Here is a 136,350-nt window from a genome sequence, read left to right as displayed (position 1 = left end):
TTTACAACATATATGAACCAGCAGGACATAGAGTGGACCATTTCTACAACACTGTGACTCTGTCACAGCTCGACCCAAAGGGACGCCATGTTTGTTGTAAATAAGGGTGTTTCTTTTCCTTTTGCACATTGCTGTAAACAAATTAGAATTGCAAAGAACATATGCAATAAAAATGTGAAACATACATTTTCAGTGTGTTGTACTCAGTTACCTCACTAAATACAGTAATGTGTAACTTTACTGTAGTTTTCTAATGGCTGTGTAAATAGTATATAGTCTGTCTGGAGCATTTTCAGGTTGCGTCACCAAGATCTGACTTTTTAGCATTGAAAACATTTCCAGAGTAAAGTGTCATAATGAAAACATGACAGAGACATTTGACTATCTTGTTCATAAACACGGTGTCAGCACTTTTCATCTTGATGTCACTGACACTTTCATTGACATGAATACTTGCTGTAGAGGAATGAGCTATGATCCATTTAGAGACAGTGACACGCTTTTACAGGTTATCAACTAGGTTTTGCAGTTTGTACTAATTGTTTTGAGAAATGCATTAACTGTTGTGCAAATGTAAAGAGCGATGTAAGAAATGCACCAAAGCGACTGAGAAAAACTGTAATTTCATGCTCAAAATCACGCAGTGTAACTAAACACAGAAACACACTTCCAAAATACAATAATACACTAACACAGTTCACCAAATCTACCAAAACACTGACATATGTTGTCCTCAACAGAAACATTTAGTCAGTCACAGCACCGTGTCATAAAAAACACTGACAACTGATGGAAGAACACAAACTCAATCACTTTGCATGAGTCAAATCTACTTTTTTCCTTTTTCTTTTACAATCAACAGATTATTGTATTGATCATACATGTAAATTAACCCTCTGGAGTCACCAAAAGCTCCAAATCCAGACTTCTTCATCATCCAGACTAGAAAACAAAGCAGCGTGGAGCCCTACTGTAAATTTACCTCTAAAGTTCTGGCTGTAAACTCCATGAGGCCAGTTTCAGTTTGATGATGATATACCAAGTAAATCTGGAGACAAGCTCAAATATATTTAGTATAAAATGATAGAACTGGATGGAACCCTCTTATGTTATATTTGACACCTTTGTTCACATTTACAACATTTCAAATTCTTTATTGAGCATGATAGTGTTTTGAAAGTAAAAAAAAGATTAAAAATCACATTTTATGTTGGACTAAAGGACTAAAAAAGACACAAAATAACCAAATAAAGACACAAAATGGCTTACACAGACATGAAAAGGATTCAAAAATAGAAAAAATAGCCCAAGACTCCATAGAGATAATGTTTGTGATCATGTTCTTCATTTTTCATTTGTTGGCCATGAATTTTGGTCCTTTTTTGTACAACACTCAGTACAGAAAGTGAACGAGCCATGTCAGAGCAGCTTTGCAGAATGTTTATGAAAGAAGAAGATAGTGAATGACAGGATTTGCAGTAAACACTTTACTGTATTGCAAATTAAAATGACTTACAGTAGAGTAAAGAGGTAAAAAAAAATCAGTTGTCATTCATTACTGTATTGCCAAATAGACAAAAAGAAAAAGGAGCAGAAGCTGTGATCAATGTAATCTTCAATTCATTAGTTTTGAACATGAGGTTTTCTGTTTTGACAAACCGTGTGAAAACAATTGAAAATTCACCAGTTAACATCTACTGTTTTGGTCTTGATTGAGCTTGTGTGTAAAAGGAGTTAAAACTAATTTTAAATGTGTAAAATGTGTGTATTTTGTGTCAAAAGAAGAAGAATTGTGTTAATTGTATCGCCCACACAGGCTGATGTTGTGGTAACTGTGTGAAGAGTTTTGAAAAAGCGGTAAAAGTATCGAACAACGGGTCATAGCGGTTGTGAAAAACTGTAGTATAAAATGATAGAACTGGATGGAACCCTCTTACGTATATGTTGTATTTGCGACCTTTGTTCACATTTGCAACATTTACTGTAAAATTCTTTATTGAGCATGATAGTGTTTTGAAAGTAAAAACAGATTAAAAATCACATTTTCTGTTGGACTGAATGACTAAAAAAGACACAAAATGACTTACAAAGACATCAAAAGACATGAAAATGATTAAAAAATGGACAAAATAGCCCAAGACTCCATAGCGACAATGTTTGTGATGATGTTCTTCATTTTTCATTTGTTGGGCATGAATTTTGTTCCTTTTTTTTTGTACAACACTCAGTACAGAAAGTGAACGAGCCATGTCAGAGCAGCTTTGCAGAATGTTTACGTATGAAAGAAGAAGATAGTGAATGACAGGATTTGCAGTAAACACTTTACTGTATTGCAAATGAAAATGACTTACAGTAGAGTAAAGAGGGGAAAAAAATCAGCTGTCATTCACTACTGTATTGTCAAATAGACAAAAAGAAAAAAGAGCAGAAGCTGTGATCAATGTAATCTTTAATTCATTAGTTTTGAACATGAGGTTTTCTGTTTTGAGAAACTGTGTGAAAACAATTGAAAATTCACCAGTTAACATCTACTGTTTTGGTCTTGATTGAGCTTGTGTGTAAAAGGAGTTCAAACTAATTTTAAACGTGTAAAATGTGTGTATTTTGTGTCAAAAGAAGAAGAATTGTGTTAATTGTATCGTCCACACAGGCTGATGTTGTGGTAACTGTGTGAAGAGTTTTGAAAAAGCATTAAAAGTATTGAACAACGGGTCATAGCGGTTGTAAAAAACTGTAATGTTTGTGATGATGTTCTTCATTTTTCATTTGTTGGGCATGAATTTTCTTCCTTTATTTGTACAACACTCAGTCCAAGAAGTGAGCGAGCCATGTCAGAGCAGCTTTGCAGAATGTTTATGAAAAAAGAAGACAGTAAATGACAGGATTTGCAGTAAACACTTTATTGTATTGCAAATGAAAATGACTTGCAGTAGATAGAGTAAAGAGGGGAAAAATCTGCATTTAGCTGTCATTCCTTACTGTATTGTCAAATACACAAAAAGAAAAAGCAGCAGAAGCTGATCAATTTAATCTTCAATCCATTCGTTTTGAACATGAGGTTTTCTGTTTTGACAAACTGTGTGAAAACAATTGAAAATTCACCAGTTAACATCCACTGTTTTGGTCTTGATTGAGCTTGTGAATAGTTTTGAAAAAGCTTTAAAAGTATTGAACAACGAGTCATAGTGGTTGTAAAAAAAACTGTAACTTCCTCCTGATTTGCTCGCTCCTGGAGAGAGGTACATTTACATTGTTGTGATGAATTGTTTCAATTTCAGAGACTGTGCACCCTTATCTGCTGTGACCTATAGCTATGAGTCACATCACTCATTAGGATGTCACTTATTATCTCTGCTGTCATCTGTTTTTTTTTTTTCACTAACACAATCTCTGACCTGATACTGGAGAGGACCAATCAAAAAAGGGTTTTTCATCGATAACATTTAATGTATGCACTGCCCTGTGATGTAAGGTTAGTGAGCCTCCAATGCATGCTGGGATTGCATTAACCCTCTGGAGTCTCCAAAAGCTCCAAATCCAGACTTCTTCATGACATCCAGACTAGAAAACAAAGCAGCGTGGAGCCCTACTGTAAATTTACCTCTAAAGTTCTGGCTGTAAACTCCATGAGGCCAGTTTCAGTTTGATGATGATATACCAAGTTAAACTGGAGACAAGCTCAAATATATTTAGTATAAAATGATAGAACTGGATGGAACCCTCTTATATGTTAGATTTGACACCTTTGTTCACATTTACAACATTTAAAATTCTTTATTGAGCATGATAGTGTTTTGAAAGTAAAATAAAGATTCAAAATCACATTTTATGTTGGACTAAAGGACTAAAAAAGACACAAAATGACCAAAAAAGACACAAAATGACTAAAAAAAGACACAAAATGACCAAAAAAAGACACAAAATTACTAAAAAAATACACAAAATGCTCAAAAAAAGACACAAAAAAGAAACAAAATGACTAAAAAAAGGCACAAAATGACCAAAAAAAGACACAAAATGACCAAAAAAAGACACAAAATGAGAAGATATAATGACCAAAAAAAAACACAGAAGACTAGAGGACTAAAAAAAGACACAAAATGACCAAAAAAGACACAAAAAGACACAAAATGACTAAAAAAAGACACAAAATGATCAAAAAAGACACAAAATGACTAAAAAAAGGAACAAAATGACCAAAAAAAGACACAAAATGACCAAAAAAAACCCCACAAAATGAGAAGATATAATGACAAAAAAACACAGAAGACTAGAGAACTAAACAAAGATACAAAATGACCAAAAAACACACAAAATAACTAAAAAAGCCACGAAAAGACATGAAAAGGATTCAAAAATGGACAAAATAGCCCCAGACTCCATAGAGTTAATTCCATATGATAATGAACAAGAATAAGCTGGCTAAAAAAAGGAATAAATGATCATGCAGTGCTCAGTAAGATCCACAAAACTCATCCGGCTGAAGGTTTCTCAAACTCAGCATATTCATTGATCAGTCACCCTGAGCACATGCTGGGGTCATTAGGTTGTAAGCTGTTCATCAAAGATCCTCACATCTTTCACATATAATTGACTTTAAATTGTCGGCGGGAGGAAGAGCAATATTGAGGCCAGGCAACTGACAGTCAATCAATCCAAAGGTCAAAAATAACATTTGGAATTCGGAAATGTTTTCATGTCTTTCAGTCCCTCAGGATCATTGGCCAGCCTGGGAGACAGTTTGCAGGGACTGAATTGAGTTTAAATTCAGAAACCCAGCTCATTTCTGTGCTAAGTCATCTGAATCCAGCACTGCTTCTGCCAGCCAGCCACACACACACACACACACACACACACACACTTTTATTTGTTGGGTGGGAGATTAAAAGAGGTCACAGTAAATTTTGCCTTTATTTCCTTTGTCTTATCCTTCTTCATTATGTATGAAAAAAAGTTGACAAAGATGAAAACGAAGGACATTTTCACTATAATTTTAGTTAGTTTTGTAACCACACAATACAGTTTCAGTTAATTATTATTATCATGTAACCTTTAACCCTTAAAACAAAGTTTGAAATCTCAAAAAAGCCTTTTACAGAAGTGAGGACCGGCCGAAATGTCCTCACTTTGCAAAAATGTCCTCACACTGTTGGTTAAAGACGCGCTCTGGTCCTCAGTATGTAGGAAGTACAAGAACACACACACACACACACACACACACACACACACACACACACACACACACACACACACACACACACACACAAACACATCCTTGTACTTATATCTTTGTGAGGGCCCTCATTGGAATAATGAATCCCCTAGCCCCTTAACCTAACCATAACATAAACCTAATTGTCACCTTAACCATAAAACAAAGTCTGAAATCTCAAAAAAGCCTTTAAAGAAGTGAGGACCCGCAAAAATGTCCTCACTCTGTTGTTTAAAAAACTTGTTCCGGTCCTCACCATGTAGGAAGTACAAGAACACACACACACACACACACACACACACACACACATGCAGATCCATTAAGGTCTGTCAATATCCAATTTGACAAACCTAATATATTTCTTCTGTTTTGTATATTTGATTACTTTATTCCTATTGATGACAGCTATGCTGACGTGATCCATTTTATAAAACCGTGTCTGAAAGGTGCGACCCCTCTGATGACTTGTTTCTGTCAGGACACTAGACTCTGTGAGAGGACTTTTTTTTTTCCTGGAATGAGAAGTGAGTAGCTGTCTGCAGTTGTGGGAAAGTACCAGAAATTCTGTCAAAATGGACAATTTCCAGCTAAGAATGTCACAGTCAATTATTAACAGGCCACAGGATAGCTACTGCTGATGTAATGCATTTACCGAAAAAAAATCTCTTTCCAACATTAATTAATCTATTATAAATAGTCCCTACTACTGCTGTAAGCTTACAAAAGCACTAACCATGCAGGTAACACTTTATATTAAAGTACACGCATTCAACATTAATTAGTTGCTTATTATTATCATGCAAATTAGTAACATATTGGCTCTTAATTAGTTATTATTAAGTAGTTATTAATGCCTTATTTTTTATGGCCTTATTATACAACCAGTAAGACATTAACTAAGAGTTTTCCCTCAATAACCTCAGAATTATTGCTTATTAGTAGTCGGTAAGGAAGTTGTTGTATATGAGTTATGATCTTAATATGCTTTACTTTGTTTGGACTTTATACTGTCAAATCATAATCTTTTTTGTATCCTGTTCTCATTTTTGTTTTTAAGGATCAATCTCCAAAGTGGAGTTCCTGGAAGCCAGGATCCAATGGCAAGAAAAAAATCATAAAGGATCTTGAGCAAGAGCACAATTTCTTCTGTGAGCAAATCATGGAAAAATCATGGGAAAAAAATCATGTGAGTGATCTGGGAGCAACTTGTATCTGCAAAATGTCATGTAATTGTAACAAAATGTGTGATATATCTCCATTAACAATCTGATCTTTGTCTCATCTATCCTCTATTTGATCAAAGCTCAACCAAAAGTCTTTACTTTGGAGGACGACGACAAGGATGACGATGGCAACATGGATGAAGATGACATCATCCCCCATCTTCTCCAGACTTCAGTGATTTTATTGTATTATATATAGTGCAGTATTTTATATTGTGCTGTTTTTTTGTAAGCAGGCAGATTTTGTTTAAAGGATCACACATATTTTCAACAATAGAGTACCTGTATTATCATACAGTATGAGCTGCTAATACGTTTGATACCATATTGTATGACATGTTTATAGACACTAATATTTGCCAGTGGTTCATTAAATGAGATATTTGTACTTGTGCTGTCTTTGTTATTCTACCACTGAATGAGAGGAACCAAAGATAGATCAGTTTTGTTCAAAGGTGTAACTCATCACTTGTTCATTGCAGTAGTTATTTGCTATAATAAATTAACTAAGTGTGAAAAAGAGGCAACTTTAGATAAGGGAACATGTGTTGGCTAATAAGTGTTCAACTACTAGTGAATTAGTAATGATCAAGATGTCACTTTTGAATGGGGAACATATTCTAAGTAACAAAGACTTAATTTAGAGATATTTGGACTCTATTAACACTTGTGGTTTTGTGTTTTATTATGTAAGAACAGACCATATTCATTGAGTGTTATTAAGGAAGAATTATTATTCTTGTGGTGCTACCACCTTATAAAGTCCATACAAAGTAAAACATATTAAGATCATAACTCATATACAACAACTTCCTTACTTACTACTAATAAGCAATAATTCTGATCTTATTGAGGGAAAACTCTTAGTTAATGTCTTACTGGTTGTATAATAAGGCCATGCAGAATAAGGCATTAATAAGAACTTAATAATGACTAATTAACAGCCAATATGTTAGTAATTTGCATGCTAATAAGCAACTAATTAATGTTGAATACGTTTACCTTAATATAAAGTGTTACCTCATGCCCAATTCACAAAGTTATGGCCATGTGTGCTGAGGTGGGAAACAAAACAAGGTTTGATCTTCTCTTGAGTTCACTTTTTTAAAATTATTTATAGAACAAATACTGCCGCTGTCTGTGTGTACATATGAGGGCAACATTATGAATGGTTTCCAGAAAAGACTGTCTGAAAGTGTGCATTATCCCCAATTGCCCAACCTAGCCTCTATACAGCAGTCTTTTACTATGCCATTATATGAGGCTGTTCAGAACGGCTACTGCATGTCCTCACTTCCTGCAGCTCTCTCTCATGGTGCCAGAGATAACAGCCTTCTCCCAGGGCCTTCAGGCTGTTACAATAATCCTCCACTGGGGCAAAGAAGCCATTTTGGTATCTAATTCTTGCTCCATGCATGGAAGTCTAAAAGACTGTGTATTATGTCATCCACAGACTAAGTCATTTAATTTGATGAAATGGGATTCTACATGATATTATTTCACAAGACCTTCCAGCCCAACACACTTAAGCTGTCGTTTCAGACGTTTCTTAAGTGTAAGAAATCAGGATTTAGAAGGGAATTGAAAAAAGCTGTTTTGAGTGAAGAAATTAGGTTAAATTCAGTTGACTGATATCTGTAAAGCTGCAGAATGCCTTATTTTGTATTTTTTGTTTTGTTTAAACTTGTACAGAGACAACTGTTAATGAACTGATCTCTGAATGTGTCTGTGTATATGTGTGAGTATGTATGTGTAGGTGCTTGTACTATGTATGTATATACTTGTACTGTGTATGCATGATGCATGTGAATGTTACGTGTTATGTGTCTTGCTTTTTAGGGACCCCAGGAAGAATAGTTGTCACCATGGTGACAACTAATGGGGATCCAATAAACAATAAACAATAAACAATAAACACGGATGCTGGTTGCTTTATACTCTACAACAGCATTAGTTCCAATTTGTTTTATTTGCCAACCTCCAGTTCTGAAAATGGAGTCAATGTGAACTGCCTTAAACTTGCATTATTTCTTATGTCCAGCTGGGGGCGACTCTGTCACACTGCGGTCTCTTGTCCTTCCCCGTGTGTCATCTGTCTGATTGTCTCCCCTAATTACTGATTGTGTTCACCTGGTGCTCCCTTCCCTCCATGTGTTCAATAGTCTGTGTTTCCTTGTCTTGGTCCAGTGTGTTTGACTCCGTCACCATACCAACCAGTTATCTCCTTCTTTTCACAGACACAGCTTTTTTCGCCTTTTTGGATTCCTCACAAGAGTGATTTTTCTTTGTCATTTATTAGTTAAGCGCAGTTCTTAGTTTCATAGTTTTTTGAGTCAGCCGTTTTGTTTTTCCTCCTTTTGGAGTGATTTTGTATTCTTTATTATCCCCCCCCCCCCTCCTGATTAGTTTTCCCCCCTTATCTTAGATTAGGATTTATAGATTTACTTTCTTGCTCTCTTTATAGATTTATTTCTTGCTCCATGACGTGAGATCTAATCCTCCGCTCACGTCCACATTGATAAATGCCGAGCCTGGTGTAGAAATGATCGTACGCCCACTTTACGCTCAGTTTCTGTCGTACGCTTGTTATAAATGAGGGCCCAGATCTGTACATTTTGATACTCTCTGATGCTCTTGACATTTCATCCTTGATTGGTGGACTTCCAGGCCTCTATTGTTTTTACACGTTTTGCCACAGATGTACTGGATATATGTTGTAATTGGTCCATTTTACTGAATCAAAAGCCTTATGTCTGTCCACCTAGGAAGCTCCTCCACCCACCCTCTGGCTTCCCTTTCCCTTTCCCTTTCCGTTTTTGATCCATAATTTTCTTGGGTTGTCCTTTACATGAGTTGCATTTAGGGCCACTAACCCACCTAGCCCCAATTTGCATTCTCAGCTGCAGTAGGTTGGTGTCATAGCCCTGGTTAGGAGGCACAGTGAATCCTACAACTAACAATACCGTATTTCCTCAATTTAAAGCCGGGCCCCTATTAATGACTGGCCTCATTCAGTAACCGGGTGTAAAAACAATTTTTAGTAAATAAAAGCCGGCCTCTTTTATAAGCCGGTGTCTTACCGGTGTTATGTCAAAGTCTGTTCCCCGTCGATATGTGTCCCCCTTACCTTTACCTGCACCAACCTGACCCCTGACCCCAACCAGTCCTCCTTTAAGTTGTTAACATGAGCCCAAGTTTACCTGAACCCGGAACAGTTCTCTCTACAAGGCCTAACCTTAAACTGAAATCCTAACTCCAACTGGAGGTGATGCTACGGAGAACACCATTCAGGAAACATCATTAGACGGGTAACAGATTTCTGTATTTAGAAGTTTGTCCCCACGAGTTAGTCCTGTAGGTAAATATGGTTGTTTCTCCTGCTGTCCTAGTCATTCTCTGTAAAGTCCAGCCGTTTACGCACGTTCTTCTGGGCTTTTTAGTAGTTTAGACATTTTAAATCCTGCTTCAAATGAACATTCAGCGTGCTGTTCATTGTTTGTTTACATCCCAGTACTTCCAATATGGCCGACATCCGGGTAACTGGCTACAATGCGCTGTGTAAAACACTCTAAAAAGTGACGGTCAGAGCTGCTCTGATTTTTCTTTTTTTAATAAAAGCCTCCTTTAAATAATGGCCTGCCCCTATTATTAGCCGGGTCCCAAACTGATTTTTTATTAATAGAAGCCCTGCTACTGTTTGAGGAAATATGGTAACTATATTATCACAATGTACATAGGTACTGAAAATCTAAAAAACAATAAGACATAAGCTTGGATGGGAATGGGCAAAAGGACAACAACCAGTTTTACACTCTATCAAGTTGCATTGTGGGTAATGCTGGTGCCAGGTTTTGACAAGGAAGAGTAAAGCTTGGAATAGAAAAATAGTTTTAGTCAATTGAATGTGATCCTATCCTATTAATATAATATGAGTTTAATTCTATAATACTCTTTTACATCATCTGCAAAGAAGTGTATTGTTATTTGTATTCGCATGTCATTGCATGTCAATGATGGGTACTTCTCTAGTTTGCTGCCTACATCCAGGTTGTGCATGTTTATGTATTTTGTGTATGTTTTTGTGTGTTAATATGTTTGTGTGTGCACAACTAATCTTCTTCCATGTCCTGTCACTGATATTCCTTCGAGGCAACCTGGCAAATTGTCTAAAAAATATAGCAGTAATTAGTCTTTTCTTCTTGCTGCTGATACCAAGATTGGATATGTGCTATTCATAACAGTTTCACAACTTGTGTAATAATATGAAGAGGAACAGCACTGGTGAGACCAGAACTAAATGTAGCTTGTTCACACATGGTATGTCAGTGTGACAGCTGGATGTAAGAACTATTTCTGTTTTGATTTCTATCTGCACTCTGCACTTGAAGACTCTGACATTTTTGAAGCCTCGGTCACCATTTCAGTGGTCAGAACAGAGGTAGAGTTCCAACACAAGCTTTCACATTCTCCAGTGGCAAGCTTATTTTACTTCGAAAATGGTAAAAAGGTGAGGCAAATATCTGTGTGACATTAAGATTTTCTTCTAGTATAGACATCTTGGCCTTAACTTTTGTTGTTTCTCTTTGTTGAATGCCCTCCTGATTGCCAGAGCTCTCTGTGAATATTGCCTCAGACTTCTACTAATTCACTGAAACCTATGCAACTGATACATTCAAGAAACTGTGTCTGACCTCCAGTTAAGAAGTAGTGTTAGAACCTTAGGCATTAACCCTCTGGGGTCTGAGCATATTTTGGCCGTTTTTGAATACTTTTGACAATTATTGTCTCACTTTAACCTACTTTATCAACATATTGAGCCCAAAAATCATGAAATCCAAATTGGAAAATTATACTATTTACTACAATAAAAACCACAAATATGCTCAATGAACTGTTTTGGAACTTGAAAATGTAAACATAGGATACAAAAATTAACAAATAAAAAGGTAAAATTTTAAATATAATACAACTATATACAAAAAAGTCCCATAAAAACATGTTTATTTATAGGCGTTTTTTTCCTTGTTAGCTGCAACTCCTTGAGAGCTACACAATGGGTTAAAAGTAACAGAAAATATTCCACTTCTAACATAAAATATATAGGCCAGAGTTGAACCATTGACCCTCTTGCTGTGAGGCGAGAGTGCTAACCACTTCACCACCATGTAGCTAGCAAGTTATCATCCTATCCTAAATTCCTATGATTTATTAAATACAAGGGCAGAACCCACTGTGAGATATATTAGCTGGGTGGTGGTCAGAGTTATAAAAGCTCAGAATTCTGTCTCTCTCTTCCCTTTTTTCCTGTCGTTCCTCTTCTGTCTGCTAAAATAAAGCCATAACATGTCCAGTGGTGTTCCTCCAAGATGAAATACACAGCTGAATGAATGATGCCATTTTAAAGCTGTCATCATTATGACCTATTACAACAATGCAGCTACCATATTTTGTCCTTTTATGGCTCTTATATAGTACTCTTTCCTTTTCAGTGTAACTGCCTGGTGTGATTGTAGTCACCTCAGGCTCACACAATGCTCCTCTCCATCACAGCAGTTGGTGAGGAAGTGCTGGTGGCCATGAAGGGATGCTCAGTATCAGTAACAGTCATGACGACAGCTTTTTGAATCTCAAGCCAAAATGGCTTTTCGTACACCAAATGATTTCCCCAGTCCCCGACTAAAAACTGAAAGTCTCTAAATCTAGGAGTTTTACTGGAGTCACGGCGCTCCCGTCATCTCCATGGTTAAATTTAAGGTAGTAATCTGCTCTGGTTCATATCAGTCTTTTCCTAGTCTTGGGTTTGTCGCAGTGACGTAACACAACATGATTTTATTCATAATGATTTTGGTTATTATCAAGAATGTTTCCATGACTGTAGATCTAAAAATGACCAAAACAATGACAATTTTTTTCCGAAATAGACACAAGTAGACCAAAAATAGATGTAAATTTTTTTTTAAAAAAGACACAAAATCAACAAAAATAGATGTAAAAATGATTAAAAAAGACACAAAATGACCAAAAATAGATGTAAAAATGATAAAAAAAGACACAAAATGACCAAAAAAAGACACACAATGACCAAAAATACAATCATGGAAAAAAAGTATGAAACCAATCTGCTCTGTTTCATATCAGTCTTTTCCTAGTCTTGGGTTTGTCGCAGTGACGTAACACAACATGGTTTTATTCATAATGATTTTGGTTATTATCAAGAATGTTTCCATGACTGTAGATCTAAAAATGACCAAAAAATGACATTCTTTTTCCAAAATAGACACAAGTAGACCAAAAATAGATGTAAAATTTTTTTTAAAAAAGACACAAAATCAACAAAAATAGATGTAAAAATGATTAAAAAAGACACAAAATGACCAAAAATAGATGTAAAACTGACCAAAAAAGACACAAAATGACGTGTTTCATATTATCTCAAGTCTCAGTGACGTAACACAATCACCAACCAATCAGGGCCAGATTAACACTCTGCTGGACCCTAAGCAACAATATTCAAGGGCCCCATCATCATGACCCCAGAATCACCATAATCTGGCAAAATATAGAATAAATTACAGTAATATACAGTAAATATGTCATCAAGTGCATTTTAATTTACAGATGTACAAACGCTCATAGAACTATAAATGCACCACGAGGCCAATCACTCACATATGATGTTATGGAAACCAAACACATCAGCATCAGTATAATCTGCCAAAACTGACCCACTGCATAGATAATAATGATAATGATACATTTTATTTGGAAGGCGCCTTTTTTGGCACTCAAGGACACCGTACAAAAAGATAGAAAAAGATAGGGAAGGAAGTGTCCTCAATTTTCACAAAAAAATAAGTAAGCAACCACTTTCAAAGCATCCAATATTTATTTAACAACACCTATTCCCAGCAGCACTAATGTATTGAATTGATAGAGCCATCACAGAGGAAGACAAGACACAAACAAAAATCTAGAATCTAGAATCAAGTAGCATTTTGGTCCTCAGCTCATTTTAAACAGAAATCACCTCAAAATTCATTGTTGAGCAACGGCTCCAACGGATGGTTTAACATATAAGGGAGCGATAACCAGATAACCAGACAGTAAAACCACTTCCACAGGAAAAAGGAACATCACAATAATGCCTCAATAAAAATATAGTGAGTCATATATTTAGATGTTTCTTACATCAGTTAGGAGACGCAGTTAAAATGTATAAATACGTGTAGGCCTATACATAAATAAGTAATAAATAATGGATGATTAATGTATGATTAACTAAATGAAAGTTGACAGAGCTGATAAATATAATTATTCAATTAAACAAATTATAATTAAATAGGACATTAATGTATATCATGAATCAATTTCTAATTGTTCCTTTCCTTTATTCTTCCTTGAGACGAGACATGCACTGGTTCCTCTTCATTTATAAAGTCTTGATAGGTGACATGCCACCATACCTCAGCTCTTTATTAAACTGGTCACATAATTATCTAACATAGTAATTATCCAACACGCTCTAGTGATTAATGCTTAATGCTCAATGTTCCTCGGACAAATACTGAATTTGGAAAAACTGCTTTCAGTTTTTCTGCTGCATCGACCTGGAACATCTTACAACATTCACTCAAACTCAACACAATTATAACTATGGAGTTTAAGTTTTTTTGCATGTGTTTTGTCTGTGCTGTTTCACGTTTTCTCTGTACTCTGTTTTGTGTTTTCTCTGTACTCTGTTTTGTGTTTCCTCTGTACTCTGTTTTGTGTTTTCTCTGTACTCTGTTTTGTGTTTTCTCTGTACTCTGTTTTGTGTTTTCTCTGTACTCTGTTTTGTGTTTTATCTCTACTCTGTTTTTTGTTTTCTCTGTACTCTGTTTTGTGTTTTCTCTGTGCTCTGTTTTGTGTTTTCTCTCTACTATGTTTTGTGTTTTCTCTGTACTCTGTTTTGTGTTTTCTCTGTACTCTTGACATCATTGTAAATGAGGGGTTGCACTCAATGATTCCTCGAGAAAATAAATAAAAGATAAATGAAAATGAAATTAAATTAAATATCTATTTTTACTGTAAAATAGTCAACTTTTCATGTGATTAAAAACAGAAACCCTTCTCCAGCCTTGTAAGGGGCATTTTGTGGCGTCTTCTCATCTTTTTGTTGTTTTTATTTTTTCCAACACAAACCACTGAACACATTAGAGCAGCTGGAGCCAAAAGCTGCTTCTCCTCCATTTGTTTTTACTTATTATGGGAAAAAATTGCATGGCAGGAAGAAAATGCTAAAAGAATCTAGTTGTAGTCTTGTAAATAGTGACCCTGAAATATTCACAGTCTGTCTAAAATCTCAGTGTGAGACTAAAAACTATAAACACTTGTCTTTTGATGTGAGCAGGTGTGAGCTGATAGTTTCCCAGGAGTCTTTTCCAAATCTTTTCCAAATCTTCTGGTGTATAGGGAGCATAACTCAAACAAGATATGACAGCCTAATGTTTCCTGATAGTCTGAGGAGGTTTCAGTACGTGATGATCGAAGGAGCAAAATGGCTCCAGCAGTTTCAGCAGCCTAGGCTCATGCTGATTGGACTGGATTTTATCATCAGGAGTGGTGAAGTAAACAACTTGTCTTCATAATCATCCTCATTTACATCACCTGCAACTAACTTGTTTTTCTTCTCACTGTGATTAGATCTAGGAAAACCCTCCAAGTACAAAGAATGACTGACATATCTGAAAAGCTAGCACCTATTTAGCTCTTGTCACAATATTATGATTGTAAGTTGCATGTGTGTTTTGTTTCAACCCATCTAATAATTTATTCCCATGAATTTAAGCCCATTATGCAAAAAAAAATCTATTTCACTTAGCATTGTAAATAGGCCAAGGTTATACTTGTTCATTTGAATTTAAAATTGTTACAATGTGGTGTCAAACAAGGAAATTGAAACTGGATTATTTAATTGTAATAGATCATGCATGCGTGCATGAAATGTGGATTTAATTGTTGATATTAATTAGGGCCACGGGGCAATCGCACAGAGCACTGGCTCCGTTATACTGTGCATTTTTTCTTCTTCCTCTTAATCCTTTACTAGTCCAAATTGTATATCAAAACGTGCTGTTTGATCGGGATCGGTGTGCTATTACTTTTCTCTACAGAATACTAATTTTTCGCGACGTAAATTGCAAAAAACTGCCGAAAATTTTGCATTGAAGCGAAAAAGAACAACAATTGGAGATTTTTAAACGTCTACTTCTCCGGCATAATTTCACCTAGAGACTCCATTTAAACTTTAAACAGTAGACACAAGTCTTGTGTATTGGTGTATTAATCCACGTTTCGATAGGTCATATAGTTTTTTCCATGATAATTTTTGGAGAAATTCTGAGATTATAATGATGTGTATTGCACGGAATGTTCGTGTGTAATGTCATCGCTCAGAGTGTAGAGGGAGAGAAAAAACTGCCAAAAAATACATTTGAAAACTGCACTCCAGGGTTTCGACAAACGGTTTTCAAATTATTGGGCAAAAACACGTCAAAAAATCCCCCCAATGTAACCCTATGGAGAGTCTAGAGTGGTGAAGTCATCAAACAGAGTGTAGAGGGAGAGAAAGAATTGTCAAAAAATAAATTTGAAAACTGCGCTCCAGGCCGCAAATTCCACTCTACGGAAATAATTTATACATAGAAACGTAGGAAAATTGGTCTTCTCACTCACAATCCTCTGGTAAAGCTGTCAGAGTTATAGTTTGGGCGTAGGACGCACAGATGCGCCACCAACACGCACCAACAACCTCATTGGCTCCCATATTAAAAACGCAGGAAGATTTCTGTAGAAAGGCATATTTAACTGTTTTTCAGATAGCTCTTACAAAGCTATTTCTTCATTTTTCTTCACAAAAAACATATGTAGATGTTCAGGAAGAACTCAGGACGCTCAAAGTGAAGTCGGATCAATGATAGGTATTATGGTTTTGCCAAAAATGCTTTCTGTTCGAGGCCAGAAATTCCAGTCTGTCTACCTCTGGCTGCTGTCACTATTCCGGAACTTTCTGCAGGTGCAGTTAATTCTGTTGATTGCTCTGCTCTGAATTCCTTTGATCCTTTGATGTGATTACAGTTACAGATACACGGACACACACATGCGCGCGTAAGCGCAAAAAACTCCTCCAGATACACATGCTTCACACACACACACACACACACACACACACACACACACACACACACACACACACACACATTTTGAGGTTAAAGGTCATAGGTTGCTGTATAAATAAATACTTGAAAAGGAATGCTTGTTGTAGGTGTGCTCCTTGTATATAATATACTATTATATATGACTATACAACATATTAATTGTTTGAAATCTCTGAAGAATCTCATCATAGTGTACACACACCGGCCTTTTACAATTTTCCCAGAGGAAAATTTCTAGTTGAATAATGTCATTGCTTGACTTCATTCTATCAACACTCAGTCGGATGCAGGAAAATGAGTGTAGAATTGATTTGACGTCAGTGTAAAATGGTTTCAATCACGCTGACCTTGTTGGAAAGATGACTGTGTTAGCTATTAATCCATCTGACAGATGATGGAGTATTGTGAGTGGCATGTTGATTCAGTGAGAAGATAGACATTATACATATGACAGGTCAACAAACACATTGCCAGATTCAATGAGGCAAAGGTCAAATAAATAGCTATTTTACAATGAAAATTTTAACTCAAAATAAAATTACTATTGTCTTTTTTTCTGTAGTCACTCATTCAGTAAGAAAGTGTGCTCTGAGCCATGTTTTCATTTCACCTTTATTTATTCAGGGAGGGCCAATTGAGAGCAAGCTCTCATTTCCAATGGCGTCCTGATAATATACACTCAACAGAAGCACATAATGAAATAGAAGAAGAAGAAGAATGTATTTAAAACGATTAAAAGGAATCAGTGTATCCAACTGAAGCTGAGACCGTAGATTATTACATTTAAAAGGAGCGAAATAAACAAAAGCGAAAATCCCTACCTCCGTTTTAACAGCATGGATATTAAGAGCCAGCGGGTTATGTGCATGAGTGGGATAGTTAAGAGATCTGAAGCTCAGTAAGCTCGATAACGAGAGTGGAAGTTTTTTTAGTAGTGCCTTATAAATAAACAATATAGAGTGTTGCTCCCTTCTTAGAGCCAGGGAAGTCCAACCGACATTCTGATAGAGATGGCAGTGATGGGTCATAAACCCATCGCCACTAATAAATCTACTAGCAGAATGATAAATTGTATCAAGGTTTAAGGACAGAGGGAGAAGCATTAGGGCTGGGCGATATGGACCAAAAGTCATATCCCGATATATTTAGGCTGAATATCGATATACGATATATATCCTGATATTTTTAGCACAAAGTGAGAGCAAATGTTCAGTCAAAGCATAAATATGATATGTCACAAGTAGTTTTGTTGAAACCGTTTATTTAAGTGAACATAAATACTGTATAACAGCAGGAGTACCTTTTTTACCAGATTTTTGTTTTTGACGTTCCAAGGTCATGTAAAACCAAAGATATGATCATTTTAATTTGATAGTACAAAATTACTAATTCAAGTGTATAAGTAGGATGGAACGAAGCAGGCGTGGCATTATGTAAAAATGGAAAAAAGGGGTCTAATCATCTAACACTGTTCCTATAAATAAACATTTTTATGGAATTTTTTTGTGTATAGTTTTATTATATTTGAATTTGACCTTTATATGTTTATACTTGCAACCTATGTTTACATTTTTCAGGTCCGAAACAGTTCATTGAGCATATTTGTGGTTTTTATTGTCATAAATAGTACCCCGAGCACTACTGTTATACTATGGATTTTTTATTCTTCCTCTTCCGGATGCAATTTCGTCCCGCTACTAGTCCTACAACTTGAAGAGTTGCAGGACAAATTATATATTAAAACGTGCGGTTTGATCGGGATCGGTGTGCTATTACCTTTCTCTACAGAATATGAATTATGAAACTGCCCAAAATTTTGCATTGAAATGAATGGGACGGCCGAAAAAAAAATTAGCGAAAAAGAACAATAATTGGAGATTTTTAAACGTCTACTTCTCCGGCAAAATTTCACCTAGAGACTCCATTTAAACTTCAAACAGTAGACACAAGTCTTGTGTATCGGTGTATTAATCCACGTTTTGTTAGGTCATATAGTTTTTTATCAATCCCTGTTCAATGACCATGATCATTTTTGGAGAAATTCTGAGATTATAATTTACACATATACTTACACACACACAGGGAACTTTATGCGATTTTCGCTACACACACACACAAATGCGCGAGTAAGTGCGCACACTCCTCTAGATACACGTTTCACACACGCACACACACACACACACGCACACACACACACACACACACACACACACACACACACACACACACACACACACATTTTGAGGTTAAAGGGCATAGTTTGAAATTTGGCCCCGTGGCCCTTTCAGAATTTCCCCAGAGGAAATTTTCTAGTTCTAAATATGCTATTGCTACACTTAATGGCAAAAATGTCACTGGTCTGTTGGACTTGAACAAAAATAAACAATATTTTTGTTGCTTAAGCTTATGTATTCAGTCATTATTCAATGGTATACTAAAAATCCATGTGAAAAAAAATGACTTCTCACTGTTCTCAGGTCAAATATTTATATGCGATTAAAATGCGATTAATTTCGATTAATTAATTACAAAGCCTCTAATTAATTAGATTATTTTTTTTTAATCGAGTCCCGGCCCTACTCCTAACACAACGTGAGTGTTGGGCATGAAAATATTTTATGGCTCGAGTTTTGCAGTGCAACTAGGATACAGCTGGAAATAGCGTGAGATGAGGAGGAATATCTAATCAGAGCCTGGTGTTGTTTACCTCTCGAGCTGTTTAGACTCCACCACTGAGCTCTGACAGGTGTGATTGAGAGGACAGTCCAGAGTGGATCGAAGCTTTTCCCAAGAGGAAAGCCGTGTCCTTGTGCTGGAGGAGCAAAATTGCCATGATTGAACACCATATATAATGGAATTATCTGTGGAGGAGACAACCTTTTTGGTTAGCATGTTGATGGGGTCATTGAGGTGTTGACCCAGCCAGGACACAGATCACTGGTCTGCCAAAAGAAGACATTTGGGACAATTAAAGGAGAGATGAGAACCACCACCAGGCAGTTCTTTATGTCTACAGCAGGTGAAACCACAGTCACCGCCCCAATTTTATTTATTTTGTATTTATTTATTTTGTTCCTTTCATGAAGGTGGACAACAAAATGTGTACAGAGACACACTCTACACCTTCATGATTAGAAAGGAGCAGCAGGAAGAAAACATTTCTTATATTTGTCTGCCCCCTACTTGAACAATAAAAAATAAAAAAAAGATGGTCTGACATCACATACAATTGATTTTCAGTAGCCTTCACCAACAAAAATTGTATTATAACAAAACAATTAAAACAACAAAGACAAACAAACAAGACAAAAAACAAACAAAAACCCATACAAGTACATGTTTACATCTCAAAAACAAAAAAAACAACTGATCATAAACAATCAGTTTAAGTTTCCAGTACATATTGACAATTTTTGCATTTGTACATTTTTTAAATCTATTAATATCAGTACAACCTTTTAAATCCTGTAGTTGGTAATTCCATATTTTATCATGATGCATACTGTAAGCCTGAGACGTTTCTACCACAGATATGCAAATGCACATGTTTTATGTTTTCCTGCTTTTAGCACAAACAATATTTTACCTGCAGTAAGGCTTATAAATCCTGTGAGCTGTCACCATCATTAACCCTCTGGAGTCCACGAAAGCGCCGGAGCACGAAAGTTCTGGCTTTTCCAAAAGTTTCTATGCCCAATTTAATGCATTAACCCGTTTTCAGAAAAGGTAAAAACACCTCGACCAAGTGTAGTAACATGATTTTACCTTTTTTGCACATATTTTTCTGATTTTGCAGTGTGCATTCAACATTTTTATTGCAATCTTTTGTGTTACTGTTTTTGTGGGGTTTTTTTTTTGTAATTTCTTTGTGTGTTTATGTGTTTTTTTGTGTTTTTGTGTGTGTGTATTTTCATGTGTTTTTATGTGTGTTTTTGTGTGTGTTTTTTTGTAATTTTTTGTGTGTTTTTTGTATTTTTTAAAAATGTTTTTGGTGTGTATTGAATGTGTTTTTGTGTGTTTTATGCATGTTTTTTGTGTTCAAAATGTTTGTGTTTTTTTGTAATTTCTTTGTGTGTTTGTGTTTTTTTTGTAATTTCTTTGTGTGTTTATGTGTTTTTTGTGTTTGTGTGTGTGTGTGTGTGTGTGTGTGTGTGTGTGTGTGTGTGTGTGTTTTCATGTGTTTTTATGTGTGTTTTTGTGTGTGGTTTTTGTAATTTTTTGCGTGTCTTTTGTATTTTTTAAAAATGTTTTTGGTGTGTATTGAGTGTGTTTTTGTGTGTTTTATGCATGTTTTTTGTGTTCAAAATGTTTGTGTTTTTTTTGTAATTTCTTTGTGTGTTTGTGTTTTTTTTGTAATTTCTTTGTGTGTTTGTGTTTTTTGTGTTTCTGTGTGTGTGTGTTTTCATGTGTTTTTATGTGTGTTTTGGTGTGTTTTGAGTGTGTTTTTGTGTGTTTATTTGTGTTTTTGTGTGTTTTATGCATTTTTTTTGTGTTCAAAATGTTGATCCACTAAGTCAAAATGAAAAAAATAATCAGGTTATATAGGTGAGGTTGTCCTTAAAACAATGATACCAACACGTCATGGTAAAGATCTTTAAGTGGTTTATACAGGCAGAATGAAAAGGAGTCAAAACTGACAAAAGAGCCCCAAACTCCAGAGTGTTAAAGAAATGTTTGGCACATAACCTGGGGTCCAGGAACTCACAAATTCAAAACGTTTTTGGACATTCAGCTGTTGGAAATGTCACATACAAAAGTGTTTATCAAGGGGCAATTTTCCATAACACGGGAAAAAAGGAGAAAATCTTGTTAAGTTTCATAAAAACGTAGTCAAGAGCTGTTTCTCTGGACCACAGCGCTGAACAGACAGAGGGAAGAATGGACTGACTGAATGGCTGCATATCTGACTATTTTTATATGTAATTTAATCACAGTACTCAAAAAAAAATTGCTTCCTCTTTTTTCTTCCCCCCAGTGAGCCTTAGTCACAAAAGAGTCTCCAAGAGGTACATGGGGCTTCTGGGCACTTTGGCATTGACACAGAACACGCCTGCATGTAAGAAACAAGCCTGCAGAGCAAAGATTAGGAGAGCTGTGACACAGTGTAAAAGATGTGAATCACATGATTTTCTGCACTCTTTGAGTCTGTTCTTTTTCAAATATTTCCCCCGTAGATTCTCTGTGTGGGATCATTGTGTGGCTGCTGTATCTCCAGCAGTGAATTGACTGTGACATTCTCACACTGTATGCTATTTCTTAGTTGCTGTAGCTTTAACTATATAAGCAGTTTTTATGGTAATCAACAGCTTACCTGTCTGTCTACAATTGGTGTGGAAGACACTGGATGTTTTGAGAATTTTAACCCTTTAACCCAGGGGTGTCAAACTCTGGCCCGCGGGCCAGATTTGGCCCGCAATGTAATTCTATTTAGCCCGTGAGCCAATATCAAATTATTATATTATTATTGTACTATAAAAGCTGACCCGCCGGTATTATACGGCGCATTTACCGCTAATACTAGATTTATTATTTTTATTTTATTTTTAAATGTATTAACCTGTTGAAAAACTTTATTTTGATATTTAAATCAGAAGGATGCAAATAGAAAAGAGGCATACGATTTTTATTTAATTTTTATTTAATAAATTAATGACATTGATGTGTTTTTTATTTGAAATTTGATTTTGCATGTCTGCACTATTTAGTTATATATTGTATGTTTATAAGCGGTGCTGGTTCCATATTTAATGTTAAAGCAAAACATGTTTGGTATATATTAAAAGGTTTATTTGTTCAATGTTGGCCCGCGATTTTATTCAAGTTTTAAATTTTGGCCCATTGTGTATTTGAGTTTGACACCCCTGGTTTAACCCCTTTTTGTATCCATCTAGTAATAGTAAAACATTTTTGGGAAATTACAAACCACATTCTCTTACAATGGTAAAACTATATACTATACTAGTATACCAGCAGTTTTCATTTTGTTAAAAAAACTACATACTTAATTAATTAGTTCAGCATATTTATGAGGGATTGACATTAAATGTTTCATATTTACAGCAATGAATGATCATGCGTTGGGCATGAAAATATTTGGTAACACTTGACAATAACCATCATTTATAGATGGTGAATAGACCATTAAATGGTAAACAGATAGTTTATTAAAGTTTAATCATCATTTATAAACTAAATACATAGTTTATTAATGTTTAACTATCATCTATAAATGGCAAATAGATGGTATATTAATGTAATTGATAGTTACTGTACCATTAACAAACAATTCAATTATAATTAATAGGCTAGTTTATTAATAGTTTTGCTCTCATTATAAACATTTAAACACCATATTAAGTATGTTAATGATTTAGAAATGATTCACAGACCTTTAAGCACTTTGTAAATGGTTAATAATTGGTTTATAAACCATCTATAAACATCACTTAGATGGTTATTGTAAAGTGTTACCAAGCTTACCTGTCTGTCTGCAATTGGTGTGGAAGACACTGGATGTTTTGAGAATTTTAACCCTTTAACCCCTTTTTGTATCCATCTAGTAATAGTAAAACATTTTTTTTGAATGACATAACTAACTATTAACTATATAAGCAGTTTTTATGGTAATCAACAGCTTACCTGCCTGTTTACAATTGGTTTGGAAGACACTGGATGTTTTGAGAATCTTAACCCTTTAACCCCTTTTTGTATCCATCTAGTAATTACAAATCACATTCTATACTAGTATACCAGCATTTTTCATTTTGTTAAAAAAAACTACATACTTAATTAATTATTTCAGCATATTTATGATGGAATGACATTAAATGTTTCATATTAACAGCAATGAATGATCAGAATAGTTCATTATAATGACATTAGCTTAATACCGCTAAGCTAACCATAAAGCGCCAAATCAACCATTTGGTTGAGATAGTTTTAAAAAAATTATTATACATTTATTCCAGTTTTTGTGTGGAATCATTTAACATTATTCTGTTCAGTAAGGCATCTGACAGTATGACATGTCAAACATTTTTACCAACCTTTCAAAATTTCACCAAAAACAGAATGTCTGGAGTGATTTTCTTGTTTCCGATTTCCTGGTTGGAGTTATTTCTAAAGCACTCTTGATGCATTACAGCCATATGAATCCAAGCCTATGGACCCTGAAGAGCATCTTACTGACTAAGGGATTTACTACCTGCTCAATACTGTAGCCCAACAGGGAACTCTTCCTTCAGAAAAAATAATGAAAAATTAATATTTGTAAATGCAAACTGTGGCTCTGGAGAATTCAAAACTTTTTCAGTTATGCTGACTATTGTCTGTTGCAAGGTTAATATAGTTAATGAAAACTAACGAAATAACGAAAACTAGAATTGAAAAAACATTTTCGTTAACTGAAATAAAAATAAAAACTAGAGTTTTTTAAAAAAACGATAACTAACTGAAACTGTATTGTGTGGTTACAAAACTAACTAAAACTAACTAAAATTATAGTGAAAATGTCCTTAGTTTTCGTTTTTGTCAACTTTTTTCATTCATAATTCAGTGTTTCTATTGGAACATGCAACACATGGTGAATATGTTTACTGAGACTGGGATGTCTACACTCAAAATTCAACCAAAAAAAAACAACCAAAATTCAAAACAGTTAATAACCTTATTGGGGCTGAGATGGATAAACCAAAGGAAATAAAGGCAAAATTTATTATGACCACTTTGAATCTGGCACCCAACACATAGCCCATTACAAAAAAACTAAAACTAACACTAAAACTAATAAAAACTAAACTAAAACTAAGCATTTTCAAAAAATAAAAACTAAACTAAAACTAGCAAACTCACTCTAAAAACTAACTAAAACTAACTGAATTTGAAAACAAAAATTCACAACGAAATTAAAACTAAAACTAATGAAAAATCCAAAACTATTATAACCTTGGTCTGTTGCAATTCAAACCATGCCTGTTCTGAATTATTTGTACAGGCAGATGGGACAAACTTGTGGTCATAAGCACAAGTCTACACTGCAAAAAAGGTGTGTCTAAAAACAAGATAAAAACAGTAAATCTGAGGGAAATGATCTTGCTGCATGGACAGATAATTTACCTTGACAAGATTAAATTAAGATTATTAAATCTAGAAATAAGCATGTTGAACGCTTAAAATAATAAATTAACTCATAAAACAAGATCAATTATCCAACACTTCTAAATCTAAAGTTTTTTTTTATCTTGGTAAAAAACAAATCATTGTCAGGTCACTCTGCTCGGGCCAGTTCATCGCTGCCTGCAGCTTTAATTTATCTTGTCGCTAAATTGGCAATTGGGGTCGTGAGATGATTTCTGGGGGTCGTCAAATCATTTTGGAAGTCAGCTCTGTCTCCACTGTGTTAAAGTGTTCATGTGGTAATGTGTTTTAGTCTTTTTGGTCATTTAATGTCTTTTTTTTGTCATTTTGTGGGGGTTTTTGGATCATTTTGTGTCTCTTTTGGTCATTTTGTTTCCTTTTTTGGGTCATTTTGCATCTTTTTTGGGTCATTTTGTGTCTTTTTTGGGGTCATTTTGTGTCTTTTTGGTCATTTTGTATCTTTTTTAGTCATTTTGTTTCTTTATTTGGGTAATTCTGTGTCTTTTTTTTGGTCATTTTGTGTCTTTTTGTGGTCATTTTTTTGTCATTTGGGGGTCAATTTGCGTCCTTTTTTGCTTAATTTTATGTCATTCTTTGGTAATTTCCGGTCTTTTTTAAACATTTTACGTCATTTTGTGGTCAATTTGATTCTTTTTTGGGTCATTTTGTGTCTTTTCTGACAAAGTATCAAGTTGTTTCTTTCCAAGGAGTCTCTAGCTTTGAAGAATGGACCTTTAAACTTGTATCAAGGACTTAGATCAAAAGTAACAGTAAAATATAAAGTGAGCGGGGGTCGCGGACAACATGCATGTTAAATTGGGGGTCGGGACTCAAAAAGGTTGAGAACTACTGGTGTAGAGTACTACGTCACATCCCGCTTAGTGATCTATCCAATCAGTAACCAGGCTGTTTTCAGGGGAGAAAAAAGATCGCGGATACAAGCGGCTGAAATGAGCTTCCTCCGTAGGGTGGCTGGGCTCAGCCTTAGAGATAGGGGGAGGAGCTCAGACATCCGGAGCCTCCCGTTAGAGGTGTTCCAGACACGTCCAACTGGTAGGAGGCCCCGGGGAAGACCCAGAACACGGTGGAGGGATTTTATCCCTTGCCTGGCCTGGGAACACCTCGGGGTCCCCCAGGAGGAGCTGGACGTTGTGGCTGGGGAGAGGGACGCCTGGAATACCCTGCTTAGCCTGCTGCCCCCGCGACCCGGCCCCGGATAAGCGGAAGAAAATGGATGGATGGAAAAAAGACCCTGCTCTTCAACAGGGACGAAAAAAGTCCCGACAAAAGCAGGCTCCGGACTGCTCATATTCAAATTAGGGGCGTTTCGGCGAGTGAGACCCGCCTCATTCTGGGTGTTGCCCGGTAGTGGAAACAGCCCTTATGTCATGTTTTAGGTCACCTGAGTACAGGAGTAGTTGTTTTTAGTTATTTTTTTCCTTACCATAACCAAACAGTTTGGTAACACTTTACAATAACCCTCATTTATAAATGGTTAACATATAGTTTATTAATGTTTATATTTTACATTTATAAACCGTATATAGGCCATTTAGAACGGTGAACTCATCATTTATTAATGTTTAACTAACTACATCATTTATAAATGACAAATAGATGGTATATTATTGTAAGCTTATAGTTACTTTACCATTAACAAACAATTACATTATAATTAATAGATTATTAACAGTTTTAGTTGCACTCATTATAACATTTTAACTCCATATTAAGTATGTTAATGATTTTGAAATGATTCATATACCTTTAAGAAATTGGTTGAAAACATTCAAAGATGAAATATGTATAGCACTTTGTAAATGGTTAATAATTGGTTTATAAACCATCTATAAACATCACATAGATGGTTATTGTAAAGTGTTACCAACAGATTTTGTCTAAACTGTTTTTAATGAATTTGGAAAGCTGTTTGAAAAGCATGTGACAAGCAGAAACTGACATGCTGTCAGCATCTGATGAGTTTGGAGTGAGATTATATTGACTCTGGATCACCAAAGACATGAGGATTCATTCAGCTTTCACTCTCCAGTCTTTCAGTACCATCAAGAGTCCAGTAGCAAGCCTGAGAGTCCACCAGCACCTTAATGAGCCCATTCATCCTCACATTGCTCCTCTGGGTAGCCTCCTGAAATGCCAACATGAGAAATTGAGCCAGGAACAAGGCTCTGATACAATATATAAAGCTTGGTATTGTAAACAATAAAACATTGCTGTCTCATGAGTAAAAGTCATTATTATTGAATGAATACATCACTGGGCAGCAGAGACTGTTGCAAACAACACAGGGTGTTTATTGTGAAATGTGTAAATAAACCATATTGCCCATATTCCAATATTGTAGTTGATCATTGATGTCAGTGTGTTCACATCCTATAACCCAGTAGTTTTCAACCTTTTTGAGTCGCGACCCCCAATTTAACATGGATGTTGTCCGCGACCCCCGCTCAAGCCAGAGACTCCTTGTAAAGTAATAACTTGCTACTTTGGGATTTGTCAGAAAAGACACAAAATTACCCAAAAAACTATCTAATTGACCACAAAATGATTTTAAAAAAATGTCACAAAATGAAAAAAAAACATAAAATTAAGCAAAAAAGGCCTTAAAATTGACCACAAAATGACAAAAAATTACCACAAAAAGACACAAATTGACCAAAAAAGACACCAAATTACCAAAAAAAAGACACAGAATAGCCCAGAAAAAGAAACAAAATGACAAGAAAAAGAAACAAAATTACCAAAAAAGACAAATTCACCAGAAAAAACACAAAATTACATAAAATTAAGCAAACAAAGGCCTCAAAATTGACCACAAAAAGACACAAAATGGCCCAAAAAAGACACAACATAACAAAAAAGACACAAAATGACAAAAAAAGACACAAAATAACAAAAAAAAAGACATTAAATGACCAAAAAGACTAAAACACATGAACACTTTAACACAGTGGAGACAGAGCTGACTTCCAAAATGATTTGGCGACCCCCAGAAATCATCTCTCGACCCCAATTGGGGTCGGGACCCCAAGGTTGAGAACAGCTGCTATAACCAATAAGAACCCAAGACGTGACTTCTCCAAAATGTTTCTGTGACTGGAAACAGAAATGTGAAAAAGCAGTTAATTTCAAAAAGCTTATTTTTTGTTAGGAGGCTAAATTTAAACCCATTTAACTCTATTCTGTTAATAGGGTGTCCTGTATTGTATTTAACTTGTTCTGACCATATTTCCTGAACAAATTAAAGTCACAATTCTGATATATGTTATGGAGATGCAAACAAAAAGGCACATGGTTGTTTGTTTTTATTTATTATTGATTTATCATTATTTTGTTACTTAAGAACAAATCAGAACAATTATTTGTTGTTAAACAGCACTGTTAATATCACAATTTTGATAAATGTTGAGGAGATACAAAAGAAAAGAGCAAATTTGTGTTTCTGTAAGGAGTAAGGGTGTCTAGTTTTTTATTTTAAAATAAAAAATATTATAAACATAAATACCATAAACGCCCAATGTAACATATATGTCACATTACAGATCTTTGACACTTAGGCGTAATATGTTTTTTTTAAACATCATATATGTATTTTATGTTCTTTAACCCTTTATCAGGCAAAGAACCATATTTGGTAACTTGAGCCAATCAGTAAATCAACAACGTTCAAGCTTTCCTTTATTGTCATTGTATTAAAAAAGTATACAACTAAATGTACGTGTGCTTCTCATATATAAGGTGCTTTAAAAAAGACATTCAGACATTACGCATATGTAATAAGTAGTCTACAAAGATAATAAATACTTTAAAGGTAAAAGATAAAGTGGTGATGGATGCAAATGATGTGTTATTGTCTATTTAGGGTTGCTGTGAGAAAGAGACTATAATAAATATCATAATTATAATGACTCAATTGACCTTGATTTGCAATATAAAAATGAAACATTTTGCAAAAAGTCTTGTAATATCCTCCAAACTTCCACTTCAAAAATATCCTCCACTTCAGGGTTGACATTTTCAATTTCCAGGAGGGCCCTATAAAGGGTTAATGATAAATGGATCTGCACTGTAAAAAAAAATCTGTTTAATTTACGGTAAAATACCGGCAGCTGTGGTTGCCAGAATTTCACCGTAAAAAATACAGGGAGTTTTCTACTGTAAATTTAAATGTAAAAATCAGCAAAAACTGTAATTTAGACTGAGTAGTGCCTTTATTTTTAGGGTGATTGTGTCCTTGTGACATTATGGCATTTCTCCATTCATTTTACATGAAAAACTATGTGTTTTCTACAGTCTAAAAGTTTTGCATTATTCCTTGATTTACGGTAATTACAAGCATCTACTACGGTGCACTCTAAAAAAAAAAACCCCCGTTGTTTTTACGGTAAAAAACTGGCAGCTGCGGTTGCCAGAACGTTACCGTAATAAATACGGTGCAACTTTTTTCTAATATTACGGTAAAAAGATATTGTCACTGTTGATTTCACGTTTAAGATTGCATTTATTCCATTTTTTACCGTATGAATAAAAGGTTTTCCATCAAAAGATTTGACATATAATTGACAAGAAAATACTATATAAATGCCGCATAAATTAAAGATTTTACCATTAAATATTACAGTATATTTCTGTTAGAGATATGGTGTTTAGTACATTTAACAGTGAGAAAAAGTATTTTTACAAAAAATAAATGCAAAAATTACAGAGATGCTTTTTGTTACAAACACGGTGCCAATGTATTTTACAGTAATAGAGTAATGTTTTTTTTTTTTATTTAAAACTTGTAAAAATACTGTTCTGGCTGATATATACATTTACAGTGTTTGATTGTTACTGAAACTGAATTAACCCATTTATCATTTTACAGTCTTTTACTGTCATGGTTTAGCAGTTTTTCACTGTAAAATCTACAGACATTTTTACAGTGTGATATTACATTTTTAATTTTACGCCCTATTGCTGATGCAATTTGACAGTGTTTTACTGTAATTTTTACAAACATTTTTTACAGTGTGGGTTCTTATGGGATAAAGCAGCTAATATCCAAATACACAGTCCAGACTGAATCCACAAGAGGGGGCAGTGAGTGGGAAGACAGGGACATTAAACAGTGTGACACCTCACCACATTCCTCACATTCACACAGACAGAAAAAAAAATGGATTTATAACATTATATTTCGAAATACATTCAAGGTGAATGCCATCACTGATACAACTGCTCCTATTTCTACCATTATCATTATCATTTGTATATTGTCATTAGCATATTAGTGCTGCTACTCTTTGTTTTTGGCTACAAATAAATGATGAACAAATGTAATCAGATAAGAGGTATTAAAGCATGATAATCCTGCTGGTTTCTCTGCAGAATTGGCGGTCTGAGTCGGATGGAATTTACCTGGGCTCATCCATAATCATAATTACAGAGGCTGCCTATTGGACGGGTGCGCAGCAGCTCGCTACTTAAGCTGGTGTGCAGCCGCTCAGTTTGAGCAGAGGAGCAGGAGAGAGCTGAGAGGAAGGAAGGAGCGCAGAGCTCAGATCAGAGAGGGGAACACGGACTAGTTCTGGCGCTGCGCCTTTTTGGTTTTTACGCACGGTGAAAAGTGTCACAGCGCAGGTTATTGGGTGATTATTGGGCAGAAATAGACGAAGTTATATGACGAAGTCCTGATTTAGTTTCCCCAAGACAGCCTTGTCTTCAGGTGAACATTCCGTAGAGGAGGTTAAGCCTTTCTGAAACTTTATCTCGTTTACTTTGGCACCGTTGACTTTGTTGCGCAATGAATTAACCACCCGGAGCTTTTAGTGAGACTTCTTATAAGGTAACATGGATATTTTATTCAATACCACCGATGCGCCAGATTTGACCAACACCACCAATAACGGGACCGAGTACTGGAACCAGTTCGTGCAGCCGGTCTGGAGAATCGTGCTCTGGGCCATTGCGTACAGCTGCATAGTTATCGTGTCCGTTGTAGGCAATCTAACAGTGATCTGGATTATTATGGCGCATAAACGCATGAGGACCGTCACCAATTATTTCCTGCTGAACCTGGCGTTCGCCGAAGCCTCCATGTCCGCCTTCAACACGGTCATCAACTTCACCTACGCCGTGCACAACGAGTGGTACTTCGGACTGGTCTACTGCCGCTTCCACAACTTCTTTCCCATCGCGGCTGTCTTTGCCAGCATCTACTCCATGACCGCCATCGCTCTGGACAGGTAAGCTGCGGGGTCCACTCACTGTCTGTTGGGAAAGTAGAGGGGGGAATAATTGATTTTGAGCGCGCAGTGAAACCATTTTTAATGATTAATCAACATTCTTCACCATTTCTCTTAACCCATAAGAACCCAGAGCCAGTAATCCTTAAAAAGGAAAATTATGGGGGATATACCATAGACCAAGTGGACCTTATGATATATCTTATTTTTAAATGAACAAACTAGACACCTTTTCTGCTTACAGAAACACAAATTTGCCTTTTTCTTTGCATCTCCACCACATATATCAAAAGTGTGACTTTAATAGTGCTGTTAGACAACAAATTCCATTTCAGATTTGTTTTTAAGTAACAAAATAATAAATCGAGAATAAATAAATATAAATAACACTGCCTTATTGGACGGCTTCTCAACAAGCTACTGTAGCTGTAGAACACTAAAAAAAGGACACATACATGAACATTACTAGAACATTTAAAATGTTTGTGACACCCATGTCACCGTGGGTTCTTATGGGTTAAAAAAGGGACAGCAAGAATACCTGAATATAATTCTTAAATGTTGAAGTGGCTGCCAATAAAATCACTTAACAGAAAAAAAAAATGCTGTTGAATTCCCACTGTCATCAGCCAGCAATATTTAAGAAAGCAGTTTATATCTAGGAGGACTGTGTCTATAATTGAGTAAGGTGGTGGAGACCAGATTGTAATCTAACAGTATTGAGGTTGAGTGCTTTTTGAATAAAAATAAGGAAGAAATATTTATCCACAAACTTGCAGTATGGTATTTTGCTTTTTACCAATATGCAGCTGGGCGATATATCCATATAAACGATATATATCGATATATTTTTAAATGTGATATGGAATTAGACCATATTGCATTTATCGATGTAGTTCAATTTTTTTCTTTCTTTATATAAATGCTGCCCTTACTAGGGTTTGTCATATTTAGTTCTTTTGTAATGTTCGTTATTCTTTTCTCATATAAATATAAATATTTCTGGCCATATGATGCTGTAATATGTTTCAACAGACTATAATTGACCATTTTAAGCATTTTTAGGCATATTAAAATTTGACCATTTTTGACAAAAATAGTATAGTTTATAGTAATAGTAGTTTTTTTTCGAGGGAGTCATTTTTGGACATCCCATAATTTGGTAATTTGTTGCTATTTTTTGAAAAATAGTTCTTGACCCATGAGTCTTGGGATTCGAACCAGCGACGCCTGTGGTGAAAAGTTGATTTCCTAACCGCTAGGCCACAGACCACACACATATAATTGTGTTTTTCAGCTACTCGAGGGAGTCATTTTTATTGTTATTTTTTTTATACATTTTTAATAAAACTACTTTGCACATGTCATATTTATGCTTTGACTGAACATTTGCTCTCACTTTGTGCTAAAAATATCAGGATATATATCGTATATCGATATTCAGCCTAAATATATAGGGATATGACTTTTGGTCCATATTGCCCAGCCCTATGTGCAGCTCAGAACAACAGTTAATCTCATATAAAAATGATTTAAAGACTCGATTCACATCTTATGATCAACTCTGAACACTGCCAACACACTTTGTCAGTCGTTACATGGACTTCCTGCAACAGAAATGCAGCAACAGGCTTTTGTTGGTTTTCCTTTTTTGCAAATATTCTCCTCCGCCTCACACTGCATGTCGTCTCTTGCAACACACTTGGGGAGTAATATTTATGCATGTCCATCTCTGGCAGATATTTCCATTATGTTGAGCATTCAGTGCATCCAGGAGGGACATTTATTCATGTGGCTGGTGGTGATAAATTCTCCAGCTCCTTATGGAAAGGAAATATGGGGCTGAGGAATGGCGAGTAGGGTGGAGGGAGAAGTGACTCCTTCCTGGCTTTGGTCATTTAATGTCTTTTTTTGGTCATTTTGTGGGGTTTTTTGGATCACTTTGTGTCTTTTTTGGTCATTTTGTTTCCTTTGTTTTGTCATTTTGCGTATTTTGTGGTTCATTTTGTGTCTTTTTTAGTCATTTTGTGTCTTTTTTTGGTCATTTTGTGTCTTTTTTAGTCATTTTGTTTCTTTTTTTGGGTAATTCTGTGTCTTTTTTTGGTCATTTTGTGGTCATTTTTTGTCATTTGGGGGTCAATTTGAGACCTTTTTTGCTTAATTTTATGTCATTTTTTGGTATGTCACAATGTTACAGTTTCTAGATTTTGCCGCTTTCCTCACCTGGCACAAGTCTTTCATAGAGCTTATCAAGGAATGAAAGAAAGAGCTCAGGCTTCTGTCCTTTTAGGAATTTATACATTTTTATTTGATTTATTTGTATGTTGCAGAATGTAGAATGTGCAGAATGTGTTGCAGTTTGCAGGGTCATTTTTAGTTACATGTGTTATTTTGTGTATTGAAAATACACTCAGCATGTTTTATTTACAATAATAACTTTATTTATGTGTAAGTATAATTTTGATTTAATGTAAGTAAATTGGTAACACTTTACAATAACCATCATTTCTAAATGGTAAACAGATTAATTAATGTTTGTAATGTATTAATGTTTAATCATCATTTATAAACCGTATATAGGCCATTTAAAATGGTAAATACATCATTTATGAATTTTTAACTGACAAAATCATCTATAAATGGCAAATAGATGGTATATTAATGTAAGTATATAGTGACTTTACCATTAACAAACAATTCAATTATAATTAATAGTTTATTAATAGTTTTAGTTGCACTCACTATATAACATCTTTAACACCATATTAAGTATGTTAATGATTTTGAAACGATTCAAATTCCTTCAAGAAATTGGTTGAAAAGCCATTTTGTAAATGGTTAATATTGGTTTATAAACCATCTATAAACATTACTTAGTTGGTTATTGTAAAGTGTTACCAATACATTTTGTATTTTAAGACAAAGCAAAAAAAATGCTTTCATTCAAAGTAGAAATATTCATTACTAAGACCATAAACTATTTTTTTTCTCTTTTACAACTTATTTTTTAATTTGGGAAAACCTAATATTTACCATTACATGGAATGAAAGAAAGAGGCTTGTATGCCCCTTTTAGGAGTTTATACATTTTATTTGATTCATTTGTATGTTGCAGAATGTACAATGTGCATGTGTGTCATTTTTAGTTATATGTGTTATTTTGGCTTTTAACCTCCTGGAGTCTATTAATTGAAAATACATTGAGCATGTTTTATTTACAATAATAACTTTATTTATGGAACAGACAAGCTGAGAAAGCCAGTTAAAGTGCCATTTATGTTTCTAGACCATTTTTAAAATGTGAATTCTCTTTCTAAAATGAAAAATATTACTATTTTTAATTCACATGCAAAAAGACTATTTTATAGTTTTATTTATCTATTATTTTTTCTGCTGTTTTGTGTGTATAAATAGAAAAAAAATGGTACATTTCCATAGAAACCTGTGTCTTTTGCTTGTATTTTGGGTTCCTGGCAGCTTTATACTTTGTTAATTTGAAAAAAATTAAAAAACAGACTGATAGCCAAGTGTTTGTGGAGAAAAAGGAGCCATGCATGTGATGTAAGGACAGACTGAAAGATGCTAAATAAAGACAGAAATTAATGCATAGGAAGTTGACAAATTTGAACCAAAATCTCCTGGACTTCAGAGGGTTAAACATAAATTTAGCAGTTTTTACAATGTGGTCAAAGAACTGTGTGGAGAACTGGTGAGATATGCATAAATCTGTGGTATAATTATTTAAAAAAACACATATTCTCCATCAGAAGAGCTCTTCTTAACGTTGTATGTTGAAGGAAGCTCTGTGTAACTGAGATAGTGGGAAAACCCGCCAACACACTCATGCCTGAAGGTTCATTGCCCTCTGGATTAAGTTCAAGTGATTGATTGCCAACAATTGTACATTCTGTACACTGCAAAAAAAAACCTGTTGTTTTTACGGTAAAAAAAACAGCAGCTGTGGTTGCCAGAACTTTACTGTAATAAATAGGGTGCGACTTTTTAAAAAATATTACGGTAAACTGATATTAGCACTGTTGATTTCACGTTTAAGATTGCCATTTTTTCCATATTTTACTGTAAAAAATAAAACATTTTTCCATCAAAAGAAACGCTGTTCTGCCATATAATTGACAAGAAAATACTTTATAAATGCTGCATGAATTAAAGATTCTACCATTAAATATTAGGTCACACTTTACAATAACCAACTAAGTGATGTTTGTAAATGGTTAATAATTGGTTTATAAACCATCTACAAAGTGCTATATACATATTTCATCTTTAAATGATTTAAATAAATTTCTTAAAGGTATATGAATCATTTCAAAATCATTAACATACTAAATATGGTGTTTAAAATGTTATAATGAGTGCAATTAAAACTATTAATAAACTATTATTATAATTTAATTGTTTGTTAATGGTAAGGTAACTATAAACTCACATTAATATACCATCTATTTGTCATTTATAAATTATTTATTTAGTTAAACATTAATACATTATGTATTTACCATTCTAAATGGCCTATATGTGGTTTATAAATGATGATTAAACATTAATAAACCATCTATTTGTCATTTATAAATGATGGTTATTGTAAAGTGTAACCAAATATTACAGTATATTTCTGTTAGAGAATGGTGTTTAGTACATTTAACAGGGCGAAAACTTATTTTTTTACAAATAATAAATGCAAAAATGTTGGCTTATATATATATTACAGTATATTTTTTGCTACAAACACGGTAGAACACTAGAACTATGTGACAGGACTAGAAACAGGAAATAGAGTGGTATTCATGTGACAAACAAGGAAATGCAGATGGGAATATGATATTACCTCAATTTTTTTATTTATTTATTAATTTTAAGCTTTTATCTCCAAATCCCCTTTCACATTTACATTAATAATGTGAGTGAAATCTTCCTTTGTAGCTTTTATTTATTTCCAAGTAACCCTGACTGAATCCCAAAACGTAAACACATATGTTTGATTTGATTTTATCACTTTATGGGTTTATGGACTTAATGATTTGGTTATTTATTCATAGGGGACAGTGCACATTAAATAGCATTGATATTTTACAACATGAATGTTCAACGCTCAAAGCTAACAAAAAAGTGAAAGAAAAAGAAAAAAAATTAACAAAAAATAAATGCAAAAATGATGGCTTGTATATATATTACAGTATATTTTGCTACAAAGACGGTGCCAGTGTATTTTACAGTGGAGTAATGTTTGGGTTTTTTTTTTTTTTTTTGAGTTTTGTTTTGGGTTCAAATGAGATCGTGCAAAAAAAAAAATTCAAGTATGATAGCGAGGTTAAATATGTTAAATATGCATTTTACAGTTTTTTTCCCCAAGTGGCAGAATGAAAAGTATTAAAAAAAAAAATGGACAAAAAAAATGGACAAAATAGCCCAAGACTCCAAAGGGTAAATCTCAAAGAATATCTGATTTATTTTTCTCAGAAATTTGAGTTTTTGTCTTTTGCCACTTTCATCTTTATTCATGATATTCAAGTTTGTTTATATATTACAGTATATTTTTGTTACAAACACGGTGCCAGTGTATTTTACAGTGGAGTAATTTATTTTTTTCTAAACTGTAAAAAATATTGTTCTGGCTGATATATACATTTACAGTGTTTCATTGTTACTGAAACTGAATTAACCCATTTATCATTTTACGTCTTTTACTGTCATGGTTTAGCAGTTTTTCACCATAAAATCTACATACATTTTTTACAGTGTAGGCTAGGTTTTTCTATACTGTAGTGAGAAAATATGGGTTTGTGAGATTATATGTATGACATGATTGTATATGTAAGGCCTCTCTTCCTCTCAGTGAACAATAAGGTGTGATGAAGCCAATTCATCAGTGGTGACGACTCCTTTAGACATCGAGGCTGAATGGGAATGAGATGCTGTCTGTCTGTGTGTGTGTCTCTCTCTCTCTGTGTGTGTGTGTGTGTGTGTGTGTGTGTGTCAGTGCCTGAGAGTGGGTGTGTCAGTGTGTGCTGTTACATGTGTATGCTTTTCTTCCTATCTGTATTATTATATTGACAGCAAGTTTGCATGTTTCTCTAATCTTGTGTATAAAATCTGGATCCAGCCAGCCTGAAGCTCATCAAGTATGCACACTGCAAAAAACAACGGACAAAAAATAAGAAATAAATCACTACAATTAAGCTAATACATGCTAGAAACAAGTAAAATTATTGGTAACACTTTACAATAACCAACTAAATAATGTTTATAGATGGTTTATAGACCAGTTATTAACCATTTATAAAGTGCTTTACATATTTAATCATTAGGTACTGGTTTAAAACATTTAAAGGTATATGAATCATTTCAAAATCATTAACATACTTAATATGGTGTTAAAAATGTTTAATTGAGTGCAATTAAAACTATTAATAAACTATTAATTATCTTGAATTGTTTGTTAAAGGTAAAGTAACTATAAACGTACATTAATATACCATATATTTGTCATTTATACATGATTTAGTTAGTTAAGCATTAATAAATTATGTATTTACCATTCTAAATTGCCTATATATGGTTTATAAATGATGATTAAACATTAATAAACTATCTGTTTAACATTTATAAATGATGGTTATTGTAAAGTGTTACTGAAATAAATAACTAGAATTAAGCTAAACAAGTAAAATGATCGGTAACACTTTACAATAACCAACTAAGTGATGTTTATAGATGGTTTATAGACCAGTTATTAACCATTTACAAAGTGCTATACATATTTAATCTTTAGGTATTGGTTTAAAACATTTCATTTACATTTAAATTAATTTCAAAATCATTAACATACTTAATATGGTGTTAAAATTTTTTAAAATGAGTGCAACTAAAACTATTGATAAACTATTAATTATAATTAAATTGTTTGTTAATGGTAAATTAACTATACGCTTACATTAATATACAATATATTTGCCATTTATAAATGATTTAGTTAGTTAAACATTAATAAATTATGTATTTATCATTCTAAATTGCCTATATACAGTTTATAAATGATGATTAAACAATAATAAACTGTTTACATAAAATCTGTTTACCATTTATAATGATTACCTAATGATTATGGTTACCTAAATTAACTATAGTGGCTATTCCATGGATATTTGTTCCTATTATTTGTTCCAAGTCACGTGACTTTCAAGGTCCCGGCGGTCAGAACAAAAAACATGGCGGACAGTTCTCTCATTTTTAGTGGAAAAAATCAATATCTTGACCTAGTTTCTGCATAAAAATGGATTTTGATCACATTTCTAGCGAGAAATACATGTTTTATTTTCTAAATCTTCACTCAGTGAATGTACATAATCACTTTGTATGTTGGAATAGCCACGGGATATGACTGTCATTAACTTGCATTGTAGCGAAATCCGTGTCAGTTTCACGGAAATTTGAGTGATTCCGTGTCTATTTCACGGATTCCTGTGAGACCATGTTGCTTTTCTTAGAGTGTACTTACATCTCAGATGATAATGACCTGTAATTCCTCAGTTATCTCTTTCAGCAAGAAAGACCACAACCTTGTCTTTTTCAACCTCTAAATCCAGAGTTTCGCCATTCAGAAGATGTAGAAATCCAGTTTCTTTCACCTGACTGGTGTCTGTGCAGCACAAAGACGTTTTTAACCTGGCAGAGAGAGATTAAATTCACTCTGAAATCATTTTTACTTTAGCTGGCTGTGGCTGTGGCGGAGGAAAAGGTTTTTTCAGCATTTCTGAAAATGGCGAGTCACCCACTGTGACCCATCACTCGCAGTCATCTTTCATTGCTGTTTAGGCACCAGTTAATATTTCACTTCTTAATTTTCATTCACCACTTCCTGTGCGAGCAGAAGAGCTTCCATTAGTTGCTAGACATGCAATAATTTTTAGAAAATAGAGCAAATCTGCAGGATCTCATCAGGGGGGATGGAGCACTGTGCTGCAGCTGATAAGACTTTTATTCATCTCCATCATTGCTACAATCATTCCTGTGGTGTTCTCGCACTACACCACCCTCACAACCCCGCAGCTCACCAGCACAGCTGAGTGCTGATGCCATTGTGCCGGCATACAAGCTGAAAAAAAATAAAATTTTAAAAACCTAACCCTATTACAGAAACGCGTACTTGTGATGCATCCACGCTCATACACCCAATTTGAAATATAATTTTCTTTTTCCTGTCCCTTGGATTTTCTGTTGATGGAATTGGGTTTTCTAGGAGTGGCAGTTATTGCTTGAAATCCCTCATAAATGAGAAAATGAGAAAAGACTAAAATGAATGGAACAACAAAAACAAAGTTGCTTAATGGCTTCATTTTAATATGGGACCCAATGAGGCTGTTGGTGGTTTTGGTGGCGCATCTGTGCGTCCTACGCCCAAACTATAACTCTGACAGCTTTACCAGAGGATTGTGAGTGAGAAGACAAATTTTCCTACATTTCTATGTATAAATTATTTCTGTAGAGTGGAATTTGCAGCCTGGAGCGCAGTTTTCAAATTTCTTTTTTGACAGTTTTACCTCTCCCTCTACACTCTGAGCGATGACATCACACACTCTGACACCAACATTCCGTGCAATACACACCCATTATAATCTCAGAATTTCTCCAAAAATGATCATGGTCATTGAACAGGGATTGATAAAAAACTATATGACCTATCGAAACGTGGATTAATACACCGATACACAAGACTTGTGTCTACTGTTTAAAGTTCAAATGGAGTCTCTAGGTGAAATTATGCCGGAGAAGTAGACGTTTAAAAATCTCCAATGATTGTTCTTTTTTGCTCATTTTTTGTTGGCCGTCCCATTCATTTCAATGCAAAATTTTGGGCAGTTTTTTTTAGAGTGATGATGGTTTACTCTCCAGTGGCACTACACTGAAAAAAAGTGATACTTTGGATCAACTTTAAAAAATTACTGTAATTTGTTACACCTAAAGCAGAAGCAGAATTGAGCATTTTAGTCTCACAGTAGAGATGGGCTAGTCCGGCTATGTAAACATCAATTTATGTCGCTCTACATACGTCATCTGGTATAACTGATACGATTGGCTAAGAGCTACCTACAGACGCTTTTGATGGACATTCGTAGCGCCCAATAAACGGCTCTGGAGGATCGTAACCACGCCTCCTCTACGGAGAAATGAATGGCTGGTTTCCAGACTAATCTCATTTGTGATATAGTCTGGCGTTAGCTAGGCTAAGAAAAATGAACAGCGACTCCTTGGAGTGTCTATTAGTCCAACCAAACACTGAACAAGACATTTTTACTGAACAAAACGTTCAAATAAACATTAAGTCATTAAGTGAAAATACAATGAAAGGGTCAAAGTTACTAGACCAAACCGCTAAATGTCCTTTTTTATATCTATATAAGGTTATATATAACTTTATTGACACGTTGCCTTGGATACGCATTGTTCTGCTTCTCTCCTGATGACGGCTCTCCTTGTTAGTGACCTGTCAATCAAAGGTAGCCCCGCCCCAAATCATACGATTCTTTATCTTCTATTTTCTTCTAAATGGGGCCATTATTAGAACTATTGACACCAAATTGTCTTGAAGAAGATTTTTTACTAGTGATTGAGAACATAGTGTTGTCCTGAAAAATTTTCTGAGGTAATAAATCAAGTGAGAAGTTTTCTCATTTTGCACTGAAATGAATGGGCAGATTTTTTTTGCAGCCAAACTTAGCGCCCCCTGCTGGAATATTTGGTAGAATGCAGCTTAAGACACTTCCTGGTTTGCCTCCCTGCTCAGACCTGGAGGTTGCCGCCTGGTATCAGTGTGTTCAGTGACGTGTGGAGAATATGACCAAATGCATTATTGTCACATGTAGCAAGGCTAATCTCTCTTTCATTTAGTTCCAGTCTTGTGCTGCCATTGATAGCTGCACTTGGCCCTTTGTATGAATAATCAGTGATACCTCGCTATTCCTCATGTTTCGTCTTTAACCCTTAATTGGGCACTCATTGAAATACTTGCAAATTCCAAAAGAGGGGCGTAAGGGGCGTAATATTTGGAGAAAAAAAATTACGAGATTAAAGTGGCAAATCTACAAGAACAAAAAATGTGCAAATTAATGAGATTTAAAGTGGTGAATCTGTGAGAAAAAAGTTGCTTTTTACCCACTTTTTTCTAGTAAATTTGCAACTTTTTTCTCAAAATATTACCGCCCCATGGGTTAGTATTTTTTTTTTTATTCATACTTGGCCCTAATATGCCATCATAGTCAAGTTCTCCTCGCACAAGTCACTGAAGAATAACTCTGTTTGTACGACTGTTTCTTGCAGATTTTTTCTCTAAATTTTTCATTTTTACATTGGAGGTCAAGGTCAATAAAATTAATATTATTATATTATTATCATACTGATTGGTTAGATGTCATGGTGTCACTGTCTGTGACGTAGCCTGATCTTTGCTGATTAGCTGGAAGAAATCCATGTAGTTCTACAACCAAACAGAGAGAAACGGGGACCTCAGTTAGATATCCACTGAAGTTACCAAATATACACTACTGGTCAAAAGTTTTAGAACACACCAACTTTTCCAGAATTTAATTGAAAACGAAGCAGTTTAATGTCTTAGTGTACTCTGAAATTAATGCACATTTGCAACATTTAAAGTTCTTTATCGAGCATGATGTTTTGAATTTGAATTGTTTTGAAAGTAAAAAAAGATTCAAAATCACATTTTATGTTGGACTAAAGGACTAAAAAAAGACACAAAATGACAAAAAAAGACACAAAATGACTTACAAAGACATGAAAATAATTCAAAAATGGACAAAATAGCCCAAGACTCCATAGAGTTAAGTTGTTAACCCATTTCTTGTTCCCTGAAAAAGGCCTACTTGTATAATTCTGAAATGTACATTATTTTCTAGTTTTGGTTAAGCTTACCTTTTTTTATTTACCTCTGGCAGTTCACCACTTACCTTTGTACCCTTTCAAGCTGTTCATTTGACTTGAACTGCTTGAATTTCAATAACAAACTGGAAAAATTGGGGTGTTCTAAAACTTTTGACCGGTAGTGTAGTTCTTCGCCAGATAAAGGGTTAAGAATGCTTAGTTTACATGGGAAGACATTTAAAAATTACAGACAGTTATCATTCCGAATGAGCAAATCTGATACATAATTGTGTTTGCCACAGAGTTTATGTCTGCAATAATCCAAGATCCAATGCAAAAATCCCATAAGCAAATAGTGAATAGCCCCCATGGTGATGCTGAAACATCATTCTGTTTGCTCTCTATAAGCTAGAATGCAGCTGTAAAAACACATGTCCTTGCTACTGAAATGCATTCTGGGAAACACTTTAGTGTAATGTAGTGTGTGCACAGATTGTCAGCGTCTGACTGATACTATATAAGATTGCTCCTTTGAAGGCTCCTCAGTGGGAGTTTAGGGAATAGAGTGTTACTCATTCACAACCTGTCAGCTTTGTGACCACTTGGATCTCTGAGCTGCATGCTGCCCTCACGGCTAATCAGTAACAAACAAAAGAATGATTATTTAGACTGGATCATGCTAGATCCTTAATGTTAATCTATTGTAGTGATGCACACAGAAAGCCTGTCCTACACTGTAAAAAAAAACTGTTGTTTTTAAGGTAAAAAACAGCTTAGGTTGCCAGAACTTCAACATAATAAATACGGTGCAACTTTTTCTAATATTACGGTAAAATTATATTAGCACTGTTGATTTCACATTTAAGATTGCCATTTTATTCCATTTTTTACCGTATAAATAAAGCTTTTCCATCAAAAGAAATTCTGTTTTGCCATATAATTGACAAGAAAATACTTTATAAATGCTGCATAAATTAAAAATACATTTTGCCATTAAATATTACAGTGTATTTTTGTTAGAGATATGGTGTTTAGTACACTTAACAGTCAGAAAATGTATTTAATGCAAAAATTACAGTGATGGCTTACACATTTAAAACTTTATCTCAGAATATCAGTTGCTTTCACTTAAATTTGCATCTAAAATCTCTAAAATCTAAAATATTTTTTTTTACTCGTAAATGTACTGGTTTTATTCCTCTTGAGTCAGTGAAATCATGGGCACATTAATTCTTCATGACGTCACGACATAAAAAAAACCCTTCCCTCTAAAGTTCTGGCTTGGAACTCCAGGTTTTGTTTAATAATGATAACCCAAGTAAAACAGAGATAAGATCAAATACATTTAGCAGAAAAATATAGAACTTATATGTTATATTTGCAACCTGTAAACACATTTGCAACATTTAAAACCCATTGAGCCTTATTGTTTCCAAAGGGGGGAAAAAACACATTTTTTTAAAAATCAGATTTTAATGTTTGTTGTTTTTTTTGGTTTATTTTGGGTTCAAAATGTTAATCCAGTAAGTCAAAGTGAAAAAATAATGATCAGGTTACATAAATGAGATTGTGCAGAAAAAAATTTAAGTATGATAGCGAGGTTAAATATGTTAAATATGCATTTTACAATTTTTTTTTCCAAGTGGCAGAATGAAAAGTATTTAAAAAATGGACAAAATAGCCCAAGACTCCAAAGGGTAAATCTCTATTTTTCTCAGAAATTTGAGATTTTGTCTTTTGCCACTTTCATCTTTATTCATGATATTCAAGTTTGTATATATATTACAGTATATTTTTGTTACAAACACAGTGCCAGTGTATTTTACATTGGAGTAATGTATTTTTTTTTTTTAAACTGTAAAAAATACTGTTTTGGCTGATATAAACATTTACAGTATTTCATTGCAACTGAAACTGAATTAACCCATTTATCATTTTACGTCTTTTACTGTCATGGTTTAGCAGTTTTTCACCGTAAAATCTACAGACATTTTTTACAGTGTAGACAGAGTAGATGACTGCAGCAGATACTTAGTGCTCAGAATATCAACGACAGCTTACGGTGGCCTCCTCTCCAGCTCTCTCACCTCCTGCCTTCAATTTCCACTTCCTTCACATCTTCCATCGTCTTTTGTCCCCCGAGGGATCATCATGGGAAGTTATTCTGCCCAGTCTTCTCTTTCTGCATTTCCTACATAAAAAGTGGGAACAATGTGTTTTTGCTTCACAAAAGAACTATGTGACAGGACTAGAAACAGGAAATAGAGTGGTATTCATGTGACAAACAAGGAATTGCAGATGGGAATATGATATTACCTCAAAATTTTTTATTTATTTATTACTTTTAAGCTTTTATTTCCAAATCCCCTTTCACATTTACATTAATAATGTGAGTGAAATCTTCCTTTGTAGCTTTTAGTTTTTTCCCAACTAAGCACATATGTTTGATTTGATTTTATCACTTTATGGATTTATGGATTTGGTTATTTATTCATAGGGGACAGTGCACATTAAATAGCATTGATATTTTACAACATGAATGTTCAACGCTCAAAGCTAACAAAAAAGTGAAAGAAAAAGAAAAAGAAAAAACATTTTACAAAAAATAAATAAAATGATGGCTTGTATATATATTACAGTATATTTTTGCTACAAACACGGTGCCAGTGTATTTTACAGTGGAGTGATGTATTTAAAAACATAAAAAAATTTAAATTTTGACTGATTTATACATTTACGGTGTTTCACTGTTACTGAAACTGAATTAACCCATTTATCATTTTACGGTCTTTCACTGTCATGGTTTAGCAGTTTTTCACCGTAAAATCATTTTTTACAGTGTGGTTCTTACGTACATTCTGCGTTTTTGCTTTTTCAGTTGTATAGAATTTTTCTTCGTAAGTTTAAAATATTTCATGCCATGAGGAAGGTGTTGATATTTCCAACAGCCATTAACTCTCTAGAATCCATAAAAACACCTTCACATTACTTCTTCATGATGTGAAGACATAAAAATGAAGCAACATTGAGTCTCTCCATCAGCTTCCCTCTAAAGTTCTGGCTTGAAACTCCATGCCAGATTTTTTTTTTGATCATATTCGGCCAAGTAAAACTGGAGATATTGTCAAATATATTTAGTATAAAATATTGAACTAGATATTATCCTCATTTTACCTGTTATATGTTATATATGCAACCTGTATTCATATTTGCAATATTTGAAATTCTGTGTTTTGAAACATAATTTTCAAGGTCAGATTTTATGTTTTCCTTTGTTTCTTTTGGGTTCAACATTTTGATCAAGTAAGTCAAAGGTAAAAATGAATTATCAGGACATATAGGTGAGGTAACGCTGAAAAAACTGATACCAACATGGCATGGTGAAGATCTATTAACAGATTTTTTATAATATTATACTATTATTATTATTATTATTATTATTATTATACTATTAATACATCATAGCCGAAGATATTAGAGGGTTAAGCAGTAGGATTTGCTGATTTAATGGTAGATTTGCTTGCTTGCTAAATTGTTAGCCCCTGTGGCTTCTAGATGCCGAACAACTGGGTCCTCTTAATGTTACAACTAGAACGCCAAACATCTCATTTACATGACTTCTGCATTCACAACTTCACCAGTTCCATTCCAAGCTAGAACACCAGTGAAACAAAAGTTAACAATTATAATTCTTTACTTATTTAAGGTAACATCACATATTTGAACTAGGGCCGGGACTCGATAAAAAAAAATTAATCAAATTAATTAGAGGCTTTGTAATTAATTAATCGAAATTAATCCCATTTTAATCGCATATAAATGTGAGAAGTAATTTTTTTCACATGGATTTTTAGTATACCATTGAATAATGACTGAATACAGAAGCTTAAGCAACAATAATATTGTTTATTTTTCTTCAAGTCCAACAGACCAGTGCAATTTTTGCCATTAAGTGTAGCAATAGCATATTTATAAATATAGTACATGTCATAAATCCAGGTAGCCTATAGGTAGGTAGACCTTCTGTAAACTAGAATACTTTGGTTTTTGAAGTAAAACACAATCCACGCTAGCTAGCACACTAGCCGCTAGCTGCTATATGTTTAGCATTGAGGTGAGGCTGGATGTGCTGCTATGGTGATATGTGAATTCCTTGTTGCCTAGCAACACAACCATGCTCTTATGGACGCTTCCATCCGTTGGTTTTTAGTAACTAAATGTCCCATCATCCACGGGGCCAACCAAAGGTCTCATCAGCTTCTTCCTTCATGTTCACTGTGGTTTGTTGTTGTCTCAACTCATCAACGCTAGTTGGTGCTCCAGTATAATCGGTCCTCCTGAAACTCATCCAGTGAGAAACGTTCCGCGGTGCAAAAATAAGTGAGATTAAAATGCGTCAATGTTTTTAACGAGTTATTTTTTGTGTAATTTGATTAATCTTAATTAACTTGTTAAAGTCCCGGCCCTAGTTTAAACCACTTGAGAGGTTAGAGAATCAGGCTTGTAACTGGAGGGTTGCCACTATTGGTTCCCATAACTGACAGGTGTGGGTGAGATAACCTCCCACTGCTCCTCGGGCTCAATAATGTGCTGCCCACTGCTCCCAGTATCGTGTGTTTACTGGTGTGTAAAGCAATGGGTTAAATGCAGAGGTTTAATTTACCCATTGTGGGCTCATAAGGGAATATCTTAATATCTTATCATCACTTCTGGCATTTCTGTTTTGTAATTTGACTGTGTTGATCTTCTCTAACCGGTAAAGGTGCTATTTTATGAAGCAGCAACACATCACGGTTCCCACTGTTGGTTTCAGTGGGAGGATTTTAAGAAGACAGCTTCAATGAGTCTATAAATCCACATCCATCAGACTCAGTGTCACACATTTAGATGATTTTGAACAGCTGCCTCAGAGCTATGTAACCTCTGAGTGAATAAACAACACTCCAATCAACACCTGTCATTTCTGTCAACTATAAATCAACTCTTATTAGAGCTTGAGAAATGGCTGCCAGGCTGCTAGTGTCTGGCTGATGGTCACTTGGCTGGCTGCTGGATTTTGTTATTATTAATGTGATATTATCTTTCATTTGGTGTTCTTTTTTGATCTTTTTAAGTAGTTGTTGTAACAGTTTCTGAAAATTAAGTCGAAAGGGTGGTGGCTGTTAAAGCTCAGTATACTGCAACTTAGTAAAACACTAACCAAGGTTATTATAGTTAATGAAAACTAACGAAATAACGGAATCTAGAATTGAAAAAACATTTTCTGTTAACTAACTGAAATTGTATTGCAGGGGTCCCCAAACTACGGCCCGCGGGCCACTTCCGGCCCGCCAAAGCAATTGGAGTGGCCCACTTAACTATCCCAAACAATCCCTCTAAACAAGGCCTGTTTTTTTTAAATTGCATTTTTCATATATTTATTTATAAAACTTCCACATGTAATGATTAAGGTAGGCGTTCTAATTAAAATTGACCTTAGTTGTGAATTATTTACAGTAGTAGCTAATTTTCACCCCCTCACACAGTGGTATATTACGATCTACGTGATGCCAAGCCGTAAGCGTCAAGTTTTTGCGGGCAAGGCAAGCTAACGGAAGAGAGTCGCTCAACAAAATGTGGAAACGGAAAATAGATTCTGAATGCAGAATCTATTTTCACCTGTACCTGTAACAAAATCATTGTTAACTGGCATCAGCTTGTGTTTTCATTTTCTACAAAATAAAAGGAGTATCTGTGGTACTTCAAATAAACATGCAAATACTTTTTATTACTTTTTTGCAAACCAACAGGTGGTGCCAAGGCCAACAAGTGATCGTTATATTTAGACAAAAACAGTGGTGGTCACTTTGGCCCGTATAATTTCCTGTTATTTCACAGAAAGAAAAGTTGATGTGGCCCCCACCGAAAAAAGTTTGGGGACCCCTGTTGTATTGTGTGGTTACAAAACTAACTAAAATTATAGTGAAAATGTCCTTTGTTTTCGTCTTTGTCAACTTTTTTCATACATAATCCAGTGTTTCTATTTCTCCACCGCTGACTGTGTGTATTCCTGCTTTTATGGGCTTCCAGGAGAAGCGAGAGTGAAATAACCGTAATGACACCATGTTGGCTGTAAAGAGAAACTCATCAGCTTTCAGAAAACATTGGAATTTTTCTGTTAGAGCAAACCGTTTAGTTATTATGGTAAAAGTCACTGTAAACTTTGGATGTTGTTCCTTCACTGTGTGCAAGTGAAAGTCTTCAATCCAACCATGATATTACTAATCACATTTTTTGTGGCGGCACTGAAAATCCTGCAGCGGCAGCAGAATACATGTAGGGAAACACTTCATAATCCTTTTTGGTTGATATGAAATGTATTTATTTAGCTCCAACTAAACAGCTGCTGGTTAGTGAACATGCAGGAACACAAGGTGAATATGTTTACTGAGACTGGGATGTTACACTCCAACCAGAATACAAAACAGCTGGAACTGTAAGAGTTAATAACCTTATTGGGGCTGAGATGATAAACCAAAGGAAATAAAGGCAAAATTTATTATGACCTCTGAATCTGGCACCAAACACATAACCCATTACAAAAAAACTAAAACTAAAACAAAGCATTTTCAAAAAAATAAAAACTAATTAAAAGTAGCCAACTCTCTTTAAAAACTAATTAGAACTAAGTGAATTTGAAAACAAAAAATCACAACGAAATAAAAACTAAAACTAATGAAAAATCCAAATTATTATAACCTTGACAATGACAGAGACAAAACAAGCAAATGATGAAAACAGCTTCATCAATTTCACAACACAGGTGCAATATTCTCACAACTGCAGAGAGAGAAAACAGAAAAAGCCAAAAACAGAGAGCACAAACAAACACAGAAAATACATCAAACACAACAAAATACATGAACAAATACAAATACAGAAAACTCAACAAAATAAGTAATGAATACAGGAGACAAAAGAGGTTGGAATAATTCTTTTTCAGACACAATCGATAGATCGAAGATATGCACTTTATCTGTCAACAATAAATCATATTGTCACAATCATTTCATGGAATGAGGAAAAAAAAAGATTTTATTACAACTTTATGGGCGACCAAAGTATATCTGTCAGCGGTGAAAAGTGAGAAAATAAAAAAATGTTTTTTCTTTTCATTTCAACATTCTGATTATATGATTCAGATATTATTGCAGATATCTGACATAAATCTTGCACTCGCCCTTTGCTTAGTTTTTATTTTATTTTAAACAGTATTTTTTAAATCAATTTTTCACTTTCACAAGTAAAGAATGGTTACATAATATGGTTCACAGAAAAAAGCAAAACAAATAAACAAGTAAACAAACCAAAAAAACAAAAAAACAAAAAACAAAAAACAAAACAACAACCCAGAACATCAGCTCAGATCCGTATAAATAATACTTGGGGTTACAGTAATAACGTGTAGTATGAGCAGTCAAGGAATTCCCTGCAGCATGATATTAGAGACATCAGGCTCTACATCAGGTGTCTAAACTCAAATTACCTGGAGGTCATATCAAAATGACCAAAAAAAAAGACACAAAATGACTGAAAAAACACTAAATTACTTCAAAAAAGACACAAAATTATATAAAAAGACACAAAAAGACCATGAAATACACAGAATTACCCAAAAAATACACAAAATTAGTTAAAAAAAAGACACAAAATGACCAAAAAAAGACACAAAATGACAAAAAAGACCCCAAAAAAGACACAAAATGACCAAAAAAAGACACAAAATGACAAAAAAGACCCAAAAAAAGAAACAAAATGACCAAAAAAGACACAGAATTACTAGTGGTGTTGACAATAATCGATTCGGCGATGCAATGCAATGCAGGGCATGCACGATTCAGCATCGATGCCGCAAAGTGCCATAATCGATTATGTGCGCATCAACACATGGCTAATTTGAATATTCAATGAGCCATGTGTTGATGCAGCACAGGTAAGCTAGCGGGACTAGCTGTTTTGATATGTTGTGACTGAAGTATGTGGTAGTATTTGACAGGACTTAACATTTACGTTTTTATAGAAAGTACTATTGATAGGTAATTACCATTGTATTAGCCTATTTAAAATTCACTCCTTAACGTTACATTTTTGTGTCATGAAAACTAGCGATAGCTAGCTAGGTGGGATAGCGCTAACATCTTCCCTACCTCAGGGACAAGGGCTCCACATTTAGCTGATGTAATTTCACCTCAGCAGGTTCCTTTTTTATGGCAGGAGGAGGCATTTCTCTTTCTTTACTCTTAGATGAACTCAGGCAGGAGATTCATTTTGCCATCTTTTCAAAATATATGCATTTGCCGTCTTTTCAAAACAGGTTCATTTGTCATTTTCCAAAAAGGTTCTTTCTAATATATTTAATATATTGTGCATTAATGTTTCTTGGTGAATGAGAATGTTAAGGTATTAATCTGAAAGGTATTTAATGACATTTATGTCAAAGATATAGGAGAGTGATGATACACACATAGCAGCCAATAAAATCTATTGTTATTAGGCCTATCTGACTGCTTGTATTGCCTCATGACTGACGAAAAATGTCCCTTGTTGTGTGCAGTATAATTGTGATGCATCGCAATGCATCGTAGAATCGAATTGAATCGAATCGTTACCTGGTGAATCATAATCGAATCGAATTGTGAGGGCAGTGCCAATGCACACCCCTAAGAATTACCAAAATAGACACAAAATTATAAAAAAAAGACAAAATAATTAAAAAGACACAAAATTATTTAAAAAAAGACAAGAAATTACCCAAAAAAAGACACAAAATTACCAAAAAATAAAGTAATTAAAGGGACCTTCCACACACACAACACGGTAAAGTGCCATTCATATAAAACTCACATTAAACTTTCATATCAAGGTAGGGGCCACAAAATATCGTCACGAGGGCCGCAGTTGGCCCGCGGGCCGTGAGTTTGAGACCCATGCTCTACATAATCCAAATACGACTCCCACACTTTATAGAACTGGTCTGTTTTTGAATGCAATATATGCAAGGTACTCTAACGGCACTAGATCAAACACCACTCCGTGCCAGCCTTTAACAGTTGGAACTTTTTCATTAATCCACTGCAATAAAATATTCTTCCTCGCTGCAATACAAACTCTTATTTTGTTGCCCTTTGCTTAGTTAGTACAAGCCAACCAATTCACATAATGACACATCATATCTGACCTGAAAAAGTAATGTTAGAACTAGGGCCGGGACTTTAACGCGTTAATTAGGATTAATTAATTACGCATCGATAAGAGCATGGTTGTGTTGCTATGCAACAAGGAATTCACATATAACCGCAGCACATCCAGCCTCAAGTATCACCTCAATGCAAAACAAATAGCAGCTAGCGTGGATGCAAATGTGGTATTCAACGGTATACTAAAAATCCATGTGAAAAAAATTACTTCTCAATGTTCAAGGTTCAGGTCAACATATTGATATGCGATTAAAATGCAATTAAAAAGCGATTAAAATGCGATTAATTTCGATTAATTAATTACAAAGCCTCTAATTAATTAGACTAACTTTTTTAATCGAGTCCCGGCCCGAGTTAGAACTGAATTAAACAAAAATAAATAGTTTTTCTTATCTTATAAAGTTATTTTCTTAGGTCATTTCACTTGCAGCAATGTGTTTTCTGTTTTGGTTGTGTTTTTGTCACTTTGCAGCACATTTTCTAAATGCTAAAAGGAAGGGATTTTCTAGATTAGGCTGACCTGAACCAGCAAGCTCATCTTCTAGCTCAGTGGACACATATTACTTACCAAGAGCACATACACACAGAGGCCACACACTTAACCAGGGAAGATGGGATGCGGTGACGTGCAGGTGAATATTGGTTTATCACAAGACACAGGGGAGTCTGCTGGGTATTGTGTGGCTGAGGTTTCTGAGGGACTCATATATTTGCATGTGGACAGTAATGGCAGCAACAGTGATAATCCTTCAAATTACCCACACACACCCCAGGCTTTGCAACCTTCACCCAGCCCATCTCTGATGGGAGCTTTATGTAACCTGCAAAACAACAACAACAACCCCCTGAGAGGCCAATAATCCAGAGGAAGCAAATTCATGATCAAATTACCTCAACCTACTTTCCAATGCAATTTGAGGGGGGAAAGAACAAAAAAAAAAAATCACTGGCAGGCTTGAAGGCAGGCAATTTAATCTGTCGCTTTAGCTGCTTCCTTCTTAATCACTTCCGTTTCTTCAGGAAAACTGTGTAGCAACCTCATGGTGTTTATATCGAACTGTTGCATTGCCATGGCAGTTTATGTGCTATTTGTGGATAATTGGAGGTGTATGTCACCAGTGCAATCTTGCACCAGCTGCCCATGTTGCCTGCCACCTAGAGAGGTGTCCTATTGAGAGGAATCAGACAGATTCCTCTATATTGGCCACAGGCGGATATTTGGAGAGCAGTCTCAAAGGTTTGCCTTCCAAGATGTGAAATGAAATGGAGGGTAACTGAGGGAAGGCAGAGCTCTCTACTGAAAAATCCATACAAATGAAAAACCTCTGAGTGGAAACAATGGTTGTTGGAGAGATATTTTTCTTTAGAATTTATGATATATTTTTATAGTTTATAAACACAGCATTCAAACTTGAGGTAACACTTTACAATAACAACTAAGTGATGTTTATAGATGGTTTATAGATCAATTATTACTCATTTACAAAGTGCTATACATATTTAATCTTTAAATGTTTTCAACCAATTTCTTAAAGGTATATGAATCATTTCAAAAGCATTAACACACTTAATATGGTGTTAAAAATGTTAAAACGAGTGCAACTAAAACTATTGATAAACTATTAATTATAATTTAATTGTTTGTTATTGGTAAAGTAACTATGGTAACACTTTACAATAACCATCCAAGTGATGTTTATAGATGGTTTATAAACCAATTATTATTAACCATTTACAAAATTCTATACATATTTAATCTTTAAATGGTTTCAAGCAATTTCTTAAAGGTATAAGAATAATTTTGAAATTATTTACATACTTAATATGGTGTTAAAAATGTTATAATGAGTGTAAAGCTATTAATAAACTAATTATTATGTTTGTTTATGGTAAAGTAATCTATTTGGCATTTATAAATTATAGTTCAACATTATTACATTTTCTATTCACCATTCTAAATGGCCTATATACGGTTTATAAATGATGATTAAACATTAATAAGCTATCTGTTTACCATTTATAAATGGTCTATTTACCATCTATAAATGATGGTAAATGATGGTTAAGTGTTAGCGTAACTATAAACGTACATTAATATACCATCTGTTTGCCATTTATAAATGATGTAGTTAGTTAAACATTAATAAATTATGTATTTACAATTCTAAATGGCCTATATACGGTTTATAAATGATGATTAAACATTAATAAACTCTGTTTACCATTTATAAATGATGGTTATTGTAATGTGTTACCAAACGTGGCTCCTCCTCTACAGCTCAACGAAAGTGAAAGCAAACCCCAAATTCAGTCTGTTTTTGGAATGAGCTCTTTCCAACTGGGCCTTTCACCTAGCTTTATTTGTAAGGTATGCTTTTTGTTTTTTGTTTTTTTGGTGCTTCATGCCCAAATTGTGATACCCAAAATGTCCCAAACACAGCAAAATGAAAAGAAATACACAGCCGTGTTTATATTAAGTTAGACTGGAGGAGCTAGAGTATAGATTATTTTCTAGTTGCTGGCAGAAGAGCCATTGAAACAGAAATAATGCATTCCTATAAATTAACTTCTTTTACACTTATAACAAATCAATAACAACATTGAGTACCAGTGCAGCAAATAGTTTGCTTTCATGACAAATCATTCTAGTTTTAGAGTGTGCCCTATGAAAAACACATACTGTATCAATCACAACAGCATGGCTTCACAGTAGAAGAGTCCAGGTGCTGAACTGGCCTTCCTGCAGTCCAGACCTTTCACCAATAAAAAACATTTGGCGTATCCCAAAATGAAAAATCCGGCAACAAAGGCCCAGGACTGTTGAACCGCTAGAATCCTGCATCAGACAAAAATGGGACAGATTCCACTCCCAAAACTCCAGCAGCTGGTGTTAGAAAAATTGCATGAGGAAACCTTGAAAATTGATTATCTGTCACCAACAGAAAAAACCTCACCATTTTTCTGCGCAGTTCGTTGATGGGGAAATGAAGAGCTGGAGACGTCCAAGTTTCTCAGTTTAACAAAGTTTTATTACAATACGTCAAAAAATGTGCACTTTACAGAGATCTCCGGGTTCAAAATTAACTCATGTCCCTGAATACAAACAGACGTGTTTCAGTTCGTGAAGTCTGAACCACGACTCTCTCCCTGAACCCATTAAAATACTAACATTTGTTTACAAAACATGCTGGTCGATTTCTTGCAGGAAGTTCCGCCCTCTTGATTGCTGATTCGCCAGTTTTAATTAATACAACGGCACGTCAATGCCACCTGGTTGCTTGCTGCCCCGGACAAGGCCATCCTGACCTGGCCTCTTCTCCAGAACATTCAACAAAAAACCTCCTGTCTTGTTTTGTCTCACAAAGATATTATGTCTACAGAGTCAAATAATTTTCACTGTCTCACATAGATTCTAAAAGTCTAAAAAATATGAAACAGACAATGAAATATATGTAGTCAAAGTTTCCAAAATTAACACACAAACATAATCATTGTATCAAAATCATATTGTCTGACTTAATATAAATGCATAGAGAGAGAGATATTACACTCAAGGTTTGACCTTTGACCTGCGTCACTCACAGAGACAGACACAGGGACAGACACCAGGAAGTCAAACAACAGAGAAGCAGAAATAAAGCATAAAATCATTTACAAATATAGAAAATAATCAATTATTTTAACACTGGTCTCCTCACATCCCAGACATTTACAGGCAGTTGTTAAAAGAAGAAGGGATGCTACACGATGGTAAACATGGCCCTGTCACAACTTTTTTTGAAATATGTTGCTGCTATCAAATTCAAAATTAGCTAATATTTTCCATGAAGAGGTAAAATCTCTCAGTGTCAACATCTTATATGTTGTTTATTTATTGGGAATAAAATGTGGGAGATTTGCTAATCATTGCATTTTGTTATTAAATGCATTTAACACAGAATCCCATCTTTTTTTCAAATTGGGGCTGTAATAAAATGCTATCAAATCCCAACTCTTACATTTTGCCCAACATTTGCTGTAAGTGTAAAAGAAGCCTGAATCCAGCCTCAACATGACTGGTTCTGCCCTGTCCTGTTTAAGATCATTACTAGAGTTCTACTACAACTACAGTTCATTAATATCAACAACTGTGCTTCCGCCTCCACTCCTCTGTCCTAAGGCATCCCCCAGGGTTCAGTGCTTGGTCCTCTCCTTTTCATTCTCGACACGCTCCCCCTTAGTAATCTCATACCTCACTATGGTCTCCGTTTCCACTGCTGCGCTGATGACATCCAACTTTACATCTCCACCACAGCCATCACCACTGCCACTCACTCCACCCTCACCAACCGCCTCACCGATATTAAAACTTGGATGCAAGATTACTTTCTAAAACTAAACTGTGACAATTCAGACATAATAATAATTGGTCCAAAATCCTGCACCAAAACCACAGACAACTTCAGCCCCACTATTGACAATTCCCTGCTGCAGAAACACTGATGCACACCTTTGTCACCTCCAGACTAAACTATTGCAACAGCATCTTGTATGGCAAACTACTCAATAAACTCCAGTACATTCAGAACTCTGATGCTCGCCTCCTCACCCGCACCCTCTCCCAACCCCTGTCCTCCAGAACCTCACTGACCTCCTCCATCACTAGGCCCCTCCTACGTCACTGACCTCCTCCATCACCAGGCCCCCTCCTACGTCACTGACCTCCTCCATCACCAGGCCCCCTCCTATCTCACTGACCTCCTCCATCACCAGGCCCCTCCTACCTCATTGACCTCCTCCATCACCAGGCCCCCTCCTACCTCACTGACCTCCTCCATCACCAGGCCCCCTCCTACCTCACTGACCTCCTCCATCACCAGGCCCCCTCCTACCTCACTGACCTCCTCCATCACCAGACCCCCTCCTACCTCACTGACCTCCTCCATCACCAGGCCCCCTCCTACCTCACTGACCTCCTCCATCACCAGGCCCCCTCCTACCTCACTGACCTCCTCCATCACCAGGCCCCCTCCTACCTCACTGACCTCCTCCATCACCAGGCCCCCTCCTACCTCACTGACCTCCTCCATCACCAGGCCCCCTCCTACCTTACTGACCTCCTCCATCACCAGGCCCCCTCCTACCTTACTGACCTCCTCCATCACCAGGCCCCCTCCTACCTCACTGATCTCCTCCATCACCAGGCCCCCTCCTACCTCACTGACCTCCTCCATCACCAGGCCCCCTCCTACCTCACTGACCTCCTCCATCACCAGGCCCCTCCTACCTCATTGACCTCCTCCATCACCAGGCCCCCTCCAACCTCACTGACCTCCTCCATCACCAGGCCCCTCCTACCTCATTGACCTCCTCCATCACCAGGCCCCCTCCAACCTCACTGACCTCCTCCATCACCAGGCCCCTCCTACCTCACTGACCTCCTCCATCACCAGGCCCCCTCCTACCTCACTGATCTCCTCCATCACCAGGCCCCCTCCTACCTCACTGACCTCCTCCATCACCAGGCCCCCTCCTGTATTCTCCGTTCCTCTGAAGATGATCTCCTGTCCCCTCCCATCAGGACCAAGCACTGAACCTGGGGCGACAGAGCTTTGGCCGCCCCCTCCTTCTGGATCTCTCTCCCTAAATACTCAGAGACGGCTCAGATCCACCCACCTTCAATAAACAACGCAATACTCATCTTTTCAGAACTGCTTTTAATGTGCTGTAATGTTGATTTTGATTGTTTGTCTGTCTTTATCTTAACTGCATTTCAAATGCTGTAACTGTAAAGTGACTGTATATTACAGTATATTTTTGCTACAAACACGGTGCCAGTGTATTTTACAGTGGAGTAATGTATTTAAAAAAATTTAAAAAATACTGTAAAAAATACTGTTTCGGCTGATATATACATTTACGGTGTTTTATTGTTACTGAAATTGAATTAACCCATTTATCATTTTACATCTTTTACTGTCATGGTTTAGCAGTTTTTCACCGTACAGTCTTACAGACATTTTTTACAGTGTAGTGAGCATGTTTTCGTCATTAATAGGTTACAGTTCTGACTTTCCTCAAGGAACATATCTTCTGTAGTCATTTTCTGAAACATGTCGAGCTATAGTGGATTCCACATGAAACCTATGTGCATCATTCTCTGCAGCATTCTCCATTGTAAAGACTAAACCTCTCTGTTGTCTGGATGGGTGTCCAGGAGGCATTAAACCTGGCCACAGAGCGTGCATGCCAGCAGGGCCGATGATGATTAGAGCTGTGGAGCGAGCAGACCGCTGTCCTCTGCAGGTGTGTGTTTGATCCTGACATCAACAACCTTACCTGTCTATGACTCACCTCCACAAGGGAAAGCCACATGGCTGCCAGTGCTGTTTGAGGCAGAGCCAAAGTAAATCCAAGGCTGTGATCACCCATATTCATCAGACCACTGGGAGCGTTTGATTCCAAAGGCCTCCTCTTGTCTCTGATGTAATTAGAGGAAGAACGTCCACTTAGCCGATTCATTTGGGTTATTAGGGGGATTAAGACTTTAATTAGACCTCTTTGGCTCAGGACGGCATTTCACTGGAGAGCTTTGTTTAAAAGGAAGCCAAAAAAATAATATAACTGATGTTAATGCTTTGTAGACATTAGGTCTAATATGTGTCCCTGAGAAATTATTTGAAATCATTTGAATATTTTACTAGATAAGCTTCCACATAACTGAGTAATTAGGAAAAGCAAACAAAGTTGAAGGGATTTACATGAAGGTGAATCAAAACAACCAAATCTCTAATGCACATAAGTAAAAAAAAATCTATGCAGAGGATTATAAGACCTCCTCACACCCTGAAGTCTTGTATTTTTTATTGAGTACATGGATTCTACCAGAAAAAAAGTGTTTTCAAGGAATTTCCTGATGATGCCCACACTGCAAAAAAAGAAAAGTTGGGTGAAGTCAAAATTTCAATGCAACAAACACCGATTAAACTAAATATTTAAAGTTTTGTTTTTGAGTTTGCTCAACTCTGAATTTTTGAATTTATAATTTTACATTGTAATAACATTTAATCCTTACTTCTGCTAACTTCTGCAATGTGCTGAATTGGCACGATTGTAACCCCGCTATGAAATGTCAGCTAATGTTACGACCACAATTTTGAGTTAGCATTGATACGCTAATGGCTACTCTTGTAGCTGTAACAAGCAGCGCCGCTAGCATCAGTTAGCCGCTAGCTCTCGCTAATGACCGAATTTCACCGCTTTCCCGCATTTCACAACAAAAAAATAAGAGTTATCAGAACTATTGTCCCTTTTTGTGAACCCCAACTTAAAGATATAAGTAACAACAACTCTCCAACTTGTTTTTGAGCAGACAACTGGCTTCCTTTGTTGTGCTAACTTACATTATTGCCCTAAATGTCAATAATTTATATTTCCAAGTTTTACCAACTTAAATCACTGTTTTAGGCCAAAAAATACAAGTTGGCTTTTTTTGCAATGCAGGGTTAATGATATACAAGGTCATATGAAGTTATTCATGCACACCATCTCTCTGACAATATGATATGATTACCGAAATGCCGAAGGGAATCATCCGACTAAAATTCTACTTCACATGCAAACACTCTTCATAATGTAAGTTTAGTGTTGGTTTCTCTCCAGAGAGCACATGCTTATGATCCCAGCCAACAAAAGAAAATAAAGGTTTTATCCAGGAAATGGATTTGCTCCAGGGTGACAAATCAAAAGCTTACTGTGTTGTACGAACCGTAAAAATACAAACAGAAGATTCCTTTTATGTATCTTAGATGTAGGTGGGTGGGCGTGTGTGTGTCCTGCAGGTTGTGTTTTAGTGTGAAGTTTGAGTTTTGAGTTTATGACTATTACACATACACGCACTTTCTTTTTACTTTGCCTACAACAATGACCTAAATAACTTGACTGCACACTAAACAATGACTCCTCCAGCTGTACAACGCTTTATCTTCTCCTCCAATCTGCCTTTTTGTAAACAATCAAACACACAATTTTTTGTTAGAGATTATTTGCAATGTGCAGTTTTGACTTGCAGTTCTGATGTTTTCAGTTTCTGAGCAATATAGTGTCTCCATTAACACTTGCCAAAAGAGGGCTTAACTCTATGGAGTCTGGGGCTATTTTGTTGTTTTTTTTTACTCTTTTTTCATTCTGCCTGTATATGCAACTTAAATAATAATCACCATGCCATGCTGATATCATATTTTTCAGCTCAAGCTCACCTCATTATTGTCATTTTGACTTACTGGATCAACATTTAAAAAAACACAAAAAACATGCAAAAAAATAATACAAAAAAACACGTAAAAAAAACAAACAAAAAAAACAAAATTACAAAAAACACAAATAAAAAATATACAAAAGACAACAAACACAGAACATACACATAAAAAACACAAAAAGCACACACAAAAATTACAAAAAACACAAAAAAATTACAAAATTACAAAAAACACAGATACAATTACAAAAAAACACACAAAATAGCCCAAAATCACACAAAAGATTGCATTAAAATGTTGAAGCGCACACTGCAAAATCCTAAAAATCTCTGCAAAAAAGTAAAATCATGTTACAACACTTGGTCGTGGTGATTTTGAAAATTGAAGAAAAAGAGTTGACGCACTAAATTGGACATGGAAACTTGTGTAAAAGCCAAAACTTTAGAGTTCAGCTGACAGCAGGGCTCCATGCTGCTGAAGTTTTTACGTTGTGACGTCATGAAGAAGTCGTGCTCTGGCGCTTTCCTGGACTCCAGAGGGTTAATAAAACTCCAAATTAAAACTACATTTTGTTGAAACGAAAAACTGGCATGGGCATTTTCAAGGGGCCCCTTGACCTCTCATCTCAAGATGTTTAATGAAAATGCATTTTATGCTTTCTTCTTTAAAAGACATGCCCACTTTATGCTATTCCCACTCTGCAGTTCAGGACAGAAACCAACTTGTGGTATAAATGTGTCATTTTTGCCTATTGTATTAGAATATTTCTGCACAGCTAAGAAGTATTAGAACTGCCTATTTGTATATGACTATTAAGCTGAGACTGTAATTAATTAAATTGTATTAATGTATGATGAAATTATTCCCCATATAAGCCATTTTATTCTTGTGAGTACTAGACAATACTCACTGTATGAAATGACCTGTTGTGATCTCTGGCATAATCACAACCCGATGAAACTATACACAAACCAAAGACCTATTGTACTGTTCTCATCAGTTATGAAACAAGCTAAACTCATTTCTCCAAAAATCTCCTTCAATGATCAGGCTGTTTGACGTACTTGGCAGGATTTTAATGAAGAAAAGGTAAAACTGAAAATAAACAAATAATACAGACAATGTTAACCATTTGCATGAGTCAAATATACCTTAAAACATGTTAAATACTCCTAAACAAATATACAAATACAGATAAACATACTCACTGGCAATGCCACAAGAATAAACTGTTGCTCTACCGGATTACAAAACAGGACTCCTCTAACCATAAGGAGACCGGAGAGTCACCAAAATAAAAGTCACCTCTTCAAAATAAAAGTTGTTAAATTTCTACCAACTGTTACATGACACCTATATTGGGCATCAGAGGAAGTATGGCTTTCTGAGGTATATTGACAATAAAGGGGGTGCAAAGGTGCTCACCATCCAATTACAAAAAAATTGCAATTGCAGAAATCTCCAAATTGTCAAATGTTTTTCATACCAAATCACAGCATGGATTTGTAATGGTGTTCCTCGTGTTCTTGGTATCTTAATGTAGTAATATGGAGAGATTTTTGACAATATTTATCCATTTTCAAGTCGTTCCAAATTGTTCTGTTATTCATTCATTCGTTCATTCATTATATTTAACTTCTTATCCAAACTCGGGTGGTGGGGGCTGGAGCCAATCCCAGCTGACATTGGACAAGATCTTGACATACAGTGCCGAGCTGCATTTTAAATTAATCTTCAGGTTCCCAGCTTTCAGATGATGTACACCACTTCTATGTGTCAGATACTGTCGGCACTTTATCTTCCCCTGTCCAAACATCCACAGCTCTACAAAAAGCTGTGTGATGGGAAGGCTTTAATCTTATAGTCATTGTCAATATCGAATCCTATGTGCTGCAGTAAAGCACCAATAACCCTAATACCCTATAGCTTATGGTACTTCAACATTTTGGGAAATAAATTTGTGGCTGAGCCTTAGATGAGAAGATCAATACCACGTTCATGTCCATGCAATAAGTATAACACTACAGCAAGCAGCAATTTAGATTAGCTTAGCACAGAAAAAAGGCAGAAACAAGAGGAAACAGTTTTGCCCTGCTCAAAGTCACATCATCTGTGTATATCTGAATGTCATATCCCCATTGTTTAATGAAGAGTTCAAATCTGAACATAGAATTGATAATTTATGGATTTGTGGCAGGCTATATATGCAGGACTAGATCCTTGGTGGGGTTATATAACTGTTTCCCTCTCTCCAGTTTTAATGCTAAACTAAGCTACAGCCAGATTAAAAAATGAATGGACCCAAAGTGTTTTTCCCAAAATGTCAAACAATTGCTTTATTCATTTGGCTGACAGTACTTTTAATTTGAATATGAGCAGTCTGTAGCCGACTTTTGTTGGGACTTTTTTCGTCCTTGTGGAAGAGCAGGGTCTTTTTTCTCCCCTGAAAACAGCCTGGTTACTGATTGGATGGATGTGATGTAGTACTCTACACGACAACAACACACGCCATTTGTAGAAGCAGCCGAAGCAGTGTTACCAACTTAGCGAATTTGTTTCTAAATTTACAGCTTTTCAGATCCCCTTAGCGACTATTTTTTAAGAAAGCGACTGGAGACAAATCCATCGACTCCTTCTTACTCTTGTTAACGAGCCCCTAATGAGCTGGAGGGCGGCTTGTTAAGAAGAGACGCCGTTAGCGGCAGTTAGCTACAGTTAGCTCTGTAGCAGTACAGTGTGTATGTGCTGCTGCTACAGGAGGTGTTCACTGTTTGTTTACAACAAGCACCAGACACTCTGTGCACAGTTAGCGATGCCGGTTAATTCACAATCACTATGTTTATGATCAGCGGAGACTCTGTGCATAATTAGCCATGCTGCTTTCAGAGTCTCTAAATCCCTCTGGGGGCTAACTTGTAGTGGAGACACGCAGAGTGAGCGGACTTTTGAGAGGGTGTGGCCTGAGATTTTCCCCGTGGCCACTTTCCCCCCTTCGTCAAAACACGGTTTTATTTAGCACTGACCACTTGTGATCTGATAGCCCAAGGCGCATTTTAAAACAAGACTCCCCTCAAAAATGTCAATATAGGGTGTTTGTACATGCAGCAAACTACGACTCATATTTGGTACTACTTCATTTCCAGCATTTTAATTCACAAAACTTGCAGTCTTTTTTATGATTGCGAACCGTATGTAGATTTCTTATGACATGTGTGCTTTTTTTTTAGAATGCTCCGCTGTACTGTGAGCCGTGAAATAATAATAATAATAATAATAATAATAATAATAATAATAATGCACTTTAATTGATAGGACGCCTTTCAAGGCACTCAAGGTCGCCTTACAGCATAGATAAAACAAAGCAGAACATCATACAATTTGTTAATTAAAGGTGAAAATATTAGAAATACATAAAACCAAATACAATAGGATACATTCAAATATCATAGAAAACATTTACAAATAGATTACAATAAAAGAGGGGGGTTGGTGCAGAGGATCAGATGGACTGAGTGAGTCTGATACTCATATGTGTGGTTATGCATGGTATTGACAAGCGGTAAATGGTAATGGTAAATGGACCTGCACTTATATATCGCTTTTCTAGTCGCTTTGCAACCACTGAAAGCTCTTAACACTAGACTGCACTCATTCACCCATTTACACACATTCATACTGGTGGCAGAGGCTACCCTAAACGGTGCCACCTGCCACCATTGGGAATTCATTCACACACCGATGAACGCAGCATCAGGAGCAATTTGGGGTTCAGTATCTTGCCCAAGGATACTTGGACATGTAGGCTGCCATGGTCAGGGATCGAACCACTAACCCTCCGATCAGAAGATGTGCCGCTCTACCAACTGAGCCACAGCCGCCCGGTCTATTCCACGTTTTGATTTGAGATGTTGTTGTTTAAAACCAAGTGCAAACGGGCTCATAGAGTCATCTTACAGAAATGATGTGATGTTTCTATATGACTTCTACTAGGACCTGCAGACCAGCTCAGCATCACTGTATCTTCCTGTAAGTCCCTTTGGATAAAAGCGTCTGCTAAATGACTAAATGTAAATGTAATGTAATGTATCGTGTCCCCTCCTGCAGGTACATGGCCATCATCCACCCTCTGCAGCAGCGCATGTCATCCACAGAGACCAAGGTGGTGGTGGGAGTGATCTGGGTGCTGGCTCTGCTCCTGGCCTTCCCTCAGTACTACTACTCCAACACAGACCAGCTCCCCGGCCGCGTGGTGTGCTACATCGACTGGCCCGAATACAGCCCGTGTGACTTCAAAAAGATGTGAGTCTCTCTGTGGAACAGCTATTCAGATAGTCAACAAGCAACATTAATTACTTTTGAATTGACAGCAAATGTGGGAGGATGTTGTTTGTATTAAGTGTAAATGAGAGAGCGCGGCGAAGAAGCACGGAAGCTTTTTGTGCTTTGTAGTGAATAAATTGAAGGCACATCATAGGGGATTTGTGTGTCTGTCTGCTGAAAGGCGAAGTTGGACCAGAGAAAAGAACAGTTAGATTGGACTGAAGCCTTACTCCACCATTCATTTCCAGTGTGTAATTCTACTACGACAACTAAAAGGCGTTTTCAAGAACAGTTTACCAGGGGCTTCAAACAGCAATCATTTCAAGATGAAAAATCACTTGAAGAGTAGAGAAGTGAGAATAGCTCAATCATAAATAGGAACAAAGAAAAAAAATTGAAAAATATATTTTAAAAACTATTTAAAAGAATGAACAGACAGCAGGTTCATACTTTTCTTTTAAACAATTTGGGTTTTCAGCTTTTTTTTTTGCAGACTGTCTGTCTGTCTGTCTGTCTGTCTGTCTGTCTGACAGACCAATGGGGGAATTTTATGTAAATGCTATAGATGCTTATGTGTGTGTGAGTGTGCGTGTACTTTATAAGTGCCTGTATATATGTGTGGATATTTCAGGGAGAAAAAGAGGTGGGTTGTAAAGTTCTATGGAGTTGGGATCAGGCATTACATTTTTTTGAATAAATGTAGACCAAGTTTTGTTGAATCGGGGTATATTGTGATTAATTGATGCTGACATTTTTTCCATTGAAATTTGATCTATTAACTAATTCTTCCAGTGTGTGATGTTGAGTTTTTTTCTTGTTTTCCAGTTTAGGAGGATTGTTTTCTTGGCGACAGCTAGGGCTGTAAACAGTGTAGTGATAATGTGATTATGTAATAGTATTGATGACATGTCTCCTAAGAGGCAGAGTTGATTGGTTTTCAGCTTTTTATCACAAATACTTAAAATTAAAATATTTTTTTTCCTCTTACCTGTAGTGACACATCAATCTAAATTGTTTTGTGTGTGACTTGCCCAAGTCAAGTTGAGTCAATTTTATTTATATAGCCCAAAATCACAAATCTCAGATTTGTTTACAGAGTGTACATGGTACGACATCCTCTGTCCTTAGACCATAACATCGGCCAGGAAAAACTCCTCAGTGTCCCCCAGTGACTAAGCAAGCACAGCAGGAAAGAGAATAATAATAATAATATGTGAAGGAAATTTGGTGTTTCCTGCATGGTGGGACAGTTCCCACATGGTGGGAAGTAGGCGGCGACCTACTTGGTATTCAAGACACAAGGCATTGTGGGAACTGACTCTGTGAACTTAACAATTCTAACACCATGACTGAGGGGAACGTGTTGACCAGTGGGGTCTGTCCTGATGTGATGTTTAGGGCAGAAAGATAGGGCCGCATTGAGTCTTGCTGAAAAAGCCAATGCTGAAAAGTGCAACAGTCATAAGTCGAGCGGTGTACGGGACTTTGTTGTACTGTAAAAGAGCCATTCGGAATTGTGCGGTGTAAGGAACACGAATGTGCTAATAAAACCTGCTGAACAGAGTATTGAGTGCCTTGTGTTTGGCCAGCTCACCCATTAACTTAGTGCAGTTGTTAAAATTGCCACGACAAATAATAATAATAATACATTCAATTTTTACAGCGCTTTTAAAGGTACTCAAAGTCGCTTAACATAACAGGAATTAGACACACACAAACACAAAATGCAGAAGAAAACAGAACTAAACAGAGATGAGAGATAAGAGTTCAGGTCTTGTAAGCTATTTTGAAAAGGGTTTGGGTTGATGTTTGAAGGCGTGGAGTGAGTCTGAATTGCGGATGTGAGTAGGGAGGAGTTCCAGAGGGTCGGGGCAGCAGTGGAGAAGGCTCTGTCGCCAACGGTGCGGTGCTTGGTCCTGATGATGGGGGTCAGGTTGGCGTCTGAGAAAAATACCCAGAATCATTCCTATGTAAATTATGTTGATGAGAGTCGTCAAACTTTATGCTAAACTGCAAAAAACAAGTCAGCGAGTTGCAGCAGCCAAACTTTGCTGTACGGCTCGGAGGGAGGAGGGCATCTTCATCAAAAGTTTATAACGCTATAGTCTACCAAGACAATGAGGAAAAGGTCACAGCTGCTCATGATGGAGACAGTTCAAAATTAATGTGCACTGAGAAAGCACTTGTGGCTGAAGCTGCCCTCATCAAGTGGATTAATAATACCCAGAGCTCACCGGGGCTGGCAGGTCAGCACAGACATCCGAGGGTTCCCATCTGCATAATTCTGCTCAGCTGCAGTGACAGAACAAGCTTTGGCAACAAGCCAGTAAATAGCAAAGCTGTGCGTACTTTATATTCATTTAATGATATGCAGTAATATACAAACGTCAATTACACGGTCATTTGCATGAGAAATGAAGACAAATACAGAAAAATAATCATCTGCTTATAGAAACTAAGTAGGCAGGGACAGACGTGATCACTATAAGCGGTTAGCACACTGCAAAAAGGTGTTTAGTCTAAAATCAAGATAAAAACACTAAATCTGAGGGAAATTATCTTGCTGTATGGACAGATAATTTCACTTGATACGATTTCTTAAATTAAGATTATTAAATCTAGAAATAAGCATGTTGATGGCTTAAAATAAGAAATAAACTCTTAAAACAAGGTAAATTAAAGCTGCAAGCAGCGATGAACTGGCCCGAGCAGAGTGACCTGACAATTATTTGTTTCTTACCAAGATAAAAAAAAAAACTTTAGATTTAGAAGTGTTAGATAATTTATCTTGTTTTAAGGGTTAATTTCTTATTTTAAGTGTTCACAGCGTGCTTATTTCTACACTGTTAAAAATGTCTGTAGATTTTACGATGAAAAACTGCTAAACCATGACAGTAAAAGACCATAAAATGATAAATGGGTTAATTCAGTTTCAGTAACACAGTAACACTGTAAATGTATATATCAGCCAAAACAGTATTTTTTACATTTTTTATTGATTTTTTAAAATACATTACTCCACTATAAAATACACTGGCACCATGTTTGTAGCAAAATATAATGTAATATATATACAAGCCATCATTTTTACATTGATTTTTTTGTAAAAAATACTTTTTCTCACTGTTAAATGCGGTAAACACCATATCTCTAACTGAAATATACTGTAATATTTAATGGTAAAATCTTTATTTCATGCGGCATTTATAAAGTATTTTTTTGTCAATTATATGGCAGAACAGCGTTTCTTTTGATCGAAAAACTTTTTTTACGGCAAAATATGGACTAAAATAGCAATCTTACATGGGAAATCAACAGTGCTAATATAACAGCAACCACAGCTGCTGGTTTTTTTAACCGTAAAAACACCAGGTTTTTTTTACAGTGTAGATTTAATAATCTTATCTTGTTTGACAAATATCTTGTCAAGGTAAATTATCTCTCCGTGCAGCAAGATCATTTCATTGTGTTTTTGATTTTGGGGTGAACTTGGAACTGAGGTTTTGGTACAATTCAGTCGCCAATAGTGGATAAACCTGAAGATTCCTTTTCTGTTCAGTTATTTATAAGTCCATGCTCTTCAGGTCAAAGCTGAGAACTTTGATTTTCTCTAAGTTCAGCTTTTCACACACACTGTTTACGACCCGGCTCGATTTTGTGAGCTGTAACATGTGAAAAAGGAATAGAAATGAGGTGGAAGGTAACACTGGGAGGTTCTGGTTAAATCAAGTGTTTATTAACCAGTAAGAGAAAACTTTTTTACAGCAAAAAGAGACTGTATGGGGCTGACAATAGACAATACAATATACAAATAAAATAAATTACCAAACTCTTGGCTTAAACAAAACTAAGAGACAAAAGGAGGTCAGCACCCATAAGCTTTCACAAAACGACCAAAACAAACTAAGATTTAAACAATGTCAAAACTCTTGGTGTTCTTTAACTAACAAATTGGTAATCTACAGAATTTACAAAGAGTCCAAAAAAACACTGTCCGAACCACTCAGACAGTCAAGCAAATACTGCTACCACACACAACAATACTCCGATTTTACACAAATTGACCCAACAGCAAAGGCAGACTGCTCACTGTCTCACAGCCGCCATGAACTGTGAACACATGAGCCTTTTATAAGGTGCAGCCTGTTGATTGACGACTTCTGATTGGCTGCCTCGCAGGAATCTCTGCCGCACCAATCACAGGCGAGTAGAGGCAGTAGAACCAGGAAGTAGGCGGTCTCTCAGCTCCAGAAAGGTCCAACCAACTCCAGGCAACCTCACAGCTGAATTTACATAAATACAGAGTAATGCAGAGAAACAATACAATAAAGAAAGAAACAGAAGGCAGCCGTAACAACACACACACACACACACACACACACACACACACACACATTATCTCACTAACATGTGTCCATGGCTTTTACTCTCACTTTAAGCAAGCTGCATAAAAAAAATAATGTTAGATAAAAATGTTAAGCCAAACAGTTTTCAGGCAAACCTAATTTCCCAAGTCACACCAAAGCATAATCTCATTAATATGAACAGCACCCTTCATGCCCATCTGGCCTATTGTAGTTGTTAAGTAAACCACAACAGATTGAGGTGTGTTCTGGAGGAAAAGCCTTGTGTTTACCTCTGGTTTTGATTCCAACTGTGCTAAAAGCCAGCAGTCCCTCTCTGCAATTTTACTTTGATTCTATAAAAGAAAGAGCCTATTAAAGCATCCCCTTAGTTAGCCAAATAAAGACCTGATTTTATATTGTTAGTCCTTTGAACTGCAGCAGATTTTAAGAGCTCAGCCTGAGGGCCACATGGAATGCAAATTTCTAAACTATAACGGACAGTGAGGGGACTTTACTCCTGAGGCATACCAAGTGTTTTTTCTGATTCAGAGTCATGCAGGGTCAGTCTAATTTTCTACTGTGCATTCAATAATGCAGTTTCCTCTTTAGTTTGCAGTCCTGTGTTCCTTTGTTTTGTGGCTATATTCCTTCAGCCAGCAAATTAAAAAAAAGAATCTGTAAATGCTGTTTATACAGTGGCAAGAAAAGTATGTGAACCCTTTGAAATGACCTAGATTTCTGCATTAATTTGTCATAAAAAGTGATCTGATCTGCATCTTAGTCCCAAGTATAGACAAACACAATGTGCTTAACCTAATACCACACAAACAATTATAATATTCCATGTCTTCATTGAAGGGTTGGGACTTAGATGCAAACAGGATCACGTTTTATGACAAATTAATGCTGAATACTAGGTCATTTCAAAGGGTTCACATACTTTTTCTTGCCACTGTATATGTTTGTCTCGAAAGGGTCATTTAGAAGAAACATCTCAACAAGCTGTCAGCTACCTAGTACAACAAAATACTCAAATTATTTTCTCGTGCATTTTTGTGTTCAAGATAGAATCCAAACAAAACAGATCTTGCAAGAGCCCCTCCATACTGCTCTGCACAAAAGGTGTGTCTAAAAACCAGATAAAAACACTAAATCTGAGGGAAATGATCTTGCTGCATGGACAGATAATTTACCTTGACAATATTTCTTAAATTTAGATTATTAAATCTAGAAATAAGCATGTTGAACACTTAAAATAAGAAATTAACTTTTAAAACAAGATAAATTAAAGCTGCAAGCAGCGATGAACTGGCCCGAGCAGAGTGACCTGACAATTACTTGTTTCTTACAAGATAAAAAAAACTTTAGATTTAGAAGTGTTAGATAATTGATCTTGTTTTAAGAGTTAATTTCTTATTTTAAGCATTCAACATGCTTATTTCTAGATTATCGGCGAAAGCACGCACATATCGGCCGTTGCCGATACAAGTAAAAAAACACAAAATCTCTAATTCAAACTAATGTAGTAAAACAGTGAGCATATAACCATTTAAAACTATAACTGCTACGCTTCAACCACGACTCCATCTTTGAGTTTTCAAGTGATTGACAGGTGATGCCAGGTGATTGACAGGTTGGGTCCAACCATCCTGGTATGGGGGACACTCTGGGTTTTTAGGATCAGGAAATTGAATAGCCTGCTGAATATAAAATTAATTTTATGAACTTGTACTTATATTTTCTTAAAATGTTTATTAAATAATTATTTTAAAAGATTTTTGCATGGATGCTACTTCTTAAATGTATATTTTAAAATCTCACGTACCCCCTGGAGTGCCTTCACGTACCCCCAGGGGTACGCGTACCACCATTTGAGAACCACTGGTGTACACCACATCTACTGTTGACCTGCTTGCTCCCCCTAAAGGAGGGGTGAAGTGGTCGAGGTTAAGCTGAACACAGACAAACTTTTCTCCTTCAGCAGATGAATGTGACAACAGCCTTCTACTGTCAAACTGTGCACATAAATCAGTCTGCACTGTGAAGCTCATATCCAGGTGAAGTACGAATAAGCACATAACTCCTGTCAACACTTTTTGACAGGGGTAGGATTTTAAGCAAAACAACATTTAGAGAAACCGTCATATTTCTTTCCAGTGGCCCGGCCATACATGTTTGGTAAGAATTATTCCAGAAACCATTTACATTACAGAGACAGAACAGGATAAAGAATGTTAAAATAAGCACTAAGAATGATTTAAAGGCACTATGTGATCCTCATGTGGCTGTCTGGGATGACCAGTCCCCTTTCCTCCAGGTATCATCATTCTTTGTGCTGCTAAAATAGAACCAAAGGTCTTTCATATCCTTCCAGTGACTAACCATTAATGTAAATCATTCTAACACTGTATTTATGCATTGCTTGTGCAGAGGAAATAGCAAAAGCTGTCATTGCTGGCGAAACGCAGCAGTTCATCTCCCCTCACCCCATGATCTACGATCAAGGAGAAGGCGAGGAAATGTATTGTTGTGCAAATGCTGGTGTTAATCTTCCCTTTGCACACACTGAAACCTTGCTTTGCGAGGGAAACTTCTGAAGCTTCCGTCTTAAAACACAGGATAAATGCAGCATGCCCGGAGGTGATTTATTCACACTTCGCACCACCCCAGTAACTCCAATTTCTTCCGTTTGTCTTTTTGTAATCCCACCGGCATAACTGGCAGACACACACATGAAGGCACAAACACAGGTACAGTACCACAAATTCACACACAAGGGTAGTTCAGTGAACACAGAAAAACACCCACGCTATGACGCACATATGCAGGCACTCAGACACACAGCAACACGGCTCTGATCACAGCTCTGCTGATGGCAACCTCTCAGCTCATCAGCTACACTGTTTACTCTGCTCTGCTGCCAGCCTGCTATTGCCTTCCCCTTCTCCTGCCTGTCACATTTCTCTATGGAAATATAGTTTGTTATGAACAGCGCAACAGCAATTTCATTGTTCATTAAGGGGTGCCAGCTGCACCTATTACTTTTTTAATGAAACTGTAATCAGTGACACATAGGAACTGAGGGAGAACGCAGTCATTCAGCTCAGCTGCTGAAGCTGTAAATGACACATCTGATTAAGGCTGACCCCGGGTCAGATTCCTCATGTCTTTCTTTCCGGGCGTTACCTCGCTGCCTCTATCTAGCACATCCTGTCTCGTGGCCTGTCTGCTGCCATTGCAGTCGCTGGTAATTTGTAAGTAAGGTGTCACAGGAGAGTATTAATAGACAACGATGGTTGTGAATGCACATTTACATGTTGTAAACCAACACAAGAACCACACCCCCGTGACATGACTCAAGTCTACATAGAGAGTGAGCAGGAGACTAGAAACCCTCCCAGGCCCTCCTCTTATAAAGACTCAGGCTATGACCCCAATTGGAAAAACAAGTTGAAATGCTGGGAGACATAAATAAAGCACTTATAATCAACAACATATTTACATTAGTTTAGTGAATCCAGGCTTCAGGGTGATACCAGAGGCCTAAACAACAAACAAAACTAACCCGACCCAGAGTAATAACTAATCCCTAAATTAAACAAACCAACAAAATGACATTCACATAACTTGACTCCCTAAACTAAAAAAGCAGTGTGCATGCCATAACCATGAGAACAAATAGGTGTTGATGTGTATTTTTTTTTGTAATCTCTTCACACCACACTATGATGCAATGAAGTGGGTATGTGTCCATCAGCCTGCTTATTTCTGTAATTGCCTACTATTAAAAAATTAAATTGCAAGACAGCATGATTGAAAGCCTGTTCATATTCTGCATGAAACCAGTAAACTAAGCTAAGCTCATTGAATAATATTATATAACTCAACTTGTGGATTCAAAACAGCACAGCAAACCTTCAAAGTTGGTCATCTCTGAGTCGCTATCTGTGGTTGTTACATCCTCGGCTCGTGTTCCAGATGCAAAGTTCTTTGGCACCATAACACTTATTATAACATTGTACAGATGTCGTACAAATAGGACAATTATCTGGGAATTATCTGGCAACAAAACTAGACTGTGTTGGCATCTGTCGAAGATCCTCAGAAAGGAGAAGAACTAGGCCAAGCCTGAAGTTAGCATGGCCATGGGGTCCATTGAGAATTTGCCTATGGGATCTTGCATTGGATTTTGGATCACTGCAGAAAATAAGCTCTTTGTTATGCGTTTTGTTCAGCAGGATAACCTTCACAAATGAACACCACTTTTATTATGTTTGAAGCACTAACACAGCTAGCTTCAGATGCTCTCCGACAAGCTAACTAGCCATTTTAACAAGCTAGCGAATCTGTTGCCTAATAAATTGTTTATTAACATAATTTACAATCTACAAGAGTTTGTAAGTGCACTGGAAAACAAGACTAGAGGCTGTGAGGTGTGAGAGGGCTCTCATCCGTGTCCAGCTATGACGTTTATTGTCCCCCGACGGGGTCATCCATATGTTCCCCGGGTCATATGTTCCCCCTTTTTTGGAAAAAGGTCCTATGTTGGGGCGGGTGGCAGGTGGGACCGTTTAGGGTAGCCTCTGCCACCAGTATGAATGTGTGTGTGAAAGGGTGAATGAGTGCAGTCTGTAGTGTAAACCACTTTGAGTGGTCGCAAAGCGACTAGAAAAGCGATATATAAGTGCAGGTCCATTTACTAAATGTTCCCCATTTTTCTAAAAAAAAAGGGTCCTATGTTCCCCTGTAGCAATACCTGCAGGTTTGCCAACCCTGACCTAATCTTTCCTCGTCTAGGCCTATTTGCCATGGAATTTGGCAGTAATGGTGGAAAAAGTAACAGACTGGGGAACATAGGACCCTTTTTGGGAAAAGCGGGGGAAAGGGTCCTATGTTCCCCAGTCTCATACAAAGAGGGGAACATAGACACTCCTGTCCCCGGCAACCACTGTAGTCTCATTTAGCCTCTTGAAAACTCCCCAATTCACAAGTGGGGGTATTAACTAATGTATTTTATGTCGTACAAAAAAACGTGAACATCCTTTCAGCTTGTGTTAACCACAGACCTTATTTCAGGCTTCTAACCAAAATCCCATTTAATGTCCTCATTGAGTTTGAGAGGTTAGACCCCATGGTGCAAAAAGCTAACTTACTTCCTAGTTTAAGGAGTCATTCCTGTGGCACCCTATGTAAAAAAAAATATTGCTGGTCAGTGAACATACCAGTGAATTCAAACACTCTCTGGAGAAGGAAGCTCTGAAACTTTAGCATAATGCTACATGTCACATGTTGAGTCCTGGTCATAATGTGGCCTCTGGTTGTAGGAGGTATTGAAAAACTGACTAGCTGTGTTTCGACTAGGGAGAAGAGTGGCCACCGGGAAAGTCTCAGGCCACACCTCCGCTCATTCTGCATGTTTCCACTACAAGTTAGCCCCCAGAGGGATTTAGAGACGTATGGTTTTCACCGTTGCTAACTGTGTACAACGTCAGCAGCTGAAAGCAGCATGGCTAATTATGCACAGAGTCTCCCTGATCATAAACATAGTGATTGTGAATTAACGGCATCACTAACTGTGCACAGAGTGTCCGATGCTTGTTGTAAACAAACAGAGATCGCTAAGTGAACACCTCCTGCAGCAGCAGCACATACACACTGTACTGCTACAGAGCTAACTGTAGCTAACTGCCGCTAACGGCAGCTCTTCTTAACAAGTCGGCCTCCAGCTCGTTAGCAGCTCGTTAAGAAGAGTAAGAAGGAGTCGCTGGATTTGTCTTCAGTCGCTTTCTTGAAAAATAGTCGCTAAGGGGGTCTGAAAAGTCGCTAAATTTAGCAACAAAGTCGCTAAGTTGGGAACACTGCTTTTTACAGATGGCGTGTGTTGTTGTCAAAACACATTAACTTTTACTACCTCATATCCCGCTTAGCAATCTATCCAATCAGTAACCAGACTTTTTTCCAGGGGAGAAAAAAGACCCTGCTCTTCCACATGGACGAAAAAAGTCCCGACAAAAACCAGCTCCGGACTGCTCGTATTCAAAATAGCGACGTTTCGGCGAGTGAGCCCTAATGTTAAAAGCAAACTAACATCAAAGTGAAAAAAAACTGAAAGTAGCAAATTTAACACATTTTTGGGGACCATTCCTCATCCTTTTTTCCTATTTGCTTTTTTAATGTTTTTTAGATCAATGTTACACTAAAGAAAGGACACACACACGTACACATGCACTTAATAGATGAATACTTTATTCGACATACAGAGAGGAAATCACAGCCTGGGTACACCTTGTCCTGTGATCTCTCTCCACTACATTGGCATCACACCACATGAGCCTGAGATTAGTCCCAGTAAGTCAGAGTGGAGTGAGGCATCCTGTTACCTCCAGTATTCTTTTGCCTCTGCTGGCAGGAACAGTCACAAGAACATCTGCCTTTCCTCCCAACGCACATTCATTAATTATGTATGTTAATACAAACACCCACATGTTTAAATAAACAGCCACAACTTAATTATGCATGTCAACATGCATTTCCTTGACATAAGCACACTTTAATGCTCATATACTGTACAATAGATGTTGATGCAGTTAATTTTATGAGCTCAGCCACTCCTATTTGTTCCAATCATATTCACACTTGCACATTGTCACACACACACACACACACACACACCCAAGAAATAAAGACACGTGAAGCATGCCGGTCCGAGGGGGGAACGAAGAGGCAGCAGCAACAGAAATTAAAACAACATAAGTTACTGTGTATCATTTGTCAGTGTGTATGTGGCCTTTGTTGAAGGAGGTTTTATTGATTCAGCTTGTGTGACAGCAAGGTGACACAGTACAGCTTCTATTCCCCAAAGCATCATCCATCAGTGGGAGCTCAGGGTCTGCTGGGGCCTCTGGGGAACCAGGCCCTGTGAGGGAGTCCTTCTGCTCTTACAAGGTAATACTTCATCCACACTTGACTTCTTGTAAACAAAAAACTTAAAAGAAAAAGAAAAAAAAGGGGAGAAAAATGTGATAAAATGTCTTGGCCAAGTCTGGGCCATCTCTTCTTATGGTAACAGCGTTACTAAGTACTACACTAAAGCACACACTTCATGTACTTTTTTTTTTTTTTTTTTTTAAGAACTTTTTTTTATTGTATATATATATATATATATAATATAAAATGTGTGTGTGTGTGTGTGTGTGTGTGTGTGTGTGTGTGTGTGTGTGTTCTTGTACTTCCTACATAGTGAGGACCGGAACACGTTTCTAACCAACAGAGTGAGGACATTTTTGCAAAGTGAGGACATTTCAGCCGGTCCTCACTTCTTTAAAGGCTTTTTTGAGATTTCAGACTTTGTTTTAAGGGTTAAAGGTTACATGATAACTGAAACTGTATTGTGTGGTTACAAAACTAACTAAAAAAAGTATAGTGAAAATGTCCTTAGTTTTCGTCTTTGTCAACTTTTTTCATGCATAATGAAGATGGATATGTTAAGGGAAATAAAGGCAAAAATTACTGTGACCTCTTTTAATCTCGCACCCAACAAATTCCCCATTACAAAAAAACTAAAACTAATAAAAACTAAGACTAAAACTAAAGTATTTTTTAAAAAAAACTAGCAAACTTATTTTAAAAACTAATTAAACTAACTGAATTTGAAAACAACAATTCACAACAAAATTAAAACTTAAAGTTATGAAAAATCCCAAACTATAATCACCTTGCAAGGGAATTCACTATTCCAATGATGGCCCTCACGAAGATAGAAGTACAAGAATGTGTGTGTGTGTGTGTGTGTGTGTTATTATTATTATCATTATTATTATTATTATTACTTTTATATATATATTAAACATGATATACTTGACAATAACAACTATTAAAGGCAAAAAATTGAAGAAAATGAAGGGGGGAAAGCTCCAGTATTTCCAGGGGTTAAAGTTATTTCCCAGTCAAATGGTTGTTACCAGTCCAACCGGTTATCAACACTTTGTACTGTATGCTTAATTTTGGACAAATCTTTGTTGTTATTTAACAACCAAGCTTTTGTCTGTGAGCCAAATATAAAATACTGTTCACTCTTTCCAGATGTGGTATATTCTCTTATAAGTTATTGTTTGTATGAAAGGCTACTTGTTATTCTTCAAAGGTATTTTGTCTAGGATTTAAAGTGTACTCATTCCAATTACAGGGCCTCGAAACAGCCCTGTATTGTTATTTGTGTGTGTGGATATAGTTTCTAGTAACTGCACCAATATTTTTCATATAAAACATATGATAAGAGTAGATAATTGATTACGGTTTAATCTATAACAATTCATTACATTCTACTTTCTTTATGTTGGTTCTTTTAATCATTAAACAAGCCAGCAGTATGAAAAACTTTTTACTTGTCCCATTATTTCATTTTAGTTTCATAGGAATAACTGCAAAGATTTATATAATTTAGTGCATTTATGAAGGTATGGGCAGTGATCTCAGACAGTTATGTGCGTTTAGGTAATTGTGTTCGGTTTATAAAGTGTCTTTAATTTGCAGAGGAATTTCCATGAAGGAACAATCTAAATCTTAAGGTCTATATAAGAATATGGAGCCATTCATTGGAATTAATGGATTCAAAGTGTAGCAGTTACTGTGCCCATTTTCTTTATAATTGGTACCACATTATATTCTTTCAGGAACCTTTATGTAACATGTCAGGCTATTTCTAGGAAATGACAGGAAGCTATGCGACCAATAGATAAAGAATTACCAAGTTAGATTCACTTCAACCAACTCCAAAATTTTAAAAGTGTCCGCAGTAACAATCTACGAGTGTAAAACTGAGATCATTTATTCTGTGTACACAACATTTAATACTTCAGGCATAGTTTGTTTAGAACATACTTTACTTGTAATGGAGCATTTTTACAGCTTGGTTTGCTGCTTTTACTTTAGTTAATAATATGAGTATCCACTGCTGTCAATACATACAGAGAAATGTTAACCCACTGTTGTCAGCAGAATAGTTTTAGTTAACACACCTGAATGAGTCTGGGACTTTATGTTTAAACACTCATTATTTAAAACAGTTTCAAACACACTTTGTCTCCTTTAACACACACTCAATGGACTCTTTTTTGATATAAATGTACAATTTAATGCAATCTAACAGTGTTGTAGTCAAGATCACCTAAACCGAGACCAAGTCAATACCAAGACTTTGAGACAGTTTTTTGTAGTTGTGTGCAAAAAAATCTTTGTGGTTCAGGTAACCAAATTTTATTACAGACGAGACGAGACACGATATTGGGTTCACGAGAACGAGACGAGACGAGATTTTAAGAAAACTACAATGACACTATAGCTGTGTCCCAATGTCAAGGATCCTTCCTTCGGAGTCGGGTCCTCCGGAGGCGAGGCCAGAGTCCTTCCTTTTACTGGTGTAACGCACAAATGGGACAGCCTTCGGAGTGTGCAGCTGTGCGTCATTGCGTAATTGGATGTCCTGCTTAACTTCAGCGCCGCTCTCGGACCTTTGGCTAAGATCAAGTGTAGTATCTGTTCTTATCACTTTAATAAAAAATAAATAAATTCAGCGCCGCAATTTCAAAATCAGTTCACAACATGAATGTGTCTTTGGCATCAGCACTCTGACACATATTAGTGGAAATAGAAGAAGATGCTTTAAGGTTGAATCTCCACGATTTATCAAGTAAAAACCATAAAGTGGATTAAACCTGAATATTTAACTGATCCTGGCTGAATTTGGCCGCTACTTAGTTTCATAAAAGCAGCGGCGCATAATTCATCATGGAAATGTGTTCTGTGATTTTTTATTTTTTATTTTACAGTACAGTACAATAACAGTTATTTATAAATAACAATAACGGATAATAGCGGACTTTCGGTCCCTGTAAACACAATAAAGAAATGTATAACTTTCTGAATGGCACAGTTGCACATAGTACATCATCATCAGACACATATAAATTAATTAACAATAACTTTAGCGACTGAGACGGCATTAATTAACTTAACCGGCAATGTATCAAGATGACGTTTATTATCTTTAGCTTAATATTCTGGCATTTGTTTATGTTTATGTTTTTGCTTGACTTTGAACACACGTTTTGTAAGTTATGTGACAACATTCAGTGTAAACTGTAAATACTTATTTAAATGTATATTGCGCCGCCGGCGTCGCTGTTTCTACGCTCGCCATTTTTAAATCTCCCGGTAGACCGGTGTGCGCAATGCTTTATGGGTAGTCGGAGCGCACGGAGGATACACACATGCATCCTCGGAATTTGGGCAAAAGAAGGACTCTGTCCTCCGGAGCATCCTGGACATTGGGACAGTCCTTCGGCGGATGTTGATGACGTGGCATCCTTCAAATCCAGCCGTTTGAGCATCCTTCCTTGACATTGGGACGCAGCCAATATATGACTTGAACCAACAGACTTTTATTTAACCGAGTTGCACATGCATTTTGAAATGTTTTATTATAACTCTTTACATGCATGATGTAAGCATGAGCTTTTAATAAACTTCTTCTTCTACCAATTGAAACTAAAACTAAAACTTATAAAAGTTAAAATAAAATAAATAAAATAAAATATTTCCTTCTTTTTTTCAAGTGCAAACAATATAAGCCGTGTTTCCTTTAGGGGGAAGAGTGTCCACGGGGAAAGTCTCAGGCCACGCCCTCTCTAATGTCCACTCACTCTGCATGTCTCATTACAAAAAGGCCCCCAGAGGGATTTAGAGACTCTGGAGGTGACGTTTGGTTACAGTTATGGTACAGTTTCGACCGTGATCACATAAGCAATGGATTAAACACGGGAGACTCAACTGTGCACAACATCAGCAGCTGATCATAAACAAAGCAGCATGGCTAATTATGCACAGAGTCTCTGCTGATCATAAACATAGTGATTGTGAATTAACAGCATTGCTAACTGTGCACAGAGTGTCTGGTGCTTGTTGTAAACAAACAGAGATCGCTAAGTGAACACCTCCTCCTGCAGCAGCACATACACACTGTACTGCTACAGAGCTAACTGTTAGCCTGTTAGCAGGACTGTGCCACTTCGATTCGTTCTTACTCTTCTTAACAAGCCGTCAGCCCCTGTGACGTCATTCCGGCTGCTTGCTGCTTCCCCTCCTTCTCCTCCTCTTCTTTTCCTTTCACTGCCCCCACAGGTCACAAATAGAAGTTTGGATAGCTCATAAATCTTGTGAGACAGATTTTTAACACAACAAGAAATATCGTCGAGTTTAATCTTGGGAGATCTCGTGTCACAAGATCTCGTCACACCCCTAGTGACAACCATTTCAAATGATATATGAGTCATGTTATTGGTTGTACTCGAAGCAATACGATTTATGCAAAAGTAATGCAGAGTAATGATATTAATAAGTAAATCCAAAAATGCACAGTTGTGGTCTTGACCGGTCTTGAAATAAAATCCAGAGTCTGCTTTGTCCGAGGCCGAGACAAGAGTAAAAATGCAGTCGAGACGTGACCCAGACCTTCAGAAAGAGGTCTTGAGACCAAGACCCAACTCAAGTACTACAACACAGCAATCCAATACAACAGATCTGACAAGTCTACGTTTAGGAAGAGTATAATGTTAAGGATGTTGTTGACATATTCATAGAGAAGTCATTCAATGACATGTTTATCATTGAGGCTGTGGCTTTGGCAAAGGTTTCCATCAACACTGGTGGTCCCTGGTGGTCCCTGGGGGTCTGTTACAGCTGTTATATTGTGACAGCGCCTGGACCGGGGTGAGACATGTGACTCGTGATCGGATTATCATAGTTTATAAAGTAACGATATGTATGAAAAGCGCTAAATAAATAAAGTTTGATTGATTGATTGAACGATACAGACATTCACCGAATTTATGTAACAGGAACCTGACGAGACACTTCATAGATAAATTAAATTGTTCTGCAACACTGGGCCTCAATATCAAAGAAAGTTTTAATTTCACATCTGTAATAATAATAATGATGATGATCCTAATAATAACAATAATAATAATAATAACAAAATAGTCTTTATCTATACTTTCTCTCCATACTTCTCCTTTCTTGTACACTCCCTCTTTCTTTCTCTCTCCCCTCACTGAGCTCATATTTCATATTTATATTAAATATTTTGGCAGCAAATAATGGCCCTTGGCAAAAGACCTGTGGCTCTAGACTAATAGCCCGGCCCTTAACACTGTCCTGTTTATAATCCTCTCTCTGCCTGCAGATTTAAGGTAGATTCTTTATAGATGTTTCAAACTCTATGTTTGGTGAAGAACAGGCCTGTTTATGTCATGCTATCTGTTAAATGGGGGTCATCCCTATGTTCCCCAGGTCCTATGTTCCCCTGTAGGAATACATACTGGGGAACATAGGACCCTTTTCCTGAAAAAGGGTCCTATGTTCCCCACAATCTATCAATCTTTACGGTAGACTCTCAGCATGGCCAGCAGGCCTACCGTCACATGGCCCACCTTAGCTCAAGCAGCACAAAACTTAACCCATAAGAACCCAGACCCAGTTATCCTTGAAGGAAAGTTATGGGGGATATAGCACCATTTCTGATGTGTTTTCAAAAACACTATCCCTAAATGTCAAAGATCTGTGATGTGACATAAACATTACATTGGGCGCTAGTATTTATGTTTATAATATTTATGTTTATAATATTTCGTATTTTAAAATAAAAATAAAAAACTAAACACAAATTTGACTTTTTCTCTGCATCCCCACAACATCTATCAAAATTGTGACATTATTAGTTCTGTTTAAGAAAAAAAAATATTTTTTAGATTTGTTTTAAAGTAGCATAATAATAATAAATCGATAATAAATAGATACAAATAACCATGTGTCTTTTTGCTTATCAAAATTGTTACTTTAATTTGTTCAGGAAATATGGTCAAAACAAGTTAAATGCAATACAGCACACTGTATTAATGGATTAGAATTGTTGAATGGGTTTAAACTTAGCCTAGTAACAAAAAATAGAAGATTTAACGTGTTTGTTACACGGGTGTCACCATGGGTTCTTATGGGTTAAATTTGCACAGCAGCTACTTATTGGTTACTTTGCAGTTCATTTTTTGGCTTTTTAAACAGGGTTAGGGTTAGGGTTTGGATATGGTTAGGGTTAGGGTTAGGCCTATTTGCCATGGAATTTGGCAGTAATGGTGGAAAAAGTAACAGACCGGGGAACATAGGACCCTTTTTCGGAAAAGCGGGGAAAAAGGGTCCTATGTTCCCCACTGTTGCGGGGTTAGGATTAGGGGTTAGCTTGAGACCTGCAGGTTTGCCACCCCTGACCTTATCTTTCCTCGTCTAGGCCTGTTTGCATATGCGCGTCAAACAGCCCGTAGGCCTACATAGGCCATGGAATTTTTGTAGTAATGGTGGAAAAAGTAACAGACCGGGGAACATAGGACCCTTGTTGGGAAAAGCGGGGAAAAGGGTCCTATGTTCCCCAGAATCATACAAAGAGGGGAACATAGACACACTCCCGTTAAACGCACTTCACTGTTTCAGTGAAGCTCTTTCCCTTTTCCTTCAGAGTATGTTTGGATTCCAGGGTAAAATATTTAATCTGACTGTGGCCCTTTAAACATTAATCCGAGGGCTAAAGAGACAAACAACATGATTAGATAAACTGGAAAGGCCCTTGTAAACAATCAAAGTGACTGTTTACAGAATGTTTGAAAGAGCCCTTTTCACTAAAACAGTGTTTGTAACCTCGACAAACAACTTGCCTCTGTCTTCATTCCCTGTATGATTTATATCTGTTTGTTGGCTTGCAGTCTTGTTCTCCCTTCTCTCTGCTGGCACATTGCTACATTTCTTAGTATGTAACCAAACCATATGTCAATCAATAGATATAACATTAAACCAGCCCATGTGTTGTTTTAACCGCCATTGACGAGAAATATATGTTGTTCATGTTACATAACATTTATTTTGCTGACACTTTTCTCGAAAATGAACAACAATAACAAGGTTATTGGCAAACATAATCTCTCCAGAGGTGTTTACACCAACAGCAGCATGTGTGAGAGGTTCAATTTGGAACCATTACATTTAGCAAGTGTTTTGATGTTTACACTTGGCGATGCAGCTGCTACTGCAGTCATAGGTAGACTAAGCAGCCATATTCTTGCTAATTCTGAGCAGAAATGCCATATTTTCCACACAATGGCCCTCATTTATCAAACGAGCGTACGACAGAAAGTGAGCGTAAAGTGTGCGTACGATCATTTCTACGCAACTTACTTACTTACTGCCCTTTATGCCTAGTTGCATGTAGGGCAGCAACAAAGGATCTCCACTCCTGTCTGTTTTGGGCAAGCTTTTGGATAGAACTCCAGGTCTGCTTCATGGTTTTCAGTTCTTTCTCCACGGTTCGACGGCAGGTCTCTTTGGGTCGTCCTCTCTTTCGAGTGCCTTCAGGTGTCCAGCCTCGGCATTTATCAATGTGGACGTGAGCGGAGGGTACGATCAGATCTCAGTCTGCCTTCAGCTCGTGTACGCAAATTAGAGTCAGCGTGAAGTGCACACGTCTGAGTCTGAGAATTGATCTTAGACTATTGTATCGATGTCTGGAGCTGATAAAACTCTGTGGTGTTTTGATTTCTTAATGGTGACAAAGCAAAACATGCTTAGACTACATCATTTATCATTAAAACATAATTTAGATGAAATACACCTTGCGACCATGAAATTCTTTAAACAGAATACCAGCCGAGGATATTAATGTTGTTGTCTTCTGTTATTTACTGTTATTATTATTATTATTATTATCCAGCTCCGACACCGGAGCGTCAGCGTCTCCTCCACCAGCGGTTCTGACCCAATAGAAACATTTCCAATCAGCCACACGCTGCTCTGACTGAGACAGAATTATTACTAAATGTAAAGAAGTGAATAATATCTCTTATCATAATAATAATAATAATAATATTTGGATATCATATAGGCTATTAGGCTTTATATATCACAACGTATAAATGAGATATTCCCACCTCACCAGGAGTTTAATGCTCCACTGCTACTCTGCTGGCAGCACCACTGATTTCCTTCCTTTTCACTTTTTATGCTGCCAAACAAAACCAGTGTTGCTGCTGTTGGACGTCAGCGTTTCAATTTCTGAATCTGAGAAATTCCTCTTCTTTTGGGATTAAAACATTGTTTACCTCCTTCAACCAAAGAGCTGAAAACTTTTAAGTCTGTGCTCCAACTGTAAAATATTCACTGAACTTGTTTGAGTTTATAACTTTAAGTACTTTTATTTCATAAACCTCTGTCACTGCGTATTTCTCTAATATGTCTATTTCCTCCTGTTGTTATTTGTAACGGTGCACTTTGCTAATAAAGCTGACTTTAGGGGGAAAAAATCCTCTTTTTGGCCGTATTGCATCCTTTGGTGTTGTAAACTCTCGGGGCGAGCCTTCTGATTCAGGTATATATTATATATATATATATTATATATATTAGGGCGTGGTATTTAAATGACGCTTGTTATACTCGCACATTTATCAACAGCCGATCATTCACTCAATTTAACAAAATAGGATAGTTAATATTTGTGTCTTCTTTGTCCATTTTTAAATTGGTGACAACATATAAACACCTTCTAATGCACAACATGGGTCAAAAATGACCTAGTGAATTAGAAGCGTAGTGATAAAAAAGCGGTTTTATTCAAAAAGTAAGAAATGAAAACAAAAAATTAGGATGTATGATGATCAAAAACAAGTTATGAATGATGTAATCAATTTATTGCAAAGATATAGAATATAAAAACTTAGTCGGGTCACTTTAGACCCATGTTGTGCATCAAAGGGTTAAATCACATCAAAATATGTTTATTTTGGTGCAGACAACATGATCAGCAGGCAGTAAGAAAAACTCCACAGGGTACTTTAGGCCTCACTGACATGTAGCATTAAAGGTATACATTTAATAAAAAAATAAACAAATAAACAAAAGTGCATTGTAAAAATGCTTTCTACCATATGTATAACTACATACTGTTTGCTCTATACTGTATATTATTATATAGATTACGATTCCCTTATGTGTCACACATTGAGGAAATTCAACCTCTTTTCAACCCATCCTTTTTACACACCAGTGAACACACCACCTTCTGGTTACAAGCCCCATTCTCTAACCTCTAGGCCACGGACTGCCCATAATGGGTACATTTATGTGTAATGTGGTGATGTTCTCCAGTCTAAATACCGTATGACAGTGGGTTATGTCATGACATGTTCATTCAGCTGTACTAATGTTAGATAACATGCTCCTCAAACAGTTTTTATTATTCACCCTGGCAATCACTCTGGTATAATTACACTGCAGACAAGTCTAATAATTATTATTTCATGCTTTGGCTAAGACATAATACAGAAACAAAAATTATAGTGAACAGTATAGTATTTTGGATTTTGGTCACCTTTAGTTGAACTTGTATTACATAAGAGAATAGCTTTTGGCTTTGGCAATGATAATATTTAACATTTTATTGAAATTATAAAAGGAGATAAACTGCATAGACTGCATAAACAGTGCGCACGCACACACACACACACACACACACATTCTGGTTTTCAATGATCATGGGGACTCCATTTTAATCATCACTTGTGGGGACCACCCTTTCCAGAGGTTGTAGAGAGCTGAAAAAAAATTGAGTTCAAACCTCTGAAATGCTAAAGTGATGTTTTAATCAGGCTTTATGGGGACATCCAGAAAAACCAGTAAACATGTTTTCAGGGTACATCATGTATAGACATTAGCATATTTCACATAGATTATTTGGTGACCAATGGGGACCTACTTTTACATAAAACAATAAAAATAAGACATGTTTAAGGCTTTTTAGTATAGTTCACTGGCGTAAAATGTTTTACTCATTACTTGTAGACACACACACACACACATTCTGGTTTTCATAAATCATGGGGACTCCAGTTTTAATCATCACTTGTGGGGACCACCCTTTCTTGAGGTTATAGAGAGCTGAAAAAAATTTAGTCAACTTGCCATAGCTTAGTACAAACCTCTGAAATGATGAAGTGATGTTTTAATCAGGCTTTATGGGGACATCCGGAAAAACCAGTAAACATGCTTTCAGGGTACATCATTTACAGACATAAGCATGTTTCACACAGATTATTTGGTGACCAATGGGGACCTACTTTTACATAAAACAATGAAAATAAGACACGTTTAAGGCTTTTTAGTATCGTTCGCTGGCGTAAAATGTCCCCCATACGTACATACACACACGCAAAGGTTTTAATTGAAGGTTTTAATATATATTCTCAGAATATATATATTCTCAGATATTCAATATATATTCTCAGGTTTCAATATACACTCTATATACTCTGTATTCTCTTCTTCGCTTCACTGCCACTTTCATATGCTTGCACAACTAGTTTTGGCATACCAGTAGTGGATGTTTTGTCTTTGTTGTTTGTTAATGTTTTAATATATACCCGGCAGTTACAGACTTTGGTCAAATCCGAACACACATTTTCCTTTTGCCCCTTTTTTTTTGGACAGAAATTTTAATCACTTCATCCTGCTGCTCTGCTTCATGTTTTTGCCTTTTCATATTTTAGTAAAGGTTAAAAAGCCAGCAGATCATCATGTTGAACTACTGTATTTTTATTTCCAGATGATTAACAAAAGGCTACTAATGAGGTTATTGAACAGAATACAGAATTATATCCAATTTTTGGTTGTTGACGTTATTAAAACAGAACTTTATCAATGTATAACTCAAACACAAATGGAGGTTACAGTTTGTAAAGCTTTGTTTTGTTAGGTTTTATTGCAGTATTCTCTAATAGTTCTAATATTTTTTATCTTATACTATTTATTTATTTTACTTTATTCATTTTTTATTCTATTCTTTTTTATTATTTTAATTTGTTTTACTTTGTAAACCTGATGAATAAAAGAATATCTTATCTTGTCTTATTTTACATGATGTGTGCAGGCTGTTCCTGCAGCCTGGCAGCTCCAGCCAGCAAGATTCACCCCAGTAACCCCAATACTGACAGCTAAAAATACAAACCTGTTGCTATAATGATACATCAACAGCATCCAGCGTAATGCAATATATATCAGCAAATGTGTATTCTTATTTGTGAATACTTTCCATGTATAGTAGCTGATAATGTGTCTGTGAACAGCATTAACACAGTTAACCCTCTGGAGTCTGTGTGATCAAATCACATGACTTCTTCATGACGTCACAAATTCAAAACAAAGCAGCGTGTTTCCTGCCGTCGGCTTCCGAGTACTGACTTTAAACTCCAGGACAGTTTTTGTTTGAAGATGATAGGCAGAGTAAAACTGGAGATTAAAGTTAAATTTATCTACTAAAAAATATAGAACTAGAGCAGGGGTGGGCAACCTTTACTAGCTAAAGAGCCACTGTTGGCCAAAAGAATGAGAGAAAATCGCGGAATTGAGCCGCAGACCTTAAAAATTAGCCTAAAATGAAAATGAAACACCCTAATAAGTCTAAATTAGCCTACCAACATTATTAATCGTCATATTGAGCATTTATTAATATGATTTTGAAAACTAGTCTATCTGCAGGATATCAAAACTAAACTCAAAGTTGGCAAAACTTAAAGGTTAAGGCTTTCGTGAACTATGAAGCACATTTCAGTTGACTTAAATGTGAAAACTTTTTTAATATGCTGTAAAAAGGCTATACAATTTTACAATTGAAGAATACAAATAGTTTTTGGTCTACACCATTGATAAATTAAAATTTTAATGTAAAAGTATATATATATATTTTTTTGTCTCAGCCACAGGGAGCCCCTGCAGGCGGCCTACATGAGGCTCTGGAGCCACAGGTTGGCCACCCCTGAACTAGAGGGTTATCCTCATGTTACCTCTTATATGTTAGATTTGGAACCATGATTTGAAATCTAATTTTATGTTTTTTGGGATGTTTATTGGGTTCAAAATGTTAATGCAGTGACTCAAAGTGGAAAAAAATAATGTCAGGTCATAAAGGTAACATTTAACATTCTTCATTGAGCATGATTGTGTTTTGAAATTAAAAGAAACATTATTTTCAAAATCTGATTCAAAAAACAAACAAACTATCAGGTCATATAGAGGAGATTCTGCTGAAAAAATGGCACCAACACAGCAGGGTAAGCATTTTTTTGTTGTTGTTTACAGGCATAATTAAAAGTATGCAAAAAGAGACTCCGAAGGGTTAATGACTTAACACGTTTGGGAATGTACATGTGAAAACATGTTAGCACATACACATTTTTCATCTTTTCAACAAACTGGTCAACAGTGAGAATTTGAGACCACACATGTTTTCAATCTCAGGAAAAACACAAGAGACACATAAAGAGACACACTTGTATTGCGTCGGCAGAGCAACCCCCCTATCACCAGATGGAAAAACACAAGTGAAATTGTGAAAAATACCACATTAGAATAAGACGTTGCTGTGAAGTCTGAGAATAACAGCTTCGAACCCTGACCTACTTTTGTTTCAACATTGTAATTTTAGCTCTGGACATGTTATCCGAACTATAAACTATATATATAAAATTATTCTGAAAATAGCTCTACACTAACAGCAGTTGTGCTTGTGGAATTATTAAGTAAAACAAACAATGCAATAACCGGGGAGCCAAAGTGTGTATTTTAATATAAGAAAGTGACAATTTAGATGTTCTAATTCAGTTTGAAAGTTGGTATATTTTGCCAGTGGTGGAAAGTAATTAAGTACATTTACTCAAGTACTGTAATTTAGTACAATTTTGAGGTACTTGTACTTTACTTGAGTATTTCCATTTAATGTAACTTTATACTTCTACTTCACTACATTTTGAGGTAAATATTATACTTTTTACTCCACTACATTTAGCTGACAGCTTTAGTTACTTTACAGGTCAAAATTTAACATAAAAAAGGTCAATTTAAAGTGATGAGACAGTTTTTTTTAAATTAAACCTCATAACAGTATATTAAGTACTTAAAATGAGTCCTACCTCGAGAAGAGACAAACACTGCTTATATAAATGCATCAATGATAATATATTTAGAATATATAAAACAATCTGAGTGGGTCCATTCTGCATAACAAGTACTTTTACTTTTGTACATTTTGATGCTAATACTTTTGTACTTTTACTTCAGTAAGTTTTGAATGCAGGACTTTTACTTGTAGTAGAGTAATTTCACAGTGTGGTATTAGTACTTTTACTGAAGTAAAGGATCTGAATACTTCTTCCACCACTTTGCCACCACTCTTCCTCCACAAAACCTAACAGTGGGGAACATAGGACCCTTTTTGGGGAAAACGGGGTCCTATGTTCCCCTGTTTAAAGAATTACTGCAGTCCAATTGTTGGCAATACTCCACGCTCCCTCTGCGGAAATAAGGAATAAAACATACAAATATTATAACCATCGGGAGGTAGATTATAAACACCAGACTACAGAATGACAAAATTTCTACCAAAAAAAACCCCCAAAGAAAACAATAAATGGTTGCTCCTTATATATATATTCTTTTTTCTTTTAGAACATCTGTTTATTGTGTTTTATTACGATTTTATGGGTTTATTTTAAACATATTTTTAATTATAAAAGGAGTGGTTTTTTTTATCACATGAGGGAGTTATTACATGATTTTAATAAACAGCCTGAGCCAGTGCCCCTTTTCCCCTCTTAAAACCCTAACCCTGCAACAATGGGGAACATAGGACCCTTTTTGGGAAAAACGGGGAACCTAGGACGTTTTTTCTAAAAAAGGGAAACATAGTGATGACCCCAGAAATACTAGCACTAACTTAGCGTCACCGGCATGTCGTTAGCTTGCAAGCTAAAGCAGTATGTCTGCTAGTCCATGAACTGTATATTACTTAAAAAAGTACAATTTTATGAAATAAATATTGGATATACACTGACTTTACCTGTGATGCTTCACCTGAGCTGGCAGCTCCACCCGCTCCACTGCTGTCAGTCATCTTTGGCTTTGGCGAATGTTCGTTTGGAGAAATCGTGGTTCGATTATTTCCCCCTGAGACCTGTGTCTGTGACTTTTGTGTCTTTCTTTTTGGTCATTTTGTGTCTTTTTGTGTCTTTCTTTGGTTATTTTGTGTCTTTTTGTCATTTTGTTCCTTTTTTGTGCTGTTTTGTGTCTTCTTTTCATCTTTGGCTTTGGCGCATGCACGTTTGGAGAAATCGGGGTTCGATTATTTCCCCCTGTGACCTGTGTCTGTGACTTTTGTGTCTTTTTTGGTCATTTTGTGGTCATTTTGTGTCTTTTTTGGTCATTTTGTGTCTTTTTTTTGGTAATTTTGTGTCTTTTTTTGGTCATTTTGGGTCTTTTTTTGGGTCATTGTGTGTCTTTCTTTGGTCAATTTGTTTCTTTTTTGGGCTGTTTTGTGTTTTTTTCATCTTTGGCTTTGGCGTATGCATGTTAAGAGAAATCGTGGTTCGATTATTTCCCCCTGTGACCTGTGTCTGTGACTTTTGTGTCTTTTTTTGGTCATTTTGTGTCTTTCTTTGGTCATTTTGTGTCTTTTTGTCATTTTCTTTCTTTTTTGGGCTGTTTTGTGTCTTCTTTTCATCTTTGGCTTTGGCGCATGCATGTTTGGAGAAATCGGGGTTCGATTATTTCCGCCTGTGACCTGCCTGTGACCTTTGTGATGTCATTTTAACAACTTTTCTACTCGCACCCACAAACTTGAATTTGTGTTCACAGTGGAGACTTTGTAGTCATAGAAATTAGAGTTGTGTTCACAAGACTTTGCACTCACAGCTTTTAGATTCATACACACATAAAAACAATCCTAACCCAAACTATTACTTAGACTCACGTATATTAAAGCAGAATTTTGTGTACAACTATTTTATTGACGTACAAATGTTTATCATTACGAATACGAATGGTTGGAATCATGCACACATCTTCCTCCATAAATAGTGGGCCTTTTTTTCCAACTCACTGTCTGTATAAAAGTTACGGAGGCACATTTTTATTGAACAGCTTATGTTACCTCTGAAGCAATTTGTTGTTTTCAAAAACTCATTTACGCTTTTGTTGTAGTTTGCTTGTTGTGAAAGCTTGCCAATATCTCTGAAAACACATTTTAATAGCACATTTTGATGGGCTCATTTTATTATGGCACATTTTTTTTAGATACAAAATCCAAGCAAAGGCTTTTTTTTTCTAAAGATATTTTTGGGCCATTTTCAAGGCTTTATTAACAGTAAGAGACAGAGGGGAAGACATGCGGGAAAGGGCCTCTATGGCAGCTATTCTCAACCTAGGGGTCCCGACCCCAATTGGGGTCGCGAGATGATTTCTGGGGGTCGCCAAATCATTTTGGAAGTCAGCTCTGTCTCCACTGTGTTAAAGTGTTCATGTGTTAATGTGTTTTAGTCTTTTTGGTCATTTAATGTCTTTTTGGTCATTTTGTGTTGTTTTTTTTGCTCATTTTGTTTCTTTTTTGGGTAATTTTGTGTCTTTTTTGGTCATTTTGTGTCTTTTTTTGGTCATTTTGTGTCTTTTTTTGGTCATTTTGTTTCTTTTTTGGGTAATTTTGTGTCTTTTTGGTCATTCTGTGTCTGTTTTGGTCATTTTGTGTCTTTTTGTCATTTTGTTTCTTTTTTGGGCTGTTTTGTGTCTTTTGCTCATTTTGTGTCTCTTTTTGGTCATTTTGTTTCTTTTTGGTCAATTTGTTTCTTTTTTTGGTCATTTTGTGTCTCTTTTTGGTCATTTTGTTTCTTTTTGGTCAATTTGTTTCTTTTTTTGGTCATTTTGTGTCTTTTTTGGTCAATTTGTGTCTTTTTGTGGTCAATTTAAGTCCCTTTTTGCTTAAGTTTATGTATTTTTTTGGTCATTTTGGTCAGAGAGATGTTTTAGTTGTTGTCTGCTTCATTATTTGTTGAAAATTCGTCCTATCAACTGAGTTTGTATGATCTGAACTGTGTGTGTGAGATTCTATTCAGTGAGCGGACAACATGCATGTTAAATTGGGGGTCGCCACTCAAAAAGGTTGAGAACTACTGCTCTATGGTACGCGCTCTACCAAGTGTGCCACCGGGGCGCCCCGCAGAGGCTTTTTTTATGTGATGTTGGATCTGCTCTGATCATTTTACCACCTACAAAACCACTTCAATCATGTAAATCAGCTGTGTCAGTATATGAATCCATCAACTCTCTGCATGAATTGCACTTTCATGATTTACTGGCTCGAGGGGGAAGGAGCACTTTAAAAAAAGAGCACGTATGCCATTTAAATGGGCGAAGCATCTGGTGTCAATGTGTCATTTTCAGCATTTTAGTCTTTGTTCTCTTTCGCTGTGGGAGGCTGTGCACCTCTCTGACCCAGCCAGCATCTTTACCCTCAGTCTGATCCTGGCCTCACACACTGACATGGCTGACTTTTTCAAAGAAAGAAAAACAGAAAAAGACAAGACACCTTAGAGCTGTGAAATAACACACATGGTGTTACAAGAAGAGAGCCAAGATAGAAATGCTGATGTCTTTTAAGGTGTTCCAGTTTGGAGAGACATTTTCTTTCAGCTTTTATAAGATTGAGATATAATAACAAGCCTTTCATTTCTCCTCCGTCTTCAGGCAACCAAAACATTAATCTTAGGAAATGCGGATGAATTACAAATGCTAACTACCTGTGGTTCTTTTTATTAAACCTGTTTTTCCTGGAAGGGAATTAACAAGCTGTTACAGCAAATTTCACACCTCTCTGACAACAAATCCAGCAAAGGATGCCAAAGAAAGTAAGCAAAAGATCAATTTCATGTGGTTACTTATACAGTTCCCAAAAATGGAACTTGTATTCAGCAAATAACAGATGCGATGCACAGTATGTTGCCTATGTTGTTCAGTCTGAAGTCTTGAGAAACACTCAAACACACCTACATCCTACACACACATAAACAAAAGGATTTAGTCAAGAGTTTTCCTCTAAGCTCATTACACCTATGGGCACTTGTGTGCATTCAAATTCCATTTCTGCTTGTAATTGGATTGCGGCAGCTTCCGTTTTCCCTGAATTGATTTTCTTCAGCCTCGCGGTAAACGTCTTGTGTGACCTGCTGCCGTGTGCGTTGGCTTTAGTTAACACCTTAAATAGTGTCTCATTGGGCTGGTGTGACAGAATGCTTCACTTCCTGGTTTAATTAAAGAGCAGATTAGATTTGACTGCTTTTCATTTCCCCACTCATGTGAAAGGAGCGGGTTAAAACGCACAGGTGTCACTAATAACGTTAACGACAGCTCTTCCACCGAGCTGTGCCTGTGAGCCGACATGCACAAGCATGATCATAGCTGAGCTCCAATTACATACACATTTGAACCTAATTGAGTAGAAATGCAACAAAATGCAACAAAACTAGGAATACTCACACAAGTGATTTATTTAATGATTTTATCCATATTATTTAGTTAGTTAATTAGAGGCTTTGTACTGAATTAATCGAATTTAATCGCATTTTAATCGTATATAAATATTTGACCTGAGAACAGTGAGAAGTTATTTTTTTCACATGGATTTTTAGTATACCATTGAATAATGACTGAATACATAAGTTTAAGCAACAAAAATATTGTTTATTTTTGTTCAAGTCCAACAGACCAGTGCAATTTTTGCCATTAAGTGTAGCAATAGCATATTTATAAATATAGTACATTTCATAAATCCAGGTAGCCTATAGGTAGGTAGACCTTCTGTAAACTAGAATACTTTGGTTTTTGAAGTAAAACACAATCCACGCTAGCTAGCACACTAGCCGCTAGCTGCTACATGTTTAGCATTGAGGTGATACTTGAGGCTGGATGTGCTGCTATGGTGATATGTGAATTCCTTGTTGCCTAGCAACACAACCATGCTCTTATGGATGCTTCCATCCGTTGGTTTTTAGTAACTAAATGTCCCATCATCCACGGGGCCAACCAAAGGTCTCATCAGCTTCTTCCTTCATGTTCACTGTGGTTTGTTGTTGTCTCAACTCATCAACGCTAGTTGGTGCTCCAGTATAATCGGTCCGCCTGAAACTCATCCAGTGAGAAACGTTCCGCGGTGCAAAAATAAGTGCGTTTAAAATGCGTAAATTTTTTTAACACGTTCATTTTTGTGTAATTAATTAATCTTAATTAACGCTTTAAAGTCCCGGCCCTATTATTATTATGTGTGACGCTGTAGGTTTGCTGTGGCACTGCTGTGTTTATGCTGCAGCTTTTCATAAATTACTTGGTTTATTGGTTCTCATTACAATAGGCAGTTCATTCTGAAGATTCAGTTCTGTCTACATTACTGAGTTTTGGCAATAATCATAGACTGTAAAACATAATAGGTTTTTGTGGACAGATGGTGCAGGCTGATATTCAACATTAATTAGTTGCATATTAGCATACAAATAAGTAACATATTGGCTCTTAATTAGTCATTATTAAGTAGTTATTATTGCCTTATTCTGCATGGCCTTATTTTACAACCAGTAAGACATTAACTAAGAGTTTTCCCTCAATAACCTCAGAATTATTGCTTATTAGTCGTAAATAAGGAAGTTGTTGTATATGAGTTATGATCTTAATATGCTTTACTTTGTATGGACTTTATAATCTCTACATATCAGTGAATGAAACCATGGAAACGACAAATAGCCACCTTCTCCAGACCTTTGACGTGACTGGTGGCTCCTTTTCATTCATTCCATTCATTACTCTACAAAGCGGGTCATTTGTAGACTAACATTAGTGTAAAGTGACCCATTTTGTAGAGTAATGATTGACATTACAATCTACCAATCCTCATCCAATCATCCAAAAGGAGAAGATCAGCTTACTTAAAAAGTAACCTTTTAAAGCCCCCAAATAAGTGAAATATACTCAATATGAGCATAAAATAAGCCTAAAATGCTGTTTTTAAGATGAGATTACTTAAAAATGTAGCTTTTTACAGCCTCAAAATAAGTGAAATACACTAAATATAAGCAATTGCATATTTTGTTTTCTTACTTTTAGCAAATTAAGATGAAGATTATGAAAAAAAAATATATATATATAAGAAAAATACCCAGTATTAGTGAAGAATGACTAAGCTAAAAATGTGTGTCTAAAAACAAGATGAAAACACTAAATCTGAGGGAAATGATCTTGCTGCATGGACAGATAATTTACCTTGACAAGATTTCTTAAAATAAGATTATTAAATCCAGAAATAAGCATGTTGAACACTTAAAATATGAAGTTAACTCTTAAAACAAGATAAATTATCCAACACTTGTAAATCTGATTTTTTTTTTTTAAATCTTGGTTAGAACCAAATAGTTTGCAATGTACACCAACTACCCTTATTTTGGCATTTGCTGCATTTAAAGGATTCATTTAAAAAGTGCACTGCTCAGTTAGGCCTATAAAGCAGACTAGCGTCTAGCTCAATCTCAAAAGTCTTGCTGCATATGAGATTCCTTCAGGCTTAAAGATAAACCTGACGGAGCTCTCAAGGCTCTGATACTCACTGTCCGTGCAATGCTCTGCCTTGGCTCGCTAACACATCTACTTTGCAATGTATCTGTGTGTGTGTGTGTGTGTTTGTGTGTGTGTGTGGTCATTTGTACTCTGATGAGAGCTCCCGTGCTCCCTGGTATTCAGTGGGATTATTAAAATTGTAGTTAATTGCCAATAAAATGCCCCGTGAGTCTCATCTGCAGGGTTTGCAGAGGGGAAAACAGATTATCCCTCCGTGGAAGCTGGAGTCAGGGGGTCTTCAGTCAAACACACACTCGCTCCACACAGCTCATTAATTAATGCACACACATACAACGCCCCATATTAACCTGCACATACACTTACATGGTATTATCAGGATCAAATGCTGTATCTGTAACAGATTACCAAATGATTGGCTTAATACTGAAACTGTCATATTTAATTATTTTAATAAGGGTTTAAATTCATTGGACAGCTTTTTAGAGCAGATGTCTAAGTGATGCCCCTCACATCTTTAATTGTGTTACAAAGCACAACTATTTCTCATTCCTTTAGCAAACACACTAATGATGATTGATTCAACCCTTGACTCGAATGAGTAACTTTGTTTAGCAACTTGCTGCATCGGTGCTTCAGAATTAGGCACCAGAGTGGTGGCAGGCAGAAAAATGGATTCAAAGGTCTTCTGTTTACTAGGAAATACCCATGCTGCTGAAATGGCCAATACATGAATAAATATTAATATATAAATTGTTACAAGAATTTGAAAATGTTGGTATCAGAGTTCAGAGATGGTATCACATGAAATTAGAAGACCTAAATAATCCATTGGTCCCATGTTGTGAAGGGGGTTTGTAACACCCGCAAATGTAATAGTAATTACATTTGTGGGAAATCACGTGTTACATTTGTAATAGGCAGAGGCTATTACGTTTGTGGAAAATGTATTACGTTTGTGGGATTACTGCATGAAAAGCTGCAGATTTTTATTACGTTTGTGGTTTATTATGTTTGTGGGCATTATTACATTTGCGTGCGTTACAGGGTTCAATAAAGCTCCAAAGGGAAAAACTGGCATTTCTATTTTTCATAACCTCTGACCTCAAGATAGCCAACCATGCAGTTTTTCCCCTTGAATATTTCTGCATACTGGGATCCCTAAACAATCTTGGATTTGTATAAATCGGGTATGACTTGAACGATGAGACCTAATTGTATTCATGTGTGATGATCTTAGTCCCTTTTGTAGCATTTCATTGCAGTAAGAGTACTTTTTGAAACTTGACTTCACTGTATAAAACCTCAGCCTCAGGGAACTTTCCAATCACAAACTAGGAACCTAGAGCATTCAGAAGACGGATGGCTCTCCTCTGTATATTGACACAAAGAGGGTTTCTCAGCAGTTTCCAGAAAAGAGGCTTTTCCAGCCAATCGCAGAAAAATGCAATTCTTGCAGAAATCACCAAAATGTCAAAAGTTTTTGATAACACAGCATGGATTTCTCTATGGTGAAAGAAATCCCTCGAGGTCTTGGTGTGTTTTGGAGGGATATTTACCAATTCTCAGGTGGTCAAAAACTCTAATTTAGCACCAAATCTCAACCCAAAAATTGCTGACCTTATTGAGCATGGGAATATGGGAGCATTATCTAGTGTGCAGACTTTATTTTTTCAATCTCATAATACCACTGCCCCATCTACAGCACGAGTGCATGAGCACATTTGTGTATTCCATTAAATAAATGTGTTGTTTGGATGTATTGTTATGGTGTGTTTGAGAATTCTAACCTTATTCTTTCAGTCTTCAATATCGTATAAGTACGACAACTACAAGGCTTTAGACCTTAAATCAGTCTCTGCTGTAGGTTAATATCGATATTTAAAAACATAAGAAAATGGCTTTGACATACAGACAGTCTGCAGAAGGTCTTGACCGTGGCAGGTCGCACTGACCGTATACAGCTCAAGAAGCTGACACAGGGAAGCCAGCCCCTCCAACCTGAATCTAGATTATTGTTAGTAGTTGTTGTTGATTTCTTATCTCAAACATTGTTCAGCAAAATTTACCATGGAAGTTTATCATGATAAGAAATTAACATCCTCATAGGATTCTAAAGTTACCTCACTTACTGCAAATACTCCTTCATTGTACAGCCGACTGGTCACTCAAAAGCCGTAGGGAACCTGATCCTAGGTGTTGTGGGGGCCGAGGGGATTGGTTTTAGAAGTAAAAAACACTCAGTGCGTTTACATGCACCGTTTAGTGCATGCTTAAAAATCGATTTCGGCGTCTCATTGGACTTCTGTCCTTGTCCCAGTTTGCATGCAAGTGAGAAAATCGGCTATATGCGTCGTTTCAGCGGGTTAATACAGCTCCCTTTCCAGTTGACCTCAGTTTGACACTTTATGCCATCGCTAATGACCGGCTAATGTGACCGGCTATTGTGACCAGCTACTGTGACCAGCTACTGTGACCGTCTAATGCGACCGGCTACTGTGCTAATGTGACCGGCTACTGTGACCGTCTAATGCGACCGGCTACTGCGACTGGCTAATGTGACCGGCTACTGTGACCGCCTCATGCGACCGGCTACTGCAACTGGCAAATGCGACCAGCTACTGTGACCGGCTACTGTGACCGTCTAATGCGACCGGCTACTGCGACTGGCTAATGCGACCGGCTAATGTGACCAGCTACTGCGTCCGTCTCATGTGACCGGCTACTGCGACCGTCTAATGCCGCCGGCTAATGTGACCGGCTACAGCAACCGGCTACTGCGACTGGCTAATGCAACATGCTACCGTGACTGGCTACTGCGACCGGCTAATGCAACATGCTACTGTGACTGACTGCTGCGACCGGCTAATGTGACTGGTTTTCTTAGATGTTCTTGTTCCGGGGTCATACACCAGGTGTAGCATGGGAGCATGCACACTTGCGTTGTCTTGTCATACATGCTGGTGAAAATCCAATTCCAATCCCATTATCTGGGTGTCCTAATCGGAGTTAAAATAATTTGTTTTTTTTCAAGTGTCATTTAAACGTACTGACTGTTTGATGTAAAAATAACACATACATTGATTCCTCTTCTACAGGCTCCCCTCGAGACTCTCTGTTATTCAGTAAAAAAAACATTAATATGATTTTTATGAGTGATATGGGATCTGTGTCTTGTAGGTATTATGTGTGTGTGGCCATCCTCATCTACTTCCTTCCTCTGCTGGTGATGGGCTGTGCTTATCTGGTGGTGGGACTGACCCTCTGGGCCAGTGAAATCCCCGGAGACTCTTCTGACCGCTACAAGGAGCAGCTCACAGCAAAACGCAAGGTAACCTGCACTTTAGATAGCTACCCACAGTTTTTGGATTACAAACTAGTGTAATCGGATTACTCTAACCCTGTCACCTGCACTTTTGTACACTGGAGCTCGGAACAGTCTGTGGCTGTAATGTTCATATGTGTCTGTATTCTTCTAGCAATGATGAAGTGATCATCACAGCACCATGAACCTGAATCACGGCTCTTCTTTAGTGATTTTCCTTCCTACTTGTTGTCCTTTCAACCCTTCCCACTCTCTATTTATCTTCTCTTTTTGCCATAAGCTACTCCTCCACCTATTTCTTTCTTTTTCTGTGATCTTTCATGGCCCATGCCTGTCAGGTGTGTTCACAGTTTCAGTGTTGCAGTTCCTAAGAGAATAATCTGCCAAAGGAGAGACTTGCTTGACCCGAGAACACTAAAACAGGACTGAGGGGTCTCTGCACTGATTAAATAAGTCCCTTCATGTCAGTCGACATTTAGTTTGATGGATTTTTTTAAAGCATTGATTCCACTTATGGTATTAAATTCTACTTCACTTTAGTTTTCTCTAATTTTGATTGCTTCTTTACATAATGTCTTGTTATTAATACTCTATTTACAGCCAAGCTAGTGTTCAGGCTGAAATATCTCAACAAGTTTGGATGGATTGCAAATATATTTTGTATAGAAATGCATAGTCCCCAGAGGATTTATCCCCATGACATGATGAAGTCAGCATTTGACTGCAATGTTTTGGGCTGTCACGAAATATTGTGCAAACATTAATGTCTTCCTCCAGGTGACTTATACTGATATATATATATTATAATGATCCTCTGACTTTTCATTTCCCGCCATCATAACGTTAAATCCTTAATTTCTTTGACTAAATAGCTGTGACACTATGGACATTCCCATCACCTTCCTTTGCTGTTTTATTTGTTTAGTGCTTATTAGTAAACCATAAGTATGCTAGCATGCTAAACATGCTGGTGCTAATTTCTGCCCACAAGTACCTCAAACAGGTACCTGCCACTCTAACTGGCACTCCACAACCTAGTTAACACAGTTAGGTGTAGGAGCAGGTGTGGTGTGTGCAGCTACTGCACTGACAAGCAGTGTCTGACACTGCACAGGTAACACTACATGTAGAGGCTGGTGTGAAGTCATTGTGCTTTGCACCGGCCAGCATCACTCACTTCACTCAACCCTGCACTCATGCACCACACATGTTTCCATAGTGCCACACATGTAACTAGAACTGTTATAAGTGTTAGGTTTAGTGTCAGATGTAGCTTGATAGTGCAGTACAACTAGGGTTGCCAACTCCCTGAAAAATAAATAAGGGACCCCTCATTGGCAGGGCCGGCCGACCTGATTGCCTTCACCCATCCTGGCGTGGTGAAATTTTTTAGTCCCTTTTTTGTGGGTGAAATGATTTTTTAACGATTTGACTCAAACCTGAATTGTATTAGATGCATATTTTTGTTTGACATGAATACATGGAATTTTTTTTTTTTTTTCAGCAATTCACTTTAACACAAAATAATAATTAGGCTCTGTTCTTCAAAGATGTAGTGGAGTTTGCTGATAACAATTTAATTTACTCCTTTTATTGGCTTTTAAAAAGCAGCATGTATGCAATTGAATGGCCATTTTTGAATATTTTGGCATTCCATAATTCCAAATTGGTTCAGTAAAAAGGCATGAAATTCATGTCATGAACACATGGGGACCTGGTCTTCAAGAATGCACTGGAATTTGCTGATAACAATTTGATGTACTTATTTTATTGGAGCAGCATGAAGACAATTGAATGGCTATTTTGGAGTCATGCAGCTGACAAACGGGCTACCGTAAAGTGTAATGTAATTGCGCACCAGAATTTAAAGTGCAGATGGCGTGACCGCAGTACTGGAAGCATGTTGTTTCAGATCAGTCAGTCGACCATGGACTAAGGAAAAAGAGCGCCGACACACCGTGCAGTGGCTTTATAGATGTTATCACGCACTTTTTCCACCCAGGCGTTTGCTTTTTCCCATTCCTCTTGGTATTTTTCTCGGAGGAGTAATGATCACATTGCAGCTTGAAGGTGTAGCACCCCGTAAAGCAGTATCGGCGTCTGTGTCACTGTCACCTATGCATCGTTATACTCGTGTGTGAATATGCTGTCAGCTCATTAATCACAGAGCAGGACGGGGCCTGGGAACAAGTTTACCGTAAGTTTTCATATAAAGCCCCTTGTTTTTCATTTTCCTTTGTAATTTAACTGACTATTTTTTGACTCTCACAGTAATACGGAACAAAGTGCGTTCCTCTTCAGCTCAATACGGGACGGGTGCTTTTGTTTCTAAATACGGGACGATTCCGTTTTTCAAGGGACGGTTGGCAACCCTAGCTAGCATGCTAAACCTGCTGGTGCTAATTTCTGCCCAAACAGGTACCTGCCACTCTAACTGGCACTCCACATAACCTAGTTAACACAGTTAGGTGACAATGACAAGCAATGTCTTAGAAAATTTCAAGTTACATGTAGAGGCTGGTGTGAAGTCATTGTGCTTTGCACCGGCCAGCATCACTCACTTCACTCAACCCTGCACTCATGCACCACACGTGTTGCCATAGTGCCAAACATGTAACTAGAACTGTTATAATTAAAGTGTTAGGTTTAGTGTCAGATGTTGCTTGATAGTGCAGTACAAGCTTCTACGCGTGACTGAGTAAATTGTGTTATGACAGGTGAAGTCTTTGTGTGGCAGACGACCATGTTAACATGCTGACATAACACCTAGATGACACACAGCGCCTACGCAACATGTGCATGATGCCTGTGTAACCATTTTAACCATGCATGGGAATTTTAGGTGTAATGTCAGAGGTCTGTCAGGGGCTAGTGAAGTGTTTGAGGTATTCCAGTAACTCAAATAACCACTTGTTACAACCAAGGTATACAGAAGAGCATCTCTGAACGCACAACACGTCCACCCTTGAAGCAGATGGGCTACAGCAGCAGAAGATCACACCAGGTGCTACTCCTGTCAGCTAAGAACAGCAGACTAAGCCTACAATTCACACAGGCTTACCCAAATTTGAGGAAAAAGTGTCTGGGTCTGATGAGTCTTGGTTTCTGCTGTGACATTCAGATGGTAGGGTCAGAATTTGGCGTAAACAAGATGAAAGCATGGATCCATCCTGCCTTGTATCAACGGTTCAGGCTGGTGGTGGTGTAATGTGTGGGGGATATTTTCTTGGAACACTTTGGCCCCTTAGTACCAACTGAGCATCATTTAAAAGCCACAGCCTCCCTGAGTATTGTTACTGACCATGTCTATCCCTTTATGACAACAGTGTACTATCTTCTGAAAGCTACTTCCAGCAGGCCAACGCGCTATTTCACAAAGCTCAAATCATCTCAAACTGGTTTATTGAACATGACAATGAGTTCACTGCACTCCACTGGCCTCCACAGTCACCAGGGGCCTCGTGTATCAAAGAGTGCGTAGCTTTCATACTGAAAGATGGCGTACTCCCAAAACTAGGAAAGTACGTATAAGCAAACTCACCTCCACATGTATCAAACTGTTCCGACACCAGGTTCTGCGCACCTTTCCGTGATACATCCCAATCAGTGTGGAATTGAGCGCACATGCACGAGCCACCAGCCACGCCCCGGCTCCTCCCACCAAGGTTATAATAGTTTTGGATTTTTCATTAGTTTTAGTTTTAATTTTGTTGTGAATTTTTGTTTTCAAATTCTGTTAGTTTTAGTTAGTTTTTAGAGTGAGTTTTCTAGTTTTAGTTTAGTTTTTATTTTTTGAAAATGCTTAGTTTTAGTTTAGTTTTTATTAGTTTTAGTGTTAGTTTTAGTTTTTTTGTAATGGGGTATTTGTTGGGTGCGTGATTCAAAGAGGCCATAAGAAAGGTTTCCTTCATTTCCTTTGGTTTATCCATCTCAGCCCCAATAAGGTTATTAACTCTTACAGTTCTGGGTGTTTTGAATTTTGGTTCGAGTGTAGACATCCCAGACTCAGTAAACATATTTACCATGTGTTGCATGTTCAAATAAATACACTGAGTTATGAATGAAAAAAGTTGACAAAAACGAAAACTAAGGACATTTTCACTATAATTTTAGTTAGTTTTAGTTAGTTTTGTAACCACAAAATACAGTTTCAGTTAGTTATCGAAAAACTCTAGTTTTTATTTTTATTTCAGTTAACGAAAATGTTTTTTCAATTCTAGTTTTCGTTATTTCGTTAGTTTTCGTTAACTATAATAACCTTGCCTCCCACAGATCAATACGCAGGTAATATGCAAATGACTATAAATCGACAGCATGCCTGCTGATTATCGAAAAATGGGTGTGGCTTTACTTGGTATATCATCATCAAACTGAAACTGGCCTCATGGAGTTTACAGCCAGAACTTTAGAGGTAAATTTACAGTAGGGCTCCACGCTGCTTTGTTTTCTAGTCTGGATGTCACGAAGAAGTCTGGCGCTTTTGGAGACTCCAGAGGGTTAAGGCACTTCTGAAGGTAAAAGGGCTCCAACCCTGAAGGTGTACCAAATGTAGTAGCTGGTGAGTGTATATGGGAGGAAGGGCATATACAGGCCTGACCAAAGACATCTTCCAGGAGAACAACGCTGCTCTTTTGGACCATCCTGCGTGTTCCTCTGATCTAATCCTATTGAGAACGTTTGGGGATGGATGGCAAGGGAAGTTTATAAAAACAGACGTTAATTCCAGACCGTGGATGCCCTTCATGAAGCCATCTTCACCACATCGAGCAACGTTCCCACCAGCCTCCTGGAAACGCTCAAATAACACTCACATCCTGCATGCCGAAACACATTTTGGGGCTTCTCACTACCAACTCCTTTTTTGACACTTTTAGTTCTGTTTTGGGGTTTTTAAGGCTATGGTCTTAAACTTTGGAGATCAGCTGTTGAACAGCCTCACTGCAAAAAAGGTAAAACACTAAATCTGAGGGAAATGATCTTGCTGATAATTTCACTTGACAAGATTTCTTAAATTAAGATTATTAAATCTAGAAATAAGCATGTTGTACACTTAAAAAAAGAAATCAACTTTTAAAACAAGATAAAGTGAGGAACTGGCCCGAGCAGAGTGCACTGCAAATAATTTGGCTCTTACCAAGATAAAAAAAACTTTAGATTTAGAAGTGTTACATCATTTATCTTGTTTTAAGAGTTAATTTGTTATTTTAAGCGTTCATCATGCTTATTTCTAGATTTAACAATCTTAATTTAAGAAATCTTGTCAAGTGAAATTATCTGTCCATGCAGCAAGATCATTTCCCTCAGATGTAGTGTTTTATCTTGTTTTTAGACACACCTTTTTTGCAGTGCTGTTTTAGTTTAAATGCAGTTTTCAATAAATTGCCCTCTCTGTTTTTTTGTCTCTTGCTCCTGTTTATTTTTGCATTTGGAAGCTCTACTTGGTTATGTTCCACCAATGCCAAATACAAATACTTTAAGTGTATGACGTATCTTGGACGCTGTGGTGGATGGGAATCCATTTTAAAACAAACATGCTGCAAACACACTTGCACACACTTCCCAGTCTTCCTCATTGATAGTAGAAATCCCTTGATCACGTTACCTGTGCCAGTCCGCCTCCAACTCTAATGAGGCAGCTTCAAAGATCTCTAACATCTGTCCATGTACATTATTTTTGATGAATTTTCAGGAAGATGTGCCTTTCAACATTACATTTGACAGACAAAAAGTTAATAGCTGTTGAGCTTTTACAAAACTGACTGATTTGTTGCCACTTGTTGAGCTTGTTAGGAAGGAAAAGCCCTAACAGATTCATTGTAAGATATCTTGTATTTTCATACCGTGCAACATCTCTTGCAGCGTGAAGGCTGCAGAAAACATGGGTTAGCAGACAAAATGAAAACAAAATGGTGCTGTCATGTGTCAAACAGGTGGTGAAAATGATGATTGTAGTGGTGTGTACGTTTGCCATCTGCTGGCTCCCCTACCACGTCTACTTCCTGCTGCACCAGTTCTTCCCTGCGATGTTTGAAGAGCAGTTTATCCAGCAGGCTTACCTGGCCATCATGTGGCTGGCTATGAGCTCCACCATGTACAACCCCATCATCTACTGCTGCCTCAACGACAGGTCAGTCAGCACCTACACACACACACACACACACACACATTCTTGTACTTCTATCTTTGTGGGGGCCCTCATTGGAAGAGTGGATTCCCTTGCAAGGTTAAAATAGTTTTGGATTTTTCATTAGTTTTAATTTCGGTGTGAATTTTTGTTTTCAGTTCAGAGTTTTTGGAGTGAGTTTACTAGTTTCCGTTTAGTCTTTATATTTCGAAATGCTTTAGTTTTAGTTTTTTGTTGGTTGGGAGATTAAAAGAGGTCACAGTAAATTTTGCCTTTATTTCCTTTGTCTTATCCATCTTCACTATGTATGAAAAAAGTTGACAAAGAGGAAAACAAAGGACATTTTCACTATAATTTTAGTTAGTTTTAGTTAGTTTTGTAACCACTAAATACAGTTTCAGTTAGTTATCATTTTTTTTTTTTTTTAACTCTCGTTTTTATTTTTATTTCAGTTAACAAAAATGTTTTTTCAATTCTAGTTTTGGTTATTTCATTAATTTTCGTTAACTATAATAACATTGATCCCTAGCCCCTTAAGTTAACCCTTAACCCAACATTCAGCCTCACCACTAAATATCCAACCCTAACCCTAATACATGGTTACCTTTACATAAACCTGATGTAACCCTTAAAATAAAGTCTGAAATCTCAAAAAAGCCTTTAAAGAAGTGAGGACCGGCCAAAATGTCCTCACTTTGCAGAAATGTCCTCACTCTGTTGGTTAAAAACGTTTTCTGGTCCTCACTATGTAGGAAGTACAAGAACACACACACACACACACACACACACACACACACACACATTTGTTATAAATTATCAAATATTTAGGCTTAGAGGTAAATTTACAGTAGGGCTCCATGCTGCTTTGTTTTCTCTGTTTGTTTGTCTGGACGTAATGAAGAAGTCATGATTCGGCGCTTTTGGAGACTCCAGAGGTTTAATAAGGACAATACAAATGAATATAACGGCACTATAAAACAAAACTATTACATTATATAGGGTCTACTTTAAGCGGTGCTGGCCAGTTTTTTGCACAATAAAACCCTACGATTAAAACATTGTAAGACAAACACTGCACATTTAGCTTTAATCTCAACTCTGCAGCTAACCTCTGAAGTCCACCTGGGTCCAGTGTGCTGTGGTGCTTGCCCAGCTGCTGCTGAGATAAACTTATTCAGTGTTTTTCACAAAGAGTCGAAAGGAAAAACATCTCTCTCTGATTGTTGTTGATTTTTTGATGTCAGGCTACTCAGGCCTGAGCTCTTTGACTCTCTTCTACCCTTCAGTGACCTTAGACAGCCTAGAACATTTACAAGCTACAGTTTATTGCAGACGACATTTAAATCACAAAGTGCATAACATTTACCTTGCGCATTTAGAACGAATATATATATTTTAATGTTTTTTTTTTCTTATTCAACAAAGGTCTAAGATGTGAGGAGGCTCCTGAGCACCCTCTATTGGCCAGCCAGCCATTGGTTATATTATAATCACAACTTTTTAGTATGTCTCTGTGAAAGCCATGGCAGGAGTCGTTTAGTCCAACTATCCATCCATCCCTCCCTCCGTCCATCCGTCCGTCCATCCATCCATCCATCCATCCATTCAACCATTCATCCCTCCATCCATCCATCCCTCCATCCATCCATCCATCCATCCATCCATTCATTCCTCCATCCATCCATCCATTCAACCATTCATCCCTCCATCCATCCATCCCTCCATCCATCCATCCATCCATCCATCCATCCATCCCTCCGTCCGTCCATCCATCCATCCATTCAACCATTCATCCCTCCATCCATCCATCCCTCCATCCATCCATCCATCCATCCATTCAACCATTCATCCCTCCATCCATCCATCCCTCCATCCATCCATCCATCCATCCATCCGTCCGTCCGTCCGTCCGTCCGTCCATCCATCATCCATCCATCCATCCATCCATCCATCCATCCATCCATCCATCCATCCATTCAACCATTCATTCCTCCATCCCTCCATCCCTCCATCCATCCATCCATCCATCCATCCCTCCGTCCATCCGTCCGTCCGTCCGTCCGTCCGTCCATCCATCCAGCCATCCATCCATCCATGCCTTTCCTATCTCAGGGAAAGTCTTGGTGGTGAAACCAACCATATCAAGGTCCTTGAATTTCCCTCAGGATAAATAATGGATCTATCTACCTATTGTGACCTCCCGTCTCTCCCATTACCATGAACCTGATATCTCAGGAAACTCTGGTAGATTTTTGAATTTTTTTATTTGTCCATCTGTTTAAACTTAAGTATGAACTGTTTTGAGTGAGGTGGTCAAAGGTAAAAGGTTAAGGTTACTGTGACCTCACATCTGTCCCATTGTTGTGAATGTGATATCTGAGGAACAATTCAATGGTTTAACTGACAGAAGCTTCAGACAGAATGGAGAAACACATGCATTTATGAATGTGGCTGACAATTCTATTGTTATTTTATTGAATACTGGAGTACTTGCAGTACTTGTATAACTTCTAAAGTATTATTACTAATTAATTTCCTCCCTTGGTGCAGTGTTTCCTTACATTATTCATCATTTCATTTATTCATTATAATACCAATATAGACCCCTTATTGCTGATGCTATCCTCATGTACATTTAAAAGATGATGAAAAGATAATATCCTCATTTGTAAGCCTGGACAATAACTGTCTGTCCTTTGACAAGATAAAGAACGGCTGCATGTCATTTTTTTTAAAAGAAGAAAAAAAATAAAAAATGGCAACTCTTGAGGGGAAAAACACTTTTTTCTAGTTGATATCATATTGTCCTTTAGAACTGCAGTCAATGACACACCACACACACACACACACACATTCTTGTCCTTCTATCTTTGTGAGGGCCCTCATTGGAATAGTGAATTCCCTAGCAAGGTTATAATAGTTTTGAATTTTTCATTAGTTTTTAATTGGGGTGTGAATTTTTGTTTTCAAATTCAGTTAGTTTTAATGAGTTTTTTTTAGTTTAGTTTTTATTAGTTTAATTTGTTTGTAATGGAGTATTTGTTGGGTGGGAGATTAAAAGAGGTCACAGTAAATTTTGCCTTTATTTCCTTTGTCCTATCCATCTTCATTATGTATGTATGTATGTATGTAAAAAGTTGAAAAAGATGAAAACCAAGGACATTTTCACTATAATTATAGTTAGTTTTGTAACCACACAATACAGTTTCAGTAAATTATCATTATCATGTAACCTTTAACCCTTAAAACAAAGTCTGAAATCTCAAAAAAGCCTTTAAAGAAGTGAGGACCGGCCGAAATGTCCTCACTTTGCAAAAATGTCCTCACTCTGTCGGTTAGAAACGTGTTCCGGTCCTCACTATGTAGGAAGAACAAGAACACACACACACACACACACTCGGGTAGACTCATCACATAGAAATCTCCTCTGCTGCCGTGGTGACAAGCAGTTGACAACTCAGTGGAGAGGCTGCTTAAGCTCACTTTGTCACTTCTCTGGAAAAGAAACTCTCTTCACCTCAAAGAATTCCACACATGAACTGAATTTAGAATAAACTTCAACACTTTTAAATCCAGCTCCATAACTGGCTGACTCCCACTGTGAACATCAATAACTCACATGCAAACTGTGGCGTAATTATGGTTTTAAAAGCGAGGCAGATAGTCGACCGTGCCTGTTGTTTTGAATCAATCGTCTCCAGTTGTTACCTGTTTATTGTAATTGTGCTGTTGGAGAAATACGATTTCAGACTCAGTTGTTTTTCATTTCCTAAAAAAGTCCTCCTCAAACTTCTAAAATATGTGAGTTGTTTGCAATGAGCTGAGGTTTAGTCATCACACTGTTCTGGATAGGGACCGGCTTTTATCTCTAACAGCTCAGCCTATTTAAATTCAAATGACCGCTGATAGCCCTCTCCTCTCATTTTTAAGCGATCTCTTCTCATCTCTCTCCTGCTCTTTTTGATTGACATTCTCCCTTTTCCCCCCTTCTCCACATTTCCCTGTGTGTGCAATGTTTGTATCTGTCTGTATGTGTCTGTGTGTACAGAGGTCAAGTTTTTTCATTCAGTTGCCAGCCCCTTGGGATTTCCTTTTCTGCACCGCACAATTCTTATTTCTGTCATATCGTCTTTTGGTTTTATCATGCTACACATCAAGTGCTTGTAAAATGAATATTTAAAAAGGTGATCTATAGAAGTCACATGAAACATGAAGTACCAATCAACATAGGAATGCTTAAGGTTACACAGTCTTTTCATTTTGCATTTCTATTATTTTTTACATTACGCCTCTATGTATCCACACTTTTACTGAACACTATATAAGTCTTATTTCCAGATCAAGGTTCAAGGTTCAAATCCATGTGAAAAAAATGACTTCTCACTGTTCTCAGGTCAAATATTTATATGCGATTAAAATGCGATTAATTTCGATTAATTAATTACAAAGCTTCTAATTAATTAGATACATTTTTTTAATCGAGTCCCTACCCCAGTAATAACAGAAAAGTGCAAACAGACAAGTGCAAACAGTGCATTCAGTCCTGAGCTGTGTTCTGATACCCATACTTCCCGTACTTACTATACTTAGTTTGAGTACGCAGGGTGTTCCGATTCCGATCGCGGCGAAAAGAAGTGTACCTAAAGGACCCAGATGTTGCCCTCATAACGGTCAAAATGCTGAGTGTGCAACGATGTACACTTTACGCCCTCAACGGCCGCCATCTTGTCTACATAGTGGAAGAGGCGGAGCCAGGCAGAGTCGTCAAATTTTTTTAATGGCGGCCAAAATTTGCTGCATTAATGGAGCCATATTGCAGGATTGTAGAAGTAAAGCAACGATTAAACAACACAAAGGGTATTTTTTTCGCCGTTCAAAGCGGGATGTTTTTGGCAGGTGAAGAGCCGCGGCGGCTGTTGCAGTCTCAATTTCCGGTAAGTGCACCACGGAGTATTAGATTTGGAACAACACTCACCTGCTGAAATCTGCGTACTTAGTAAGTGCGGATAGTGTACTGCGTTTAGGTGTACTTATGGAAGTATGGTGTAACAGATGACTGTTGGTCTGGTTTCACATCAAGCTCGAGCATTTTGTAAACAGTCATATCAGATTAGGAAGATTTCCATATCGGCTGCTTTTGATATTCTGAAGTGGGAAAGTTATTGTCTGCTGAAGATGTAAATACTAATTTTGTTTAGGATGACTTTTGTGGATTTGTATTTCTCTTGGATGTAAACTGATCATCTAGCTACACAACAATGCACTTAGTCCATGGGCCAGACCAGATTCTGCTACCACTCAAAGTGGTAAAACTTAGTAAAAATGTTTGAAAATGTCCAAGATGATAGAGATTCCTGAGTGGCAGCTGAGTCACATTAACCAGCTCATGAAGTGAACCACCATCATAAAGTCAACTGTACTTTATACGCTGGTGCACATCCTGGTTGAGGCGCATGGCTAACAGTTAGCTCTGTAGCAGTACAGTGTGTATGTGCTGCTGCTGCAGGAGGTGTTCACTTAGCGATCTCTTTCTGTTTACAACAAGCACCAGACACTTAATTCAAGATCGCTATGTTTATGATCAGCGGAGACGCTGTGCATAATTAGCCATGCTGCTTTGTTTATGATCAGCTGCTGATGTTGTGCACAGTTAGCGACGACTGCCACAGTTGCTTCTCCCGTGTTTAATCCATCGCTTATGTGATCACGGTCCAAACTGTTGCTAAGCAATAACGCAACGATCGAAAACCATACGTCACCTCCGGAGTCTCTAAATCCCTCTGGGGGCCTTTTAGTAATAGAGACGTCGAGTGAGTGGACATTAGAGAGGGCGTGGCCTGAGACTTTCCCGGTGGCCACTTTTCCCCCTAAAGGAAACACGGCTCACATTGTTTGCACTTGAAAAAAAAGAGAGAAATATTTTTTTATTTATTTTTTATTTTATCTTTTATAAATTTAAGTTGTAGTTTCAATTTGTGGAAGAAGAAGTTTATTCAAAGCTCATGCTTACATCATGCATGTAAAGAGTTATAATAAAACATTTCAAAATGCATGTGCGACTCGATTAAATAAAAGTCTGTTGGTCCAGACATATATTGTGTCATTGTAGTTTTCTTAAAATCTCATCTCGTCTCGTTCTCATGAACCCAATATCGTGTCTCGTCTTGTGAGCTATCGTCACACCTCTATTGTGTATCCTTAGAGTCCTGTGAGTCAGTTTCTGAGTTGTGTGTCCATGATGTTCCTCGATGTCACAGTGCTACAAGAAAAAAACATTTTGACTGTTTGAAGAGCTAAAGTTACCTCAATATTTGTCAGAAAGATTCACAATTGGGATTAAATGAAAGCCAACAAAGCCTTAAAAAAGATACTAAACACATTATAAAACATTGAAAAATGTTCTGACCACAAGCCTAAACCAGGATATGCAGCAGTATCATGAAATGCAGTTTACTTCAGGGGTGGTTCACTTCATGAGCTGCTTACTGTGGCTCAGCTGCCAGTCAGGAATGTCTATCATGCCAAAATATCATCAACATACATGGTCATTTTCAAACATTTTTACTTAGTCTGGCCACCTTGAGTGGTACCAACAGATGAAATGTTTGGCTAACTAACTGCAGCAGTATGTCCTGCACAGTGGCGGTTCTACACAGGGGCCTACAGGGGCCCCTGCCCCTGTGAAGAAGCCTTTGGCCCCTGCTGTGGCCCCTGTGTCAAATTAATAATAAAATGATCAATTTATAACAATGAACAATGAACAATTCTAACCTTTTTTTTGTTCAAACAATATCTCATTGCACACAAAAGGAATCCAGAATGTGTGCATTGTATAATAGTTTAACTCTATGGAGTCATAGGGCTATTTTGTCCATTTTTGATTCCTTTTCTTGTCTTTACATGTCTTTGTAAGTCATTTTGTGTCTTTTTTTGGTCATTTGTGTCTTTTTTTGGTCATTTTGTGTCTGTTGACTTTTTTAGTTATTTTGTGTCTTTTTTGTCATTTTGTGTCTTTTTTGTCATTGGTGTCATTTATGTGTCTGTTTTAGATATTTTGTGTCTTTTTTTGTCATTTTTGTGTCTTCTGTGGGTTTTTTTTCGTTATTCTGTTTTCCCATTTTGTGTCTTTTTTGGTCATTTTGTGTCTTTTTCAAGACATTCAAAGGTTTTGAATGCTTAAATATCATCTTTGCCATTTTTTCATGTGCTAATGTGCCCCTCTGATTAAACACTGGCCCCTCCTTGGCCCCCACAGTAAAACTGGTCTAGAACCGCCACTGGTCCTGCACCTGACCTCATCCATGATCTTCATCCCTGATATGCCATTAACAGATGGTGCTGTGGTTGTAGCGCTCCATGTAGTATTCTCTTTGGTGTACACTGCAGCAAATCAGGAGTTATGATAATGGGCTTTCTTCTATGCTCTTTGAAAGTAATTCAATGTTTAAGTGCACCCCCATGAATGTTTTATTGCATCTATTCTATCTGGAGGATGTGCACAACATATGATGGATCTTATTGTTGTTGTTGGATTGTTGTTGGGACGTTGGACAATTTGGTTGATAATAACAAGCAGAGATGGCAAGTATTTTGAGTTAATGTATTTAAAATACGTATTTAACTGCTTTTTAGTATTTTGTTATTTGTGTTTTGCAATTAATGACATTGGCATTTAACCCTCTGAAGTCCAGGAGATTTTGGTTCAAATTTGTCAACTTCCTATGCATTAATTTCTGTATCTGTTTAGCATCTTTCAGTCTGTCCTTACATAACATGCATGGCTCCCTTTTCTCCACACAAACTTGGCTATCAGTCAGATTTTTCATTTTATTTTAATTAACAAAGTATAAAGCTGCCAGGAACCCAAAATACAAACAAAAGACAAAAGGTGTCTATGGAAATGTACCATTTTTTAACCATTTATACACACAAAAACAGCAGAAAAAATAATAAATAATAAAACTACAAAACAGTCTATTTGCATGTAAATTAAAAATAGTAATAGTTTTCATTGTAGAAAGAAAGTTCACATTTTAAAAATGGTCTAGAAACATAAATGGCACACTGTGAAAGCTCCTATGATTGCACTTTCAACCGGCTTGTCTACAAATCATATATATAACATATAAGTCATTACTGTAAATAAAACATGTGTATTTTCAATAAATACATGGACTCCAGAGGGTTAAAAACAGAATGTAGCTGGGCGTGTGGACTGCCGGTGCTATAAACTGTTCTACAGTATTTACAGACACATTGCTCTGGTTAATCCGCTCCAGCTCCGGACAGGCCATCGCCACTGTGCAAATCAATGTTGCTTGTTTGTTATCATAACTAATTTTTCCTTTTCAATACAACAAAGACTTGTGCAAAAAGTAACTTTAACTTAAAATATTAAGTCAAATAGCAAGATTCATTGTCTTTGTTGTGTTGACATACAATTCTTTCGCAACAAATATTTAAGTTGAAACAACAAGTTGGATTTACAGTGTGGTGGGTGAGCCGGCCAGGTATATTTACACTGTTTTTAAATGTGCAAATAAACCAAATTAAATAATAACTCATTGCATATCTTCCACAGGTTCCGTGCTGGTTTTAAACAAGCCTTCCGCTTCTGCCCCTGCGTCCCTCGAGGCTCTTACGAAGGCCTTGAACTCAAGTCCACTCGCTACCTTCAGACCCAGACAAGCGTTTACAAGGCCAGCCGGATGGAAACCACCGTGTCCACTGTCCTCCAGGTTGGGGACGACATGGAGCAGCCCAAGTTCAAGGCAGTGGCAGGTCCACGGCCAAGTGGAGCGGTGCCCGGGGCCAGACCACACAGCTCCTCCCTGGACCTCACCTCCAACGGGTCGTCCTCCCGGAGCGTCTCCAAAACTCTATCGGAGACGTCAAGTTTCTACTCCAGTAACAACTTGCAGGAACCAACCTCGAACACAGGTGGCATTTTGCCAGACTGCAGGGAGAGAGAGTGAGTTGATGTTCACATAGCTGCTTTTGCCTGTGTGTGTTCATGCAAAAGTACAGCGTGAATGTGTGAGTTTGTCTGCCAGTGACTGGGCCTGAGTGTTTGAAGAATACATCTCCAGTGTGTTCGCTGGAACATCATGTTTGGTCATTTGCAAGTGAGACTAAGTCCCAGATCACAGAGTGCAGTCCTCACCCACAACACTCCTGTATAAAGTCCTCATGCTGCTCACAGTTAATGATCAACTCCCATTTGAAAGGTTAGCTCAGTGCCAAAAAGATGATGACGAGCACTTCGATGACATGAGCGTATTCCAGTTAGAAAGCTAAACTAAAGTAGACGCTAGCGCCTCAACCTTCACAGCCTCTGTTTGTCACACCACCCTTCTCTCATTGCAGAGTGAAGGTTCACACATCCTCATCACACAAGCTGTGTGACTTCACATAGTCTATTTTCGAGAAGAGCTAAAACATGAGACTAGCATGCTGTGAACACAGCAGCTCCTCGTTTTGACAGAGGTGTTCTTTGCCAGCGAGGCAGAGCTCGGAGACCTCTACGCCTCTATTGGAGAAAACCACTCTTGCTTTTCACAAGAACTCGCTCTCCCCAGAAGATAAAAGTTGAAAACAGAGGCAGATGTGTGGTTTCAGTTGAAAGGCTCTCCCAGAAGAGGTGATGCAGAGAAGGGAAACAATAAGGCAGAAACTACCATGCATGTGTGAGTGTGTGCAAGCTGATCAGAATGCCAACTCCATCTCCCCTGGCAGAACTTCCCGAGCAAGCCAATGTGCATGATGAGAGCCTGTCTAGCTCAAGGAGCGCCCCAAGGATCCCCTGCAGGTGTGCTGGAAAGTTTGAGCAATCACCTAAATTGCCTGCAGCACCTGGCTCAGCTTTCATCTGGCTAAACATTGACTTTAAAATCTGGCAGCATCATGTCTAAGATATAGAGATGCTTTATAGGCTGGACAGACAACATACAACCTCAAGTGAAAACTGCCAATATGTCACCATTACACAACACTGGTGTGTAGCCTAGAGATCCAACTGCAATGGAGAGCAGATGACATATTCAACATGGTCTCACAGGAATCTGTGAAATAGCCACGGAATCACTCAAATTTCCGATTTCGCTACAATGCAAGTTAATGACAGTCATATCCCGTTTTCCAACATACAAAGTGATTATGTACATTCATTGAGTGAATATTTAGAAAATAAAACATATATTTCTCGCTAGAAATGTGATCAAAATCCATTTTTATGCAGAAACTAAGTCAAAATATTGATTTTTTTCACAAAAAATGACAACTGTCCGCCATGTTTTTTGTTCTGACCGCCGGGACCTTGAAAGTCACGTGACTTGGAACAAACCAATAGGAACAAATATCCATGGAATAGCCACGGGATATGACTGTCATTAACCTGCATTTTAGCGAAATCCGTGGCTATTTCACGGATTCCTCTGAGACCAGTTTCAAATATTCCAGTTTCCTAAAGGACCGATACAGTTTTATAATAACGTCCTCTCAGCTACCTGGCCCATCTGATAAGAAACACTATCTGTGTTGTGATCTAAATGCAAGGCACTACTTTCAAACTGTGAAATGTATGTAACTCTCATTTAATTCTCTACCCTTCCACCTGGCAGTAACATGCACTCTGGGGGTATTTCACAACAAAAGAATAGCAGCAGCTGATAGCACCATGACATGCAATCACTGTCTTCTTTGTCTTAAGATCCAATTTCACAAATGATATCACAGCATAAACATGTCCATAAAGTTTTGCAGCTGGAAGTAACTTTCTCTTTTTTTGCATCTGATTGCAACTGTGAATGTGGTACACTGCAAAAAAAAGTGTCTAAAAACAAGATAAGAGCTAATTTCTTATTTTAAACATACAACATGCTTATTTCTAGATTTAATAATCTTAATTTCAGAAATCTTGTCAAGTGAAATTATGTCCATGCAGCAAGATCATTTCCCTCAGATTAAGGGTTTTTATCTTGTTTTTAGACAAAACATTTTTTGCAGTGTACTGCATTCAGATAATTTCACTTGACAAGATTTCCTAAATTAAGATTATTAAATCTAGAAATAAGCATGGTGAACACATAAAATAAGAATTTAACTCTTAAAACAAGATACATCATCTAACACTTCTAAATGTAAAGTTTTTTATCTCGGTAAGGAACAAATAATTGTCAGGTCACTCTGCTCGGGCCAGTTCATCGCTGCTTTCAGCTTTAATTTATCTTGTTTTAAGAGTTAATTTCTTATTGTAAGCGTTCAACATGCTTATTTCTAGATTTAACAATCTTAATTTAAGAAATCCTGTCAAATTAAATTATCTGTCCTTGCAGCAAGATCATTTCCCTCAGATTTAGTGTTTTTATCTTGTTTTTAGACACACCTTTTTTGCAGTGTATAGTAACGCTTCAGTTATACAAATACACTCACAGACTCACATGCTGCAGATACCACGAGAGTCAGGCTGGGCAATTTTTTCATGTATTTCAAAGATGACATGTGAGGAAGCATTATTAATTTATTTCTCATGACATACACTGCATCCTGCCATAGCATCCCAAAATAAATGAGTAGGAGCAGACATCCCTTATAAATGCTCTTAGTTACTAGCTTGCATCATTTTGCATTCAGACTCATTTTCATAAAAAAGGGACCGATTTTGCTCCAAGTCTAAATATGTACAAATTTCACAGGGGCACAAAGATGCGATTTGCTCAGCAGCACAGTTAGGGGGGCATTTCACCCTTTGTCAGGTGTTTCAAGTATGGGTTTCTTTTTTTCCTCTTGTTTGTGCCTGTGTAGCAGCTGCAAAAGACGGGCAATCCGTTTGTGAATCTGCCCCTCTGTGTCTTAATGCAATTTGGCTGGATTACATTTCTTGTTGCCTGTTTTGTTTGTATGCTTTTCCTGCAATGTTAGTTAATGTGGTGGTGTCTGTGGTGTGTTGAGGTTTCTTGACAAAGCCAAAACACTATTTTTGCCACTTTTTTCTCATAAATCTGCAACTTTTTCTTGCAAATTTGCCACTTTAATCTTATCAATTTGTGACTTTTTATTTATTTATTTTCCATACTTGGCCCTAATACGCCGTCGTACACTAGTCCAACTGCAGAAGGCCAGCTCGATGTCTGTCTGCAGCCATTTATTTCTAAGACTAAAAAAACCACTCCACGAAATGTTGTTCTCTGACGGCCTCTTGCTCGGTCGCTTTCTCCTTTTCTCTTCCTCCGTCAATCTCTGCCATGATGTCCATGGAGGTTTGTAGAACCTGATAATGTAATAAATTCCCAATAATGTAATAACCCCGATAATGTAATAAAATCTGCACTTGAGTCCACTGAAAATGTAATAAAACCTAATAATGTAATAACTTCCCGATAATGTAATAAAGTGCATTTCCCAATAATGTCATTCACTTTTTACCAATAATGTAATAAAATATAACACCAAGCACCTTTAGATTTCAAGAAGCTGTTGAATCATTCGTGTGTTGTCATGGGTACCTCGTTTGTGAAAAACGGATGAACGGGTCAAAAGTTAATAAACATTCAACTTTGACCTGTTGGTGGCGCTAGAGCTCTTGAGCTAGAGTTGATACACAGTATCACCACTTGAACCCAAGTAGTGGGTGGTCTGCTGTTAAATTATTACAATATTGGGGAATTATTACATTATCAGGACTTGCGAAATGAAGTCTAACCTGATAATGTAATAACCTCCCATTAATGTTATACTTTATTACATTATTGGTAAAAAGTGTATTACATTATTGGGAAATGCACTTTATTACATCATCGGGAATTGATTACATTATCAGGTTCTACAAGGCTTTCCTAACCAGGTTCCATTTTTCGCACGACCAGCGGCTGCAAAAGCCGGGCAATCCGTTTGTGAATCTGCCCCTCTGTGTCTTAATGCAATTTGGCTGGATTACATTTCTCGTTGCCTGTTTTGTTTGTATGCTTTTCCTGCAATGTTAGTTAATGTGGTGGTGTCTGTGGTGTGTTGAGGTTTCTTGACAAAGCCAAAACACTATTTTTGCCACTTTTTTCTCACAAATCTGCAACTTTTTCTTGCAAATTTGCCACTTTTAATCTCGTAAATCCTCATCTTTTTTCTTGCAGATTTGCCACTTTAATCTTATCAATTTGCGACCTTTTTTCTAGAAATATTACCCCCCTCCCCCGGTTCTGTATTTATTTATTTTACATACTTGGCCCTAATACGCCATCGTACACTAGTCCAACTGCAGAAGGCCAGCACGACGTTTGCTGTTCTCTGACGGCCTCTTGCTCGGTCACCTTCTCCTTTTCTCTTTTAAGCTTCCTCCGTCAATCTCTGCCATGATGTCCATGGAGGATTCTGAACCAGTTTCCATTTTCCGCACAACCAGCTGCTGCAAAAGCCGGGCAATCCGTTTGTGAATCTGCCCCTCTGTGTCTTAATGCAATTTGGCTGGATTACATCTCTTGTTGCCTGTTTTGCTTGTATGCTGTTCCTGCTTATTTGTTAATGCGGCTTAAGTCATCATTGACATCCTCTGTCGATCTTCACCTCACTTCAATGTACACATTTTATATGCTGTCACTCCACCAAAATGTAATCCGGTCGCATAAGATGCATGTTAACAGATTGTTAACAGATTTATTATTACTATTATCAGATTTAAAAGAGCCTGTTAAACATTGCAGCCTGTAGTGTGCATAAGCAGCCTGTTAGCTCTAGCTCTCTAATGTGCAGTGATGTGCCTTGCTGCGTAGCATAATGTCTGTAAAAGGGTGAGGGGAGCAGATACACATCTCACTCCGCTGGGGTTCTGGAAAAGGTTGGTTAGGTAACAGGAGCTACAGAAGCCCAGTGGGACAAACCATCGATAGACACAAATACATGTAAGTACACTCAGAAACAGACTCGCTGTAAAAAAAAAAAAAGTGACAGGCTTGAAAACATATCAAGCTTGTCTCAATATATTCCCAGTAGAAAATTATTTATAGTACCACAGTATTCATTTAAAATTATTTCATTTATGTCATGCTTATCTAACTTCGATCAAAATATTCACTTGCCATGTTTCAGATGGAAGAGTTTGTAAAGGCTTAATGAATCCGTGTATCATTCGTTCTTTCCATTTTCAATTGGCAATCAAAAATCAAATAATGAAAAATTGACTGGCTATTTTATTATTTGTTTTTTATTATAACACAAAAAACGAAAATTATGCTTGTTTTTTTCATATTTCAATATTAGGCTCAGATCAAAAATACGAAATGGAAAAATGGGCACCAGGACTGAATTTGATTTTAATATTTAATTGGTCGGGTTTACGTGACCAGGAAGTTTGACTGTCCCTATATAATGTAGTGACCCGTATTGTGATATTTAAGGTAAATTCATGTAAACTGCTCCAAGAGAGCTGACATGAAGGATAAACACTTTACTGTCATTCTTTAGCACTTTTTTCAGCATAAAACTCTTACCCGCAGAGAGGAGATGAAGTTTTAATGCCAGAATATTTTACTACAAATATCCTGGAGGGAACTTAATAACTAAATCCTTAAGACTTACATATTCTCTGTGTGCAAACCAAACAAAGGGTTTAATCACATTTATCCACCAAACAGTTCAGCTGTGTTATCGCTAAAACATAAAAGAATGAAGACTGAATAAGTGAAAAAACAAACAAAAAAAAACTCTTGAAACAGAGGGAACAAATTTCAACAATTCCACTTGTTTTGCATTGAAATAGTCTTGCAAATATCATATGATCAGATATTTTATTACTGACTTCACTCATTCCTTGGTTTAAGATTGTTGTGCATTCACAACACACAAATACACAAACAGAGAGTGATCACCTGTTGGCACAAATCATTCTACTTTCACGCACACACACACACACACAAATTCTTGTACTTCTACCTTTGTGAGGTCCCTCATTGGAACAGTGAATTCCCTTGCAATGTTATAATAGTTTTAGTTTTAATTTCGTTGTGAATTTTTGTTTTCAAATTCACTTAGTTTTAATGAGTTTTTAGAGTGAGTTTGCTAGTTTTAGTTTATTTTTTATTTTTTTAAATACTTTAGTTTTAGTTTATTTTTTTATTAGTTTTATTTTTGTAATGGGGTATTTGTTGGGTGGGAGATTAAAAGAGGTCACTTTTTTTTCATGTCATTTTGCCTTTATTTACTTTGTCAGATCCATCTTCATTACGTAGGAAAAAAGTTGACAAAGATGAAAACAAAGGACATTTTCACCATAATTTTAGTTAGTTTTGTAACCACACAATACAGTTTCAGTTAATTATTATTATCATGTAACCTTTAATCCTTAAAACAAAGTCTGAAATCTTAAAAAAAAAAAAAAAAAAAAAAGAGTGAGGACTGGCCAAAATGTCCTCACTCTGTTGGTAAAAAACGTGTTCTGGTCCTCACTATGTAGGAAGTACAAGAACACACACACACACACACACACACACACACACACACACACACACACCCCACAGTCGTCCTCCTGACTCTGGTCTATTCTCAGCGCACAAAAGCTGTTGTTATAAATTCCAGTGTCAGCTGCCATGAAACTAAGGAGCAGATGTGAAGCAACATAACTTTATTGGAATCACAATGAAATCAAACATGGCTTTATTCATAAAGTATAAAGCTGACAAACCTTGGTCTCGGTGACATGGACACGTCTAACACTAAAGAATGAACGTGGTGCAGGCACAACAGGAGGTCACATTCAGTGCAAACAGAATATTCAGGACATATAACAGACAGCATTTTAAGAAATGGACCTGTCATCACCATGACAGTCCACTTTTTCACACAGGCTAGAATATAAAATTGAGACATCCTACAGAGCTTTTGGATGAATAATGTCTTGGCCAAGTCATCAGTTCAGTGATGAGAATCCAAATAATAGATCACTTTCTTTAATGATGCATGCTAACACATTAACATACAGTTTGTTGAGTTATTGTGTGGGAATTCCATTTTAAAAGCAAGAACATTATTTATTTTAATTATAATACCCATGTTAGAATCATGGTTATGCCCCTAATGATGATTATATAATTTAATCATATGATGATTATCACTTAATGACATGTCATCAACCAAATATATCACTGTATTTCGTTATTGGATGTCATGCCATCGAGTATGACAAAGTGATTTGTACCTATGCTGCCCTACAAAGCCTAACTGCACTGTAAAAAATATTTGTAGAAATTACAGTAAAACACTGTCAAATTGCATGACGAATAGGGCGTAAAATAAAAAATTGCATATCACCGTAACATACACTTTAAATTACCGTAAATCAAGGAATAGTACAAAATTTTAGAAAACACAGTTTTACTGTAAAAATGTAAAACAATTCATGTAAAATTAATTGAGACATACCATAATGTCACAAGGACACAATTACCCTAAAAACAAGAGGAATATTCAGTCTAAATTACAGTTTTTGATCGTATTTACATTTAAATTTACAGTAGAAAACCCACACACTTTTTTTTTTACGGTAAAATTCTGGCAACCACAGCTGCCGGTATTTTACCGTAAATTAAACAAAACATTTTTTACAGTGTGCAGTAGCTACATTATTGGCTAAAATTGAGTTATAAAAAAAATTAACTCCTTGATGTCTGTTTAACACTGTGAGAACATTTTAAAATATATATAAAAACCACAAAATCCAACTCAAAACCAAGCAGTAATTGCACTTACCACGATCTGCTTTGGATATATATACTAATTTAAACATAAAAATAATCGAAATTATACTTTTATTTGAAAGGCAAATTATTATCCAGATAGTGATGAAGTAAAAAAGTGAGATAAAATGATATTAAGACTAAAATGGAACATTTCTTTATCATATTAAGTCTAAAATACACAAATCTTTGAATAGAGTTGTTAAACACTGAACACTTGAAATTTTTTATGCACTGAAAACTGAATATAAAAGCTGAAAGAAGACAACAACATTGAAGTTACTGCACTCTGTTTGTGCATTACTATTAGAACCTTTTACAGCAAAACCAGAGTGCAGTAGCTACGTTTTTGGGGTCAAAGGTCAAATAAACCATCATGATTTTTTAGCATAAAAATAACATCATCAATACATGTAGAAAAAAGCAACCTGGTCTCACAGAAATCCGTGAAATAGCCACGGATTTTCGTAACTCAAAATCCGTGGAATAGCCACTTGACACAGATTTCGCTACAATGCAAGTTAAGTTAAGTTCTGGCGAGATCTTCGCCACAAAGTGATTACGTACATTCACTGAGTGAATATTTAGAAAATAAAACATATATTTCTCCATAGAAATGTAATCAAAATCCATTTTTATGCAGAAACAAAGTCAAAATATTGATTGTCCGCCATGTTTTTTGTTCTGACCACCGGAACCTTGAAAGTCACGTGACTTGGACACAAAACAATAGGAAAAAATACCAGGTTGGGATATGACTGTCATTAACTTGCATTGTAGCGAAATCCATGTCAATTTCACGGAAATTTGAGTGATTCCGTGGCTATTCCATGGATTTTGAGTTAAGAAAATCCATGACTATTTCACGGATTTCTGTGAGACCAGGTTGAAAAAAGTGTCATATCATTCATCTACATATAACCCATTTGGCTGGCCAGTTAAAACATGTTAAAACATTTTAAAGCAGTTTTTCTCAGTTTTACCTTTTGCATATTTACTGCAGTTAGACTCTGTAGGATAGTATAGACAGACCTTGTTTGGGATGCTGATGGTTGCAAAAGCTATGGACTTGTGTGCTCCAAATTTGGGTTAAAGAATACTTCATTTCTCATCTGCATTTTGAGGAATGGCGCCGGCCTTAATTACCTGTTATGGTACCTAGAAATGCATTGACACAGCACTTGTTGTGCCTAAGTGTTGGCAAGAAGCCCACCATTGTCAAACACAAGACTACTCTACAACAGTGTATTGTACGTGTCAGAGTGTATCCTATAAATAACAGTGTGTGCTAAGAGTGTGTATGCTGTGCTTAAGTGGCGCCATGGAGCCCACTACAGCCGGCATAATGTGTGCTCAAGTGTCAGCACCATCACAGCCAGTGGATTAATGAAATGCTGGTGGATTATAGCCCATAACAACTTGATTTATGAAAGTATTTCTTTATAACACTAAATATGTATAAGCAAGCATTAAGAGTTCAACTTTGAACTTCCCTAGTTATCATTTATTTTATGAAACTTTAACACTTGCTAACTCCGCTAATTAGCTTCATTAGGAATGTGAGGATGTGGTTTCATCATGTTTAATTACCCTGGCAAACTTGTGAATTCTCACCATATTTTAATTCAAATACTGCTAATTATTTATTGGTGTACAGAATTATACAATAACTAATTTCTAAAATTAGCCCTACATTGAAACAGAATAACACTAGAACAAACATGACACTGTTCACTTTGGTCATTTGGCTGCTGCAAAACAAAATGGCAATTCCTTGCCGATCCATCATGCTTTAACGCAATATTCTGTATAATTGGTATTTTTTTTGCAATGTAGTGCTCCAACACTTTTCTTTTGATGACATTACTTATGATCAAAAACTATCATATCCTACCTGGCCCTTAACCCAATAGCAATAGCTCCTAGAGGGTGAAGCCTATACAAAATAGTTACGTACACTGTAAAAAAAAAAAAAAAAAGTAGATTTTACGGTGAAAAACTGCTAAACCATGACAGTTAAAGACATAAAATGATAAATGTTAATTCAGTTTCAGTAACAATGAAACACGTAAATGTATATATCTGCCAAAACAGTATTTTTTATTTTTTTAAATACATTACTCCACTGTAAGATACACTGGCACCGTGTTTGTAGCAAAAAATATACTGTAATATATATACAAGACATAATTGTTGCATTTATTTTTTGTAAAAATAATTTTTCTCATTGTTAAATGTACTAAACACCATATATCTAACAGGAATATACTGTAATATTTAATGGTAAAATCTTTAATTCATGCGGCATTTATTTGAATTATATATAAGTATTTTCTGGGCAATTATATGGCAGAACAGCATTTCTTTTGATGGAAAAACTTTTTATTTTTCACAGTAAAATATGGACTAAAATAGCAATCTTAAAACAGGAAATCAACAGTGCCAATATAATTTTACCGTAATATTAGAAAAAAAAGTAGCACCGTATCCCCCAACACCTGTCCTGGGGCAGAAGCTCCTGTGCTAACGGGGTAAACACCAGCACCCCAAACACTGTCAAAGTCAAAGAAGAAGAGGCTGAGGACATCAGAGGAAAACATAAAAATATTTTCTCAATAAACTATGATCCAGTTTCGCTAAATCTGTGACATAGCTGATGGTGTGTTTGTAACCACTCACCAGAGTTATGACCTCATTCTCCCTATTACAAGTCAATGTAGCATGAAAGTGATTTTATAGCTGTTATTTAAAGTAGAGCTGCAACAATGAATTGATTAATCGAACAAAAATCGATTATTATATTATTCGTCAACTATTTTGATAATCGGATAATTGGTTTGAGCAGTTTTTTAAAGACAATAAGTCCAAATTCTCTGATTTCAGCTTCTTCAATGTGAATATTTCTGGTTTCTTTGTTCCTTTATGACAATAAACTGCATATCTCTTTGGTTTGTGGACAAAACAAGAGATTTGAGGACGTCATCTTGTGGTTTGGGAAACACTGATTTATATTTTTCAACATTTTCTTGACCAAACAACTAATCGATTAATCGTCTAAATAATCGACAGATTAATCGTTTAAATAATCGACAGATTAATCGTTTAAATAATCGACAGATTAATCGTCTAAATAATCGACAGATTAATCGTTTAAATAATCGACAGATTAATCGATAATGAAAATAATCGTTTGTTGCAGCCCTAATTTAAAGGTAAATGGAAATGCTCGTCTTATTCTATTCTTCTTCTTCAAACCAGTGAAGAGATTATTCATATTCAGTAACTCATGATAAAAAAGGATGTTTAGGGCCTTCTAGTTTTCAAATATCAAGTCAAATAGCGAATTTCTTTAAAAGCATGGAAAATAAATGAACCTCTTTTCTTGGCAACAGCAGTGACACACTTGACCTTCTAGAAATGCTTTTTACTATAAGCAGACACATTCGGAGATGTTAATCAGGCTAAAATGATATTGTATAAAAAAATGACCACCTATCTCAGTATCATTACATTTCAAACACAGAGCCCCAAAGAGAGAATGAGAACATCATGTTTGATGTTATTAGGACATAGTTATCTCATTACAGTATGAACGAGACCTGCACTCTTCATGCCTCCTGCCCTGATAGGATGATTTGGAGTCAGTGAGCTGAATAAAATGTTCCTTGTCTGCATGCACTGCTGCAAGTACATGAGCTCATACAGAAAGTGTACAAGAGTACACATTGGTTTGTTTCTGGCTGCGTTTCCTAAAGAGGCCTAACAGACCTTTGAAGAAAAGTGGGAGGAGTCATCCTCTCACTGCCCCCCTGCACTTTCACTATCTTTGATACTAGATTACAGTGTAAATCACTTTTTGACCAAGGTATCGTGTCAAGTCGGTATTTGCTAGTGATGGCCAAATCAAGCTTCGTGGTCCATTTTCTTTATTTTCTGAGCCCACTAGATGGCACTCTCTAGGGCTGTTTCCACTACCAGGTAATAGTCGGACAATACCTGGAATGAGGCGAGTCTCACTTGCCGAAAAGCCCCTAATTTGAATATGAGCAGTCCAGAGCCGGCTTTTGTCGAGACTTTTTTAGTCCCTGTTGAAGAGCAGGGTCTTCTTTCTCCCCTAAAAACAGCCTGGTTACTGATTCGATGGATCGCTAAGTGGGATGTGAGTTAGTTTTCTACAGGACAACAACACACGCCATTTGTAAAAGCTGGCAAAGCAGTGTTCCCAACTTAACCACTTTTTTGCTAAAGTTAATGACTTTTCAGACCCCCTTAGCGACTATTTTACAAGAAAGCGACTGGAGACAAATCCAGCGACTCCTTCTTACTCTTCTTAACGAGCCGCTAACGAGCCGGAGGCGGCTTTTTAAAAAGAGCCGCCGTTAGCGGCAGTTAGCTACAGTTAGCTCTGTAGCAGTACAGTGTGTATGTGCTGCTGCTGCAGGAGGTGTTCACTTAGCGATCTCTGTTTGTTTACAACAAGCACCAGACACTCTGTGCACAGTTAGTGATGCCGTTAATTCACAATCACTATGTTTATGATCAGCAGAGACTCTGTGCATAATTAGCCATGCTGCTTTCAGCTGCTGACGTTGTGCACAGTTAGCAACGGTGAAAACCATATGTCACCTCCAGAGTCTCTAAATCCCTCTGGAGGCTAACTTGTAGTGGAGACACACAGAGTGAGGAGACTTTAGAGAGGGTGTGGCCTGAGACTTTCCCGGTGGACACTTCCCCCCCTAGTGGAAACACGGCTTCTGTTCAACAAAAGGTTAAAACCACACCGAATTTCCATTCCTTGAGCCCTTTTCTTTGAGCCAAGAGCGCCATCTATTGGGTCTGTTGCCTTTTTATGTTCCTTATTGAAAATTGCTTGTAATTATTTGACTTCTTTTTCCCTTTGTTCTGTTATCGTTTTTTCCCCTATCTTTGTCTGGTCCTTCCTTTTTCCAGTCTTGTTATTTTAATTGCCCTACCTTTTCAAAAACTGCCTATGGACAATTGTTGCGCATTATCACTTGTGCTAAAACACTTCAACAATGCATCTGGTCTGTCCAATGTAATTGCTATGTCCATATTCAAATAAACACTAAATAACAAAATAAATAAAAATATTGCTATAGCTTTACAGATCTTATCATAGTTACTTCGGCCAGGTATTTTGGAATAGCTTTACCACAATACCCAACTAAATCAACTGTTTAAGTGCACTGCTCCCACATGCTTCTAGTGTTACAACATTAAAAACTGAACTTGCTAATCATAAAAGCCACAGTCATCACTTCAGCCATTGCCATAATCCCAGCAATGCCCATATCTAGTCATGTGCATCGTGTCATTACACTGCAAAAAGCCAACTTGTATTTTTTGGCCTAAAACAGTGATTTAATTTGGTAAAACTTGGAAATATAAATTACTGACATTTAGGGCAATAATGTAAGTTAGCACAACAAAGGAAGCCAGTTGTCTGCTCAAAAACAAGTTGGTGAGTTGTTGTTACTTATATCTTGAAGTTGGGGTTCAAAACAAGGGACAATAGTTCTGCTAACTCTTATTTCTTTGTTGTGAAATTTGGTCATTAGCGAAAGCTAGCGGCTAACTGATGCTAGTGGCTAACTGATGCTAGCAGCGCTGCTTGTTATAGCTACAAGAGTAGCCATTAGCGTATCAATGCTAACTCAAAATTGTGGTCACAACATTAGCTGACATTCATAGCGGCTTTACAATCGTGCCAGAGAAATTCAGAGTTGAGCAAACTCAAAAACAAAACTTAAAATAATTAGTTTAATTGTCCAACTTAAAATTTTATTGAAGTTTGTTGCCTTGAAATTTTGAGTTCACCCAACTTTTCTTTTTTTGCAGTGTAACGCTACAAACACATCCTGTTACAATCACTGCCACAGTAGCAGTCAGTCAGATTAATGGTTGCACAGTCTAACGTAGCTATCTGCAGAGCTTACACGCTGATAAGGTAAAACATAAATTATCATTAGGTTTACATGACATATACCTCACCTCCTACATACTCCTCCTACATACGCCAACTGCTATGAATCCAGTCTGGTTTTAGCCCACCACCTGTGCCCTCCTCTCTGCCAGATACAGTCAGACCCAGCACTGGGCGCGCTCACTGTGGTCAGAGCCAGTGGCTAAGACTACAGTTGGACCTTGGCCCTGCTGGTGTTTGGTAATAACTGACTATTGACAACTAATTGTCAAAAGTGGTTAATCCACGGGTTCCTTAAGTGGTTAAAGCTTGTACATCTCAGTCTTCACCAGAGGAGATACTAGGGCTGGGCGATATGGACCAAAAGTCATATAACGGTATATTTAGGCTGGATATCAATATACGATATATATCCTGATATTTTTACCGCAAAGTGAGAGCAAATGTTCAGTCAAAGTCAAATATGACATGTCACAAGTAGTTTTTTTGAAATTGTTTATTTAAGTGATCATAAATACTGTATAACAACAGGAGAACCTTTTTCCATAAAGTTCACATTTAAATAAAAATAGCCTATGAAATAAAATAGGCCAATCTTTTTCTGAAATAAATATATTTATGAGAAAAGAATAATGAACATTACAAAATAACTAAATATGACAAACCCTTGAAAAAATATATCAATATATTTTTTATATCGTTATATCGCCCAGCCCTAGGGGATAGGTTAGAATATTGTTTGGTGTTATTTTTCAGGAAAGTAATTAATGGAACATCGTCACAGGTTCTCACGAGGATAGTAATACAAGTACTTGTGTAAGGTGAAATGAATATGATTTGTCAGTGGAATAATAAAATAATATTAAATTTGTATCCCAACCAAGCCCATCAAATTTAATAATAGAGGCAAATGACAGAACTAATATGACATAACATATCCATTGTGCCCATTATAATGTAGCATTAGCTGCCTGATTGAGAGGAATGTAGAAGTGGAGCACTATGAATGTACACTCCAAACATCACTCTTATCATCTTATCATCTTATTTATTTGTTTATTTATTAATTAGGGCCGGGACTCGATTAAAAAAAATAATCTAATTAATTAGAGGCTTTGTAATTAATTAATCGAAATTAATCGCATTTTAATCGCATATAAATATTTGACCTGAGAACAGTGAGAAGTAATTTTTTTCACATGGATTTTCAGTATACCATTGAATAATGACTGAATACATAAGCTTAAGCAACAAAAATATTGTTTATTTTTCTTCAAGTCCAACAGACCAGTGCAATTTTTGCCATGAAGTGTAGCAATAGCATATTTATAAATATAGTACATTTCATAAATCCAGGTAGCCTATAGGTAAGTAGACCTTCTGTAAACTAGAATACTTTGGTTTTTGAAGTAAAACACAATCCACGCTAGCTAGCACACTAGCCGCTAGCTGCTATATGTTTAGCATTGAGGTGATACTTGAGGCTGGATGTGCTGCTATGGTGATATGTGAATTCCTTGTTGCATAGCAACACAACCATGCTCTTATGGACGCTTCCATCCGTTGGTTTTTAGTAACTAAATGTCCCATCATCCACGGGGCCAACCAAAGGTCTCATCAGCTTCTTCCTTCATGTTCACTGTGGTTTGTTGTTGTCTCAACTCATCAACGCTAGTTGGTGCTCCAGTATAATCGGTCCTCCTGAAACTCATCCAGTGAGAAACGTTCCGCGGTGCAAAAATAAGTGCGATTAAAATGCATCAATTTTTTTAACGCGTTAATTTTTGTGTAATTAATTAATCTTAATTAACGCGTTAAAGTCCCGGCCCTATTATTAATTTGACGACAGTCCCTAATCATAACTAGCAAGCCAGGAATAATGCACCCCGTGTCCTTAATGCAGAGTTTGTGCCTCATACGCCCATCACTTGATCAGGTCAAGTGTAGCAGGTGAACAAGAGGCTGGGCCTTTAATGAATGTGTAATCAACTTTGTTCAAGTGCACCTCAAATGAGCGTATGGCAGGCTCTGTCTCTCTCTCTGCCTCTCTAATGAACACACACAGCCATGGCTGGCGAGAGCTGTAGTGATGGAGACAAAAGATGCCAGCTTGTTGCTGAGGAGGGGCGCCAGGCAGGCTCCACAGTGGGGTGAATAGCCTCATCAGCACCATCTCTTCCTGTGTTTCAATCCATCCCTTGCTCTCCAATCATGCTAATTACAGCAGAGAAGTGGAGAGGGCAACCAGCAGAAGCAAACCTCGCACACAGGCGCACACACGTCTCTGTGTTCGCAGGTCTCGTCATTAAATGAGGTAAAAATATACAGATTGTCACATCAGTGACGTGGGTGTATGCTCAAGCATGTGTGTGTGTGTGTGTGTGTGTGTGACTGAGTGGGAACAGATTAATGAGAGTGCCATACACAACATGTCTAGTCATTCAACGTCCTTACATTCACTGATGCATCACTCACAGGCCACTCCATTGAGAAAATATATGTTGTTTATAAAGATGTGTACACATATAGATGATGCTTCAGAGGAAGTGACATCATAGACCAGGGGTGTCAAACTCAAATACACAATGGGCCAAAATTTAAAACTTGAATAAAATCACGGGCCAACATTGAACAAATAAACCTTTTAATATATACCAAACATGTTTTGCTTTAACATTAAATATGGAACCAGCAACGCTTATAAACATACAATATATAACTAAATAGTGCAGACATGCAAAATCAAATTTCAAATAAAAAACACATCAATGTCATTAATTTACAATAATAATATAATAATTTGGTATTGCCTCGTGGGCCAAATAAAATTACACTGCGGGCCAAATTTGGCCCGCGGGCCAGAGTTTGACACCCCTGTCATAGACATTCAGATATGATGAGACATCCTCTCAGTTGCCAGGGTCAAAACCACAGCACCCTGCAAATAAAATTGAACTGCAGCAAATAACAGCTTGTGCAATATAAAATCAATGTAAAGATGTGTGTTGCTGCAGTTAAGCTCAGTATTGTTGCTTTGTGAAAATACTTTACCCGGTTTTCCTCATTTTGCACAGATTTCAACCTTTTTCAGCGGTCTCTTTTGTGAATCTACTGTACTTTTGAATGTGACGTTTTGATGACGAGCTGATAAGAGACTCACCTTGACTCATGACATAGAAATATTTGTATCTGTGTTGTGTTGTAAAATGAATTAATCCATGGAAAGATGTACAGTCTTGCATCACAGCACATGGGACTGTGTGTCCTTGAAGAAAAAGCGATTTGATTCTGTGAAAAGATGCCGACTCTGTGCCATGAATGGAAATCTTCTTACAGTACTAGTGCCTGTGCCAATACGTATGGTCATTTACCTCTCCCACACCACGCTGTGGGCTGTGTCTGAAACTAAATATCACTGCTTTTACTCAACGTGCCACATCAGGGTCCTAAATTTAATCAGATGGTTATCTTAAATTAATTATCAGTTTTGGCTGTACTTATATGCCTTCAATATTCTATAATTATTATTGTCAACAAATACCTAGGCTGATAATCTGCCTGAATATTCACTTTGTTTCATGAAATGCCTATACATGTTCTTACCTGATTACTTTATACTGCCTTACAAAGTCTAACTGCAGTAACTATGCAAAAGGTAAAACCGAGAAAAACTGCTTCAAAGTTTTTTAACGTTTTTAACCTGGCCAGCCAAATTGGTCATATGTAGATAAGTGATATGACACTTATTTCTACATGTATTGATGATGTCATTTTTATGCTCAAAAATCATGACAAGGCTCTAATAGTAATGCAGAAACAGAGTTCAGTAACTACAATGTTGTTGTCTTCTTTCAGCTTTTATATTTTGTTTTCATTAAATTAACATTTTCAAATTGATTTTGTTATAAATGCAGTTAAAAGTGTTTAACAACTCTATTCAAAGATGTGTGTATTTTAGACTTAATATTATAAAGAAATGGTACATTTTAGTCTTAATATAATTTTATGTCACTTTTTTACTTCATCACTATCTAGTTAATAATTTCCCTTTCAAATAAACTTATAATTTCTATTATTTTTATGTTTAAATTAGTATATATATCCAATATACCAGACCGTGGTAATTTTGTGGTTTGTAGCAAAATTGAAATCTAAAACTTTGTCACAAGATAAAACAGACATCAAAGGGTTCATTTTTAGTTAAAACTCAATTTTGACCAAAATTGTAGTTACTGCAGTTAGACTTTGTAGGGTAGTATATTAGTCTTGTAACTATTACATAGACAATGTGCATGTGAAAAAGCCTTTTTGGCCAGCGTTATCATGCCATATCAAAAATTTGTCAAAATGTGACAAAAATGTTACCGTATGCTTGCTGTATTGATATGATGTACCTATTGTTAGACTCTTTCTCCAGCAGGTGGAAACAGACAACACCACACCATTTGGCAATCCAGTGGTTTAAACCCAGGATATATTCTGCAAAAGAGCCAAAACCAACTATGAATAAAAAGCACATCAATGTGCTTGTGCTTTGGATGATATGTAAAATGTTCCTTCACTGTGACACTGCAGCTGTTTTAGTAACTTACGCTCCGTTTACATGATGACGGTCTGAGCAGAAGACGCAAAAGTGGCGTTGCATCTTCACTTTTTATTCTGTGTTTAGACGAGCATTTTCAGGAGGAAATCTGCTGCATACGGTGACGCAAAAATGTGTGAATGTGATTGGGTATGCAGCCAGGCGGCATCACTTAAAGTGATAAGAGCATCTTTGGGCATGTGGAAGTTTTCACGCATTTTCATCAGACTTAATATCATAAAGTAATGTTATATTTTAGTCTTAATATAATTTTATCTCACTTTTTTACTTCATCACTATCTAGATAATAATTTCCCTTTCAAATAAACTTAGAATTTCTATTATTTTTATGTTTAAATTAGTATATATATCCAAAGCAGACCATGTTAACTTATAATTTATAATTAATGATTATTTTTATGTCAGATTTTTGCGTTTTTAATCCCCAAAAACGTTGTCACCGTCTCAACGAAAGGCACTTCCGATACAATATTTTGTCGGTTTTTACCTGCAACCGTCCTCGTGTAAACTGGGCCTTACTTAGCCATTAAAAAAATGACACATTTAATTGTGAGGGATTTCAGATTTATGTCTTCAGTCTGAAGCTCCAGACATGTGAGGGGAGCCAGAAGGTATTGCAACAGGGATTAATGCATTGTTGATCCTGGTCTTTTCAGTATTTGTTGACAATAAGAAAATACACCACAACCCTTTCCTTATAAAATGCTGACTCTCAGCTTAATTTGAGACTGATTGCATTCACATTCAGTCAACCGTGTAGAACTTGTAGCCCTTTGACTGCACATCACCCAAGGATATAGACTATTTTTTTAATCCCTCAACTATCCTGAAAGCTGAAAGTCAGCATTTAGACTTCACAGGAAGTTTTTCATTTGAAGTCCAAAGTGACTATAGAGCTGACTGACCCATTTATGATTACATATGTGACTGAATACTGGACACGTGTAAGAACTATTCTTCACAAAGTAGTTACAAGGCAGAGTCTGAGTTCTATACTGTATTGTGCTGTATCTGTTTTGCTTGTTTCTATCGTGCTTTCTTATTCTTGAAAAGAGATTTAGGTTGAGAAAGCAAATTAAATGGCTCTGTTTCTCCCACATTTAAACCATGCTTTTGCTATTCGAAAAGAAGAAAAAAAAAAGAGTTAATCTTGTGTATCTTTTCACTGCGAGTACTGCTCTGAGGTGACTGTGTATCTGTTACTGCCTCCATTGTTAAATACTATTTGTGGAGTCACATTTTCTGTACAGTGGGTGTTTTTATCTGTCATCTTTGCCGAAATTGGGATATATATTTTGATGTCTTCTATTAAAGATCATAAGTAATTGCAGTATTTATTTCAAACAACAAATGATGTACAAGTGAGTGTGTGGATTCTTTTTTTGTTTCCCCACATCAAACAGCAGCTGTGACTAAAGGATGGAAACCAACAGGTGACACAGAAGTGCCTTACAGCTTCTATGAAGCTTCGAGAAAAAAAAGACCAAAAATGTACTTTGTAGGTGTGTCGGCTGACTCGATGTCTTTGTGAATCCCGACCTGCACAGAGATGAAAGAGAGAAAGGTGAGGAGAGCAGGGAGGGCAGGAGTCTCAGTGTGTGTGTGTGTGTGTTGCTGCTTTCAGATAAAAACATGTCCTGTGCTGTAGAGGGCCTTCAAACAGAGCACACTGCATGCATATTAATCCACCACAGAGCTGCTGTCATGGACTGAAACCTTCTGTCAGGTTTAACACTGTCTGACAGAGACTCGTAGCTTGTACCTTATGAATGGAAATTCAAAAGCAACAATTAAATGAAAACAAAAACAATTAGAATGGCACTGGGAGACAGCAGACCTCCATCAAGACCATAGACTGTCTATAAATAATGGACGTAGTCACCGTGACGTCCCCCGTTGGTTTGTGGCCCGTTGGAAGCATCAAGTTCAGCGTTACACTCGTCACCATCTTGTGCCGCCATCTTGTTTCCGATACGCGGAGCAGACCATATCTGGACTGTGGAGGAGGAGAGGGATCTGATCACTGACTACAGCCTCTCTACACCTCAACCTGACTGAGAGAAGCTGCTGCTAATTCATGTTAGCATTAACTGGAGCATTAACTGGGATGTTAGTTTTGGCAAAAAACAAAAACTAAATGTATGTAACTGACTGAACTCATAAAACTGAGCAGCGACTCCTTGGAGTGTCTGTTAGTCCAACCAAACACTGAACAAGACATTTTTACTGAACAAAACGTTCAAATTAACTGTCATTAAGTGAAAATACAGTGAAAGGGTCAAAGTTATAAGACCAAACCGCTAAACGTCCTTTTTTATATCTGTATAACGTTATATATAACTTTATTGACACGTTGCCGTGGATACGCATTGTTCTGCTTCTCTCCTGATGACGTCTCGCCTTGTTAGTGGCCTGTCAATCAAAGGTAGCCCCGCCCCAAATCATACCATTCTTTATCTTCTACTTTTCTTCTAAATGGGGCCATTATTAGAACTATTGACATCAACTTGTCTTGAAGAAGATTTTTTACTAGTGATTGAGACCATAGTGTTGTCCTGAAAAAAAATTCTGAGGTAATAAATCAAGTGAGAAGTTTTCAAATTTTGCACTGAAATGAATGGGCAGATTTTTTTTGCAGCCAAACTTAGCACCCCCTGCTGGAATTTTCGATGGATTGCAGGCTTAAGGCACTTCCTGGTTTGCCTCCCTGCTCAGACACGAGGATTTCCGCCTGATCAAGACCAGTGAATGAAATCATGTGCCCCTTGGTTAATCCAATTTCTCAAATTTGGAACTTTGGTGTGCAGCTGGGAGAGACTGCTGCAGGAGGACTGTGCCGCTTCGATTCTCTTCTTAACGAGCCTCCGGCCCCTTTGACGTCATTCTGGCTGTTTGTTGCTTCCCCTCCTTCTCCTCCTCTTCTTCTTTTCCTTTTACTGCCCCACAGGTCACAAATAGAAGTTTGGATAGCTCACAAATCTCACGAAACAGATTTTATAACACGACGAGAAATATAAATAAAGTTTAATCACGCAAAATCTCGTGGCACGAGATCTCGTTACACCCCTAGTCTGCTTCTGTAAAGTATATTCCCAAAAAATAATGCATATTGCACTTAATTTTCTCTGTGGTGGAATAAAAGTCTCTTGAAAGTATTGAAAACCAATGGTTACCTATAAAAGCATAAACATTAAAATATGTAGTGGGCTAAGAAAATGTAAAATTGATGAGATTAGCAATAACTTATTTCCCAAAAGTATTGAGTGTTATTGTGAGGATAGAGAAGCCTGTAAAAAGTTCGGCCAGAAGCTCATTAGAGCATGGCGATGTAGACTTTATTGCAGGTTTTACGGACTGAAATAATGGGCAGATAGATATAATCTCACCTGACCACTGGCTCTGGTCAGGGAGGACCTCCAATAGTATGAATCATTACCCGCAGCCAATGTATTTTTTATCATAAAAGGTCATAACAACCAGGTCTCCTGCCAGCCTTTGGGAAGATCAGCCGTGCACTGCATCTGGTTCCTGTCATTTTCCAAACCAGTGGAGAGAGATTCAGCGAGCAGGTTTCTGAAGCCTGTCAGAGGAACCAAATACTCCAGGTAGCACCATCTGTGCTTCTTGTCACGTCTTTCCCACACTTTAATCCTTATTCTCTACTAAACACTTTACTAGGAAGTTGGAGGTTACTGGGAGAGAAATTAAAAACCCAATGTAAGGTATTTTATTTTTGATCAAGGTTCATAGCAAACTGTAATGATCTAAAGAGCAATGAGAGATTTTCCTAATGAAATCAATAATCAGATGTCTGCCTCCAGTTTAGAAAATTCATTTAGGGATCTAAAAAAAAAAAAAACATGATGAGAATGACAGGGGGCTTAACTTTTAATCAAAACACGAGATTAAAGGACTGCAAGGGGAGAGGAGGAGGGAGTTAATAAGGAAGCCAGGAGAGGGCTTGAAGAAGAAGAGAGGGAGGAAAAGGAAGTTTAAGCTGGAGAGAAAGGGGCCACAAAACAGATCAAAGAGAGCTTAAAGAGTGAGAAAGTCAACTGAGAAGAATTAAGATGGAGGTAAGAGAGACTGAGATGGTGAACTGTGTTGGGAAAAAAAGGGGACAAGACTGGAAGAGGATAAAATGAGCCTGGGAAGCTTTTTATCATGGCTAATTATCACATCTCTGGTGTTCTTTTAGTCCCCAGATAACATCTGTAGCCTGGTAGCTCATGATTATACTTATCCTATCCTGAGTCTCCACATTCAGTGAGGGCTGTCAGTCAGAGTGGGAGAATGGCAGAACACTGTTGCCTGATCGTCACAGGAAATATGGAAAAGTTTCGCCTCGTGATGTTCGATCCACCGATTTCCTCTCCGATCCGATACTGAGTAAAATTCAGGCTGGTATCGGCGATACCTATCCGATACCGATACTTTGTGCAAATACACCTAATGTGCCTGGTAAATCTAAAAAAAGGAGTGTATTTCAAATGGCTTAAGAATACAAGACATCAGAGTCACTTATTTAGCTATTTATTTTAAACTCAGAAGTATACTGAGGTAGCAGCCTCACTCACAATATAGCACACAATACTCAGTTCTCCAGGTTTTATTAACACATCTGTACTCCAATACATCTCTCAGTCCCAGAGGGTTATTTGACAAAGTCCTATACACCTCTCACCTTGTGGTTGTTGCACTTTCCAGCATTGGCTGTTCAGCAAGAGGCAATGTGGTCCTAACCTTCCCCTAAACCTCACATCAGGACAGACCTGACTTCTTTACACGTTCCCCTCTCTCATGGTGTTATCAGAGTTAAGTTCACAGTTTGAGTTCCCACAATGCCTTGCGTCTTGAATATCAAGTAGGTCACCGCCTACTTCATGCCCCACCATGACAGGAAACACCAAATTTCCTTCACACTTCATTCACTGTTACAATCATTAAAAACAAAAGCATTCAGTATACCTTCAGTAGCTAGTGTAGCATATAAGTGGTAGGTAATAGTTTGCTGTACTCTGCTAACATTACTTTTTATATCTCCTTCCAACCTCTCTGGGTAACGA

The 136,350-nt window shown here is 36.9% G+C and overlaps 1 protein-coding gene across 1 annotated transcript; it reads left to right on the top strand.

Moving 5' to 3' along the window:
- Positions 1-30,312: 30,312 nt before the first annotated feature.
- Positions 30,313-113,013, top strand: tacr1a (tachykinin receptor 1a). The gene is made up of 5 exons (XM_059336430.1): positions 30,313-31,012; positions 63,483-63,677; positions 97,751-97,901; positions 103,826-104,022; positions 112,601-113,013. The coding sequence occupies exons 1-5, from the start codon at positions 30,618-30,620 to the stop codon at positions 112,992-112,994; spliced, it is 1,332 nt and encodes a 443-aa protein (XP_059192413.1). The 5' UTR covers positions 30,313-30,617; the 3' UTR covers positions 112,995-113,013.
- The last annotated feature ends 23,337 nt before the right edge of the window (positions 113,014-136,350 follow it).

The sequence above is a fragment of the Centropristis striata genome, chromosome 7, assembly GCF_030273125.1.
Source record: "Centropristis striata isolate RG_2023a ecotype Rhode Island chromosome 7, C.striata_1.0, whole genome shotgun sequence".
NCBI classification, from domain to species: Eukaryota; Metazoa; Chordata; class Actinopteri; order Perciformes; family Serranidae; genus Centropristis; species Centropristis striata.
The sequence above is the reverse complement of the archived record's forward strand: the minus strand, read 5'-3'. Positions and strand labels throughout refer to the sequence as shown.

Coding starts and splice junctions, on each gene's coding strand:
- tacr1a (XM_059336430.1), top strand. CDS start 30,618: ATGGATATTTTATTCAATACCACCGATGCGCCAGATTTGACCAACACC. Junction 63,678..97,750: donor CCGTGTGACTTCAAAAAGAT/GTGAGTCTCTCT, acceptor TGTGTCTTGTAG/GTATTATGTGTGTGTGGCCA. Junction 97,902..103,825: donor AGCTCACAGCAAAACGCAAG/GTAACCTGCACT, acceptor TGTGTCAAACAG/GTGGTGAAAATGATGATTGT.